General features: G+C 35.4%; 1 protein-coding gene across 1 annotated transcript; it reads left to right on the plus strand.

Moving 5' to 3' along the window:
* The first annotated feature begins 13,360 nt into the window (after positions 1–13,360).
* LOC143640941 (uncharacterized) lies at positions 13,361–74,993 on the plus strand. The gene is made up of 4 exons (XM_077108449.1): positions 13,361–13,555; positions 19,807–19,998; positions 67,816–67,942; positions 72,919–74,993. Exons 1-4 carry the CDS (start codon positions 13,361–13,363, stop codon positions 74,991–74,993), a joined length of 2,589 nt encoding a protein of 862 aa, XP_076964564.1.
* Positions 74,994–144,179: the final 69,186 nt, after the last annotated feature.

Consider the following 144,179-nt stretch of genomic DNA (forward strand, 5'->3'; position numbering starts at 1 on the left):
ATCTTATGATCAGAGTAATAGCAATTTTGTTTGGACATGATTCCAATTGAGATGCCTTTCCAAATATGTCCAAAAAAAATTTTGGAGACCAGCTCTCCCAGGATTGCTGCCAAGTATTATTCTCTTTAGAAAGAGTTTTTTCATTTTTTATTTTTCAAGGGTAATCCTGAAAGATACTGTACAATGGTGTTATTTTATTTCACTTCTAAATGAAGATAACTAATATTTATTTATAGTAATATTTTGATAGAGGTTGTCCAATTTCCTCTTCTATCTGATTTGCAAAAGAGGCCTTTTCCCAAAGAAGGAAATGAAGAAGTGTTTTATCAAACCTTTGCTCTGAAATTGATTCGGGTTTTTTGAGAAAAGGTGTAACTTCAGTGACTATCTTCTTGGTTAGTTATTTGCTTAGTTATTGGTCACACTCTACAAGTGTGACCTCAGGTGAAATGCCAAGGAAGATAGAGATTAAAATAAGTAGAAGTTATCAATTGATTATACTTTTGTAACTTTAGTAAGGTTTATGAAGTACTATAAGACTTGCATATCTCTCTGCCTTCCATTTAAAATATTTATTTTTATGTATCACCAATAAGCTTCTAAAAATAAAATTTACATCAATTATTTTTCTAATCCTGTTGATGATTTCTCTATTTTCATGATTATATGAATTTTTTATAACTGATACTAACTTGATAATCTGTGTCATTTCCTGGTTTACAAACTCTTATTGATTTTTGTCTCTTTTTAGTTAAATTGGCCTCCAGTGACTAAGGGAAGTCTGCTCCTTAGTCAGACTTGCAGTCTGCTCCTCCCAGCCCTGCTTCAGCCTCTCAACTTCCAAGACCCACATGCAGTTGATTGTAAATTTTTCCAGAAGCTGTTTTACTGTCTACTTTTCAGGACAAAAAATAAAAATAAAAACTTAAAAAAGATACTTTAGGGCTGTGGATATGGCTCAAGTAGTAGCGTGCTTGCCTAGTATGCATGAAGCAGAGGGTTTGATTATCAGCACCATGTAAAAATAAAAAATAAAGATATTGTGTCCACCTAAAACAAAAAATGAATATTTTTTAAAAAAATAATTAAAAAAATAAAATGTAGAGGGAGAAAGTAGCAACATTTTGGTTTTTTTTTTCATTTTTTATTATTAGTTGTTCAAAACATTACAAAGCTCTTGACATACCATATTTCATACATTTGATTCAAGAAAATTAATAGACTTTTTAAATTTTTTTAAATATTTGTCTGATTTTAATGTGGGTCACCCACTAACACTTCATCAAAATAACAGTTTCTTTGCTGAGTTCAGGTGACCAAGAAATAGCACACACACACACAAAAAAAAAAAAAAAAAAGAATTATCTTTAACCTAACTTTTTATATGATGTCTCGCATCCCCTTAACTTTGCACATTAGCTTCTTTGTTCAGTTGAATTGTAACTGTTTTTTGTAGTTGTAAAAATTGTGACTATTGAACTTAAAACATTTTATTCTGGGCATTTGGTGGTTTCTGGTGAGGTTACCTGGGTGAGAGGGTGAAGGGAAAGTGGGGGATTCTTTCCTATCATAACATAAAGTTTCCCCCACAGTCTGTTCTCAGGTGCCAGATCTCAATTATTTCTTACAGTGGTATACTTTGATTATTTTTACTTCACATTTATACATAAGTTTTAACAGCATTTTGTCAAAGTGCACTTATTAAAATTCATTTTTAAAATGAAGTGATAGTTCGCCTAACCACTCTGCACTTATTGCTTATGGTTTCACTCACTTGCTATGCCTGTTTTTGGTCTAAAAAACAGATATATTATTTTCCCAATTTTATCCATTTTCCTACATGTATATACTGAAAATAAAATTAGGTCTGGAAATATTCCATTTTGATTGAATGCAATAATTAAGAAAATAAAATTTAAATACGCTAATATATCTCCAGATTTTCTGAAGTAGCCATGCTTAAAACAAAGAAAATATCCTGAAATAAAAAAAACATGGTCAGCTTCATGAAAGCAAGAATAAAACCCAAGTATTTATCCTTAATGATGGATTACAGATGATAAATACAGAATAACCACAAGATTAAAGGAAAAATATTATTCAACCTCATATTATAAAATGAAGTAGATTGTCCATCAATGATTAATAAAAATAGATTTTCATTAATAATAAAAAACTAAAAAACTGTTTTCCATGCTTCAATTCAAGGAGAGTTACTCAATATAGAAGAAAAAATTTTTAAAAGAGGAGGAGAGTTTGTGGACAGAAACAGTGGCTCTAACTGGAGAGCTCAAGAAAGTTATGCTTATTCTGCAGTAGAACTTGAAAATAGTTGTTTAGCATACCTCAGTCCTACCTTTAAAATGATGGTTTAATAGAAATATTAGCTAGTGAGTAGTCAAGTGATTGAATGTAGAAAAAGAAGATTCTAGTGGTCTATTTTCTCACCCCAAAAAAATGAATATTAGAAAATACAGGAAAAACAGAGTGATGAAAAAAGAAAGTAAAAACACACTAAACACAAATAATGGAAAGCCAAGTTCTGTATATGAAACACAGTAAAATGTGCACTTTTTGTTAAATTTAGTGGGAAAGAAGAAAGTTGTACTGATTGTTCTTGATGGTAAGAACATCCCTCCATGAGCAGCATTCATGTCCTGAGATTGGATGTCAGAAAGGCTAATAAATTAGAGAAAGAAATTACTCTTACTTCTTGTATGTGTTTTGTGATGAAAAGTATCTTAAAGTCAAATTTGTGAAAATGCTTACAGGTTTTTAACCTTCATAAATTTTCTATAGACAAAGAATGCAACACATAATTATTTTTTAAAGAGAATAACTAACTGAGGAAGCATGAACACAGGGACTTGTAACTATGAAAAAATAGAGTGGGGTGTGGTGGCCTATATAGATGCTGATACTCAGAAATAATAAAGTGTCCAATGTAAATTAAGAAAGAAATCACAGAACACATACCGTAAATGATAATCAATTAAAGGCTAAATCCTTGTAATATTTGATTGATTAGGCCTGAAGAAAAAGAATTGGCCCCATAAGTTAAATTGGTTTTCCTCCCTCTCTCATTGCAATTAGAAAAAAAAAATAATGGGAACACCTAAAACCTTGTGGAGGGGCTTCTATTTATATTTCAAGATTATGATCAATATATTCAGACAACTATTAGTAGGTATGGCTAAATTTAATTTCCTTTTAAAACTTTACATAGTTGCAGATAGAGTGTAGGCTGCAGATTTGGGTGTTAACTTTGCAAAGTACTGTTTTATATGGCACTGGGGATTGAAATTGGGGTGCTTTATCATATATATATATACACACAAAATTATTTGGCACTTAGTTTTGAGACCTGGTCTCACTTAGGTACCAAGGCTGGTCTTGAAGTTGCGATCCTTCTGCCTCAGCCTCTATGTTATTTGGGATTACAGGTATGTACCACCACATCAGACCTGGACACTACTTTTTTTTTACATGCATCTAATAAATTATTTTAAATATTTTTGCCTTTTTTGATATAAAATATTCAATACTATCTTACCAAATTGGTTTTGACCCTAATATTTTTTTGAAAAGGCCAATATTCATGTTGAGTAGTTATACTTTTTTTATCTTACCATAACAAAATTTACTCATTAGATTCTCTCCTGAGTTAGCAAGTCAATTTTATCCGTGGTTTAGAAAAACAAATTGCTATAAATTGTTCTGCTCATCCTTTTAATAGAAGTACCTTTCTCTTAGTCAACCAGATGTTTATGATTTGATTGTTTCTCTTTTAAATTTCTTCTTCTGATTTCTCTGATGGTGTTTTCTATGATATTTAATAGTAAGCTTCATTTAAAAGCACTTGTTTATGTGAAAAGTAGGTACTAAGAGAAATAAATATCTGAAACAAATTCATAATACTCAAGATGTTTCTCATGATTATATACAGTTTCCTTCCACCATTCTGGGATTTCAATTTATAGAGCTTTAAATGACTTCCATTCCTCACTATATTTCACTATCAGCACATGCAGAAATAATTTCTCAACAAATTTATATTAAATAAGTAGCAATTTCTCGAAAACCAGATATAATTTACACCTGTGAAATTAAACAATATATGTGGAAGTTTGCTAAGGAATACTTGGCATATTCAAAGAATAAAATGAAGAAACTTACCAGAATTGTTGCTTTTCTTTATGTAATAGGGCACAGTTTATTGACATGTTGTTTCAAAAAGACATTAACATTTTCTTCATGAAAAAAATAGTTGTTAGTCTTTAACATAAATTTTACTTGATTTTTTTTTACCCATTTATCTTGCACACTGAGAAGGTATTTGCTGGGGTAAAACACAGATACTGATTAATCAATTGTATTTTCAACTAATGTTGTAAAATGCATCTCTGACACATTTGCTTGTTTTCATTTTATATAATAGCATTATGCACAGTCATCATGAGAAGAGTTTGCTCATTAATTTTGGTATCAATAGTGGGTTAGGTACATTTAAATGATGTTGAGAAAATTAAATCTATAATGGTGGAATCTCCCAATTCTTTGTTTTCATCTTTCCTGTGGTGCTTCTGCTCTTGATATTAGTATGTTAACTTTAATTTGCATTGTCCATACAGTTTCTTAAAACATAAGACACTTAGAATTGAGTAAATCACACATAGTAAGTTTATTTCATAAACTGATATAAGACTCAATGAAAGACTTCAGAATTATTAATGTACATTTTATCAAAATTCCATTATATAACAATGGTATATACAGTATAAAAATTTTATATAGCTAAAGGTTTTTTTTAACAATGAGTGATAGGCACCCTAAGTAAGTATGTATTTCGAATTATTCATTTACTGAGCTTCATTCATTCATAATATAATAGTTGACAAAAAACACACCTCAGAGTGTTTTTGAAAAAAATGTTTGGTGAATTACTAACAATGCAGCATGAAATTTTTATTTATTATTGGTTCACTATACCCACATCTTACTCACATAGTAAGATTGTTATAATATTCAATAAGTTTTAGCTAAAATCATGAAATAGCACATACCATATTGTACAGGTTATATAAATGCTCTTATTATTTCTTCATTCTTTTTCACAAATATTTATCAGGCACTTACTATATGCTAACTAGAAATAAGTTTATTATAATTATTTCAGATACTTTTAAAAAACTGCAAGACCTTATTTGAAAAGAGCAATATAGATTTCAGAAGTAACTACTGCTTCTCTAGTGAATAATGTGTATAGAAATCTGCTAAGGTCTTGGGGTATGAAAATTTATTTGAGATGCATCAGAGAGGACATATGAAAAAAACAGTACTATTTATTATGTTATTTAAATAAAGTGAATCCATGCAAAAATAACTGAGAAAGAAGGGTGATATCGCTTAGAAAATGTACAAAAGTTTATAAACCACTTTTAAAAATCATATTAAATATACACACAAAGAACTATAGATCCAGTTAAGATAAAAGCAGCTACTCCAGGCAATAAAACTACAGAAGATATCACAATATCAATACTTGAGAAATAGTGCCACTTGTTATCTGATCATATCACACACTGAAACATTACCCAGGAGAGTCAGAGCCAGTATAAACACTCCCAGAAACATTTAGAGCACACTATTCTTTAAGACCTCAGAAGTAAATGTTAGCTAGAACCTACTGACATACTAAAATTGTTTATTATCACAATGGTGAACTAATATATTCTGCTTTACAACTCTCCTGGCAGGCCAGAGAACAGGGTAAATTTATTATCTACAGTGACATAATGCTCACAAAGAGCTCTGTATTATTCATAAGACTGCATATAAATTATAAAAAACATATTTATATCCAGTTTATAACATTGTTTTATACATATCAATGCATTATGTTGTTGCCAGCAAAGTACATATTACTATTGACAGCTGTTGACATGATTCAATAAAGCCCTAAGGGGTTTCACTGATAATCCTAAATCACTACTACTTTTTCTAATAAAAAGCCACTTCTATCTCTCACAATATTTAGAGGAGGTTTGCAGAAATGTGAGTGGTTCATAAGGAAGAAACTTGGACAGAAGCCCCAAGAAACCAGTGTAATTTTCTAAGTTTAGTGGGGAGGAGAGGGGGGTCTTGTATATTAAAAAATAAGCCCTCTGTAGAAAATGGAGTCTCTCATGTGAAGATTAAAAAGACTAATTTTGGAAAGAGAGTTTCTGTCAGACTTTGCTAGTATTTTCTTTGGTTTCTTATCTTTCTCTTCCTGTGTCAGATGGTGAAGTGCCTAATTTTAAAACCACATTTTGAGATGAATGTCCTTTAAAAAGTTTAGAAATTTTTCTATTGACTTAGAATCCCTTTGCAGTTTTCAATTTTGCAAGTCATATTAAAAAAGGCAGACTGCATAACCAAATGTTTTTCTGATGTCTTCAAAAAATTTAATAATTTCTTTTTTTATTCCATGTTCAAAGGAATAATTTAATTACAATGAAGAAAACATAAGCTGAGAGTAGTTGCTTCTTTTCATAAAGCAAAATTTTTTAGACATTAACAACTCCATGAATACAATTTTGAGCTGAAATATGGGTGGAATCCTCCTGCCCCGGCTGGCCCCAGCGCACCTCTGGCACACATGTCTATCCAGAAAGTTAAGTCATGGGTGAGCGAACTTCGTGCCTCTGAGGCCCCGCCCCCATCCACGCCCCTGGCTCTGGCTCCCCACCCCAGGCTCGTGCCCCCACCGCTGCCGACCAGGCTCCCATCCGCGGACTGGCCTGCTCTGCTGGAGCCTCCACCGCCCTGCCCACTGCAGCTCCTTCCTCTCAGCCCCTGTTGTCTGGCGCCCCTTTTCTCCACCTCTGGCGCTGAGGAGGGCGGCCGCCTGTGGGGCGGGTCTCCCCTCCTCCTCCTTCTCCTTCTAGAGGCTCAGCTGGTGGTTGCCTCTGACACTCCGCTTCACCTTCACACACCCCCAGCACTTTCGGAGTCCTGCCTCCCCTCACTGCCCTTGGGAGAGCTGGAGCCTAGGCTGTCTCCAACACCACACGAGTCTGGGCGGCAGGCACTCGCTTCTCCAGTGGGGGCCGCGCCTGCGCCCAGCCCCCTAGGCGCTCACCTTTGGCCTGCACCGGGGGCTGCAGCCTCCCCCCGCCTCGCGCTCCGGGACTCCTCTCCCGAGGTGCTGAAGCGCCTCCTTTCTCTCCCGGGACTCCGCTTCTCCCCCTCCGCTTTCCGCCCTCCCCACCCCAAACCCCAACTCCGGAGCTCCATGGCGCCTCCAGGATGCAGCTCTCCTTTTAGGCACACTCAGGCAGCGGTGCCCGCACCCAGAAACAGCCCTCTTGGGGGTGCTGGGCTCCTCGGGGCTCCACGTGGGCACTCACAGCCCTGGGTGGGGATGCGGAGCCCCTGCCTACCTCCCACCCGCCCTCGCAGCCCCTGGGGAAGGCACGGTGACTGGCTCCTGTTATTGGTCCCTCCGTGCTGGGTGCCCAGGGCGCTGACTTTCGCAGCCAAAGCAGCAGCTGAGGCTGCAGCAGCCAAGTTCTCTTGTTATAACTCCTCCTGTTAGCAACTCCTCCTGCTCCACTCCTCCCCCTCCTCCACCTCCTCCTCCACTATTCTTCCTCCTTCTCCTCCCCTCCTCCTCTTCCTCCTCTTCCTGCTCCACCCCTCCCCCTCCTTTTCCTCATCTCAGCATTTGCCGAGAGAGTTGGACCACACCATCTCTGGAGCAGAGGAGGGGGCTTGGGAGCAAGGCTGTCCCTCCCTCCTCCTCCCCAACAGTGACCGCTGCCAAGTCCTGTCACTGGGGAAAGGACAGGGCGACAAAGGTGGACTGAGGAAAAAAAAAGAAATATGGGTGGAGGGCATAGGAGGTGGAGAGGTGAGGCAATTCTCCCTGGGCCATGGAAGTTTTTCAGTATCTCACCACCAAATTAAAAGTAATAAAAATTAAAAAAAAAAACTTATAGGAAGAAAAAGAACTTCTGAAGTCATCAAAATTTTTCTTTTTCTTTAGTAACTACCTTAGAACCTAAAATATTTTATGCTGCTATCATCATCCAATGATGGTTCTGCAGTCTTATGGGGGAAAGGCATTTTAAAATTTTTAAAAATCTTTCTGGATGATTTGCACTTATTCATTTATTAATTATGATTTCTTTCTATTCTATCCTAAATATGATTTTAATATTGTCAATTTTCCTTTTTCCTCCATTAAAATCATTAGTATTCATTCAACGAATTCTTTTTTGTTTTTTTAAAAAAATTATATTTTCCATGAAAACTGAAAGCATCTCCTGTTAATACTCTAACCTGAGAACATAGTGACCTAAGAAAAGAAAAAAAAAAAGACTTTTGTAAAGAAACTCAAATAAAAACTATTTAATTCAATAATAGTTTGGATCCACCTATACTTGGAAACTAATCTTTAACTAAGAAGTCAAAATGAGAAATATTGCATTAAGGACTATCTAATTTAAGATCTTGGATCTGCTGACAATGGTGTCAAAATGTGAAAAGAAGCACATCTAAAACTGCTGAGTCCAGCAATTAAAAACATGAGAGGATAGCAAGCCCTCAAAAACAAAGAAAAAGGGGTCAGGATCTTCTGGTAGAGTGCTTTTCTAGTATGTGTGAGGTACTGGGTTGAACACTCAGCACCACATTAAAAAAAAAAAACAAGAAACAAACTAATAATGATATTATATCCATCTAAAGCAACAAATAAAAATTTAAGAAAAAAAGGGACTGTGTATTAGACTTGTGTACCCTCATTACTTGTATATATATATATATATATATATATACAGAGAGAGAGAGAGAGAGAGAGAGAGAGAGAGAGAGAGAGAGAGTAAATTCTTTCCTGTGATGCTTTTTCAAGTAACTTATATTACAGGTGTGCATCACAATTCTAGAATCCCCCTAACCTTCTTCTTATTATTATTATTTTGAGTTGCTGTGAATTGCATTAAATTACTTGGGTTGATTTACATTGAGGGAGAATTTCCTTCCAATAATAGGACATAACCCAGACAGAAGTGCATTGACACTTATCACTGTTTAAAAGGTCAAAGCAATTTGTGAATAAATATGTATATATTTTAATTTATGGAAATGATATCACAGTTAGTTTAAATTTTTATTTAACTTTTCTGTTCAATGGTCTTACGAAAAAAAGCTTGAGGTTTAAACTCATTAGCAATTTCCTTAGCATCAACGTCCCCATATCTCTCACCACTAAAAAGAGACAAGTATAATTTTAAATTTTTTTCTATTCAAATTATAAATGAAAAACAAAAGTTAGGCACAGTGACATAGACCTTTAATCCAAGTGGCTCAGGAGGTGGTTGCAGGAGAACTGTGAGTTCAATGTTACCTTCAGCAAAAAGTAAGGCACTAAGAAACTCAGTAAGACTCTGTCCTTAAATGAAAAAGGAGGAGGAGGAGGAGGAGGAAGAGGAGGAAAAGGAGGAGAAGGAGAAGAAAATAAGACCTTAAACAAATTGCAACTAAAAACTCTATATTCAATATATTATCATGGCTTGACACTATGAATTTATTAATACATACATGCACTTTTGGAAAACCATCTTAAAATTTACTATTTTCCTTAAGTCTCAGGCATATCTCAGTTTATTGTATACAAATTTAACATTGAGAGCTATGGATTCATTGACATCAGCAAGATGAAAGGCCTTAACCACTCATTTTTATGTCCTAGGTGATGGAATACACTTCCTGGACATATTCTAAACAGGGCCAAAAAATAGGAGAGACAGTGCAAATTGAGAAAGCTGGCAGCTCCAACCCAGAACTGTACAAATATGGGCATTATTTCTCACGAGATTATAAGAACAGATTCATTCCCATTTCAGATCCCACATGGCAAACATAAAGAATTGGTGTCACAGGAGGTGGATGGTGCAAGGTCTTCAGATTTTTCAGTACCCCAGACTCTACAATATAAATACATTAAAGGGAAACTTATTTGAAATTTTACCTGACCCTAGAGGCAGGACTGAGATATTTGGCTTTCATAATTGTGCTAAAATTCATACCAAATTTATAAGGTAGTGGGAGAATATTTTCATAATTAAAGGCATATATGTCTATAAATATTTTTCTATAGTTCAATACAGTTTACTAAGAGAGTCAACAAAATTTTAATGAAGAAAAAATAAATCACTGTCTATAAGATGACTGCTGTTTTTCATACAACCTCTGCATATCATGTGATTTAAACCTGGCATCCAGCCTATAGTGAATAAATTAACTAATTATCTGTCACTAATTAACTCATTCTAAAACTTATTAACTCATATTTGGGATGGTCATCAATTTAGGCTCAGTTCACCTGGAATCTTTTCTGCATATGATTAGCTGATGGTTGGTAAATACACTGAACTTTAGAGTATAATCTGGCTGCCAATAAAACGCCCTGATGTTTTTTCCCAAAATAACTCATGATTAATAAAGTATTGTGGGCTTGTTCTCATGGAGGTATCAGTGTTCTGAAAGCAAAAAAACCGAAAACATTCAAATGTTTCCTGACCAGATACCTGACTAATACACTTTCATAGCAAACAGAATTACATAATTCATAAAAATAATAAGAGACCATATTCAAAGTTTTGGAAACACATTCTACATTTTTCTAGAGTAGGAGTGAAAACATATCTTCTACTTTCTGTATATAAATGAAGCTGAAGAATTGTTACATGTTGGCATTTATGATTATTGTACCTTTTACAATAGATGAGGTTCACATAGGTGTTCAGTATGAAAGAATATTTGCTAAGTCTCACAAGAATATTTGCTAAGTAACTTTACTGGAATTCAGGTTAAACTTTACCTTATCTCAAAGCCAAAACTCACCACCTCTAGGTTACGTGAGTTATCAATATTTTCATATTCTCTTGGATGTTAGATAGTGACAATTATTCAAAAGAGCAGAAGTTTTGTTTCTTTTGTACCAGAGATCTTACCCAGGGGCATTTAAGCACAAAGTCACACCTCCAGCCCCATTTTATTTTTTTTATATTTTTTGCACCAGAGATTGAAGTCAGGAGCAATTAAACCTGGGCCACATCCCCAGCCCTATTTTGTATTATACTTAGAGACAGAGTCTCACTGAGTTGTCTAGGATCTCACTTTGGCTGAGGGTGACTTTGAATTTACCATCTTCTTGCCTCATTTTCCCATATTTCTGTGATTATGGTTGTGTGCACCTTGCCCAACACAGTCGTGGTTTTGTTTGTTTATTTGTTTGCTTTCTTTAGTATTCACTCAGTTGCTGAAGCTGTCCTTGAATGTGATATCTCCCTGCATAAATCTCCTGAATCACTGAAATTACAGAAACACATCACCATACCGGTTCTTTTCAGTTCATACAATGGCAGAATTGGGATGTCAAACAGAAAGAGAGTTGTTAAAATCACCCCATCTTAAATGGTGTCTTTTTTTTTAATATTTAATCATTGGACTTGTTTTGACACATAATGAGGAAATATTATTTTAATCAGGAGTCTGTTGATTCTCATTTTATCTATACAATTTGTTACAGTTCAAAACTTGATTAAATTTGAAAATATAATTCATCCTGTAAAATTTTTGTGCTTTCTCTGCTTTCTATTAGAACACTGGTTTTAATGCCTGTGTAAAATTATGATGAATTTACAGCTAGAGAGAAGTCTATATAATAAAATAATAATAGTATTAATTTTAATCATATTTTTGTTTCATATTTCTAACTTAGTTAGCAATGTGAAGAATTGAACTCATAACTCCTCTATTCCTGAGTTATACTCCCAGATCTTTTTCTTTTTTGTTTTTTGACAGGGTTTTTCTCAGTTGTCAAGTCTAAGCTAAACCTTTTGATCCTCAAGCATCAGAAACCTGTATCACCGGTATTGAAGTGCATGACCATGTACATGGCTATTTTGTAACATTCTTAATGTTGAGTATACAAACTCACCTAATGGTGCATTCCTGTAACTCTAGTTACTCCCAAGGATGAGGTATATTTTTTTCTATTTTAAAATTTATCCATGGTGACTAAGATGCAGATAATTGCCTTGAGAGAGCACACAACACAAACCTTAAGTCATAGACTGTAGGATCTATTTCTAGTGAATGAAAAAAAATGATATATGTAATATTGTTTTGCATCATCACATGACATTTTGTTTGTTAACAGCAGCACAATGATGAGTATGTAACAGATTTAGTTGCATATGTATTCTAGATGATTAAAATAACATTACTATGGCTTCAGTACATATGCTTTCTGAAGTTGCAGCTACAAAGCAACTGACCAATGATCATTTGCATGAATGATAAGCTTGTCTGGGTACCATCTGGAGGTGGCTTTTAGTAGGTCTTGGTTGCTAAAATTTATTTCTACAGTAGGTTTATAATACTCTACATGCTGAAAAACTTCTTATCTTTTAACATTGCTTGGCTTAAATTTATGCACTGCTCTTAGGAAGGAAACCCAAAAGCCTTTTTAATGACAGATGTACTTGGAAAATTGTCCCCACAAAGTTCAGATGCTGTGTAATATCAACTCTCTAAAATCAAAGAAAGAAAATGACTTACATTCTTGGAAAGTGAAGCCACTAGCAGCTTTCTCTGACAAATTATGCCCTGTGGCAACTGAGAGTATTTCATACAAAAACTACATTTAAATAGATGCTTATGAAACCAGTAAACAAATATCACTGGGTCCTTGAAGATAAGGGAAGAAATCACACATGGAAAATACAGCAAGAAATGATTTTCCTCTACATTTAGAAGTGCTAGATCCCAGACATGAAGTCAAGATCAACTTGAAAATTGCTAGTTTGTCTTCCTTGCTGTGGGTAATGCTCAGCTCCTGAGGAAAATGCTGACAAAACCGATTCTTTGCTAAAATAAAATAAAAGCAAAAGCTAAAAAAGTAGAAGGGAGTCAATTACCTAATATTTCTTTAGGCACAAGTTACACAAAAATACTGTCCCAAAATTTTGCAAGCTTTTATTTCAACTTTAAAATGTACTAGTTTTGACCATTTTCCATCTCTTCATCTTTTAGAAAATGCCCCTCTGTTAGGCTCTGCCATCCCGGGACTGGAGGTGTTGTTTTCATCCTTTTGATCTCCCACAGGTGGCCACAGGTGTCCCTACCTGACAGTGCCTGGCAGCCAGCCCAGAGAGAAAACTGTGGGGCTTTTTTGCTGTTGCCTGGCCTAAGGTCTGCCAACTCCTCCCATTCTGCAGGCCATGCCCCAACTCACATGTCCCCTGAGATCCCTTCAGGACCAGGAGCTCCATACTGGAGTCAGTTTTCCCAATGAGGCACTTTCAGGGTCATGGAGCAGATGCTGCACTCTGGTCCTTTCCAAAATCTGGGCAGCCTGGCCTCCAGGGCATACAGCAGGTGGCACCCAAAAGCTCAGGAAATCAGGCTCAAATGCTGGTCGCTTCACAGTGATGCAGAGCTAAAAGCAAGAGCCCTAGAACAGAGTGCAAGAGACACCACCAAGCCCTGGAACCTGCGGATCCCAGTGATCCGGGGATGAGGCCCGGTGCATGGAGCCTGGAGTACAGTCCGCAGTAAATACAGGCCTCCTGCCATCTCCACAGAGGGGACTGGGAGCTCCAGCTTCCCCTGCTGCGAGGCGCTGCTGTCCTGGGGCCTGTCCTCCCAACCCTATGTGGGCGAGCTCAGACTCCCAAGGCAACTTGCTCACCTGGTGCCAACACTAGACCCTAGAAAACTAAAAGAAGAAGAAAGACCAAGAGAGGGACACTGCCTTCCCAGGACTGGGGACCTCGAGAAACCCTCTTTAAACCCGTCTAGTTCAGTTGACAGGGGACCCAGCCACTGCCGCCAGGGCATGGTTCCCAGGTAGGCACTGGGTTCTTTTTCTTCACTCTAGAAAGTCCCGAGTGCCAGGAGTAAGACCCTCCTCAGCTGTGAACTTCTTCCTGCCGGTGCCCCCTGCCTGTGCCTTCCATGAGTCTCTCTTAATAAGATTATGTGACTTTTTGCACCACTTGGGGAGCAAGACAGAACACGTAGCCTATTTTTTAAAAATAATTTTTACTTGTGGATGAACACAATACATTTACTTATTTATCTAATATGATGCTGAGGATCAAAACCAGGACCTCACACATGCTAGGTAAGTGCTCTACCACTGAGCCAGGATCCCAGCCCCACTTAGCTCCTTTTGAAACAGATCTACTGTGTTTGCATAAAAACAAGCAGGCTGGGGTGAGCAGTCATGATGCTGTTATTTATTTATTATTTCACCTTGAAAAGCACAGAGTGTTTAGCAACTATTAAGAATGAACAACTGGATAGTGACTTTGCAGGTTTTTTAGGAAGGCAGGTGAGTGCCCAATGCCTGAGACCCATGTGACTTACCTGGAAACTGGGAAAGCACCAAGGTTGATGTTTCTTTGTGCAAGGCTGCCAATCATGAGGCCACTGCAGATATTTGTGACCAGTGAACTACTGAGCTGGGTGCCCAGCTGGGTTTGACACATTTCTGAGCTGATTCAATTCTTCTGAAATGATTCCTGTTTTCTACCTCCAGCCAGAAAGTCATCTCAAAATATTGATTAATTTTAGAAGTGCCGCAGTCTGGCTGGGCACAAAATCACAAGCCACTCACAGCTTTGTAGATTCAAACAGCAATTATTCCTGATCACACACCGGCCCTCTACAAACACGTTCTGGGGAAATCCACATTCTCTGCCCAAATCCACACCTCCACTAGGCTTCTGTCTCCCAAAAATACTGTCTGAATCCCGTGAGAACTCAAGGGGAACTCAGGCAGCATTATACGCCCTATTCCCAGAAGGAATAACCTTCCTAAACAGGGAATGCCCTAAACCCGGATGCGCCCTTGTCCTTGAGCAAGGTCACCTTACATGCAATGTCACTGCAAAATGTCCTATTTCCACGAGTCCTTCCACTAAGCAACATGGGGTGCGCTGGCAAGGAAATTGTCATGCCTACTTGGCTAATGGCTCCCAGCATCTCCCCCCTTCTGATTAATTAAACAACAAGTAATGTGGCTTAGGGACCGTGCCTGGTAGGTTTTCCAATAAAACTCATGATTCTTACCCGTCATCGGAAAACTGACCTTTAGGCGTCAGCCTCCTGTCTTAGGTTGATACCACTGCAACTGGATCATACCCGTCACTGACTACCGGTCCAGCATACAGCCATACTTGTGGATAGGTCTATGCACCAGTGGGGGGGTGAGGTTCTTTGCCTCACCTCTGTTGGCCCCCAATTTGGCCTTGCTGCCAGTGGGAGAGTGAGGTTAATGTGGCTTAAGGACTGTGCCTGGTAGGTTGTCAAATTCAACATATGGTTCTTACCCGTCATCGGAGAACTGACCTTTAGGCGTCAGCCTCCTGTCTTAGGTTAATACCACTGCAATTGGATCATACCCATCACTGACTATCGGTCCAGCTTATAGCCATTGGCCCCCAAATTTTAGACCATCACTAGCAGAAAGGAGGAGGATACAGAAATGCCATGACACCAAGCCAATTGACAGTTCCTTTGGAAAGATTGCATCACTGGTGACACCATCAGCAAAGATATGCCAGCACTGCCACAATTAACATGGGGTGCGCTGGCAAGAAAATAAATATTGCATCACTGGTGACACCATCAGCAAAGATATGCCAGCATTACCACAATTCGCTGCACCAAACGATAGTTACATAGTCCAGGCAAGTTCTGCAAGCAGTTCAAAGCGGAGGAATCTATCAATATGTCCGTCTCCTCCCAAAGTCCTTTTCCTCCCAAAGTAAGTTGACTCCTTGATTGAGCATTACTTGTTGAGTTATATTCATTGATGCATCAGTTTATACAGTTTACTGTGACAGCTATCATAGAAGCTGTAGTTTGGTTTTATCTTTGTCTTCACCGGCACTGGGATGAAGATAAGAATTCTGGCAATGATGCTAAAGAGACATTATCCTGAAAAGAATTATTAAATATAATGAAAAGGAAAGGTGAAAGTAAGCAAAGAGATCTGTTAACCTTCTTTAAAAACAATCCTTAACAGCTGTTTACCTAATTTAAATTAAACCATTTAAATCACATGAATAAAAAAAAATAATAATAATAATTCGGATCCATTTTTCATGAGCGCTCCTCATACATGAAATATGGACATACACACACACAGACATACAACACAAAACACAAGAGTACAACACATAAGACAATAATAAAGGCCTTGTAGCTTTACGTAGGTGAAATCTCCATTGTAATGTTTAAAAACACCACAGTCAAAAAATAAAACTGATCAGAAAAACATTAACCTAGGTTTGTATGAGCTCTAAAAATAAAATAGAACTTTATGATGTGGGAAAAATGCAATAATAAATTAGATATTGAAAAAAGCATCCCGGTTAATCACTGTTGCAGATATAAGAATGGCCAAGCTGGAGCTCTGGACATCAGCTGTTTTGGATTTGAGTCAAATCATCTTCTTTTTGATCTGTAGAAATTGTTTTAGTTAATCTCTCTGGAATCCAAATCGGCTGCTGTTCTCCCAGTGCAAAAACACAAACAGAGCCCCAACTCCAGACAATCACTGGGTCAGGACCTTTCCATTGTCCTGTTAGAATATCTTTCCAAAGTACCTTAGGCTTATATACATTCTTTTGGATACATATGTCTTTCCGCAGCACTAAGTCCTGATGAATCCAATTTTAAAAAAGTTTAGAGTAAAAAGTGTTATTTTAAGTTTATCTTTGGGTTATATACCCCTTTCCAATTCCCTCTTTTTGTTTTAATGAGTACATTTTAATTCTATCTTGAATCTCTGTATTTAATAGTTGTCTTAGCTTTTTGTATTTTTTATCTGAAATACCTTTGTTTGACATTTTTAACCATTTTTATCTTGTTTCTATCTTCTAGTTTTCTTTTAAGGTTTGTACATACACCTTTAGTTGTTTTTTTCCTGCTATTTTTCTTTTGTTTCCTACTTTGTGGGTTTAAAATTCTTGTCTTTCTACATCTTCTCTATCTTTCTACATCTTCTTTATCTTTTTTCTTTTTAACTTTCTATACTTCTGTCTTTAAAGTTTTTTTACTTCAAATTTTTAATCTTCTTTATCTAAATATTTTTTATCCTATTATCTTCCCATTTTCATGTTTTTTTCCTCTGTCATGAAGGCATCTTAACAACCTTCAATTTAACCTTTTAAAGCCTTTTAATTATCATCTATACTGTACTTTTAAATGTACTTTTTCACCACCTACAGCTTCACTCTTTTAAACGAGGCTTAGATTTTGTTTAAATCACTTAATGTTAGTTTACATGGCTGCCCTTCAACTAAAGGCCTTTTTTACTCCATTAAGAAGCTTTGTCTCAATCTGCCATGTACATATACTTTTTTTTTCTTTCTTCCTTTCTTAAGCTTTTAAAGTAAGTCTAGTTTCCTCAAAATCTTTTTAAATGGAATTTTACAACTTTTTACTTTACCACACAGACATTATCTCATCTAGAAACATTTCTTTTTCTATTAACCTTTTATATTAAAATATATTTTCACATCTTCAATCTTTTAATATGTCTTTTCTATCCATTAACCCTTTTTATAAATTCACATTCTGAAACAACTCTTATAAAATTTCTGATTTAGATAAGTCACTCCACTTTAATAAGATAAAATACTTTCATGTTTTTTATGGTACTATAATACAATAATTGAAGCCCAACTGAAACTTCTTATACTCTTTGTATATAAATTAAACCTGATATAATATTAGCACTTAGTAACCTTGTTTTGGCAAAGACACAGACCAAAGTAATATTAAACTTTTTTTCCAATTACCAATTTATGAAAACGCACATAATGTTTAAATATATTACCTTATGGAACTTAATAAGTAAAGATTACTTGATTTTATATTTAGTAGTTGATATTTTAACACTTTAGCTTTGTAAATTAATCAGATATCTGTAAAAAAAAAAGATCTTAGACAATTGTAGTAAACAGAATTAGCCATCTCTTCCTTGTTGCAGAAAAATCTTTCTACAGGATACCATGATGATCCCATTGATATACTTAATAACTCGTCTTTAAAAAGCCATGGGCTACATTTTTGTATTGTATTAACATATGCCTTAACTGTTCTTGGTCTTACTGGGGTGCCTCCTTTCTCTAACAATTTCTCTTTCTCGGGGGCGAACAACTTCAAACCTTGAGTCAACCATTTTCCCCAGTTTGCCTGAGAAAGTTCTAGAAACAGGCAACTTGAAATAAAAACAAAATAAATTAGAACAAGAACACATTGTTGTTTGAAATGCTCACCCATTCTTTTGCTCTTCTTCAGGGGCGAGCAATTTCACTTACCTTCTCTTCAGATGTTCCCCATATGGGCCGCCAAATGCCGCAGTCTGGCTGGGCACAAAATCACAAGCCACTCACAGCTTTGTAGATTCAAACAGCAATTCTTCATTCCCGATCTCACACCGGCCCTCTACAAACACGTTCTATGGGAAATCCACGTTCTCTGCACAAATCCACACCTCCACTGGGCTTCTGTTTCCCAAAAATACTGTGTGAATCCCGTGATAACTCAAGGGGAACTCAGGCAGCAGGATACTTCCTATTTCCAGCAGGAATAACCTTCCTAAACTGGGAACACCCTAAACCCAGATTGTTCTAAACCGGAAACGCCCTAAGCCCGGATCCACCCTGGTCCTTGAGCAAGGTCACCTTACATGCAATGTCACTGCAAAATGTCCTATTTCCATGAGTCCTTCCCCTAAGCAACATGGGGTACGCTGGCAAGAAAATTGTCATACCTACTTGGCTAATGGCTCCCAGCACAGAAGGAGGAAAATAAGGTTCTAATGCTCCCATTCAGGTCCAAGTCTTCTCCAGGGAATCTACTAGGCCTGCTGTGAGCCTCCATAAAAATGGTCAGGAATTCACTGATAAATTTCAAAGTAGCTGAAATGTCATTACTTTTTGTATACTTTTGGATTGATTAATAATAGAATAAATGACACAAACATGACAAAGGTGGAAGGTATTTAGCAAACCTCTCATTGGCAATTGTTTCTTTATTCAGTATTCAGCATAGAGTCAAGCAGTGGTTTACCTAGTAAGGCTTATTGGGGTGGCAGAATATGGCTTAAGTAAGGATCTAGGTTACATAAGCTTCATTCACCATATCAATTTTCTTTCAAAAGCTTACAACATTCTTATCATGGACATTCATGCCATCCACCTGTCCAAATACAATATGTCAAATCTTTCTTTTCTGAAATCAATAATTCTATTTTTTAATGCTTCATAGTCCTGCCAGTAAATATATTTCCCACCTTGGTCTCCTTTTTCTATATTTGCTTTCTATTTAAAAATGAAATAAAATAGACAAAGAAAAAATTTTGAAAAAATATTCTGAATGCCTATATATCTAACATTTCTTTTTGTTTTGAAAACATAGGACTTGGTGGTACTTTACATTCTCTCTAGATCAGCCTGTTCTCTAATTAATAAACCTTGATTAAACTTCCAACATATTCAATGACAACCTATATTTTGTATGTAAAGGGGTGTTGAGATAAATTTTAGCTGTTTATTCTTTGTTGAGAGCAACAACCAGTCAGAATGACGCCTGGCATTTGCCAGAGGGAATATTTGAAAGGTGACAGGGAATGTTTGAAAGGTTATCGCAGGGAAACATTGAGATGATGATTTGAGTTAAGCTATATCGAATTGCTATGATGCTGGATTGGTTGCATTGTATATTTGACCTTTACAGTCAGGCAATGGGGTGACTCTTGCTGCCTTGGGCGCCCGCTACTTTGAAGTTCTTGCTCTACTTTGGAGTTCTCCTGGGGATTCGCTGAGGGTTCCCATTGATTGGGAAGTGCTGGAGGAGGGATTTCCAGTGTGGGGGTTGCTGGAAGGGCCATGTGAGTGGCATTGGCGAAAAACCATGTGTGCAGTGCCAGTGAGAGTTGAAATAAAGTAGTTGCTGTTTTAACCTACAAGGCTTTGTGGCGGCTCGGTTATTTGTGCCCAGACACACTGTGGCATTTCTTCTTGATGTAAACTGTGAAGTGTATAAAAAATAAGTCGAAGCAAATTACTCTAAATCTTTTGTCATTTAAAATGATAGACCTCAGCCAGAGCAAAGGAACCTATACAAAAATAATTGCACCAGCCTGGTTTCAGACCCCCCACACACATTAATGGAGCAGCTGACCCCAAAACAATAAGCCCAGGAAATACCCTATTCACATTCTGGTTCCATGCTAATTACTCAGCTGGGATCAGTGCAGAGAAGTAGGCAAATATCAAAGGTGCCAGTTTAGCTCAAGACATTATCAGCATATTTTCTCAATTACTATTGCTGGGAGTATTGTATTGTGGGTGGAATAGTGTAGAATAACGTAAATCACCAATACCCTGAGTGACCTTCCAGAGTCCGGGCCCAACTCTGCTGACCACAGTAATAACTCCACAACTACCAATTGCTCCTAAAAGAAACTTGTTTGTGCACTGTTTCAACTTTAACAAATTTTGTTCGAGTTACTATGTTCTGAAGTTTAAAGTTTTAGATGCAAAGGTGACGGGGCATGTGCAAATATCTGTAAACTACAAACAAATAAATTTGCATTCTTTTCTAGGACTTTTATGGACTATAATTTCCAACAGTCATTCACAAAAGAGGTTAGAAAAAATCCCTGTTTATTCCCAGGAATCTTTACACAATACTTTTACACTGGCTACTTCATATAAACTTGCCTCAGGGATTTAATTCATAAATCAAATGAATTTCCTACAGCCTGAACATTGCTGTTGTAATGGGTATTATAATAATGTAAAATTGTCATGACTGGTGAAACATGCCTGAATCCTAAAAGTTCAGGAAAATGAGGCAGAGGAATTGGTAGTTTGAAGACAGCCTCATTCACTTAACAAGGCTCCCAGAAACTTAGTGAGAGCCTGTCTCAAAATATAACATAAAAAAGAAAGTGAATGTGTCTCAGTGGAAAGCACCCCTGGGTTCAATACTCATCACCAAACCAAAAATTAAAAAAAAAAAAAAAACATAAGGATTCAGGGTACAAAAACATGGAAAAAATGTTGGCAACAGCATAAATTTAATAAATATATTTTTGATAAAAATGTTAAGGTTCTTTAAAAGCCCAAAATAAAAATTCTACATAATTTACTAGTAGTAATTTGGGGTACTACCACTAGGTTGTACATGCCTGTACTATCTGTGGCTTAGAAGGGTGAGACAGGAGGATCTCAAGTTAGAGAGCAGACTCAAAAACTTGGCAAAATCCTAAGCATATCAGTAAACCTTGTTTCAATAATAAATAAATAAATAAAAGTGGTGGAGACTGGATATGTATCACATTGGTAAAATGCCCATGGGTTACTCCCTTGGTTCAATCCTCAGTACTGCAAATAAGTAAATAAATAAAATAAAAGAGAGAAAGAGATAGATTTAACTTGCATGTAATTTAAATTCAAAATAAATAAAAAAATGGGTATATATGTAAAGCAATTGAAATCTTTTTGCTGAAGATATTGCTGCACTTCTATTTTTATTGTATCTTCATTCACAGTATCTAATAAAAGGAAACAAATTAAATACCTTTTAGATAAAAGGTATTATCAGAAAATGCCTTCAAGCTGCAGATTATTCAACTAATGCCTTTAGAAACTACACACTTAAAATTAAAACTGGTCCCTAGAAGGCAAGACTCAGATACTGGTGTTTTTTAAGTACTCCAAGATATTTGGTATCTGTGGGCACCATTTTTCAGACTGTTCTAAAACTCAGAATGAGGTACATATGGGAGGTCAGGATGAAACCACAATATACAGTAAATTCTTCAATGGGTAATCTTAACTCAGACACTCTAATAGAAGAAACAGTTTTGGAGATAAAACTAGAGTCTTTGTTTCACTGATTTCTGGGTTATGGATTCAATCCAAACATATATTAGAAAAGACTTAAGGCTACTGGTTAAAATGTATTTATAATAGGCATTGAAAATATACCAAAGGCTGGGTGTGATGGTGCAGGCCTGTAATCCCAGCTGCTGGAGAGGCTGAGGCAAAAGGATCAATTTTCAAAACAGCCTTAGCAAAAGTGAGGTGCTAAATGACTCAGTGAAACCTCATCTCTAAATTAAGTAAAAAATAACCCTGAGACTGAGTCTCAGTAGTCCAGTGTTCCTAAATTCAATCTCTAGTATCCACCATAAAAAAAATATGTACCAGGGGGCTGGGGCTGGAGCTCAGTGGTAGTGATAGACCCAACCTGATCTTTTCTTAAAATTGGGCATCTCGCCACAAAACCATGAAAAGTTAATTTTGGCTTTACTACAAATTACTGCAAATTTTGAACCTGCTTGGAAAGCCTGCCCATGCCTTGAACTCACCCATCCCTGGCTCTCTAACCAGATAGCAGTCCTCTCTGAAACTTAGTGACACCTCATAAATATTGGCCTTCTCTGGCCAGACAACGACCCTCTCTGAGGCTCTAATGGTCCTCATAAATTCTGATGTTGGGGCCAGCAAAAAAATGTAAACTACCATTAGTGTGATGCTTTTCAGAGTTCTTTTATCTGTAACCCCCCTTTGTGTAACTTTCTGGGCTATAAAGCTGGGCTTCAGGAAAGTTGAGGTGCTGTCTTGTTCCCACCGTTTTGGGAGGGAGAGGCAGCCCAGCCAGTCGAAATAATAAGCTTGCTTTAATTTGATTTTAATTGGAATTGGTGGTCTTTTCTTGTGTCCTGGTCAAACAGTAGCTAACTTGTCTGGCACTTGGCTTAATTCTCAGCACAACATATAAGTAAATAAAATAAAGGTCTATAAACAACTAAAAAATAGTTTTTTTCATAGTGTACCTATTTGTTGACAGCCTGTGACCTAATTTGCTTTGTACTTTAGTTTTTGAGATGGAAGTTGGCCATGCATGGTGGTGCATGCCTGTAATCTCAGCTGCTTCAGAGGCTGAGATAGGAGGATCCTGAATTTGAAGTCAGTCTTAGCAATGGTGAGAAGCTAAGCAACTCAATGAAAATCTTTCTCCAAGTAAAAATAAAAAAAAAATAAGGGTAGGGATGTGGCTCAGTGGTAGAGCACACATGACTTCAATCCCTGGATTTGCCTCACAAAATATGGGACTGGGGATAAAGCTCAGCTGGTAGAGTGCTTGCCTTCTAAGCATTAGGCCCTGGGTTTAATTCCCAGTACCACAAAAAACAAAAAACAAAAAAAGGAAAGAAAGCGAGATTGATCTTTCATGTCGTTTGAATTCAAGTTAGTCCCACTTTTATTTTCCTGCCACACCAGAGAGAGGTGTTTAATGAAATGTTTGTAATGTTTCTATGCGTCAGGGCCATTTTAATTAAAAGGTCTTACATATGAAAACAAAATGAATTGAGGACCTTTATTGAGACACATAAACTACACTACCTCATTTAGAAGAGATTAATTCTTTTTAATGTCACCTGATTTTATTCTGCTTTATTCATATGTAAAAAGCTTGGATTGTTGATAAAGATGGTGCCTGGAGGGGCTGGTAGTGTGGCTCAAGTGGTAGAGCACTCACCTGGCATGCGTGCAGAACAGGTTCCATCCTCAGCACCACCTACAAACAAGATGTTGTGTCCGCTGAAAACTAAAAAAAATAAATAAATAAAAGAATTCTTTCTCTCTCTCTCTCTCTCTCTCTCTCTCTCTCTCTCTCTCTCTTTAAAAAAAAGATGGTGCCTGGAGCATTTCTCTTCAGGAGCTCAGGTCCATGACACTGAATAGCGTGAACTTTTAATGGCACAATGGCACACCTCCAAATCTCCAAAGTGGCGCGAACTCTCAGCCAATAAAGAAGTAAGAGCTCACTCCCCCTTTTTCCGCTCATCTCCCATTGAGCTCATAAATATCAACACCCTCTCCCTCTCCCTGTCCCCATTCCCCTCCCCCCTTCCCCCTCCCGTCTCTCTTCTTCCCCCATCCCCCTTCTCTTCTGTGACAGGCCTCTACAGTCCTGCTTGCTAAGTTTATGGAGCAATTCTGCCATTCCTACACAGAAGATAAATCAAATCTTTTAAAAATGCTCTCTAGTTCTTGAAGAAAAATGAAATGAAATATGGGAAAATAGTCATTGATAATTTTGAAAGTGGAGTTTTGAGATGAAACAATATTTTTCACTTTGCCAATTGCATCTGGGTGCTTGTCTCACAAATTTTAAAGAATAAAATCTTTTTATTTAAGCAAGTCGAAATAGAACTCCCACCATGTGGGATGGGGAATGATACCAGATAAACTCATTTTTGTGTGCCATCTTAAAAGTTTACAGATGTTTTTCAGCAAACATGGAAAAAATTATTTAAAATAGGTTTTAGAAAAGGCATCCTGACTACCATATGGGTTCATTTTCATCTTTACCTTGACCCATCATTCCTCTTGCAACTTCACCACTGGACAAAGGACTTTGTTGAAGGTATTCCCAAAAGTGGGCATTAAGGTTTTTTTACATTTGAAATAGGCCTTAATTGTGCTCATTAGCATATGTTCCAGTTAGCCTCCAGCTGCGTTAGAATGAGGTTCATTATTCTAATTACACTGTAATTTTACTATCTCTTCTATTTTATACTAATTCACTATGAAAAAAGAACCCTGGATTTAAATATGTGAGCTGAGAGCTAGAAAACTAGAGGTTTATTCTCAGACCTAGGAAGAGTTAAGCTTCAGTTCTGGAATTTATATTGTTGTTCTGAATTTGTGATACTGCTTCCCCTACATTAAAAAAGCTCAGGAGTCATGAGGAGCATTAAGTTAAAATCCAGCATCAGCAACTTAATGAGGCCCTAAGAAACTCAAAGGGACGCTGTCTCCATATAAAAATATTTTAAAAGGGCTGGGGATGTGATTCAGTGGCTGAACACCCCTGGGTTGAATTCCTGGTACCAAAAAACAAAACAAAACACCAAAACACACACACACAAAAAAAAAAAAAAAAAAAAAAAAACCTCCATAACAAGCTATAAAAGTACAATCTCTCTTGTGCATGGACACAGCAAATGAAGTTGGGGTTCTCTTCAGATAATTATTCCAGTCTTCACCACACAATGTGGGAACATGCTGGACTCATGGCACATGGATGCCCACAAAGGGCTTTAGAGACAAGCTGAAAACACCATACAATTATGAAACAAAATGTCCAGGTTTTTAACTGCTGATCTAAGCTTGAGATGGAGAGCCTGATGCACTTGAGATGGAGAGCCTGATGAGGACCTGACATCCCATTAGTTGTCTTCATTTCCTGATCCTCTGCGTAATACTCACCACTCTACAACTCTATGCCCTTGTCTGGACCCTGGTGAGAGCTGCAACTTCTCCCTATCATCCTCTACTCAACCAGTCATCTGCTTCACACCAGGAAAGCTCTGCCTTGGTTTTTGTCCTGATCACCCTGGTCTGAGTGAGTGTGCATATGCTGGACATATAGCCTAAGGCTTGAGTCTTTTGAACTTAGCATGCAGAGGGAATGTCTATAATTATCCTGTCATTATTACGTGTCCTTTGCAGTGCTTAGAATTAATTTATAATTGTTAGCTCTGAATGGATTATGTCTATTGCAGGATCTAGCATAAAGAATTGTTGTTTTCTTGATTAAGAACGTATAGAGTGAAATTATGTTGAGTAATTGAATGAATAAAGCATTGAAAGGGGCAGGAGTGCATAGAAATTCTCTATTTCTCTCCTGTACTGCATATATCACAATTGTTGCCCCCTCACAAGTCCCTAGCCACAATTTTCATTTTCCACCATTGCCACTCTTGCCAGCTTCAAACAACCTACTTATACAGTCTCAAGATAACAAGGCATGTAAGGGTCCGGGGAAGCATCGGAGGAAGAGACCACCAAGAGACTGACTTTATGCAATAAGCAGGAGGGAGTTTATTGAGGATCAAATTCAGCGCGCTTAGGTTCCAGGCAGGCTCGCTCAAGAAGGGAGAGCACCCCAGAGCCTTGAGCAGAGGTCAAGCAGTGCTTAAGTACACTTTTTGGGGAGGGTGGGGGATTGCATACATCAGAACAAATCATCATGAGGCACGGGAAAATTGAACAACAACTCTGAGGCATGATTAGTACATTCATTGGTGGGAACAGATTGGACAGGGGTGATTGGTCACTCCTAAGCGGGGTACACATTCAAACTGATTGGTTTTAGGGCCTAAATACCTATGTGACAAGCTGCACAGAGTCCTAAGCTATGAGATAACCAGAGAGTCAGTGGGAATATTTACTGGGCAATTCGGGTATTGTCCTAACAGCTAGAGGTATTTCAAGTTTTGGGGATAGCAGGGGAACTTAACAATACTTGGTCTTATACTTTTTAACCCAAGCCTTGTAGCCTAAAAAATTTTACCATGCCCAGTCTTTTACACTTTAACTCAGGCTTTGCAACTTTGAAGCAGCTTAGAAATGTTACTCTTACAGGCACAATAATCATTTTCTTGCTTTCAGGGTTTTTAGAGTTCTCACTGTGATTTGTTTTCAGCTTCTCCTTAGCACAGAAATTTGGGCTCCTGATCCATGACCGAAAGCCTACAAAATGATTAAAAGAATATCACCTAAGGGCTGGGGATGTGGCTCATATGGTAGTGCGCTCACCTGGCATGTGTCTGGCCCGGGTTCGATCCTCAGCACCACATACAAACAAAGATGTTGTGTCTGCCGAGAACTAAAAAATAAATAATAAAAAAAATTTCTCTCTCTCTCTCTCTCTCTCTCTCTAAAAAAAAAAAAAAAAAAGAGAATGGCACCTAAGAGACTTATTGGACAAGTCTTCAGGCACTGACTCCAACCTAAGCCGAGTAGTCCCAGAATCAAGTCCAAAAGGCAAGCTGGTCCTTTTTCATTATTAAAAGACTAAGGATCAGGGCTGAAGATATGAACTTAAATAAGATAAATTAAAATACTTTATATAAGATATCTGCTGTTTTCCAGATATTCACTGTACCACATATGATTAAAACCTTACATTTTCCCTCTAGTGGGTATATTGTTGTCTATAACTGTATAAAAAGTCACTCTAAAACTTACTAGTTCACATTTGGATTGAACTGCATTCATCTGCAATATTTTTGCTGCATATGTTTAGCTTTTAAGATTACTGAACTTCAGAATGTGATCTGGCTGCCAAAAAAAAAAAGGACCCTGAATCTTCTTCACATGATATCTCAGAATCTAATAAATTAAGGTGAGCTTGTTCTCATTGAGGAGACAGTGTTGTAAAAGCAAAAGCAGAAACATTAAAAAATATTTCCTGACTAGGTACCTGACTAGTACTCTTTCATAGCCACAACTTTATAAAAGCCATAAAAAAAGAAGAGGAGCCCTGACCCAAAGTTTGTAGAATGCATTCTGCATTTGGCTAGAATAGAAGTAGAATTACATTACTGAATTTCTGTACACAGATAAGGCTAAAGGACTACTGATATTATGTCACTAATTCTGCCTTTTGTAATAGATGAGGTTTATACAGCTGTTCAGTGTCAAAAAATATTTTCAAAATCCCACAAGTACTTTGTGTGTGTGTTTATATGAGTGTAGTGCTGGTGGTTAAACTGAGAGAATTAATATTGCTGAGCTATATCCTCAATTTTTTTCTTTTCTTTTTGTTTATTTTGAAACAGGATATTACAAAGATGCTTTGTTGTGTGCCCACAATTTTTAAGTACATATCAAGATAGAATATGCCTGACACAAAGGCAAAACTTACCTTCTTTAGAAGCCATGATCCATCATTATTTTTAAGTAGTGACACTTTTAAGTAGTGACATTTATTCAAAAAGGGGAGGGAGGTTGCACACATATGTGGCTCATATCAGCAATCTTAATAATTTGGGAGACTTAAGCAGAATAATCACATTTTCAAATTCAGCCTAAATAATATGAGAGGGCACTAAGAAACTAAGCAAGACTTTGTGTGAAAACCAAATATAAAATAAAATACAATTTAAAAATCTGGTGATATAGGGGTTTAGGAGAACTACCCTGGGTTAAGTATTCATTCCTCTCACCTTAAAAAAAAGAAAGAATAAAAAAAAGAAAAACAAAATTTTTACATCTAATGAACTTTTAATTCAATGTCGATAATATGTTTGAGCAAAACGTCTAAAGCTTATAGCAAGGATTTAAAATAAACTTGTGAAATTGCTGAAAATTGAATTGAAAAATCAAGAACAAGCAATATTTTAAAAATTTCTTATCAGAAGTAATATGAAAACAGCCATATTTCATTTCAGTCATGATGAAAATGCAGGATGCTATGGAAACTGCAACAAAAGGACTGTATCTGTATCACAAAAGTTTTGTAAATGGAGAATATGAAACACTACATCAAAAAAGTGGGGGTGAGACAACATTAAGGCCATAGGTGTAATCTAAAATAAATAATATACTAAATCTCCACTACATGAATTTTATCTGGGAGTATGTCTACAAAACAACACAATACTCCTTGCATAAAGCAGAGGATTTGTGACAGTCTCAAATTAAAAGTGGTTTCACATCTCTGGCTGTTGTGCAGGGGCTTATATCAAAAAAGAAGTTTTGCGGCTCAAGCAGTTGAACAAAGATGTGAGGAACTTTTGGGATGGTAGGCATGCTACTTTTGAATTCAGCAATAGCCCATTACCAACCTCTAGCTTCTATACCTCAGCCCCCCAAATTATTAAATAGAACTTTTTTTTATGCAGGTCAGACAAAGAAGGCATATCAACAACATTTTACTGATGTAAGAGCATGCTCACAAACAAATGTTTTTGACCTTGAGAACATAGATTCAATATGAGTGTTTATGACCTTGGTTACTTGCCCTCTGGAAGCCTGGCCAGGTACTAACATACTTGGTATTTTTTGGTCCTTAAATGCCTCATGGCTTTGAGCATTTTACAACTTCTACTGTAAGGAGCAATGCTAACCTCTCCACTCTTAAGGTGCAACACAGAATGCTGTTTATCTCTAATTTCTACAGACAAAAAAATAATAATCTTGCTCTCTTGCCACCTGGGTAAATTATTTTTTAAGTCCACCAGTTGTGCTTAAAAGGTAAAATGGGGTAAATTTGGATACCTGGGCTGGCCATGCCAGTTGTTCACTGGAGTTATTGACTCCTGGTGTTTCATTTTATGCATCATCCATTGACTGGATTTGAAGGCCTTTATCCTTCTTCTCCCCAGATTCAATCATAAGAATGGAGGTTGATGGGTATTTTCAAAATAGAGATATCTTTCTCTACTGGATATACATTGGATTCCTTTACTTGATTATCTTGCAATTTCCCATTCTGGTAGTCTCTCATACACTTCCATCAGTTTTTGCTGTCAGATCTATAGAAACCATTCATCCCATGACCAAAGCAGCTGCACATGACTCATTTGACTACTTCTCCAAATCATCTATGCCACTTCTGCCACTTTTTTCTTTGGCCAGGGGCTGGGGCCTGGGCTTCAGAAATTCATTGATAGTTCAACTTCCAAGGTTTATGTTTGCACACAGTGCAGTCAGAATCCGTATTTCTGTTTACAAGGAACTAATCCCATTATGTCACAGCTCTCCGCAGGAGTGTACTGTAATTGGACTGAGGCAACAAAGTGTTGTATGCTTCTTCGTGTCCATAGGTGCCACTACCCCCCTAAAAATCTCCATTAGTCTATCAGGACTGAGATATCTCTCACCTGAAAATATCCTAAAAATTATGCGAGTTGCTGTGTGAGTGTTGAGACCCAGGATGTAAAATTTTGGTCTCTAGCAATTGAGAGACGTGAGGAAGAGTTGGCAGTGTAGTCATGCTTATGCAGAGGTAACAATAGCTCCCAGGTAGTCCAGAGCATTCAGCCCTCAGAATCCTGCATCATTCCATAGGCCTTTTCATATATAGGCTAGAAAACAAAGGTGCATGATCAATATTTTACATAGTGAACACATGCTCAGAAGAAAATGTTTATGACAATGAATGTATATACTTAATTAAGGTTTTTATTACTTAAATAAATGATAATAATATTAATAATTATCATAATCATAATAATAGCAGTAACCTGTTGGAAGCATCAACAACAGAGTAGCTATAGCCATGTGTGGCCTTTCCAATGATCAACCATTATAGGTTTCATCATCAAAAAATCTACACACCTGAAGTCTTCTGCAATGATTTATTAGCAAAGAGGTAAGAGCTCTGCATCCACAGGCCTCAAAAAATATGCTGTATTGTGATATGACTAGAACACAATCCCCCTGTCTAGGATTACTAAAAGCCAACTCCAGATGCTATCTAAACAAGCTCATCATTCTTAACACTTATCATTGATTAACTGCTGTGTGGCTGCATCTAAAGATATCATATGTATTGAAGTCATACTGATATTATTATATGGCAGAAACCCATTCCTGTGCTGCTGATAACAAACCAACTGCTATGTAATTTTGAAACACAACTTTTTGTATTTGATATTTTTCTTTATTAACTAGAGTTAGAGCCTGCTTTGTATGAGTTAAGTTTTGGCTGTGTACTCTGTATCTTATTCACCAAGGTTACATAAAAATAAAAAAAAAACACCTCATCCTCATGAGTTTAAAATTTTATTTATCATATAGTCTTCTTTTTAGCTATAACCACACCATAAATTTCCATAGGCTGTATGGTTTGAACCTAGTATCCTAATAATGCCAGAAGAAAAACAGAAGTTCAAACATATTGAGTAACATTTTCAAATTAAATCAAAGTTTAGGTAGTAAAAAATTGTCTGGATAAAATGGAGATCAACAGACTGTTGATAATATAGATAATGTTACCTTCAGTATACATTGAAATACGGGTTTCAATATTTAAACCTTAGGAAGTCAGCCAGAATTAATAAAGGGGTGATTATAACAGCTGCTTCTCTGCTTTTCATTTCAATTTTGCCTATGTATAAATCTGGAAACAAGAGCCAATATTGTAATGCATGTCTGTAATTTCAGTGACTCAAGACGCTGAGGAAGAAGGATTTTAAGTTCAAGCCTAGACTAAGCAACTCAGTGGGGCCTTAAGCATCTTAGTGAGAACTTAGCTTGTCTTTAAAAACAAATGGGATGGAGATGTGATTAGTGATAAAGTGTTCTGAGTCCAGTCCTTGGTACAAAAAAATATTCTGCATTTTTGTTGCACTATCTAACTTCTAAGACAATAATGAAAGATTGATAATTCGTGTAGTATAGAGGATGTGAGTTGTGGCTTTGGGGTCACATAGAATTGATCATGAATTCCAGTAAAGTTGCTTAATATTCAGAGGTCCTTTCAAATATTCTTTCACATTGAACAGCTATGTAAACCTCATCCATTACAAAAAGCAAAATGATACCGAGTGTCAACATATTAGCAATTCTTTAGCCCTATCTGTACACATAAAGGTGACAATGTGTTTTTACTCCTCTTGTAGCCAAACTGCAGAGTATATTTCCCAAATTTTGGATCTGAGCACTTATTTTTTGTGTGTGACTTATGTAAACCTGTGACTATGAAAGTGTATTAGTCAGGAAACATTTTTTAATACTTTGTTTTTATTTTCATAACACTGTCACCTCCAAGAGTATGAGCCCACATTAATTTATTTGATTCTGAGAAGAAGAGTGCTTTTTTGGCAACCATATATTCCTCTGAAGTTCAGTAACCTTACCAACTATCACCTAATGGAGAAAAAAGATCCAATATGAACCCAGGCTTAAATGATGATAAGCCCACGGTTGAGACAATAATTTTTATATGGTTTCTTCTAATTCAGTGATAGATATCTAATTCACTAAACATAGGCTGAATGTGGAACAGAAGTTATGTGAAAAATATATTGTGCCTTCTAGCTACTGGTTAAATTTTTATTAATTTAAGCTTAAACTTTAATCTCTTGACAGGCTTTATTGAATTAAATGGAAATATGTGTAGACTTCTATGCCTTTAATGTTTGATGATATTCTCAGAGTAGCCAGACTAAAAACGAAATTGAAATCACAACCCTGTGTTAGGCTAAAGACAAAACTGCAAAATAAATTTTTTATAAATGTTTAGACTCTAGTTTCTGGGTTACTGATGATCTGATGACCTAGAGTCTTCTCCCCTGTGATACCAATCTCTTTTGGTTAAAGTATGATATTTAAAATGAAAATGGATCTGTGCCCAGAATCCTGTGAGAAACAGTTTCCACTTTTGTACACTTCTGAGTTGTAGATGACTGCTCTCTCAAAGTGCAGAGTCTCTCCTGTTCTTTGGCCCTGAGAGAATGTTGTTTGGTATGTTTATTCCATAATCTATGACACAGAACTGAGTTGTCCATTTTTTTTTCACCTTGCTGAGGTCAGGGTATTTATAGATCTCAAACATGGAATATAGCTATGGTGAACATAGATATCCCTGAGAGGTCAAGAGTGAATTTTAGGATGAAGCTTGAAAAATACATTTATTTATTAGTCAATTTATATTTTCAAAAATAATAATATTTTGGATATAGTGGTTTAAGGTATTAAATTGATTTAAGCTGTCCTTATTAATTTTTATTATGAATAATTAGAAATTTTTAAATTATACTAATGCATTATATTGTTTTTCCCTCCAGGGAAACATTAATGCCTTAGGACATTGCTTAGAAGTTTAAAATAAAATTTGCTTTCTCATAAGGCCAGAAAGCACAAAAGTTAAATGAAATTTTAAAGTAATTTTGATAAAATTTTTATTCATAAATGTATATATTTTGGGTGTGTGGGAGATCTTGCCTCTTGGTTTTATTTTCCCCATTGGGTTTCTCCCCACTGAAATTAAGTTTTCATCACATGAGAAGAACATCACATAATCTTTTACTTTTCCCACTCTCACTGAGGTGTGGCTGTAGAGTTTAAGAGTGGTGAGGATAGTACAAATGATGAGAAGTGATTAGATGTCTTTCCAAGTCCTCATCAGCCTGCCCAGCTCAAGTGCATTTTTTATTGATCTGGCTGAACATCTGTTCATTTTTTCTATTCTTTATACTAAATTTTGCAGCTTTTTGACCCTTTTTTAAAATTCTTGTTAGTTACCACCATTTTTTCATGACTCTAGGGTCAGAAACATCTGGTCTGGTGGTCTGCACCTTTGTCTTCTCACCCTTCCCTCTTATTAGGTGAGGACAATCTGACAGAGGCCTCACTCTGTTTATCAAGGTGAGGAGAAGTAATTTGTTTATGTCTGAGGGCAATACTGCAGGACTTCTTTAGGCATGCCTGGTGAGATTGCATGTTTCAAACTGGAGTTTTTAAAATGAAGTTTTTTTAGGCCACGCCTAAGACCATCCTCAAAATAGTGTAGTTAATTTGTCCAAAATTAAGGTGTTTTTTTTTTTGTTTGTTTGTTTCTTTAATATATTTGTCCTCAATTGATTTTTTTTTTCTTTTTTCTTTTCTTTTTTTTTTTTTTGTACGAGGTATTTAACTCAGGGGCACTGAGATACATCCCCAGTCCATTTTTATATTTATTTAGAGAGAGGGTCTCACTTGTTGAGAGCCACAGCCGAAAGGACCCCAGCAAACTTCCAGCTACCAGCAAACTTTCAGCTGCCAGCTGATGATTGGCTCACAGCAGCCCCAGCAACTTCTAGCTGATTGGGTGCTCTGCCATGATGCTCATTGGGCTTTTTCTCCGCCCTTTCAGACTAAGGAGCTGCTCATTGTTGGTCTTTCTTTGGCTACGCCCATGTGACCCAGGCAATAAGCCTCAAGAGCAGGAGGAGTGGGGAAGGTTGAGAGGCTTGAGAAAAGCCAGTGGTGGCAGTTGGGTTCTGAGGATTTTTCCTTAGGAGCTGTGTGGTCCGGTGTGTGTTCTAAAAATAAAGATTGTTTCTTTTGACAAGTGGCTCCTGAATTGTGCCCAGCAAGACTGTGGCACTCACTTAGTTGCTTAGTGCCTTGCTTTTACTAATGGTTGCTTTGAACTCATGATACCCATGTATAATTCTTCTGTGCCACAGGGGTTATGGCCTGTGCCACCAAGTTTGTTTCAACTGAGTTTTTAAATATGTAGAAAACATTATTAAAGTGACATTTAGAAGCAATCCTAATATTCAAGCAAACTCTTTGTCTTGGTGTGGCAGGAAATAAAAGTGGAACTGGACTTTAATTTAAATGACAAGAAAGTTCAATTGCAAGGGCTTAATTAGAATATAGATAATTAGAAGGTGGCCATAGCACTGTTGTACTTGATTAAAATAATTTTTTTCTTAGTTGTAGATGAACAAAATATTATTATTATTATTATTATTATTATTATTATTATTATTATTATTGTGGGTCCAGTATCAAACAGACTGCCTCATGCACACTAGCCATTCACTCTACTACTGAGCAACAACCCGTAATGCTTACCTGGTATTTTTTAAATATTTGTTTATATTTTATTTATCTATATGTGGTGCTGAGAATTAAGCTCAGGGCCTCATATATGCTAGGCAAGAACTGTACCACTGAGCCACACCTTCAGCTGTTTCCTGGTACTTTTTAAATACCTGTTTTTCTTTTCTTTTTTTTTTTTAAAGAGAGAGTGAGAGTGAGTGAGAGAGAGAGAGAGATAGAATTTTTAATATTTATTTTTTAGTTTTCGGTGGACACAACATCTTCGTTTGTATGTGGTGTTGAGGATCGAACCCGGGCCGCACGCATGCCGGGCGAGCGCGCTACCGCTTGAGTCACATCCCCAGCCCCCGAAATACCTGTTTTTCATAAATTTTAATTAGTAGCTTTAACCCATTTCCAATATCTGTTTGGATTAAATCAAAAACCTAGAAATCAATGAAGTAAAGTCTAGTTTTATTTCAAACTCTGATTTTACTTTCTCTTTCTTCCCCACACCAGACACCTTATAACAGAGTCTGAATTAAGATTCCCCCTTGAAAAAATTTGCTGTATGTTATCCACACTCCAAACTCCAAAATTTACCTATTTCTTAGTTTTGGAAAAGTTTTACAGAATTTGTGCAGAAGTACCAAAATTTCTTGGAGTACTCAGAAGAATCCATATCTGAGTCTTGCCTTTTAGGGAGAAGTTTGAATTATAAGTATGCAGCCTTTAAGGCAAGTAGATGGATGATCTGCACCTTGAAGGAACCTTTTCATCAATACCTTGCATCTAAAAGGCACTTCATTTGATTCCTTTTATTAGATACTGTGAATAAACCTACAATAAAAATGGAAGTGAAGTAATTTCTTTAACAAAAGTGTTCCAATTTCTTTAGATATTTATCCAGAATTATTATTACTGGATTATAGGGTATTTTTTAGACCAAAAATTGTTATTTATTTTTACTTATTTAGGCACTTTACCACTGTGTTACATCCCTATTTTTTTTAATAAGACAGGATACCACTGAGTCACTTAAGCCATTGCCAAGTTTCTGAGGCTGGTCTTGCATTTAAGTTCCCCCTGTTTCATCCTCTGGAGCCACTGAGAGTACAGACATTCACAATAATACTCTGCTTCAAAAAAAATATTATTAGTAGATTATATGACATTTTTATTTTGAGCTCTTAGGAACCATGATAGGGGCTGGGAATGTGGCTCAAGTGGTAGTGCACTTGCCTGGCATGTGTGTGGCGCTGGGTTTTATCCTCAGCACCACATGCAAATAAATATGTTGTGTCTGCTGAAAACTAAAATGAATGAATAAATATTAAAATTCTCTCTTTCTCTCTCTCTCTCTTTAAAAAAAAGAACCATGATTTTTTTTTTCAAAAGTATCTTTGTTAACTTTATATTGTAACAAAAATTTTTATCTCTGCATATACACCTATACTCTGGAGCCCCTACTATCTTTCAAATATTTGTTTAGTTTGGTGTGGTTTGGTGCTAGGAATTGAACTCCAGGGATGCTTACCACTGAGTTATGTCTCCAATACTTTTTTTTTTTTTTGAGACAGGTGATATATCACTAATATATCAATAAGTTGCTTATATACTTTCTATGTTGTTAAGGCTGTCTTTCAAATCACAATCCTCCTGACTTGCCTCTCCAGCCTCTCGTATATTTGCCACCACACCTAGCTCTTTCAGATTATTATAATAACATTTTCAACAACACTGCCCAGGCTACAAAAAATTTCTTTGACTGATGCATTTTATCCCTAAGGAAAGTTAATATGAAGTAGCCAATGTAGGACTATTCTGTAAAGATTTGTTGGAATAAACGGGGATCATTGTTTTTTTAGCCTCCTTTCTGAACTGCTGTTTGGTATCATAGTTCATAAAAGTGCTGGGAAAAGAATGTAAATTCATTTGTTTGAAATCTACGGAGATTTACATAAGCTCAATCACCTTTTGTTCTAGAGTTTGGAACTTCAGGACATAGTAAGGTAAATAAAATATGTTAAAGTTTAGATATTCAGTACACACATACACACACACACACACAAAAAAAAAAACTTTCTAGGAGCAATTGGTAGTTCTGGCATTATTACTAGTGTATCAGGGACATAGTAACATAAACAAAATATGTTAAATGTGAAACATTCAATACACACATACACACCCACACACACACACACACAAAAACTTTTTCTAGGAGGAATTGGTAGTTCTGGCCTTATTACTAGTGTATCAGGGTTGGGGCAGGATTCATGAAGTGCTAAAATCTTACTCAAGCTAAGAGTAGTTTACTGGATTCCTCCCTATTTCACCTATAATACAAGCTAGAGTGAACTTCTTCTGTCAGCAACAGCAGTTGGGAAAATATGCTGGCAGATGTTTTTTGAGATAAATTGACAGCTTTGATATTTGGGTATTTTTGTGTCTTGGTCACAAAAATTAATGAATCACTTGTGAAGGCTTTTATGGTTCCTAGATATCACCATTTTTGTATCATTTCTTTCATATTTCCTTCTTTCTTTCTTTTTTTTTTCTTTTCTTTTCTTTTTTTTTTTTGTGGTGCTAGAGATTGAACCCAGGGCCTTGTGCATACAAGACAAGCACTCTAAAAACTGAGATACATACTCAGACCCTCTCACATTTCTGTTCACTAGAGGTGATGATGATAATTGGGAATTTTGTCCCAAATGTGGTACATTTCTTAAGACCGGACTAATATCCATTGTATCTAAATCTCTCTACTCATTAATGATTTTTCCAAAGAGATACTCACAGTAGTTTTTTCCTTAAATTTATCTATAGATGGATGGAGAGTATCTCATTTAATATTCTGCTTTATTTTCAACATCATTCTTTCTGAATATTCGCTTTTTATAGTGTTGCTAAGTTTGGAACTGACTATCTTGCACATTCTGCACACATTCTAACAGTGAACTTTGCCTCTATGTTCCAATTCTAAATTTAGGTTGGATGGATTCATTCATTCACATCTAATATTATTTTTCATATGGTCGGTTTTACATATGCCTTTCTATTGCTCTTAACAATACTATTGATCTACATATGGTTTCAGATTTGATTATATTATGATATATTAGTCTGTATTATTGCAATATAGTTTCATAATATACATTAAATGTGTCTCATAACAATAACTATATTATTTGTTTTTTTATTATAGGTTTTGGGTATTTTACGTATATTTTATTTCTAAGATTTTTTTGGTCCCTTCTTTTCTTTTATTTCATTTGGTACTTAGAATTAAACTCAGGGGAATTGAGTCACATCCCCAAAACTATTTTGTATGAGATTTAGAGACAGTGTCTCACTGAGTTGCTTAGGGCCTCACTTTTGCTGATGCTGGCTTTGAGCTCACAATGCACCTGTGTCAGCCTCCAAAGGTACTGGGATTACAATTGTGCACCAACAGGTCCAGCTCTCTTATTGTATTTAAAGAAAAACATCCTAAAATTTTGATAGGAAAATATTATATATAAAATTGAGTTAAAATAATTGTCTTTGTAATGATTACTTTTATTTACACAGATGCTATTTTATGTGCTTTTGTAAATTTTTATTTAGTTTGTGATAAGTTCCACATATTTTCCTTGAAATCCATTATACATGTGATGTATTTAACAGATGTAACTTCAGTATAATACTTATGTGCTATTTTGTACTCTAATTAAACCAAAAATCTTTCTGGGCTCCAGAAACCACTTTTTCTCAATCTTTATTATTTTTATTTTTCTGAATCACCTCCTCTTTCCTGCTAAGCTGCAGATTTCTACTGTATTGACAAGTATTACTCTAGTCTTATGCTATCACATACATGTACACTGTCATTGTACACACATACTATAATTTCTACAGGTCCAAGCTGCTTGGTGAGGAGTATTTCTCATATAAATATATTTAAAAATACAGTTTTCCTGATGAAATAACAGCAATTTCTACTCCATCTTTAGTTCATGGTAATTTGTTCTGTGTCCTCATCAATACATTTTATTCTTTTTGTTGCTGTGTTTCTTACTGGAAATTTAAATCAGGGGCACACAGAGACTGGGTCACACATAGTTGCTTAGGGCCTTGATATGTTTTTGAGGCTGGCTTTAAACTCAGGATTATCTTGCCTTAGCCTCACAATCCATTGCGATTAGAGGTATGTGCCATGAAACCTGGTTCTATTTTATTTTTATATTGAAATATATATTACTCCTGAAAATAATTTATTCTCAATATTAAGAAAGCATAGAATACCATTTTTCCCCCACAAATAACCCTGCTTTTTTTGGAAAAGATGTCATTTTTTTTGGAAAAGATGTCAATAGTTCTAGATGTATAATTTATTAATGTCTAAATGGCAAGTTTATGATGATGATGATGATGATGATGATGATGATGATGATGATGATATGTATTAGTTACAAAACTTTATCTGTTCATATCATTATAAGGTATATACTCTTTTCTATAACTTTATAGCACACATCATTGTGTATCAAAATTACCTTTTGGGGGTTAGAAGGTGAGAGGAGGGATCATGGGGTTAAAAATATGGTGGAATAGGATCTATATTGTTATATAAATTATATGTATAAAGAAGTGAATTCATGTAAATAGAATTTGTATAAAACCAGAGAAATAAAATTTGTGCTCTATATGTGTAATAAGAATTGTAATGCATTCTGTTGTCATATATAATTAAAAAAATATTTAAAAATTAAAGATAAATGATGACATTATTTTCTAACTGAAAATAAATACTACTCCTTTTAAAATGGAAAAAAAATGTCTGTTGGTCAGTTGTAAACTTTATAAAGTGCAAAATGTGTCTTGAAAATTTGGTAATACATAAACCTAAATGTAGGTATTTATAGAGTTGCCAGTAAAATTTAAAAAAGCACTGTAGAGTTCATTTTTTGCAATTTATACTCATAATTATATGAGGTGCATTTTGTACATATACATGTATACTACCATTTTATATATAATTAATAAATGATTACTACATATCACATTAACTACATTTATTTCAAATTAATTTTTCTTTTGAAAGCACTGCTATATGACACAAAAGTCTAATGGTGGATCAATGGTAGTATGAGGCTAAAGGGTAGTTTCTTTGGAGGCAGAAATAAGGTAGAAGTGAAAGAAGAAGGTAACTCTGGCACAGTCCCCAAGAGAAAGAGTCAAATGAACACTACTATCTCTCTCTCTATATATATATAATGCAAACTTCTATAACATTAGATTAAAGTCAGCCAGCCTCAGCAACTTAGTGAGGCCCTAAGAAAATCAGCAAAACCCTTTTTCTTTTTTTTTCTTTTTTTTTAAAATAAGCACTCTACTGACTAAGCTATATTCTCAGCCCTGATCTGTAATCTTTTATTAATATTTTATTTACATTTTTAATTTTCAGCAGACACAACATCTTTGTTTGTATGTGGTGCTGAGGGTTGAACCCGAGCCGCACCCATGCCAGAGGAGCGCGCTATCGCTTGAACCACATCCCCAGCCCCCAAACCCTTTTCTTTATAGAATATTTTATTAAAGGCTGAGAGTGTTTCTTAGTAAAAAACCATATCTTATTTCAATTTGTCGTATGAGAGAGAGAGAGAGAGAGAGAGAGAGATATCTTGGAAAAATAAAAAAAGTAATCAGGGACACTGTTAGTATCAGGGATGTAAATAATTTAAAAGTAATAGTGAGCTAGTTGGAAAACTTATCTAGGTTATTAACTATTGCTTGGTAAGTTAGTCTGCTCTCCAAAATATAAAAGTGCCAAAGGAATTCTTTATTAAAGTGTATATAAGAAAAAAAGAGGAGTTTTGACACAGCTTTTAGTTGACTCAGACTGGGTCAACGTTTGTGGGTGATTAGGGTTCTGCAAAGATGATAAGTACGTGAGTTATTTGGAATAATGTGATTTTATCTAGTCTTTATAAATGAAGTTTGAGGTCTAATATAAATCAGGCTTGGCAAATGAAAAACATTTCAATGAAAAGTAAATGTATGAATAAACACATAAAACAATATTTATCCAAAAGTCAACATTTAGAATATTAATGCAATTATGTAAACACCAGTAATGTAAAAACAATGACAACTAAAAAAAAAGTGAATTAGGGCTGGGGATGTGGCTCAAGCAGTAGCACGCTTGACTGGCATGCGTGTGGCCCAGGTTCGATCCTCAGTACCACATACAAGCAGAGATGTTGTGTTCGCCGAGAACTAAAAAAATAAAAATAAATATTAAAATTCTGCCTCTCTGTCTCTCTCACTCTCTCTCTCTCTCTCTCTCTCTCTCACTCTCTCTTTAAAAAAAGAAAAAAGAAAAAGTGAATTAATAAAAAATAAATAAATAATGTAATAAATGAATTAATAAATGAATAGCTAACAAGTGCAAAGATGTAATGTGACTGGAATTGTCAAAGTCAGCTTGTAGCCATGAAAAAGTGTAAAGTTACATAGAAATGGAGTTTTACTACTTACTGAGATATACCCTATGAACTATAAAGTCCACTCCTAGGTAGGAAGAGTTGAAGACAGAATGCATTCACCTGGCTATCTCACTTAGGAACTGTGCAAAAAATTGCCTTTTTCTTTCCCTCACATTTTATTGCTGCTTCCAAGAACACTGCCCTCTATATTCATGCTATCATTGTAGACTTGTAGCATGTAAACCCCTCTACTGTTCAAGTTTTTCTTTTTTTTAACATTGCTCTTTTTTACCCTACCCCCATATCATCCACCAATACTTATTTTGCATAGAAAATCTACATACTAAGCAATCACCAGTCTTATATCTTACTATATCCATTTCCTACCTTGTGCAAGACCACTTTAAGATCCCCTCAATCAAAACATCAATAGTCCAAAGTGATCAGAATGGGGATAAAAATTACAGCATATTAAAGGTCAGTTACACAACAAGAAAGCTATAAAAAGTGGGCTTCATTTAAAGGTGAAAATAAAAAGAAAATTTTTAGACTTCAATAGTTAAAATAAAGAATCAAAAATTTATGAGTCTCAATAATTTGAATAATACTTGTGAGTCAATTTTTGGGGGGAAGAGATATAAGGACATTGCTAATGAGTTTAAAGTTCAAACTGTTTTTTTTATGAGACAATAGAAAAATTTTTAAAAGATATATTAAAGTAATTGTGATATCATTTTCATAAAAATATATATACATATTTATTCACAATTTTCTTTAACCTTATAAACAGTTATAAGTGTCAATACATTTCTCTATGGGCTAGGTCCTATTATTGGAAGAAAACTTTGCCTTAAAATAACCCCATACAGAGGCATTTAAGGCAATTAAGAGGCCTCAAATAATAATAATAATAATAATAATAATAATAATAATAATAATAATAAGTAAGGTGGGGAGGATTTCAAGTTGTGAAGCATACCTGTAATATAAGTTACTTCAAAAAACATCACAGAAGAATTTTATAAATTGTCTGAAGACATATATGTATATATTATTTATAAAAACTGTTTATGAGTTCTGTAGTGAGGGTGCACAAGTCCAATACAAAGTCTTTTTTTTCTTGAATATTTTTTTGTTGTAGATGCACACAGTATCATTAGTAGTTTGATTGTTGGCTTTTTAAAATATTTATTTTTAGTTTTTGGCGGACACAACACCTTTGTTTGTATATGGTGCTGGGATTGAACCTGGGCCACCTGCATTCCAGGCGAGTGTGCTACCTCTTGAGTCACATCCCCTCTTGGGTGGCTTTTTAATGTGGTGCTGGGTGTTCAACCCAGTACCTCATGCATGCTAGGGAAGTTCTCTACCACTGATCCATAACCCTAGTCCCCAAAGTCCTTTACTTAATCTTTTTTTTGGGGGGGAGGGGGGGAGAGTGTGTGCGCATAGTGCAGGGGATTGAATCTATGACCTTATATCAGCAAAACAAGCACTCTACTGACTAAGCTATATTCTCAGCCCTGATCTGTAGTCGGTTAACAATGACAATGGAGCAGCCTGTCATTCAGACTTTGATTCTGTGCCCATTTGGCTCAGGTTGGAGGCAGTGCCTGAAGCCTTGACCAATCAGTCACTTAGGTGAGAACTGTCTAATCCTCACGCAGCCAGTGATGAGGGGGAGGGCTTCCACAATCTTCTGTTCCCTTGGTATCTGGAACCCTCCATTTTTAAAATCTTTTTTGTAGGCTTCTCTCCTGGATCCGGAGGCCAGGTGTCTGTGCTATGCAGAATATAAAAACAAACCACAGGGAGAACGCTGAGAACTCTGAGAGCCAGGAAATGGTAAGTGTGCCTTGTTATATTGAGACTGTGTAGGAAGGTGGCTTTAAGCTGACAGGAGTTGCAATGGTGGAAATGGGCATTCATGTCTAAAGACTCCTCCTGGTCCTCTCCAGAGTCTTGTGGCCAGAGGGTCTCTCTGTGTTAGCTTAGCCTTCACCTCCCTCTGACTAGTCTAGTGAGGCTTAGATCAGCAGCTGAAAACCTGGGCATTTTGTTCCATAATTGTATGATGTTTTCAGCTTCTTTCTAAAGCCATTTTTGGTCATCTATGTGCCATGAATCCAGCATGTATCCAAATTGCATAGTGAACGTTGAGATAATTACCAGGAGAGAACTACAAACCCATTTATTGTATTCATGCATGAGAGAGGCTGTTAATTTTAGGGCTTGTTACTCATGAGTGTTTGTTTTTTTGTTGATGATGATGATGATGATGATGATGATGATGACGATGATGATGATGATGATGTATATATTGTTTTCTTTTTGGTACCAGAAATTCAACCCAGAGATGTTCATCCACAGATTCAAATTCACACCCCTTTTTTAACATTTTTATTTAGAGACAGGGTCACTTTGAATTTCTTAGGGCCTCACAACTTTGATGATGCTGGCTTTTAACTCATTCTCTTCATGAGTCCTGAGATTTTTAAAAGTAGCAGAAGCAGTATCTCAAATACAAAACAAAAATCTGAAATCCAGAACTTCAGTTTAGCTCTCCATAGGTCTTAGAATAAACCCCTAGTTTTCTAGCTCTCTGTTCACATATCCAAAACTTGGGTTCTCTGATCACAGAGAATAAGTATAAAATAGAATAGATAGTACAATGACCATGTAATGAGGATAATGAGCCTCACTCAAACATACCTGGTGGCTAACTGAAAGATGTTAATGAGCACCATTAAGGCCTATTTCAAATGTAAAAGACCTTGAATTTCACTTGTGGGAACACCTTCGACAAAGTCCTTTATGCCAGGGGTGATTCCTGATTGAATTTGAAGAAAAAAGGATGGGTCATAGAAAGAATAAAAATGAACCCATATGGTAGTCAGGATGCCTTTTCCAAAGCCTATTCTAAATGCATTTTGCTCCTTGTTCTGCCCACCACCATCAATAAACTTCTAAGATGGCATACAAAAATGAGTTTTTTTTTTAATTTTTTATTTTATTTTATTTTATTTCTGGTATAATTCCTTATACAACATGGTGGGCGTTCTATTTCTTTTTCCTTAAATAGATTTTTTTTTTCTTCAAAATTTATGAGTCAAGCACCCAGATTCAATTTGCAAACTGAGAAATTTTGGTTCATCTCAAATTTCCACTTTCAACATTATTAATCATTTTCCCTTGTTTTATTTCAAATGCATGCATCATTTATAATGTTTTTCTTCAAGAACTGGAGGGCATTTTTAAAAGATTTTAATTTATCATTCTGAGATTTTCACATGAGAAGAGAGCAGAATATAATAAGGTGACATTAAAAAGAATGAATCTCCTCCTAAATGAGGTTTATGTGTCCGAAATAAGGATTTTTAAAAACTGTAATGTGTCATCAATTGAGGGTTTATTTATTTATTTATTTATCTATCTATTTATTTATTTACTTATGGTCAGACAATCTGGGCTTGTGGCTCAGGATAGAGCACTCACCTAGCACATGCAAGGTCCTGGGTTCAATCCTCAGCACCACATAAAAATAAGTAAATAAAAATTAATAAATAACTCATAGAAACATTCCAAATATTTCCGGAAACTCTTTTATTCTTGTGTAGCAGGAAAAAATGTAAGTGGGACTAACTTGAATTTAAAATACATGCAACTTCAATCTCTCTCTCTCTCTCTCTCTCTCTCTCTCTCTCTCTCTCTCTACTGGGGATTTACCCCAGGGCCTCATGCTTAGAAGGCAAGCACTCTACAAGCTTTACTCAGCCCCATTTTTTGGGGGGGAGACCACGGATTGAAGTCGGAGGCACTCTACAACTGTACCACATTCCTACCCCTATTTTGTATTTTACTTAGTGACAGGGTTTCACTGAGTTGCTTAGTGCCTCACCATTTATGAGACTGGTTTTGAATTAATGATCCTTATGTCTCAGTCTGGTAAACAGCTGATATTACAGACATGCACCACCATGCCTTGCCAACTTCAATCTCTTTTTTTTTTATAGAGAGAGTGTGTGAGACCTTTCAAATATTCTTTCACACTGAACAGCTATGTAAACCTCATCCATTACAAAAAGCAGAATGATACCGAGTGTCAACATATTAGCAATTCTTTAGCCCTATCTGTACACATAAAGGTGACAATGTGTTTTTACTCCTATTGTAGACAAACTGCAGAGTATATTTCCCAAATTTTGGATCTGAGCACTTATTTTTTTGTGTGTGACTTATGTAAATCTGTGACTATGAAAGTGTATTAGTCAGAAAACATTTTTAATACTTTGTTTTTACTTTCATAACACTGTCACCTCCATGAGTATGAGCCCACATTAATTTATTTGATTCTGAGAAGAAGGGTGCTTTTTTGGCAACCATATCTCCCTCTGAAGTTGAGTAACCTTACCAACTATCACCTAATGCAGTAAACAGATCCCATATGAACTCAGGCTTAATTGATGATAAGCCCACAATTGAGACAATAATTTTTATATGGTTTCTTCTTATCCAGTGATAGATATCTAATTCACTAAACATAGGCTGAATGTGGAACAGAAGTTATGTGAAAAACATATTGTGCCTTCTAGCTACTGGTTAAATTTTTATTAATTTAAGTTTAAACTTTAATCTCTTGACAGGCTTTATTGAATTAAATGGAAATATGTGTAGACTTCTATGCCTTTAATGTTTGATGATATTCTCAGAGTACCCAGACTAAAGAAGAAATTGAAATTACAACCCTGTGTTAGGCTAAAGACAAAACTGCAAAATAATTTTTTTTAAATGTTTAGAGTCTAGTTTCTGGGTTACTGATGATCTGATTACCTAGAGTCTTCTCTCCTGTGATACCAATCTCTTTTGGTAAAAGTATGATATCTAAAATGAAAATGGATCGTGCCCAGAATCCTGTGAGAAACAGTTTCCACTTTTGTACACTTCTGAGTTGTAGATGACTGCTCTCTCAAAGTGCAGAGTCTCTCCTGTTCTTTGGCCCTGAGAGAATGTTGTTTGGTATGTTTATTCCATAATCTATAACACAGAACTGAGTTGTCCATTTTTTTTTTCACATTGCTGAGGTCAGGTTATTTATAGACCTCAAACATGGAATATAGCTATGGTGAACATAGATATCCCTGAGAGGTCAAGAGTGAATTTTAGGATGAAGCTTGAAAAATACATTTATTTATTACTCAATTTATATTTTCAAAAATAATAATATTTTGGATATAGTGGTTTAAGTTTTTAATTGATTTAAGCTGTCCTGCTAAGAGTGTGTGTGTGTGTGTGTGTGTGTGTGTGTGTGTGTGTGTGAGAGAGAGAGAGAGAGAGAGAGAGAGAGAGAGAGAGAGAATTTTCTTTAATATTTATTTTTCAGTTTTGGGTGGACACAACATCTTTGTTTGTATGTCGTGTAGCTTCTGAAGGGATGGACTAATTGGATGCTTTGAAGCTGGAAGGCATTTTCTGGTCTACTTTCTATCTATTTTTTTTTCATTGGTTATTCAAAACATTACAAAGATTGTGGAATCACATTGGTTATACATCCACATTTTTACATACTGCCATAATAGTAACTGTTGTATTCTGCTACCTTTCCTATCCTCTACTATCCCCCTTCCCCTCCCGTCCCATCTTGTCTCTCTACCCCCATCTACTGTAATTCATTTCTCTCCTTAATTTTTTCCCATTACCCTCACAACCTCTTATATGTAATTTTGTATAACAATGAGGGTCTCCTTCTATTTCCATGCAATTTCCCTTTTCTCTCCCTTTCCCTCTCACCTCATGACTCTATTTAATGTTAATCTTTTCCTCCTGCTCTTCCTCCCTGCTCCGTTCTTAGTTGCTCTCATTATATCAAGGAAGACATTTGGCATTTGTTTTTTTAGGGATTGGTTAGCTTCACTTAGCATAATCTACTCTAATGTCATCCATTTTTCTGCAAATTCCATGATTTTGTCATTTTTTAGTGCTGCGTAGTACTCCATTGTGTATAAATGCCACATTTTTTTTTTTATCCATTAATCTATTGAGCGGCAACGGGGTTGGTTCCACAGACTAGCTATTGTGAATTGTGCTGCTATGCACATCAATGTGGCAGTATCCCTGTAGTACACTCTTTTAAGGTTTTCAGGGAATAGTCTGAGAAGGGCAATAGCTGGGTCAAATGGTGGTTCTATTCCCAGCTTTCCCAGGAATATCCATACTGCTTTCCATATTGGCCGCACCAATTTGCAGTCCCCTTTCTATCTAAAAGGTACTTTATTTGTTTCCTTTTATTAGATACTGTGAATAAAGGTACAATAAAAAATAGATGTGTGGCAATATATTTAGCAAAAGGATTCCAAATTATTTACATATATACCCAAAGTTATTACTGGATTGTATGGCTTTTTTTTACCAAGAATTATTAATTATATATATTTTTTGTTTATTTAAATACTGGAGATTAACCCAGGGCACTTTACCAGTGTGCTACATACCCAGTCTTTAACACTTATATATATTTATTTACTTTTGAGAGAGGGTTTTACTCAGTTTCTTAGGACCTTGCCAAGTTCTTGAGGCTGGTCTTTAACTTGAGAATAAATCCCTAGTTTTCTACCTCTTATTCTCCTTAGCCACTGGGAATACAGGAATGTATGATTTTGCACTGCTACCCCAAATTATTACTAGTGGATTATGTGACATTTTTATTTAGGGCTTTTAAAGAACCTTAACACTATTATGAAAATATATTTATTTAATTTATATTGTCACCAACATTTTTGCATATTTGTGTACCCTTGAATCCCTATTAATTATGATATATTTGCTTGGATCTGTATGGTTTGGTGCTGGGCATTGAACCCAGAGGTGTATACCACTGAGATACATCCACATTCTTTTATATGTTATATTTTGAGACAGGCTCTCATTAAGTTCATTGTAGCCTTGTTATGTTACTGAGGCTGTCTTTGTACTAACAATTCTCCTGTGTCATTTTCCATAGTTCCTAGAATTTCAGGCATATGCCACCACACATGACAATTTTAGATTTTTATAATAGTCATTCCAACAGCACTGCATAGGCTGAATAAAATCTATTTGATTAATGCATTGAATCTCTGAGGCAAGTTTATGTGAAGTAGCCAGTGTAGGAGTGTTCTGTAAAGATTAGCAAAAATTGTGAAATGTGATAGACATATTATCTAAAGTACATATATGGGGTTGAGGATGTGGCTAAAGAAGCAGTGCACTTGCCTGGCATGCGTGCGGCCAGGTTCTATCCTCAGCACCACATACAAACAAAGATGTTGTGTCCGCCGAACACTAAAAAATAAAAATAATAAAACTCTCTCTCTCTTTCTCTCTCTCTCTCTCTCTCTCTCTCAAAAGAAAATAAAGTACATATATGAACACAGTAAATGATGTGAACATACTTTATATACAAACAGAGGTATGAAAAATTGTTCTATATGTATAATAGAATTGCTTGCGATGCATTCCACTGTCATGTATTTGAAAAATAAAACAACAAAAAAATCTTTATATGTATTGCTGAGAACCAAACTCAGTACTTTGCACTTTCTAGCATAGTAGTCTATAACTGAGACACAACTCCAGCCCATGTACACAGCTTTTTATAGTCTTTTTGTAGTAATCAGAAACAACTTTAAAAATTAAAATTGCATTTATATCACTTTTCCTAGTACAGTAATGAATTACTAACTAAACTTATTTTTAGTATTTTTAAAAAATAATCTAATGGATGACTGTTATTTTTTTCCAGAGATTATTTTATCACTTCTTTAGGCCTTGGTGAAGGGTCTTTTTTTTTAGAATATAAATTTCTTCTATTATCAAATGGGTCCATGCTAACTGTGTTGAAAATAGTAATTCTAAAACTTCACAGAATCCACACATTTCCAAGACTATATGGGAAAGGGAAAGACAATATTCACAACCAAGAAACCATTTCCCATGAAAGCATAGTATCAGTGTCCAACCTGGAGTGTAATCCATATTTTTCAGTGATAAGGTTGTTTAAGAACCGCAACCATAAGTTTTTGGCATCCTCTAAATTACACTGAATGGCTTTAAATCACTTACTCTTTTTCAAAATAAATTTTTTGCTACCTAATTAAAAATAAAGCACTATGAATGAGAAAGGTGAATGAGACTTAAGTTCTTTGGAGGTACTGAGGTTGACCTTTAATTATAGTTTATAAATAGTCAAATAAGAAGGGCCTTAGAATTGTTTCAACTTTTCCAACACATGATATGGAATACTTAAATGAACTGACATGAAATAATGAAAATGCATTTCAGGGAAGTGATATCACAGAAATTTTCAGTGTAGAATCTTGGAAATGTGGGGAAAATATATTTATATACATATGCATTTGTATAGAAAAAAATAAGTGATAAGTACATGAGTATGAGGGTAAATTCAGTGTGCCTCATGCATTGTAGGTTGAAGGTAATGATAAAGAAGTAACTAAGGAAATCCAGAACTCTATAATCCTGGGAGACATTCATAGAAATTCAGAAAAAGAAAATATAGTTAAATCCCTCTGTCCTCTCTTCCTCTTATGAATTTGATTCTGTCAAATGAGATTATGTGGGTATGATTCTCTCAGAATTTATGTTTTCTGCTGTTTTTAAGATTTTGTCAGCTATGTCATGTAAAGCCCTGTCCTAAACTCACTTTGGGGCCTCTTTTACATCCTGTTCTGGACTTCAGAGCAGAGACTCACCTCACTCATTCTGTGCAATGAATTGACTTTTGTCAATCTTTGCAAACAATGGTTGGAAGAACAAGCATGTTGGAGCGTCTTTCATATCGTATAATGTGGTTGTCAGACCCTGTGGGTTAAAGGGTAGTTACTTGCTATGTTTGAAAAATCTTCCCTATGAGAAGGGCTTATCTATTTTTTTTTTTTTTTGTTGTTTTGGAAGCCCCATAAACACAGAAGAGAAGCATTTATGGCCACAAACAAAGGAATGCCAGAAGCCATTAGATATGAGAAAACATAAAAAAAATAAAAATAAAATGAAATCTTCTCTTAGAGCTTTTAGAGGTAAAAAGTTTATTTCTGTTTTGTGTAAGAAAACTAATATTTCTCTTTGGCTGACAATATTTTGATGTTTTAAACTTGCTTGCATTTTCTACCTGTGTTTTGAATTCACCTATGACTGGCTATCCCTTACCAGATAACAATCCTCTCTAAAACCTTACTGGTGCCTCATAAATTCTGGCTCCTGCTGACCAAATAACAATTCTCTCTAAATCTCAGTGGCAACTTATAAATTCTAATGTCTGGATCTGAATTTATTTTCCACCTTGAAATGATAGCCATGTAGATCCTTAACCTGCTATTTGCCTTTGCATTATGATTGTCAAAATCTTATTAGCTATAAGTACCTTAGACACCCACCTCCTTTGTAACTTTTTGTGCTGTAAATCTTTTTCCTGAATATCAGGGGGATGATCTCTAGCATGGAATCTTGTAAGAGACAGTCCTGGCCAGCTTTTGTGTGCACAATACAATCTTGATTTAATTTGATTTAAAATTTGAGTTCATGGTCATTTGTGTTTTGGTTTAACATTAACCTTTATATTAACTTAACTGTAAATATAACCAAAGAACACAACAAAACTCCAGTAAATGAGCCAGGTGCATAAAAATAGTCATTTTTTTTTTACTGAAAGCACAGTATTCATTATAGAAATGATATAAGCTTAAAAATTAAAAGATATCTTAAATATCAAGTGAGTTTAGGAGTTAGAAATTATTTCTTTCAGAATATAGGTAGTAAAATAGGATGAAAGAGAAAATGTGAAGCATAAATATATTAAGTAATATGCAAAAAATCACCAAAATATTTATTCAAAAAATCATATCTACACAAATGGTTCAAAATAAAAAAAAAATCTTTTTGTCAGGAATTAACATTAGTACAGGAATGGGAGTTTTGGTTCTCTTTTTAAGTAGTTTTACTCCTAGTGAATAATCTTTTCACTATTTCTGCATTTTACTGTTGGAATTAATTTTAATTCATATATCTGTGAAAAAGGTACGGAATGCAGAAAAATATTATTGCTGATGTTTAAATCACCTCCATTATTTGATCTTTCCCTTTTTAAACCAAAAATCTGCATAAAACCATCTCTTAATAAATATCTCTATCTCTGTATATTAGCAGCAACTGAGTTACAAAATTTGCTATGATAACTTGTCTCTTCATGTACTTAAAGACTATGAATTTGCTACTTAGCACCTATGTATAATTCTCTCCGATGTTCTCCAGTTATTTATGTCTCTATGCCAAGTTTTATACCAAGCTCTCAGTATGTTCCTTAATTACTCTGTGTAGCAATGTAGGATTTATGTCTTATTTGTGACACTTTGTTCCTAGAATTGTCTCTAAAGGGAAATATGTACAAAATGATTATATAGAAAAATAAATCTATCTAATATTCTTTTTTATTTTATATTTATTTAAATATTTATGTATACATATTTTTATTATTTGGTAACACCCTTTGGTCTGAAACTACAGTCATACTAGTGTATTTTAGCTTGAATTGGTTGTGAGAATCAAACTAACAAGACTTTTCTCTGTGTTGGTTGGTGATTTCTGCAGCCTCAGGAACCTAGTGAATAATAGCAGAAATAAATAATTAACTCTTTAGTTTGAGGCAGAACCTCCAAGCTAGATAATGTTTTGCTTCTGCTCTCTATCTTGATGATTAGAAACATACCTTTAAATTTACATGGAACACTTTTGGAATTCTGTTCTGTTAGTTCTTCTAAAAAAATCAATGAAAGTGAAAAATAATGCAGGAAAGATAAATAATTAATTTCAAGCAATTCATTTCTTAAAATAAATAATTTTTTTCAAATCACCAAAAATTCTGAAAAGATAGAAAAGTTAAAAGCTTTAGAAATATTTTAAGGCAATTTATCTTTTGCTCAGAACAATAGACTATATCTCCAGCTCATTCTTCTCTAGAATTGGACTGTGTGCAAATATGAAAAAAAGTGCTAAGATGCCCCAAATGGCTTATAAGTTTTAAAACCCTGAAAGGAGCTCAAATCTGCCATTTTTCTACTTCACAAAATACAAGATCTTACATTTGTATACTTAACAAATATTTGCAGAAGTGTAATTCAAAATGACCTAAAAATCATGAAAAATATCATTGAAGAACTGACCCACTGAACATGAGGGACTTATAATATTGAATCCCTTATATTAAATGTCTTTTTATCATTGTCAAAATTTTCCATGTTTATATTATCAATATATTAATCAAAGTTTTTATGCATTTAACAACAAATATCTAATTTCCTATTTTATTTAGTTTTTTAAGAAATAGTAGTAATTAATATTAATAATTTAATTCTCATACTTGTTAGGGTATGAATCATATACTTTAAAAGCTATGGATATAGCAAGTGAAAAATCCAGCCTAATTTTCTTTTAAGATTGGAAGCCATCTCATCACAAAGGCATGAAAAGTTAACTTCTGCTTCATTATAAATTACTGTGATTTGTAAACTTGCTTGAAATTCCTGCCAGTGCCTTGAACTCACCCATGTCTGTTTTCCCTGATGAGATAACAACCTTCCCTGAAACTTTAGTGATGACTCATAAATTCTGCCTTTCCCTGACCAAATAAAAACTCACTCTGAAACTTTACTGGTGCATCATAAATTCTGATGTTGTGATCTAAATTTACTCAATAAGAGCTAAACCATTTAGACCATTAACCTACTATGTGTCTTTGTATTATGCTTGTGAAAATCCTGTTATTCGTGTAAGTTCTCAAGTCACCCCCATTTTGTAACTTTTTTTGGAATAAAACTACAGTACTAGAGAAGTGGAGTGCTGTCTTTTTTTTCCATGGGTTTCAGGAGAGACTGTCATGTTCACATGCAGGACCCCCAAAAGACCATTTGAGACCAATATCGATGTAAGCACCAAAGAGGTGTTTATTGCAAGCTGGCTCAGTCCTTCACACACACCACACTGACAGACACTGGTGGCTTAGAGGCCCTGGGCCCGGGGTTTACAGCAGTTTTATAACTCTTTGGGGAAGGCAGGAACCCCACAGACATCATAGCATCTCATTGCAAATCATCACACACCTTGAGAAAATTATAAACAACTCTAAAACATGGTTAGCACATTCACTGGTGGGAACAAGTTGGGTAAGCATGATTGGTTAGCACAAGATGGGGATTCAGTTGAACAGATTGGCTTAGGCCATGAGGGTAGTATATGCTGAACTATATGGTTTCCCAAAATGTTATCAACCACCTTAAACTATTGGAAGTGTCATTTGGAATCCCAGGAATTTTCCCTGTCTCATGCTGATTGGTGGCTGCTAGGGGGTTGCTATGAATCCCCACCTAGCCTGACTGAGTCAGGGACACCAAGCACAGCAGATCTCTCTTGTTACTTGTAGATAAACAACTCAGCAGGGTGGGTATGAGCCTAGGAGTTCTCTGTGTGTCTTTCCAAGGACAAGAGTCATGCCCCCTTCCTTGGACAGTCTTTGATCTGAGGTAGAGGCTGGTTTCTCACATAGTACCTTATTTTTTATGTATTTTTTTAGATGTAGCTGGACACAATACCTTTATTTCACTTATTTATTTTTATGTGGTACTGAGGATTGATACCAGGATCTTGCACATGGGAGGTGAGCACTCTACTGCTGAGCCACAACCCCAGGCCCTTATGTATTATTTTTCTTGGGCATTTTTACTTTATGGTTTTTTTTCCCAGTTCAAAGTTCAATCTGTCACCTAAAAAGAACAGAGATCAAAAAATAAATAAATAAGATTTGATAATTATTATCATTATTTTATATTAATTCCTGAATAATATACAAGCATATATAATCCATAAACTGAAATGACTTTATATATAAGTTTAAATAAAAATGTTCTGTGGGTTGTGTTAATTCCCATTTATGGGAAAACACCTTGCCTTAAAAATTACAGCAGCCTGAGACTCTGGGGTACATTTCTCAGATTAAGATAAAAAACAAAAAAACCCAGCACTCAATGACCTGATATTCTAGCCCTTATTCATGCCTCGATGGGATAATATTCTCTGTCACTCAAAAAAAGTGCTCACTTCTCTCAGATTCAATGTTCATGATCTGAAGCCCCTTCCAATCAAAAGCATTTTGTCGGAACTGTCCAATCATGTGTGATCAGGGAGGAGAAGGGTGGGCTTTCATTTCTTATGTCCTGAGTCCTCCATTTTTGCCATCTGTAGTCTCACACTTCAGAGTCACAGGTTGTTCTGCTGTGCAGGAACTGAAGATCCCAAGTAGCCCTACTCCTGAGAACCAGGAAATGGTGAGTGTGCATTTGCCTAGCAAGGGAGGCTCGGGGAGGAAGACTATTAGAACCACAAGACTGGCTCTGTTGAAAATAGGAGCTAGCACATTGGGACTCTGGGCAGTCTCTGGAGTCTGCAGGCTTAATTCCTCCACTTTGCCACTATATCCTCAGTCCTCCTGGCCAACCAGGTGGGGAATATGCCAGTGGCAGAGACTCTTTGCTACCTTCCTTATGCTCAAAGGGCATCCTCAAAATCTGCATAAAATACTATGTGGTAGTTGTGTTCCTGCAGCCCAGTGTCTTACCAGATGCTGGAGATTGACAGGTGGAATAATTATCAAAATCAAATCTCCAAAGTCCATTTTCCTGCACAAAAGGAGCTGTCATTTTTGCATACCCAAATTTCTTTTCAGCTAGCTAATTTTCATTTTGAAATTCTTCTATTTTTACTTTCTTCATTATTATTGTTTTCTTAAAGTTAGGTCAACTCAGGGATAGTGTACTACTTAGCAATATCCTTGGTAGTGGAGTCAGATTTACAGATAGGTAGTTAGTGTAGTTAGGTAAATTGGGTCTAATATCCAGTAAAATCAAGAATAAACACCATATTGAGGATGGAGTCCAGGATAAGAGGAATTGAAAATGTCCCCTAGGCCCTGAGACCATCCTAAGGAAATTTTAAAGAAGCAGCTCACAACAAACATGGAGATGCTAATTCAAAAGCCCTTCCTGCCCACATTACTCCTTCAGCCCACCTGTCCTCCACACTTTGCTTCTTCCCACCTACATTCCAACACTGCAAGAAAACAAAGGACAGCAATGTGACAGGAATGCAGGATAGCTGAAGGAAGACCTTAGCAATAAAAAAGCTAAAAAGACCTTAGTTTAAAAAATCCCTTTCATGGATTCTACCTCTTTGGTCCCCTTTTTCTTCTGGGGAAAAGTCTTTTACTGTCCTCTAATAAAGCTTCTACTTTCCACTCTAAACTCACCTTGGCGCACTTCTCTGGTGTTATACTGCATCATTGGGGAAGCAACGACTCTTCACCAGTAAACAGCCCTAACAGGTTTAAATTTATTTTTAGAAAGGTCCTAGCTAAGTTGCTGAGATTATTTTTGTTATGGTTTGATTTATCTAAAATTTTCTATTGCAATAAAGCATACTGTTTTTACGTATATATGTATCCATATGGGGATCTTATTTATATTGTGATTCTTTATTATTGTAATATTATATTTTCACAATATATACGAAGAGTAGGCCATGATAAGTTCTTTTTTTGCTCTTTTTATTGAAAAGTTTTTTGGCTAAAGTTACATGTAACTTTGTAGATGAATTTTAAATATTTATGCTTTGGTTTCTTACTTCATTTAAAGTAAAGCTTGATGATTTTTTATTATTACATTATTGTTGTATTTAATAGTCAGGTTTTTTTTGACATAACCATAAAACATGAAATATAATTTGCTCCCCTTCAGTATCCAGTAGTTACCCTTTTCCTATTCCCCTACTTTCTTCTATCATATATTTATTTTTAGTTTTTTGTTTATTATTGCTTTATAGAATACACATAAAAGTAGACTTCACTGTGATATATTCATGTTTGTACATAGCAGTTTGGTGAGATATATTGTCGGTTAATTCGGGGAAAATGATCACCTTTTTAATGATGAATTTTATTATTTACATGGGATTTATAATTCAGTCTTTTATTTGCTTTTTGTGACTTTTATTTTCTCATAAGTTCTACATATTTTGTTTCTAAAAATGTACACATGTGAAATACCACTTGCATAAGGCACCTATGTAAAATGTATACATAGTGTTTTATGCTCTTTTTAAAACTGGATATAATATGAAATGTGAGTGGCCCCAGTGAGCATTTTTTCATAAAGATTTTTATTTATCTCTTCCAAGATGTATATTGTATTGAGTCATGCCCGTGGGCTTCAAGTGTTTGGATGAGTACCATTGCATACTTACATGTTATCATGATCACATATGCTCTAATTTCAGTAAGTCTCTGTGATGGGGAGTATCATTTATATTCAAGAGCAAAATAGTTTTCACAAATAGATACTTATTTAAAACTCCTTTTGAGTTAATGATTATTAATTTGTTTTAAATGTTCATCAATATTACTTAATTTTTTCCATGATGGGTTATTATTTTGTATTTTTTTAAATTTCTAAAGATTTTGAAATTTTATAGTTAATAAACATATTTTATGTATAAATTTGAAGTTCAAATTTCTGTCTTTTATATATTTTTGGCTTAAAAGATAAGAAAAGGATCCAAAAATGCAGCTAGAGATTGATTTCAAAAAAAAAAAAAAAAGAAAAAGAAAAAGATTTAAATTATTATTATTTTTTTAAATTGGCTTTTTTCTTTACTCATCATTTACTTTAGGTTTCTTGTATGATTGTAAGGGTACGTTATTTAAAGTGGATTCTAGGGCTTACCTTTGTTAATTACTACAGGAAAAATAAATAAGAAATTTCTCTACACTATGGCTGCAGGAAAATGAATAAATTACTTTAAAATCATATGGTAATAAAATTGTTAAATCACATACTTACTAAACATCCACTCCTTAAAAATTTTTTTTCTGTAATATTTTTGGCAGTGAATCATGAATTCTATTATCTGGATTTTGGGATTTAATATAGAATCATATGGAATAAAATTTGGCCAATCCTAGGAATATTCATACATAATTTGTTGTTTACTTAATGACATGTTGTGGAGATAGCAACTAATGAACATATTTATTTTTAGAAATAGTTACTTTTTTTTTGCTTTTTAGTTTCTAATAAGCCTTTTAGATTTATTTCCTTCCTGACTCACTCAGGGCCACTGATGTGTTTTTCTTTTATTTTGTAATCTCCAGGCATTTTTCCCTTCTAAGAAATCTGTCTTGTGAGCTCTCTTTTCTGAAGCGTTTCTTAACAAGAAAGAAAGAAAAAAAGCCTTTATGTTGCCCCTGAAATGTATTCTCAATGCACTCTCCTAAAAATGTGGAGAAAATATTTCCCCAGACTGACGTCCCTGTGTCAGGAGCTAACAATACATTGATGGTCTTTGAAGAAATTTCATACAGTTCTGTCTCTGGGTATTTTTGTGGGCTGCTTAATTGCCATTTAATATCAAGATACCCATGTTTTTTCATCTGTACTATGGGAATAATTTTAGAGCGCACAGATGAATAATGCTCTTCATGAGGCTATGAATACCTGCATGTTCTGTAGTGCACAGCTGACAAAGCCCCTGGAATACATTGTGTAGATTCTATTTGGTTAACCATTATCTGCCACTCACATGAATTTTCTTTCAAAAGCTTGTAATAACCTTTTCACTTTAGGCATTCATGTCATCCACATTCCCAAGTATAAAAGTTTTAATCTTTCTTTTCTGAATTCCAGGTTCCGTTTCTCTTGTGGTTCAATGTGGTACAAATAACTATGTTTTTGTTTTCTTTCTTTTACACTGTGTTTCTAATAAAAATGTTCTCTTCTCCAAACCTATATTTCCAATGTCCAGCTATGACATAGATAATTGTGTTTGATAATTTATAAAGGAGAGTTGAGAATAATTCTTGCTCGTGTTTCCTTTCCTTAGAAACTGAACTAGAACTCTACTTGGTCCTGAAAAGGGAGGACCATAACCAATCAGATATATAAAAAATATATTGATTGATTGTATATTCTCTTCTAAGAACTCTCTGTCCAGATCCTTGGCCCATTTCTTGATTGGGTTATTATTATTATTATTATTATTATCATTATAATCATTATCATCATCATCACCATCATCATCATCATCATCAACCACTATTATTTTTATTTTCTTAATTTTTAGTTCTTTATGTACCCTAGAGATTATTGCTCTATCTGATATGTGAGGGGTATAATATTCCTCCTAAAATGTAGGCTCTGTCTTCACCTCACAGATTGTTTCTTTTCCTGAGAATCAACTTTTTAGTTTGATTCTATCCCATTTATTGATTATTTGTTTTAATTCTTGTGCTTTCAGTGTCTTATTAAAGAAATTGGTGCCTAATCCCACATGATGAAGATTAGAGCCTCTTTTGTATTCCATTGGACACAGAGTATCTGGTTTAATTTCTAGGATCTTGATATACTTGGAGTTGAGTTTTGTGCATGGTGAGAGATAGTGGTTTGTTGAAGAGGCTATCTTTTCTCCAGTGCATATTTTGACACCTTTGTATAATATATAATAATTATAATTTTGTGGGTTAGTTTCTGTGACTGCTATTCTGTACCATTCATCTGCAGTCTATTTTTTTTTTTTTTTTTTTGCAAATGCAATGCTGTTTTTGTTACCATTGCTCTGTAGTATGGTTTAAGATCTGGTATAGTGATGCCACCTGCTTCCCTCTTTCTGCTAAGGATTAATTTAGCTATTCTTGGTCACTTATTTTTCCACATAAATTTCATGATTGCTTTTTCTATTTCTATGAGGGATGTTATTAGGATTTCGATCAGAATTGCAGTAAATCTGTATAGTGCTTCAGTAGCACTGTCATTTTGATAATATTAATTCTTCCTATTCATTATCAAGGTAGATCTTTCCACCTTCTAAGGTCTTTTTTGATTTTTTTCTTTAGGGTTCTGTAGTTTTTCTTGTTTAGATCTTTCACCTTTTTCAATAAGTTGCTTCCCAAGTGTCTTATTTTTTTTTGAAGTTATTGTAAATGGGGTAGTTATCTTCATTTCTTTCTCAGAAGAATTTTTGCTGATATACAGATGCTTTTGATTTATGGGTGTTGATTTTATATCCTGCTACTTTGCTAAATTTATTTACTTGTTCTAGGAGTTTTCTGATGGATCTTTTTGGGTCTTCTAAATATATAATCATATCTGGCATTTTAAGGTAAATGGATAGCATTGGAGAAGATAATGCTACGTGATGTTAGCCTATTCCAAAAAAAAAAAAATGCAAAATATATGGAGGCTGACTCATAATGGGGTAGGGAGGGGGAGCATGAGAGAAATAGATGGATTCTCAATAAAGAAGATGGGTGGGAGGAAAACAAAGGGGGCAGGGGATTAGCAAGAATGGTGGAATGTGATAGAGACCATCATCAAAAGTACATGTAAAAAGACACAAATTTGTATCACCATACTTTATATACAACGAGAGATATAAAAAATTGTGTTCTATACATGAAATAAGAATTGTAATGCTTCTGTTTTCATTTCTTTAAAAAAATTGTTAGAAATATGAAAAAAATTGTTCATAAATTATATACATTAAATATGTTATATGTAGAATATATATATATATGTATATGCATATATGTTTATATATAGATCTAAGGAAAGGCAAGTCTCTTTCCTTAATTTTTAAAAATCAATTAATTTATTAATCACTTCTAACTTGCTAATAGAGCAGAATGCATTTCACTTCATAGCACACAAATGGAGCCCAAAATTTTATTTCTCTTGTTGTTCAGAAAGTATAGATAAAAAATCCATGTAACTCTACTTTGTTTACAACAAGATTTTTATTTCATTCCACCATCTTACCTACCTCTATACCATCTCCCATCAACTCCCACCCCTTTGTCTTATTCAAAGTTTCTTCATTTCTTCAATGCTACCTCCCATTTCCCTCATTGTGGATCACCATCCACTTAGCAGAGAAAACATTAGCTATTTGGTTTAGGACGATTGGATTACTTGACTAAACATGATATTCTCCAAATCCATCCATTTACTTTCCAATTCCATAATTTTATTCTCTTTTAATGCTCAGTAATATTCCACTGTGTAAATAGACCATATTTTTTTTTATCCATCCATCTATTGAAGAGCATATAGATTGGTTCTATAGTTTATGTATTGTGAATTGTTTTGCTATGAACATTGAATTGGATATGCCTCTGTATTATGCTATTTTTAGCTCTTGTTGGTCTAAACTGAGGAGTGGGATAGCTGGGTAAATTTTGGTTTCTTTCCAAGTTTTCCAAGGAATCTCCTTATTCTTTTCCAGATTGGTGTCACCAATTTAGAGTCCTACCAACAGTGTAACAGTGGGACTTTTTCCTCATATCCTCACCAACATATAATTTTGTTGGTATTTTTAATAATTGCCAATCTGATTGGAGTAAGATTAAATTTTGGAGTAGTTTTGATTTGCAATTCTTTAATTGCTAGAGATGTTGAACATTTTTATCTATTGATTGATTGTTTATCTTCTAAGAAGTGTGTCTCTTCAGTTCCTTAGTCCATTTCATTTAATGGTTGGGAATTTTTTTTTGGTTATTAAGTTTTTTTAACTTCTTTATATATCCTGGAAATTAGGTTTCTATTTGATGTACATATGGTAAAAATTTGCTCCTATTCTCTGGTATCACTTTTCACCTCACTGAGTGTTTCTTTGGCTGAGAAGAATATTTTCAGTTTGAATTCATCCGATCTAGTGACTCTTGTTTTTATTTCTTGTGCTTTAGTACTATTCTAAAAGAAGCAAATTTTAAATCCCCTACTTGGGATTACAGGTGTATGATAGCAACACAATGATAGCAACACAATTCATCTTAATGTCCAGCCCACTTTCTTAAGGGCCTTTCATCCTAGGAAGAAAAAGAAAATGTTATAGATAGGCCACTTTGTCTAAGGCCATGGCATAAAATAAGGAATATACCATTGATCAACTTAAATAATAGGCTCAAATTTTTTGATCTGGAATATATATATATATATTACACACACACACACACACACACACATACACACACCATACACATGCTGGTTAAATCTCCTTGCCCTTACTCAGGAAAGTTTCTTTCTAGTTTTTAATATCTCAGGAGAAATATTGATAAAACATAAATGTATCTTTCACCTATAGCAAAAAAAGAAGTGATCATGTCCTTTAACTTCCTGAACTCAGGAGAAGCATAACTCTCAAATATGGTTCTGTAAACTGAGATTTTTCTGAAGTCTTCACATAGTTTTGAGGGTGCTGTTCCAAAAGTACATATACTTTATTAGTAATATTTTAAATACATAATGGTAATTTTCACATAGTGGAAATTATGGGTTATACTATAAAATTCATTTTTTACTATTTTTATATGAATTCTAAAAAATAATTATCTTTCCACCTCATTTAATTTTAATGTTCAATCTGTTTCTATTCAAGAGAAGTTAACTGAAATTTTACAAGATTGTCACTGTATTATTTCCATCAATAAATAATATATTTACATATATAATCTACAAATTCAAACGGCTTCATATGCAAGTTTAAATGCAAATGCTTTTCTGGGTTGGCTGGATTTTACTTCTCCAAAGACACCTTGCCTTAAATTCACTGCAGCCTGAGCATCTGGAGTTCAATTCCCAGAGCCTAAAAAAATAAAATAAATAAGTAAATAAATGTACAGGCAAGACCCTACAATTTGACATCATTTATTTCTGGATTTGAGTTTATCTCCTATCTCTCAAAATACTCACTAGGCTCAGATTGAGCATATGAAGACATAAGTTGTGTCTAATCAGGACCCCTTATATAAGCATTGCCCAATCTACACATATTAAGTAAAGAGAAGCAATTTTTGACTATCTGGTGTGAAGTCTGCCAGAATGGGTATCCATTTCTAGGCTTCCTCACTTATGTTCAGTGAATCTGATTTTATCTCCTATATAGGTACTTTGTGATTTATAGAGAGGAAACATTGTTCCTAAAAATACAGTAAATGATGAGTCTGCAGTGAAATCCTGAGACTGAATGGCGAGTCTGGTTAAAACTAGCTGCACTGACTATGGTGGGAACTGGCAATGGTTGACTAGAATCCCTGGTGTAATCTTTGGTTTCTGCAGTCCTGTGTCTTCTTATGAGAAAGGTCAGCCATGAATTTCCACTGGCCAGTCAACTGGACCATATATTAACAGTAGATACTGGAAGTCCTATAGTATCCTATGGAATATCTTCAGCCCCTACTTTAAATTCTATGTGAGAACATTTGTGGCAATATTTCCAAATCTTCTCAGATTGTGTTGTGGATTCTGGAGTGAGGAGATCATCCCAATCACAACTCCATGTATTTTTTCCTTCAGGAGTGGGGTGAGATACTCTATAGGTATCTCAGTTTTTCTTTCTTCCTGAATTCATTCTTCTTCTTTTTGAAGATTGTGGAATTGTGGATTGAGCCAGAGGTACTGTACCACTTAGCTACATAACTGGTATTTTTTTATTTTTTTATCTTCAAACAGTTGCTGAGTGTGATTTTAAAATTATGCTCCAGTATTGTGAGTTGTATTTATATGGAAAATTTTAGCTTCCTGTTCAATGACAACTTCCCCCTTTCCAGTATCATAAGTTACATTTTTGCAGTATTATCAGTTACTTTACCCATATTATATTCAAGTGAACATGGTATTTTCAATTGTTATACCAAAAACTGGATGAGACTTTAAAGTATTTTTTTCTCTCTGGGTGCAATGATACATGCATATGAATTCCAGAGACTCAAGTGGCTCTCATAAGTCCAGATCAGTACTTGGGGCTTTCCTTTTTCAACAGCAGTATAAATGTAGAGAGCTTAGTTTCTTAAAGAAATAACTGAGAGAATTCTAAACTTCCATTTTTTTAAAAATGTCTTCACTAATTTTATAGTCCAGCACAGTGTTTCTTTCTTCCATATTCATATAATTGGAGTACTACTTACTATTCCACTTTTTCAGAGTAGCCATTCTAACAGCTGTGCTCATGCAGAAAATCTTATAGTTGGATGGTGTACTAAAATTCGGATGCAAGCTTTTTAGATTCCAGGGTGCCTTATGCTCACTGGAAAAAAAAATTGATGTGCATCCATTTTAGAAATAAAGAGGGATCTGTGATTGTAAACATTTTTCTTCATTAATTTTTGAGATTTTAGCCCATTACAATGTTTGCACACCAATGTGAGAAAAATCCTTTCTGATCTAGGGAGTTACCAATGTTTCAATGCTTTGAGGTTTCAGATGTAGTGCATTAAATGGAAAAAGTTAATATCGGGAGAAATTACTTAGAGAAAGAATTGGTTAGGTCTGGTGTTATTAGTAAAGTGAGCTGGCTGACAGAGCTCAGGAAGTGCTAATCTGCCAATTTGGCTTTCAGTGGTGGTCTGTATTTTCCTGTTAAGTTTTTGTTAGTGTCTAGATAAAAGTTCAACTGTCAGCAACAGCTACTTGCATTTTTAGAGAATGTTGGCAAATCCCTCTAAGGGATTAAGGTTTACCTTAAGATTTAACACCTCTTCCACTCGGTCATAGAAAACCACTTATCTCCCCCCCACACACCCCCGAGTAAATACTCATGTATATCTTATTCCTTCCTCTGTGTGTACAGATAAATTACCATTTAAACTACAGGCAATTTAGAGTTAAATATTATATTTCAAACCCAAATCAGTCTTCATTTATTTATATTAACACTGGATTTGGGCATTTTGTTCCAGTAATTTTGCATATTGCTCAAATCAGAAAAATCTTCAAGTGCATTTTACTTATCTCCTCTTGGTCGATATTTTTTTTTTTTTCAGTTTTCCAATTTGTGTGCCTCTAGTTCCTTTACAGTTTTTAGAAGGACTCAAAACAGGAGTATATATTTATTTGGTGTATCCATACATGGAGGTAGGCTTATATTCTGCTTTTATTTATTTTTATTTTATTTTTTAAAATTATCTCTCTTTACATCTGCTGTTTGGTGAATGCTTTTGTATAATTCCAGTGTCACGCACATTCTGCACACAAGCAGCTTTTGTAATCTTTGCCTTTTATTCTAACATCTACCTTGAGGTTGAATCGTAGCATTCATTAACACTAAATATTTTATTGATATGTTTTGATTTATTTAATTAATAATTAACATTAAAAAGATATTTGCATACATATGAACTGCCCTATGTAGTTTTCTGTATTGTGATTCTTTATCTTAAAATTACTACACTTTTGTAATATTATAACATGCATTACTGTCAGGTAATGATCACTAGTACATTTGTTCTTATCTGTCAGAGAGTACATGTCTAATTTTATATACATTCATCTTTCCAGGAAAATTTTAGAAGTTTTTCCTTTATTTCTTCTTTAACAAAAAGTAAAGAATGGTAAAATTATGACCAGTTATTATTAAAGTGTACCTTGGGAAAAATAATCATTTTTATAATAGTTCTATCCGTTGTAAGTATGTTGAATATTTGAGTCTTTTATGTTCTTTTCCATATTTTTATTTTCTCAAATAGTGCATATTACTTTTGTAAACATACTTGCATATGAAATGCAACATTCAGGTGACATCAGCATAAAACATACGTGGTATTTTATAGTATTTGTCAAACTGGATATAATACATCAACAAAAATTCTAGCTCCTAGAATTTACATTTTACAAAATTTAATAATTGCTTCTTCCTATTTAGCCATGCCCCTTGGTTTCAACTCTGGAAGAATGTGAATGTATTCTCATGAACAGTTTCTGTAATTTTAGTCTCTGTTTCCTATGTGGGTGTATCATATACATATGATTACAAAACAGTTTCTACAAATGGATAATAAAAGCTTAAATTATTATTTTCCTTTTTTTGTGAATGCATTTATTCCACATATTCATCAATATTATTTAATTCATCTATATGATGTGATTTTATTCAATGTTACCTAATTTCTAAAGATTTTGGGTTTTTATGATTATTGAATACTTAGATATATCTTTTTTAAAGTGACTTTTCAAGAATTTTTTGTTTTTCTTATGCATTATGTTGTATTTCTTCTTCTTATAAGTGTTTGATTATATGTGAGGAAATTAGTTTTTCTTTTAACTTGTCACTTTTGCAGCTTTTAATGTAATCATTTGATGAAGAAATTTTTTGTATTAATATTTTGTAAATAATAAGTTTAAGTCTATTATATTGTATAATTTTGAAAACAAAAAAAAAACATTTTTTTTCTTTTGTGATATTAGGGATTCAACCAAAGTGTTTTAATGCTGAGCATATTATCAACTCTGTTATAAATTTTATTTCCAGATGGGGTTTGCTCAATTTCTTCAGTTGGCCTTAAATTTTGAACTTCATGCCTTAGACTCCAGAATAGTAAACATTTCAGGTGTGCACCGCCATATGAACCCTATCTATTGTATGTAAATTTTGAGCTTTGTACTTTCTTATATATTTCAGTATTATTTATTAATAACTTATAAACAGCATTTAATGTGTCAAAATATGTTGTTAAGTTTTATGAGTGAAGGGATAAAATAGCATTTTATTAGCGCACTGTTTTTCCAATATCCTAGCATGTTTTAAGAGTTGTATTGTTAGTGTTTTCTGTAGTTCCACCATTTATTTTATTATGAGGTTTACCCTGATTGATTTTACTTCATAACATCAATCATGTGTCATCATTGTATTTTGGTCAGCAGTAGGCTTTATGTACAAGCATGGATCTAGCAAGTATTTTAGCCATGTACTAGTCTATACCATCTAGATTCTGTCATTGCACTCAGAGTATTGGAAAATTGCAGAAGATTCTTAGGATAAATTTTCCAGAGTGAATTTCAATAAAGTGATATATCATTATATTTGCCTATATTTGCAATTATATACTGTATAATTGATATCATTTTTATTCGTTCAATTTTCAAATTTGCTAGTGATTTTTTAATTGTATCTGCTTTTTAAAAATTTGTGCTGAAGATTGAACCCAGGGGTGCTTAACAATAAAGCCATATCCTCAGTCCTTTTTTATATTTTATTTAGAGACAGAATATTGCTGAGTTGCTAAGTGCTTCACTAAGATGCTCAATAAAATATATATAAGACAATATTATATATAATATTATCTTAGAATTTATGATCCTTTTTTCTTATCCTCCTCAGTCACTGGAACTATAGTTTTCCATCACTAAACTGAGCTCATTTGCTTTTTAAAAGCACCAACACTGACACTGATAACTTTGTGTTATATTTATCTTTAATAGCTTCTAATTTTGCTTATTTGCTTAAGACTTTCTTTACTTTTAGTTTTTGAATTTTACTTTTTTTTTGGTATGTAGGATTTGATAATAAATTCTAGTCATTTTATGGCTTACTAATTTTTTTGTGTATGTTTTATTTTCACCTCAGGTATAGATGAATTCCAATTTTTCCAGCTGTATGGAGATCTAAGTGAAACATAATAACGTGTATAGATATTGTTAAAGAAATGGAACCACAATTTTACCCACTTTTTTGACTGCACTGTATATACCCAAAGGACATAAAATCAGCATACTACATTAACACAGCCACATTAATGTTTATAGCAGCACAATTCACAAGAGCTAAGCTATAAAACCAACCATTCAATGATGCATGGGTCCATTCAATGATGTAGGATAGAAAATGTTGCTTATGTACACAATAAACTATGAATTGGCCATAAAGAAGAATGACTTTATGACATTTGCCAAGAAATGGATAAATCTGGATATTTTATGCTAAGTAAAACAAACCATTTATTTAAAACCAAATATTGAAAGTTATTGCTGATATGTGAAATCTAAAGCTTATAAAGTGGGGAAGGGCAAGAAAAGAAGATTAGTAGATTGCACAATGGTAAACATAAAAAAAAATATGTAAATAAATAAATAAAAGGGACAAGGATAGAAATAAAAAAGATCTATATCTGTAAGTGAATCCTACCATCGTAGCCACCTACAGAAACAGGATTTTAATTAGACTAATATATAACCCATGCTTGCATAATACCATGAAAATCAATTTACTGTCAGGTAGAACTAGAAGGAATGAATAAAATTTAAAAAAATTATATTTTTTGAAGAGCTATATGTATATTCTATTATAAACATCATACAATATAAACATCGATCAAAGTTTGTATTTATATATATATATGTGTGTGTGTGTGTGTGTGTGTGTGTGTATATATATATATATATATATATATATATATATATTATATATATATACATATAATTTTGTATGTTAAAAAATGTTAAAATTATAAACAGGAAAATTAAAACAGGATTTTTGTTGCTATTTTTTATATTAACAACATACATAAAAACCATAAAATGTTCAAACTTAAATAAACTATTAAATATTCCCATTAAGTCGTCTGCCTGCCTTGTTGCATTTCAAAATTTCTCTTATACCATTGATACTGGAATTACTAGAGATCTCACTACACATTCAGAATAGCCAGCTGTATCACAGAAATAACAAATAAGATTCTACACATTAGTAAATCTCTGATTTGTGGTTGTACAATTAAAATTTGAGGATTCCCTTTCTTAATTACCATAATTTTCTCATCTGAAAAATATGTATAATTTAGATCAAGATATAAAAAATTACAAAATATATATTTTTGTGATAATGCCTAAATTTTATATTGTGTTTCATAAATGTGGAATATGTGTACTTTTATGAACTTAAATCACTTTTTCTCATTGTGTTCAAAAACACTACCTACATAATATTCTACAAACTCTAATTTCAACTGTATTTACATTACAGACTGTGCAAATATTCCTGTGGTCAATGTTTTATTTATTTACCTATTCTTATTTTAGGTACTGTTAACATTTATGGATATAGCCATTGATTTTACTGAAGAGGAGTGGGAATGCCTTCAGCCTGCTCAGAAAAATTTATATAGAGATGTGATGCTAGAGAATTATAGAAACTTGGCCTTCCTGGGTAAGTTTAACTTCCCTTTAAAATTATTAATTACTTATTATTATGTAATTTACTTCTGTTGCAGAGTATCTTCTGGGAACTTCTCTATAAAAATGAGTTTCAAATTTGTGTTTCAAAGAAAAAGGGCATTTTTAGTACAGATATTTTACTCTCTCTCTCTCTCTCTCTCTCTCTCTCTCTCTCTATATATATATATATATATATATATATATATATATATATATATATATATAATTTCACTATTTAATCTGTCTCTTTCTTTGTGTGTTACACATCCTTCACTTTAGATAAGTAGTACCTAGTATAATTTAGTGATGTAAACTATTGTAGACTACACATAGCAGGGGACACAGTTGAGTCATTCAAATGTCAAGGAGAAAACCAAACTAAAAAATGTTGAAAGAGTAGTTACCCAGTAGACAAAATTTTCAAAAGCTTAGGTTTACTTATTTTAATTGTAATCATTGAACACATACTGCCCTATATTTATCACATTTTCAAAGTCCTTGTTGTTCTCTGTTTTGTTCTTTAGTGATGTTCCAGTTTATTCAGATTAACCATCAAAACTTACCTTTTGTTGTGAGGGCCAGCATGATCTGTTTCAAATCTTCTTATGAGGAAACCTTTAAAGGAGAAAACAGAAGAGAGAGACACACACACAGTGAAAAGGAAAAAAGAAAAATAAACTGGTTACCCCTCTTAACAGCTCTACATATAATGCCCCCAAATTACAAAGCTTCTGATACCTTGACTACATTCTAACCCAATGTTTCTTTAACCCCAAGTGGTAGCTAACCAAGATTAGGTTCAGTTAATACAAATATAGAGACCCTTCTCCCTAAGGACATTACTACAGAAACTAGATAGTGCACCTGTAGAGTTGTCTTAATAGCTTCAGGGAGAAACTGCTGGGCATTACAATCGTGGGACTCAGGGTGCCAGTTACAATCACCCCCACACTTTCCTGTCTATTCCAAGGTCAGAATACTTAATACCTGCCCTCTTTTTAAAGGAATTTTGAATAAATAATATTACTTATCTCCTTAATGCTGGTGAGGGCAATAAATAGGGCAGGCATAGACATCAGCAAGTTCCAACATCAGTAAACATCCACCTATGAATATTTTTGACCCTGATAAAATTGTGTATACATGAAGTTAACCAATCCAACAAGTCCAAAATCCATCATCTTGTTGAAACTTATTAATAATATCCCTAAAGTAATCTAGGTCTTTTGAAATAAAATTACTATTATAACTTATATTGAAGGATCACATGGTATTAAACTTCCGATATCCTTGATGATGTAACAATAACAGACAATCAATTGCAGTATGATTGTCAAGTATGGCTTGACAATGTTGTTTTTGTTCTTCATTAAGCATATTTACATCCATGAATGCATAACTAATACTGTTTATGATAGCATAGGTGAGTTTCATAGTAGTTTTATGAGCCCATAGAGCTAGTCCAGGTAAACCCACAAAGGAGAATGTCAAAGCATTAAATTCTGCCTTAGAGAGAAGCTTCACTGAATCTTCACATTTTTTATCAAGAGGAATAGATCTGTTATGAATAAATTGCACAGGATGGTGACCTATTTAATTCTATGTAGATGGTAAGGACACATTATTCTGCTAAGACAACAATGAATACCATGAGACATTTTTGCAGGTATATAATAATTTTACGCAAGTGAGTGAAGATATTGTAGTGGGTTCTAGAAGTCCAGAATCTGACAGGACTGAATTTCCCAGAGCTGGTGTACAAAAAGAGCAATATTGTTATCAAGACCAAAGCATTTACAGAGTTTTGTGTAAGTTTAGCAATCAAAGCAGTAACAAAGTTATCTAGAGTACATTCTAACCCCATTGTAGCCAACACCTGTTGAGCTGAGGCTGTTAATGGTTTTATATCTCCCTAAGTTACTAGAATTCAAGTATCTTTTGGTTCCTCTTTTAATGTTTCTCCTCTTTTGAGGAGAATGATTATTCTCTTGTTTGGATGAACTCTTATCTTCCAGGGTTAAATGAGACTTAGAAATAAGCTTGTGAAGTCCCTGATGTATATTTATAATTGCTTTTTTTCAAACATGAAGGTAGAGTCCATGTTGGCATAAGTATAGAAGTCTATGCTTTTCCCCACTTGATCAAAGGCATAGGATCTTGTCATGCTGGTCAGGTGGAGCCTCATATATTACATAATTATATTGGTAATTGCTGTTTGAGAATAAAATGTCTATTCAATTCAGATGACCAATTATGAGTATTAAATTTATGTTGAATATTGAGCATATTAACTGTAAATAAAACAGTATTTAATGTATATTAATATAAGAGAGGATAGATCTTTGTTTCTGTTTTAAAAGGTAAATATTAGGATACAATTTGCGCACTCAAAAAAAGCTCGTCCAAAAGAATTATGAAAAATTTCATGACTTAAAACTATATCTCATTGATTAAAAATTGTGCAAGAGGATAAGATGTAAAGGCAGGAGCATTATCCATCTTTAAACAAATAGGACCTCTAGGAGGAGATCATGCTTGGTTTCTTTCCATGTTCTCTGCTGGAACTGACTTGACATTTTCTTTTTCAGATTCAATTCTGTTAGTAATTTTTTTCTTTTGTTTTGTGTTTTGCAGTAATGCATTAGAAATCATAAATATTTTGAAGTGAATATATCACTATACTTCTACTTTATAATTTTTTAATATTTTTTATTTTTCTTATTTTGATTAGTGATTTAACTTCTGGATCATTTTTTTTTATTCTGGCATGCTTGGATTCTTCTCTCTCTCTCTCTCTCTCTCTCTCTCTCTCTCTCTCTCTCTCTCTCCCTCTCTCTTCATGGAGAGAGGGAGAGAGAGAGAGACAGAGAGAGAGTCTTTGTCTATAATATCAACCCTACACAAAACACAGTATGGGTGTGTGTGTGTGTGTGTGTGTGTGTGTGTATATATATATATATATATATATATATATATATATATATATATATATATATCCCACTTCTCCTTATATATCCTATAGATTTTTAATTTTTACAGTATTCTACAAGTTGCTTAGACTTGTCTTAAACTTGGTACTTCTTGATAAGCCTCTCCCATATTTGTAGAATTTCAGATTTGCACACAAGGAATTCCCCTTTCATTTTTTTCTTAAAGAATTATTCACATAAACATTGTGCACATTGATGTTAATATTTATTTCAATTTATATCTCTAAACTTTTTTAAATAGTTATTTAGTATTCTTAGAGTAATTAATCACTGTCAGTATCCTAATGTTAAATTCTTAATGTTTTATTTTTCTTTTCTGTAACTTGTGTTTAGCCATGCTTATCTTTGTTTGTATTTGCTTTACTATTTTTTATTTATTCACTAAAGAAGCTATCAGTAGATTATATAGTTCATTTTCAGGAAAAAATATAAAAACTTTTTAATAAACAAAAATAGGCAAGAACAGTGCTGCATACTTGTAATATTTGCTAATTGGAAGGCCATGCAAAAGTATTTCATGTTTGAGAGAAGTCACAGAAATTTAGAAACAGCATGGCTAAAACAATTTTAAAAACACTTGTATTGTAGTTCGTGATATAGAATTTTTGGGGAAATCTCAAGCATTTCACATGAAACATTAACAGTTTGATGACCTAAAAATCCAGAATTGCCAGTACTAAATATGTATACATGAACAATTAAATCAGAAAATTGAAGATATACCTCTGCTTTTGTGTTTAGTGCCAATATTTTTCTCAGTATTAAATCTAGGGACTCAATGTGTATGCCCATCGATGTAAAATGTTGAAAAATATGTACTTATATACTATAATTATTTAGTTATCAAATATTTTGTCTCCTAAAGAGTTATAAAAAATTTATGCAGGACTTTGAATTAAGTGAAAGGTGGCAGGCAGATATTAAGTTGTAGGAGCATTTGATTCACATGTGGAAGTCAGAAATTTAGTGAGCAAAATTTTGCTCACCAGGTACTATGCTTTGTGCAGGGTTGATATTATACTAAAAGTCCCCATATTTTTATTTTATTGAGCATAATAGGGTCAAGAGTTTTATTTTACCACATAGTGAGTGTTTTATGTTCTTCATAAATACTAGTAGATAAAATACAATACCTTGTAAGAACAAAATTGATAATTATATGAAATAATGATTTTGTTAATTCATTCTATTTAGTCATCTTACCTTGTATATATAGTGTAAAATACCATGATATATTTATAAATAAACAAAGTTGTATTTGTCAATAAAGGAAATTCTCATATCAGACGAATGTAAAAATTAAAAAAAATTAATTTATTATACTTGATTGTCATGTGTTGAATTCTTCCAAATATTATGGCCATAGGCTATGCAAGGCTTTTATAGTCTTTTAAAATGTTTTTATAAAAAATTTTATAGACATATATGTGTATATTTCTTAGTAAATTTTTTGTTCATATTTGTTTTTAAGAGTCCATTGCCTCTTTGCCCTTGTTGAATATTTCTGGTATTCACTCAAAATCTACTAGTTATTTTCATGTCTCTATGTCATGGTAACCAAAAACCATTTTGGACACTCTTTGAAAAAGCCAGAAATGTTTGCATATGTTTTACATTTCTTTTATTCTATTGACATTAAAAGTAGCTGGTATGTATTTCCTAAATACACAATACTATCTTATGGAGGACAAAAGGCTGTTAATGATACTTTTCAACATTTTATTATATTACTCTTCTTAATGATGTAATCCTCTTGGATACTGTGGTCTCTACAAAATTTCAATAATATTCTCAAAGTAATTTTTTCTTTCCTTTTTTTTGAACTAATATATTTTTTTTGGATTTATGGTGACTTAGGACTTACTAATCTGCTACACTAATGATGTACTTATTTTTCTTAATTTCATATTATGTGTGCAAAATATATTTATCCCAGTCTAATATGCATTGATTTTTTTTAAATTTTTGTTTATTTCAGCCATGACTCCTAACCATATCCAGAAATATTCAAGAGAAAAGGGCCTAAAACATATATTTCATGAAGTGAAAATTGCAAAATATAGAAGTTGTGATCTTGACTATTTACCAGGACTGAAAATATGGAAAACTACAAGTGAGAGTGAACACCAGAAATCATACAAAAAATCAAGCCTTGTTCATCACCAGAGAATTCATACTGGAGAGAAGCCCTACAAATATAAAGAATGTAGCAAAGCTGTTAGTATTAAAAGTCTTATTTTGCACAGCAGAACTCTCACAGGAGAGAAGCCCAACAAATGTAAAGATTGTGGCAAAGCTTTTGGTAGAAAATCAGACCTTGTTTACCATAGAAGAACTCACACTGGAGAGAAGCCCTACAAATGTAAAGATTGTGGCAAAGCTTTTGGTCAAAAATCAAACCTTATTTGCCACAGCAGAACTCACACTGGAGAGAAACCTTACAAATGTAAAGGATGTGGCAAAGCTTTTGGTCAAAAATCAAAGCTTATTTGCCACAGAGGAACTCACACTGGAGAGAAGCCCTACAAATGTAATGATTGTGGCAAAGCTTTTGGTCAAAAATCAAACCTTATATGCCACAGAGAAACTCACACTGGAGAGAAGCCCAACAAATGTAAAGATTGTGGCAAAGCTTTTGGTAAAAAATCAGACCTTATTTACCATAGAAGAACTCACACTGGAGAGAAGCCCTACAAATGTAAAGATTGTGGGAAAGCTTTTGGTAAAAATTCAAACCTTAATTGCCACAGCAATACTCACACTGGAGAGAAGCCCTACAAATGTAAAGATTATGGTAAAGCTTTTGGTCGAAAATCACACCTTATTTGCCACAGCAGAACTCACACTGGAGAGAAGCCCTACAAATGTAAAGATTGTGGCAAAGCTTTGGGTGACAAATCAAACCTTATTTGCCACAGCAGAACTCACACTGGAGAGAAGCCCTACAAATGTAAAGATTGTGGCAAAGCTTTTGGTCAAAAATCAGACCTTATTTACCATAGAAGAACTCACACTGGTGAGAAGCCCTACAAATGTAAAGATTGTGGCAAAGCTTTTGGTAAAAATTCAAACCTTATTCGCCACAGCAGAACACACACTGGAGAGAAGCCCTACAAATGTAAAGATTGTGGCAAAGCTTTTGGTCGAAAATCACACCTTATTTGCCACAGCAGAACTCACACTGGAGAGAAGCCCTACAAATGTAAAGATTGTGGCAAAGCTTTTGGTCGAAAATCACACCTTATTTGCCACAGCAGAACTCACACTGGAGAGAAGCCCTACAAATGTAAAGATTGTGGCAATGCTTATGGTGACAAATCACACCTTATTTGCCACAGCAGAACTTACACTGGAGAGAAGCCCTACAAATGTAAAGATTGTGGCAAAGCTTTTGGTAAAAAATCAGACCTTATTTACCATAGAAGAACTCACACTGGTGAGAAGCCCTACAAATGTAAAGATTGTGGCAAAGCTTTTGGTAAAAATTCAAACCTTATTCGCCACAGGAGAACACACACTGGAGAGAAGCCCTACAAATGTAAAGATTGTGGCAAAGCTTTTGGTCGAAAATCACACCTTATTTGCCACAGCAGAACTCACACTGGAGAGAAGCCCTACAAATGTAAAGATTGTGGCAAAGCTTTTGGTCGAAAATCACACCTTATTTGCCACAGCAGAACTCACACTGGAGAGAAGCCCTACAAATGTAAAGATTGTGGCAAAGCTTTTGGTGACAAGTCACACCTTATTCGCCACAGCAGAACTTACACTGGAGAGAAGCCCTACAAATGTAAAGATTGTGGCAAAGCTTTTGGTCAAAAATCAGACCTCATTTACCATAGAAGAACTCACACTGGAGAGAAGCCCTACAAATGTAAAGATTGTGGCAAAGCTTTTGGTAAAAATTCAAACCTTATTCACCACAGCAGAACTCACACTGGAGAGAAGCCCTACAAATGTAAAGGGTGTGGCAAAGCTTTTGGTCAAAAATCAGACCTTATTTACCATAGAAGAACTCACACTGGAGAGAAGCCCTACAAATATAAACATTGAATATGTGAATAAAGTGATAATACTTTTAAACAAAGACTAAACTGTGGGGCTGTGGATGTCGTTCAGTGGTAGAGTGATAGATTCACATGTGTGAGATCCTGGGTTCTATCCTCAGCACCACATAAAAATAAATAAGTGAAATAAAAGTATTGTGTCCAACTACAACTAAAAAATAAACATTAAAAAAAGACTAAACCTTATTAACGACAGAATTTATACAGAAAAGAAACCCTACAAATTGAAACGATGCAGCAAAGCTTTTAATAAGAAAGCAATTCTTTTCACCACTAGGCTTCTTATTCTGGAAAGAAGACATCTAAATGTAGGGAATGTAGAAACATTTTAAATTATGTATCATATATTACTAGACATCAGAGAAAACACACTGGAGAAAAGCTCTACAAATGAGACCATTGTACCGTTACTGTAAGAAAGGGACAACATTTAATCCTCACCATAAAAACCATAGCATAGAGAAAGTTTTGAAATGTGAAAATTGACAATATGACAATGCCTCCAAAATTTATTCACCAATACTCAACACCTGTGGATACATACTGGTTAGAGAAAATACAAATGAAAAAAAAATGTAGCTACATGTTTCTTAAACACTGCTTCTTTATAGAGAATTCATTGTGCCCAGAAACTCTAAAAAGTTAAATAATATTTCCAAAATGTATTTAAATTTTAAAATCATTGAACATATGAAAACTCATACTAGTAGTGAACACTGAACATTTTTTGTCCAAAATGCATGCCTTATATAACAATGAAACATTTATAATAAATGTGAGAGTATAGTAAAGTTATTATCTATATATTACACCTTGATGTATATGAGGATCAGTAAAATACAGAACTCATTTAAGTTTATAAAACATGTAGTTGTCTTTAACTTTTGCTTAAATTTATTAAGCATTATCAAGTTATTTTGTACAAATATCAGTCATAAATATCATACGTGCATAGTGAAAAAACCTCATTTTTAAAAGTATATAATTGTTTTTCTAAATCAAAAATTACTATTTTCAATTTTGAATACTGAGAAAAGAATTATGTATCAAATCTATTTTTAATTTTTAACACTGAAGTGTAATATTTTAAACTGTATCTTTTTTTGTTTTTCAGTTTATGTTTAGGTATTTTTATACACTGAGCTACATTCCTAAGCCCTCTCTAAACTTTTTAAAATTTTGTGACTGTCTTACTAAGTTGCTTGAAACCACACTAAATTGCTGAGGGTGAATTTCAACTTCTGAAATTACTCAGCTTCCCAATTTGCTTGGATTACAAGCATGGACCATCATGTCAGGTTTACAGTGCATTTTTTTTACCTATATTTACCTTATGTATGCAATATGTCTTTTTAATTGAATATTTGTTTACATGTTAACACTCATGTATTGCATCCTGTTGTTAAATGACAGACATCATAGTGTTCCACTTGGCTAAATGTTCTATGTAACAGTAAAACATACTGTTGAGTGAATAATACTCTAGTATCTGTTAATACTTTTACACATTTTAATCAAACTTAATGTGAAATACAATTTGCAAAAGTCAGATCATTATTTTTTTCTGTTTGCATTTATGGTGAAATTAAGAGTTATAAGAAGGATATAGATATAGGAAAATAAGCCCCAGCTATTCATATCTTCATTTATAAATTTTAAAATTTTAACATTTTAACATTTTCCATTAATTTTAATAGACTGAATTTCCACAAACGTAAGGGTAGCTCTTACAGGAGAGAAGAGCTTTATCTTTCTTTTGTGTATAATGGCCTTCTAGACTTCATCCTTATTGGAAACATTTCATTTTTCTGTAAATAAGGTCAATGATAAGTGTTTTCATGTACATTAGTAAATTCTGACATCATTGTTATTCTCTAGGTAGTGTTATTTCAGGGCAAGAATTGGAGAAATAAATGTGGAGTCGAGGTTGAGTGAGGCCTTATACTTACGACAAAATAATCAATGAGCTATGTTTTATAGTCTCATTTTATGAGGACCAAGTACTAAGAGGTAAACTGAGAAGGTTGTATGTAAAGATTAAGTTTCTTCTCATAAAATATTGGCTTTTCAGGTACAACAGGGTAAAAGCTTCTTATACACAGAATCCATACAAAAATCATTGAATATCATTCACAATTTTATTAACATTACATATAATTCATGAAGACCTGAGTTTACAACAACATATACCTAAGAACAAGGTCTAGGGACATTGTACATTCTCCAATATAGACATATTTATACCAACTTAATTATACATGAAACTACACTAAATGAGAAGAAAAATCAATTGGATCAACAACAATATAGAAATAAAAACTTATAAAGACTTAAGCAAGAGACCAATAGTGGATGAAGTGTGGTTTCCAAATGCTAGGGTGAAAATGGACATATAATCAGTTAAAGGTAATTGAAGAAAGATAAGTTACCCACTTTGAGCTACAACAGCAATTGAAAGAAAAAGAGTCACAAAGTAAGCAAAGATTATTTTCTTCCATTTGTATGCTTTGTAATATTTTCCAAAAGTTTTCTGCATATTTTGTTGCAGTCAAATCAGGAAATAATCCAGAAAGTTAAAAAAGACAAGTATTGCTTCTCTGGTTTTAAAAGCAAGAAAAGGAATAGAGAGAGATTTATTGAGCTAGAAAAATTTACTAGTTATAATTAAAAAAAAAAGAACTGAGATTACCAGAGTCTAAGTATAATGTATTTCAGCCTGGGTGCACAGGGCATTTTTGCTTAACAAAGAATTTGTTCACATATCTACGCTTAAAGAACATTGCTCTTTATAGTCAGTCTGTTTCATTAATAACAATGATATACTTTTCAACAGTTTCCAACCACAAAAATACACAATTTCAGAAATCTTTTGTCTCATGCTCCATATATTCTGCCACAATATTCACCAGGGCAAGATAATATAAACCTTTTGGCAGTCCCATCAAGGCATTCACTTCTATTAATTTTAAGGCCCAATATATACTGCACAGAAAAGTATGATAATGTAACAACATAATTTTACTTAGTAAAAATATTTTTTCAGGAAAAATATATACCAACTCCTTTGTCTTGGGATTACATTAGAAAAATATGAGGTAATTATACTGTGTATTAAGACCTTTAGCCATGAGCCTTAAAATTACCTTAAAATACAAAAGAATATTAATGTTTATTTTTAAATATAGTTTTTATATTTCAAATATTCAAATTTCACAGCAACCAATGATACAAAAACATGACAAAAACAAGTGCAGTTCAATGTCTCATCATGACATTTCAATACCTGCTGTAGATTGCCTGTAGCTTCCACTTTTAATATAAACAAATAATAATTTTCCATACAATTTGGGTGAAGTTGAGGACAAAACCTCCTGCATTGCTTTCCTGGGCAAGCCATCATACTTGAAACAACTGAATCCAAAATCAAAATATGTTTACTCTACATTCTAATTATATCAGTTCTTAACTTATCTAGCATAAAACAAATCCACTTTCTTCTTGTTAAATATCTTGAGCTCAAAGATATGGAACATTGGAGCTAAAAGAAGTATGACATAAATAGTGAGGTCGTTTTTTGCATAAGTCAAATTGCACTTTTTGTATTTGATTTTTCTGCCTGTAAATATCTGCATTTCTCTTCCTACAGTGGTAGTATGATTGATGGTGAGTTGTGTGATTACAGGAGGCTTAAAATGCAGCTACATGTACTTGAGTCCTTTTACTGGAAAAAATACTATTATTTGTACTCTAATAGGAGACTCAAAATGGTCCTATTTTTTAAATCTGCCTCTTTATTCATAGTTTTCTAATGGTTTTGATCTAGTCAGTTCAGGCCATTTCTGATTAATGGGTGTCATCAAGATATAAATTCCCTCTATAAACATTAGCAATGAGAAAATTCTTCCCATTAAAAATAAAAACATTCTCATAGAGTCTTTTCTATATTCTAAGGAAACACTCTTGCTTTTGCTTGACTAAACAAAATAAATTCCACATATTTGAGTCCCAAAGTAAATGGCAATACATTAACCTAAACACCATGAGGAATATAAGAAATACAAGATATCACCTTTAAAATATAAAAACAAATAAGAATCAGAAATGCTAAGCCTTTACCATCTAAACTATACCAGAGCTTTTAAAAAGTAATATTAGAAGTTCTACTTGCTCTCATAGTAAGATGCCTTATACTCAAAGATATTTAATCACTCACTAAAGGTCACTCAGTGAATGCATAACAGTTCTTATTCTAAAGCTTTTACAGAATTTTTTGATAACACACTGCAAAGTCTCACCTGTCTTCTTTAGAAATAAGACACAGAGGTTGTTTTAGTCCATTTTATAATGTTATAGAAAAATACCAGAAACAGGCCAATGAATAAAAATAGGTATAATTGCATAAAAAATATTTTCTGAGAGGCTGGGGTTGTGGCTCAGTGGTAGAGTGCTCACCTCTCACATGCAAGAAGCTGGGTTCAATTCTCAGCACCTCATAAAAATAAATAAATAAATAAAATAAAGGTATTGTGTCCAACTACAACTTTTAAAAAAATATTTTTGAGTAGATAGTTCTGAAGATTTAAGTGCACTGTACTTCTCAGCTCCTGTGAAAGCTCCTTTACCTGCATACACATGAGGTGGCATTATGGTGAGGGCTCATTTGAGAGGTAGATAGGAATAAGAGAAATTCAGAAAAAAAGACTTGCTCTTTTGTAACACCTGGCTTTAATACAAACTATGTTGTGTCCCATGAAAGTTACATTAACCCTCTCCAAGAACATTTCCCCCAATGATCTAACCACAATTTACTAGATCTTACTTCTTAAACATTCCACTCTTTTCCAACTCTCTCCCTTTGAAACTAAGTTCCAAACACATGAGCATTCGGGGGACATACTCAAATCATAATGAAGTAATATGAGAGAGACAATGGTAAAAATGAGACCTAGAATGTAATTTCTTAGTAGTTGTAAATATTCTAGTTACTAGAATAAAATGCTTTAAAGTCTAGAAATTATTTTAGGTTGATATTTTATTTTAAAGACAATAGGGAATTTAATTAAATTACTTTTTGTAGAATGAATGAATTTGAATGTGACAAGACTAATGGGCTGGGTATATTAAAATAAGGAAAAAGTCTGTACAAAAACTCAATGAATGTTTAGTAAACCATGCCTGGGTATAAAAAGAGAATGCTGGGCATTCTGATTATGCTATATCAAGCCAAAAGTTTACTGGCTAAAATCTGGTGGCCCTCAAAAACAGAGCAAATATTCATATAAAAATGCAGTGGAAATCAGTCTCATGAGCTTCATACTTAAAATATCTGCTTCCAAAGACTACATGATTCATAGTAATTCTCATGAGTATTATTTTTCTTTCAATTTCAATTTTTAGCTTTCTATATAGTTACCACACCATCTCATGGCCAGATCAATAATTTCTTGAACTTTTTCATATATTAATCTATACACTATCTCAGATATGTTTGTTTCTAGATTGTCAGGGATCCCTCTTAGTGAATTCTGAGACGTATGAGAGGTTGAACAAGCATTGAAATTTGCTTATTAAAAATAAGCCATGTCGTAGGTGGGAAGTAAAAGGAGAAAAGAAGCAAAAGTCCTCATCTAAACTTATATGTATTGATACTACACAAGGTTATTCCAATGATGTCTGGTTTGGGTTAGGAAAGCAACTTTTCTTATACATTATGACCTAAAGTTCATCAAATATGTTTGTTACGGACTTTTGGAGAACACCTAAATTTTTCTTAGTAATTTCTACATTGAAAAACTACTGTTACCTTTAAACACAACTATCCATTGAAATAAATCTGAAATAGTTCTTTAATATTGCAAAACAGAAAATTGATGGCATTATTCACTGAATGCTAATATTTTCCAATAACACCTCACACCACAATATATGTACCTTATACAGTTTAACACCTATAGGGGTTCTTAACACAATGGATAGGTAATTAAAGAGTGAAATGAGACTCAGAAACAACTAATTACAGTAAAAAATATTATTACCTTATTTCAAATATAGTGCACCCTTTTGCTTGTTTTCCCTAAAGTTAATTTTTTTAACCTTTGGTAAGATATTTCACTTTATTTAAATAACATAGTAAATAGTATTGTTTTTTCATATGTACTCTCTGATGCATCTCAAATGTATTTGCATACCCCAATACCTAAGCAGAATTCTATACACATTATTCAATAGAGAAACAGTAGTTACTTCTGAAATCTATATTGCTCTTTTCAAATGATGTCTTGCGGTTTTTTAAAAAATATCAGAAATAATTATAATAAACTTTTTTTCTAATTAGCATATAGTAAGTGCCTGATAAATATTTGTGAAAAAGAATGAAGAAATAATAAGAGCATTTATATAATCTGTACAATATGGTATGTGGTATTTCATGATTTTATCTACAACTTATTGAATATTATAACAATCTTACTATGTGAGTAAGATATGGGTACAATGAACCAATAATAAATAAAAATTTAATTCTGTATTGTTAGCAATTCACCAAACAATTTTTTCCAAAAACAGACACTCTGATGTGTGTTTTTTTGTCAACTATTATATTATGAAGGAATGAAGCTCAGTAAATAAAGATTGGAGCTACATACTTGCTTAGGGTGCCTATCAGTCATTGTTAAAAAACCTTTAGCTATATAAAATTTAAATACTGTATGTACCATTGTGATATAATGGAATTTTGACTAAATGTACATAAATAATGCTGAAGTCTTTCATTGAGTCTTATATCAGTTTAAAAAATAAACTTACTAAATGTGATTTCCTCAATTCTAAGTGTCTTATGTTTTAAGAAACTGTATGGAAAATGCAAATTAAAGTTAACATACTAATATGAAGAGCAGAAGCACCACAGGAAAGATGAAAACAAAGAATTGGGAGATTCCACCATTATACATGTAATTATTTCAACATCTTTTCAATGTACCTAACCCACTATTGATACCAAAGTAAATGAGAAAACTCTTCTCATTCTGATTGTGCATGATGTTATTATATAAAATGAAAACAAGCAAATGTGTCAGAGATGCATTTTACAATATTAGTTGAAAATACAATTGATTGATCAGTATCTCACTGTGTTTTACCCCAGCAAATACCTTCTCAGTGTGCAAGATAAATGGCTAAAAATTTTAAAAAATTGAGTAAAATTTATGTTAAAGAATAACAACTATTTTTTCATAAGGAAAATGTTAATGTCTTTTTGAAACAACATGTCAATAAACTTTGCCCTATCACATAAAGAAAAGCAACAATTCGGGTAAATTTCTTCATTTTATTCTTTGAATATGCCAAGTATTCTTAGGCAAACTTCCACATATATTGTTTTAATTTCATAGGTGTAAATTATATCTGGTTTTCTCTAAATTGCTACTTATTTATATTTAATATAAATTTGTTGAGAAATTATTTCTGCATATGCTGTTAGTGAAATATATTGAAGAATGGAAGTCATTTAAAGCTCTATAAATTGAAATCCCAGAATCGTGGGAGGAAACTGTATATTATCATGAGAAAAATATTGAGTACTATGAATTTGTTCCAGATGTTTATTTCCCTTAGTATCCACTTTTCACATAAACTAGTGCTGTTAAATGAAGCTGACTATTAAATATCATAGAAAAGGCCATCAGAGTAATCAGAAGAAATTTAAAAGAGAAACAATCAAATCATAAACATCTGGTTGAAACAAGAACTGTTGGATCTTAGCTTTTGACTTTACTATATTGTCTCCTATCTTTTATTTTGATTATGACTAAGAGGAAGGTACTTCTATTAAAACCATGACCAGAACAATTTATAGCAATTTGTTTTTTTAAAACATGGATAAAATTGACTTGCTAACTCAGGATAGAATCTAATGAGTAAATCTTATTATGGTAAGCTAAAAAAATATAAATACTCAACATGAATTTTGGCCTTTTCAGGAAAATAATATTAGGGTGAAAAACAATTTGGTAAGATAGTATTGAATATTTTATATCAAAGAAAAGGCAAAAATATTTTTTAAAAATTTTGATTATTAGATGGATGCAAAAAAAAGTGGTGTCCAGGCCTGATGTGGTGGTACATACCTGTAATCTCAAATATCATAGAGGCTGAGGCAGAAGGATAATAACTTCAAAGCCAGCCTTGGTAACTAAGTGAGACCGGGTCTCAAAATAAAATATCAAAAAATTTTGTATATATATGAGTGATACAATACCCCAAGTTCAATCTCCAGTACCATATAAAACAGTAGTTTCCAAAATTTACACCCAAATCAGCAGCCTACACTCTATCTGCAACTATGTAAAGTTTTCAAAGGAAACTAAATTTAGCCATACACACTACTAGTTGTCTGATTATATTGATTTTAATCTTGAAATGTATATAGAAGACCCTACACAATGTTTTAGGGGTTCCCATTATTTTTGTAATTGCAAAGAGAGGGAGGAAAACCAATTTAACTTATGGGGCCACTTCTTTTTCTTCAGGCCTAATCAATCAAATATTAAAAGGATTTAGCCTTTAATTGATTATCATTTATGGTATGTGTTCTGTGATTTCTTTCTTAATTTACATTGGACACTTTATTATTTCTGAATATCAGCATCTATATAGGCCACCACACCCCATTATATTTTTTCATAGTTACAAGTCCCTGTGTTCATGCTTCCTCAGTTAGTTATTCTCTTTAAAAAATAATTATGTGTTGCATTCTTTGTCTATAGAAAATTTATGAAGGTTAAGAACCTGTAAGCATTTTCACAAATTTGACTTTAAGATACTTTTCATCACAAAACACATACAAGAAGTAAGAGTAATTTCTTTCTCTAATTTATTAGCCTTTCTGACATCCAATCTCAGGACATGAATGCTGCTCATGGAGGGATGTTCTTACCATCAAGAACAATCAGTACAACTTTCTTCTTTCCCACTAAATTTAACAAAAAGTGCACATTTTACTGTGTTTCATATACAGAACTTGGCTTTCCATTATTTGTGTTTAGTGTGTTTTTACTTTCTTTTTTCATCACTCTGTTTTTCCTGTATTTTCTAATATTCATTTTATTTTGGTGAGAAAAATTGATCACTAGAAACGTCTAAATTTTGCTACATTCAATCACTTGACTACTCACTAGCTAATATTTCTATTAAACCATCATTTTAAAGGTAGGACTAAGGTATGCTAACAAAACTATTTTCAAGTTGTACTGCAGAATCAGCATAACTTTATTGAGCTCTGCAGTTAGAGCCACTGTTTCTGTCAACAAACTCTGCTCCCTTTTTTAAAAAATTTTCTTCTATATTGAGTAACTCTCTTTGAAATGAGGCATGGAAAATAGCTTTTTAGATTTTTATTATTAATTAAAATCTATTTCTATTTATCATTGATGGACAATCTGCTTCATTTTAGAATACCAGGTTGAATACAATTTTTCCTGTAAATCTTGAGGTTATTCTGTATTTATCATCTATAATCTATTATTAAGGATAAATACTTGGGTTTTATTCTTGCTTTCTTAAAGCTGACCATGGTTTTTCATTTCAGGATATATTATTTGTTTTAAGCATAGCTACTTGTGAAAATCTGGAAATATATTTAACATATTTAAATTTTATTTTCTTGATAACAGCATTCAATCAACATGGAATATTTCCAGACAAAATTTTCTGTTCGGTATATACATGCAGAAAAAAGGATAAAATATGGAAAATAATATATCTGTTTTTCAGACACCAAAAACAGACATAGAGGTGAGTGAAACCATAAGCAATAAATGCAGACTGGTTAGGCGAACTATAACTTTATTTCAAAAATGGTTCCTAATAAGTGCAGTTTGACAAAATGCTGTTAAAACTTGTGGATAAAGGGGAAATAAAAATAATCAAAGTACACCACTGTAAGAAATACTTGAGTTCTGTCACCTTAGAGCAGACTATGGGGGAAACTTCATGTTATGATAGGAAAGAATCCCCTACTTTCTCTTCACCCTCTCACCCACTTAACCTCACCAGAAACTACCAAGATGCCCAGAATAAACGGTTTCAAGTTCAATAGTCACACTCTTTCCAACTACAAAAAGCAGTTATAATTCAACTGAAAAAAAAGCTAATATGGAAAGTTAAGGGGATCTGAGACATCATATAAAAAGTTAGGTAAAAGATAATTCTGTTTCTCTCTCTCTCTCTCTCTCTCTCTCTCTCTCTCTCTCTCTGTGTATGTGTGTGTGTGTGTGTGTGTTTGTGTGTGTGTGTGTGTGTGTGTGTGTGTGTGTGGGTGTTTTGTTCCAAGGGTGTGGCTATACTTTGGTCACCTGAACTCAGAAAAGAAACTGTTATTTTGATTAAGTGTTAGTGTGTGACCTTCATTAAAAACAGACAAATGTTAAAAATTTTTTAAAAAGCCTAATTAACAAAAAAAAATGTTGCTTTTTTTCTCCCTCTACATTTTGCTTTTTAAAGCATCTTTTTGAAAAAAAATATTTATTTTTAGTTTTAGGTGAACACAATATCTTTATTTTTTTATTTTTACATGGTGTTGAGAATCAAACCCAGTGCTTCATGCATGCTAGGCAAGCATGCTACTACTCGAGCCATATCCCCAGCACTAAAGTAGCTTTTTTTAAGTTTTGATTTTTATTTTTAGTCCTGAAAAGTAGATAAAAAAATAGCTTCTGGAAGAATTTTCCAACAACTGCATGAGAGTCTGGGAAACTGAGAGGCTGAAGCAGGGCTGGGAAGAGTAGACCAGAAGTCTGACTAAGGAGCTGACTTCCCTTAGTCACTGGAGGCCAATTATAACAAAAATGAGACAAAAATCAATAAGTGTTTTTAAACCAGAAAATGATACAGATTATCAAGTTCGTATCAGTTAAAAAAATTCAAATAATCAAGAACATAGAGAAATCATGAAGAAGATTATAAAAACCATAGATGTAAATTTTATTTTTAGAAGCTAACTGGTGATACATTAAAAAATAAAGATGAATTTTATCTTTTGATTTTAAATTGAAGGCAGAGAGATATGCAAGTCACATAGTACTTCACAAACCTTACTTCAGTTACAAAAGTATTATCAATTGATAACTTCTACTTATTTTACTCTCTATCTTCCTTGGCATTTCACCTGAGTCACTTGTAAAGTGTGACCAATAACTAAGCAAATAATTAATCAAGAAGATAGTCACTGAAGTTACACTCTTTCTCAGAAAACCCCAATCAATTTCAGAGCAAAGCTGTGATACAACACCTATTCATTTTCTTCTTTGGAAAAAGGTCCCTTTTGTGACTCATATAGATGAGGAAATTGGCCAACCTCTATTAAAATATTACTAGAAATAAATATGAGTTATCTTCATTTAGAAGTAAAGTGAAATAAAAGAACACCATTGTACAGTATATTTCAGGATTACCCTTGAAAAATAAAAAAATGAAAAAAAACTCTTTCTAAAGAGCAGAACACTTGGCAGCACACTTCATCCTTAATTTCAAGTGGAAGAAGAAGTTACCTCAGGTAAGAAGGTACATAAGAAGGTACATAAAATAATAAGAAGAAATCAAGACTTGGTCAACGGTTTAGAAGAAACTTATGAAGACTATAAAATATTGGGGGTACAGTAATAAGAATGGATCCCTGAGAGAGACAATGCAGTGTAAATATCATGCGATTTCATGCTATCACATACCAAAAAAATACATCATGAACATTTTACAAGACAACCAACTTGACAACTGGACTTGGCTAGTTGTTTTTATCCAGCCTCTGATGGTACAAAGGATGAATGAGGACTGAGTACCATAGTGGTTTCCAGTCATAGTATTTTATGTATCAAATGCTTCTTCCAAATATCTAGCCAGCTAGGAGAAAAGATCTATCTCTAAGTTCTTGTTACAGCATCATTTTTTTCACCATTTTCTCACAATAAATTAACAAGTGGACATCTTTTAACCCAGAAATAATTTTAACCAGAAAAACCCAAACATTTCTTTATTAGTTTTGCTTATACAGACAATAAATGCTAAGCAAGTACCACTAATCAAGTGTCAATACATCATGCCTAAAATTGAATCAGACCACACTTAACAAAAACAAAAATATTACTATTGGTCAATGACCATGGTATCCACTGTATTATCATCTAAAAAAGAAACAAAAAGCTGCTGGCCTGGGAGAATTCTGGAACAAGTGATGGTGTTGCTAATACTTCTTAAATTTCACATCATTATATCAGGTTGTGCTACCAAGAGACAAACTATATAGATCCAGGAACCAGAGTGTCAAAGTTTAAGAGTCTTAACTCACCATCACTCCTATTAATGCACTTGGCAATTACATTTTCTTAGGCCATGCCTCTGCATCCTCCACTTTTACAAATCCTAATTATTTAAGAGGACACTTTTCCAACTGTTTGTCTAACAAAATTCCAACTAAAATTTAAACTGCACCTGAGGACACTAAATTCTATGAACTAAGAAAACAGAAAGAAACAGGAGAAATTACAATCCTAGCTGTCAATTCACTCTCCTCACCAGAAGGACATTGATTCCATGTTGCAATGCTAAGCAAGTACCACTAATAAACTGCCAATACATCATGCCTAAAATTGAATCAGACCACACTTAACAAAAATAAAAACATTATTATTGGTCTATGACCATGGTATCCATTGCATACAAATATAAAAGTCTATTGTATATTTGTAGATAAAAATCAGATGATTCAATTTGAAAACAGATGATCCAGTTCTCTACTTTTTAGTATTTACTTTCCATACAGGAATTGTAAAAGGATCAGTGAAGTAGTTGTGTCTTGAGAAAATTATAGTGAGGAGCCTAAAATATTTGGGGATGAGTATAAAGACCAAAAGAAGTATGTTTAGTGGATCTAAATTGAACAGCAGAAGAGACACATGATGACTATTATTTTGACATTCAGTCTACACAGCTGTCAAAACTGTAGTTAATTGCACTGTTTTTCATTCTTATAAGTTTTCTTCAGGAATAGAGTCTCATAAAAACAGTATCATAAATTAAGTACAGAACTTAGACTGAAAAGTGAGTTTTTGTGGTGTCATTATAAAAAAATATGCTTTGTGGCACAATTAGGACTGAAGGATTCATTTCCCAGACAATTGCTGAAAGTAGTTTTTTCAAAACATTTTCATTAGTAGAAGATTGTTTTTCTGACTATTACCATTTAAGGCTTCCTAAACTCAAGACTGTTTGAGACTCATGTAAATCACACTCCATGTCTCAAGTAGGAAAAATATGAGAGTGCAAGACAGATCCATAATTTTACTTTGAGTAAGCAAAAGACTTCTTTGAGATTAGACTGCAATCCCAGATTCTGTGTGCCCAAGTGTGCTTCCTTCCCTTTATTTCTATTGTGCTGATCTGAAGTACACTCACTTATGGACTTCCAAGATGCCTAGTCATGGTCTTAATCCACCTCTTGGGAATCACTAATTAGAATTCAAATGCATCCTTCATCTACTTCCAGACTTTCTGTTTTCCAGAAGTTCTTTTAAGTCCTTTTGCCACTGAAGATTACTTCCTCTTTTCATTGTGGATGTTTATCTCATTTTATGCTTCTCTTTTACTGTTACTTTAATTCATTGTTGGTAAAATAGACTTGTGTATTTGAAGATCCAAATCTCTAAGTAAAATAATTAGTTAATGGCCTTATAATACACAATCAAAAATGTTCAATACATTATAAAATGAATTTAGATGCATGATTAAAATTGGAGGAAATAAATTAGGGTTTATTAGGTTGTAATTCTGCATTACAAAATTATCTTTTTTTTCACAAAGAATAAGAATTTTGGAAGAAAACATGAACCCAAGAAAAAGTGTAATGTATAATATATAATGTGGGGAATTATAAAGGGGAGGAGGGTAAAAGACTGGCTTAAAGATTATATACTTCAGTCAAAACCAAATTACTACAAAATCAGAAATAGAGAGTTGATCTAATTTTAAATCATTATAGTAAAGAAATTAAAAAGTATCTTGATTTACATCAATTCTAGGTCTTCATTTATATGATTGTCAACAGACCTTGTTAAAAAGAGGACTTGTAGTTTCATTTACTGTTATTGTCACCTGAGATCTGGGGATCATATTCCTAGATTTGCCATTTATTTTAATGTTCTTGTCTCATTAAATTGAATTTCCTCTTGATTACAAAGATCAGAAGTCCTTATTGTAGAAAATATGTAACCTCAGAGCAATTCAGAAAGGAAAATAAAATCACCTAGAATTTACCCAACAGATTATTATTTTCCCCAAGAGATTATCATGCATATAATATGTACATATTCTTATGGAAAAAGTACAGTGGAGGGATTATATAGTTTATGTAGTTTTTAAATTCCCCCCCATCTTTCAATTTAAGTTCTTTAGTCTTTATTTATCAAATAATTTCATAAAATCATAATTTCTGATAGTTATATTATTCCATCGTATATATTTTCTGTATTTAAGTCAACTGCTTTTTTTATTTTTATGTGTTCAACCTTTCATTTTCTATTATAAGCAGTGTTGAGATAAGCTTCCCTTATGCCCAGATCTTTGACCAAATCTCACTTATTTCCTCAGCATTGATTGCTGTATCTGGGATAGTTTTCTCTAATAGCTGTGAACATCCAGGGCTCTTCCTATGTACAGGCATATATTTTCCAGAATTTTGCAGTAAAGCATCTGTTCAGTCATTATTTTATTGGTAGGCAACTGGAGAAAGTTTCTTCAGGGCTGGATGACCAGAGCTTTGTTGTGCTCTGTTAGGTCACAGCTCTGGCTATCTTTAGAAACTCACATTCACACCAAGACACATACACACACTGGCATACTTATGGGAATGCATTTCATCCTTTATAAATGGCTCAGCTACATGAGCATGATACGTTTCACCTTTTTACAGATGCCCTGCCCACAACCTAAAATATGGGCTTATAGAAGATTCTCAGGAGGACAAAGAGGTGGACATGTCCCCAGAATCATGGCGTATAATCAGGAATTACGGAAGAAAAATTACTGTAGAGGTCTGTTTAAAGATGTCCACTTGGATGTTGGGAGTTTTATCACACAATGACTACCGTATTCTCTGCTTTAAAAGAGGATTTGCTGTGGATCCCTTTTGAACTCTGTTTCCAGAATCATGCTATTCCCCTCCCTCCCTCCTTTCTTTTCAGGTGTTCAGGGCCATGACAATTTTAAACCAAGGGGCACAATAATCTTAAGCCAGAAGTAGGACCTTCTCTGTGAGAGCCTTGCAAATGCTGCACATGATGTCATTACCCAAGGACTGCTGTGCAGAGCGATGGCATATTTTTACATTTAGATCTGGAGGAGACACTAAGAAAGCATTGCATCTGATATTCTCTTGCTTGGGTATTTAGTTAAATAATTAATATCATCGTTTTATGAGATAGGTCAAGGGGGAAATTAACCTCCATTATTTTAGACATACATTTTAGCTATTCATAAGCAAACAATATGTTCTTATGTTATTATGCCATTGGAAGAACTTATTAATCTAAGGTTTCGGTATTTTATTTATGCATCAAAGTTCTTTTTGTAGAACAACAATATTATAGTAATGAGTTGGCTATGAGATATAACCTAGAGCTGATTTCTGTTGAGATGTCAGTCTCCTAATGGAATCTTTGGTTCCACCCCCATATGGCTGAATGAGACAGGTCAGCAAATTCTGGGACAGAAGACACGTGGTACCTTTACACTCTTGTTTAAAAATAGCTCCTGCTATTTCCTTCAGGACTTAAAAAGTAGACTTGAGCTATGATGCAGAGACATTAGTGGGGCCTGCTGGGTTGAATTCTTGATAGATATAGATGAGATTCTCCAGACAGAATGCAGCCTAGATTTGCTAGTCATAATTATTTTAGCTCCTGAGTAGGGCATTCTAGCATCTACACAATTCATGTAATATGCCATATTCAGGGAAGTAATGCTGTGTTTTCTTAAATTCTCCCAGGTTTTTGCAGCTATAGAAATGAGGACTCATTAGCTCTAGTTTGTGCTCACTGTGTTCTATGTGGGCCGCAGGCAGTTGCACAGTGAGAGAGACAATGCATCTAATGACCCAAAAAAGCAACTTTTTCAAAGCTTCCTAAATTAGTCTCAGGTAGGAGCTTCCCCAGGTTTCTTCTCTGACACGGTAATTAAAGGAAACTGGGAGGATTCACTCTCTCCATAATTATTTTTAGTTCCAATATAATCTGACTTTACTAATTCAGAATTATTGAGAGTGATATTAGTTTGCCTTAATGAGAAGCATGAAAAATGTACCATTTTAATTGAAACATTGCTCTATTGCTTGGAGCTGTATTCAAGACCACAAGCTAATAGCTTAACACCTTTTATGGCGATGCTCCAGGTCCTGCTTTAATAATGAGATAAGGATGATTCTGAATTTGCTCAGAGCCTTTCTTCAGCTTGGCATACAAATCCAGTGGTCTTCACTGTTCATTTGTCATGAAACACACTTTTAAAAATGCATATATTCTTGGATTTTAAAATTACCTTCAGCGTCATAAAAGTGACACATCACCACTAGGAGAAGCCAAAGGAAAAGAAAGTATATGAAGAAAAAAAGTTGATAAATTCCTTCTCTTTCAACTCTAATCTGGAATTTAACCAATAATAAGAGTTTGGTATAAATCCTATTGGAGTCAGGTTTAACTGCCATAGCCTGCGTACCAAAGATGCTCAGTAAGTAGCTATTAAATTGACTTGCACCTGACCCATGCTTATAAACAGCTTATTTCTATCGCTTAAAATGACTCACTTCTTTTCTTTCCCTCCCTCATGTTGAACCTGCATTATTTTGCTTATAAGGAGGTGCTAAAAAGGCTTCTGTTGAGCTTCCCCATCACTAATCTTGCCCCCTCTGTCTTGCACATATTGTTGGAGTCACTGGTCTGAATTATGCCTCATCTCTATCCCCCTGCCAAGGATCCTGCCACTACTCTCCCGATTGCCTGAAGAAGGTGATGAGATTCCATTTTAGACACCTCCACATCTGGCCCTATCCCAACATAACCACATTTTTCTTATGAGTTTTTCCCTGCACATTTTGAATTCCAGGCAAGCTGACCTGATTGAAATGTCTGGTCTTCATTCTGCTCTTATCTGCCTCTCTGTTTATATTAATACTGAGTGTCATCCTGGGATTCTGTTAAGCATTAATTTTAAGGAACTGCTGTACCCCGAGACATGGGCTACTTATCTGGAGGGTGGACAAGCAGAGATTAGGAAGACATTCCTACTATCCTTCACTCTAATATAGGAAATGTCAAGATTATATAGGCAGCTCCAGTAAAATGAGTTCTGTCCCTCCTCCCACTATTTTTGCCTCTGAAAATACCATCCTCTAACATCCTCTCAAAATAATCACTGACATCTCCTTTTCCTATCCTTCCCCAAACTGGCCTAGGCCTCTCCCCTCCCCTTATCCCTTTTCACACATTCCATCTTGAACTGTAATTATATATCTTCTCTGCCCCTCTAGATTGTAAACTCCTTGAAGATATACCACTGGGTCACTTATTCTGTGGGTCCTCTAAAGCACCAGACTGGGGAAATAGTGTCATAAAAGTACAAGTATCTTTTATGAGCTCTATTTCTTGTTTAAACATTTACTTTGGGTAAACCAGGTGTTAGCTTGAGGCTTATGGGAATTCCAGCTTAAGGTAAAATTGGGTATTGTAGTTACAGTACTTCCCAGTGTTTCTGTCAGTTTTGGGGGTATGCACAATCTCAGATTTGGGACCACACCCAAATTCATTGACAAAGTAGGCTGCGCCATAAAATAGTCTTTTCCTGGTTTCTACAGAAACAATTAAAAAAAAACTTATTTCAAATCTTGGTTAGTTTTGTGGTCTTCATTGGAATTTGCCCTGTGCCAGGGAATCAGGGTGTCATGGGGGACACAATTTGCTGTCCCACAGTTGGATTCCCTTTCTCCTCCTCCTTGCCTTCCCTCTTCCTCCCCTGCTTCTGCCGAGACTACCTCAAGAACTCCACACTTTCCTGTGAAGTCTGACCTAGCCCTATGTCCTCTGCATCTTTTTTCAACAAACACATGCCATGATCCAGCTCCATTTTTCACTAAATTCAGTTCTTAAGAGAAGCTATGGTGTCAGTCGTTAGGAAAATAAAAATTCTACTATTTTGTTTAACTTCAGAACTCCCGTTTTTATCATGCAGAAGTAAATATGAGCTCAGCTCATGGCTGTATTTGAAGACCTGCATTAAGGCACTGTAATCCCAAGGCTACAGCCTGATTTGGAAATGGCAATGGCTGTAAAGTCCCTGAAGCTGAGTTATTGTTTCAAAGAGCTGAGTGTCTGCCAGGGCAAATGGGAACTCTCTTATGAGTTAGCAATCAGTGATTTCTCATTGACAAAACAAAGATTTGGGGGAATAAACACTTACCCTGAATTCCAGAATCCTGTTCCTGTTATGTAATTTAAGGCCACAGACTAAGTACCTTTTCTTAAATCAAACAAATGGCGCTATAAATGGTAATAAAAACAATGTATCTTCACTGTTTGATGTGACTCTGATGAGCTCCTGTTAATGGGCCACAGCAGATACAAAATGATCAAAGTAGAGGATAGGAAATGGGATTGCTTCTGAAATCTTCATAATGTTCAGGGATCGGATTTTGGAGAAGAAAACTGATGTTTGCTCTGTGTGTGTGTGTGTGTGTGTGTACACGCGTGCACGTGCAAATGCAGGCACATGTTTGTCAGTGTTTGAGTGTATGTGCTTGTTTGAGCGTGTTTGTGTATGTGTAATTTAGTGGTATGACTGGGCAGCATTACCTGTGCATTTGCATTAGACCTGATTTACAGAAATCTAAAGCTATGGTTTGATATTCGCTGTTTTAGAAAGCAATTAAGGAACTTAAAGCTTTAAGGATTTTAATTGTTTTGTTACTTAGATTTTTATTTTGAAGCTTTTACTCAGAGATGGCCTTTACTAACTGGAGATCCCAGGAATTATCCAGTACCAAAGATCTACGGTAACTGACAAGTGGGAGTACTGAAAAGTAATACAAAGGGATGCTTTTTAATTGCTCCTTTATTGTCTTTACGGTCTGATTCTACTCTAGAGACCATTAGCTTTACTAACCACAGAAATTAATTTTTGCAAAGTCCAGAAGTTTAGGAGCTCAGTGTATCAGAGAGGTTATTTTTAGAAGAGAGAAAACCACTGGTTGTTTAAAATGAGGTAATGGTGTGTGGGGGAAGAAGGGATGGTTTGGAAACATTTAGTGCTAATGAATAATTCAATTTGATTTACTGGTGAAATGAAAGGGGATGGCATTCTGCCCTTCTGTTAATGTAAAAAAGATAATGGCCATTGCGCTTTAACAGTAGATCTAAACATATCTAATACAGCTGGGTTTTATTCCAGGTCAAGTCATCAGCCTTTAAAAGTAGTTTAAGACTGGCTGTCATATTCAAATGCACTTTTAAAAATAAAATCTGAAATGAAATTGTGCTCAATTGTTCTTTTACCCCACCCTTACCCAGGTCTGCTTGCAAAAACAAAATGTTTTTCTTAATTGAACATTAAGAATATGAAAGAAAGCAGAGATTGCGAATCATGATGACAAGAAAGGCCAAGGTGGCTGACCCCAGTATTTCAGGTGACTGTGTCAGCTTTATTAGTGCTGCATGTTGACACTACTAGAACATGGATTTTCAGAAGCCAAGTTAATTTCTGCAAGCCATTATTTTGTAGATAGTTTTGTACAACCCTTGGCTCAGGTACGTATTAATAAAAGACTAGCAAACTGTGTAAAAGCAACAGATATAAGCATGTGTATATGTGTGTGTTAGAATGTGCTTATGAAATTATGGGGCCTGACATCATCCATACCAAAGATGCAAGGGTGTCCATCAGTTGCCCTAAGTTATATCTTCTCATTAATTAAAAGCAGACAGTGAAAGAATCTGCTGAATCTCTTAGAAGAGTTCTGAATAAATGATTTCCAATGCTTAGTCCTTGCTACCTCTTCTCTCCATCCACACAACTGTGAGACAGGTGCTATTTCTGACTGAAATAGTTTTAATCAGCTGCTAAGATCAAAATCACTATTTAAGTTGATGACATTTTCAAGAAAAAAAAAAAGATTTCAGAATCCTTCCCCAAACTGTGTGTTGGCTTAAATATGACTCAATTGCTGCAATTGTTTCTGTGCAATGTTCATTTGCTACTTATATGGTCTAATCCTATTTTTTATTTTGATTACTTAAAATCAAATTAAATACTGAATAGTAACATACTGACAGAGAAACAATACCTGATTATATTCTTTTTCTGACTCCTAATTTTTAAGACATTCAGTATATTCCCAAAGTATTTCTGTCGTGCAGTGTCATTAAACATAAAAAGCTGACCACACACACCAAAAAAAAAATTAAATAAAAGAAAGAAAAAATCAATTCTGTAGGTAAGGGAATTTGAGTATCTGGCTGGTTTTCTGAAACCTCTTGGGACTAGATTTAATTAGCATTTTAAGGGCATATATTAAGAACAGAATGGGGATATTTTTCTTGTAAGGACTATGAATAAAAAATAGATTTGTTTCTTGATTTTCCTTCTATCATTTGTTCTCTTTTTATCATATCCTTAAAAAATGAAATTTTATGTGGTTAAATTTTTAACTTTCAAAAGAGTATTTTCCCTCATATATCCATTCAAATAAAGTGCTCATAGTCCCAACTGTGAACACTGGGGCATGATACCATGCTACATTTCAGCTAATGTTTGTTATAGAATGAACAACAACAACAACAACAAAAAAAAAAACACAAGATTTTAGGATGAAAAAAATATTCTTTAAAATAGGATTTCTCTGCAGTCATCTAGAATTCAGAAATTGTCCAAGTTGAGCCTCTATGATTCTGCTTATGACACTGATTTCTCTTTGAGGCTCAATATTCTCATCTGTAAAATGATAATGGTCAGTAGTAACAGGAATGCTTGGGAGCTTATATCAAAGTGTGAGTGTAGTTTGCACAAAAATATACCACCAGGGGTGCTTCCTGTAAAGCTTCCATTATAAACTGAAATCTGGGAGAAGTCTATGGTCAGAGCCCACACATGAAGACCTCCTTAAAAGCAATACATGGAGGGAGCGTCCAGCCCCACTTGGGGATTAGAAGAGGTGTGGAGAGCCTTGATACAGACTATAGTATCTAAGCTTGTTGGGAAAGTCTTTTGGGGAAATAGATATGTTTTAGAGTTGGCAAAAAAAGGTTTAGCAAGAGTGCCTGCATTACAGACCATTAGACTACTTTCTAGTTTCCTCTCTTGAAGAAAGCAATGGCAAATTCAGGCTATGTTTCACTGTGTTATACATTGGTATTAAGTCTAAAACTGGCCTATTTTCCTAACTTGAGCCAATACAAAGGACCACTTCGTTTCCTCATTGTCTTGACTTGCAGAGGAAGTTTGAGCATTGTGAATGTTTGGGAAGCACATAAATAAGCTAGGGGCTCCCCATCAATGCCTGTGCTTTTGCCCATGCAGAGTCCTGTTCCTGCAAGATGTACTAAGAAGCAAATTATACACAAGCATCCAAGAGCCTGTCCATTGTGATCCTCTTGATAGCTCAGTCCTCACCTTTTATTCCCTGTATCTCTCTTTACGCTGAGTTATTGAGACAGTATTCACACTGAGCCACATTATAACATACCACGTTTAATTGCATAAAATATTTTATCACTTTCAGATCTGTCACTGGTGGATGTGGAGGTAAAATGATCCAAAAGAGTAATTTACTTTTACCCTCAGATTCTAAATGTAGAGATTAATGAGACATTTGTATAGTTTTAAAATGAATTGCAAAAGGGAAATGCAAAAAATGACTTTGTACAGCTTCAGCCTGTGGTCTTTCTTCCTCTTCTTGTCTCTGCTGTTCCCTCTGTTCCTCTTTCTTTTCTTTTTCTGCTGTTTCTATTTATGCTTTCCCTTCCTCCCCCCGTGCTATTGTCTGTAAATCTGGAAGTTAAAATCCAGCCATGATCCAGAGATAATGATTTTTTTAAATCAAAGACATATAATTATTAGTGATGTTCAGGGCTGAAAATCATGGATTCACCCTTCCCTGATTCTGTTGAATCTATTCCAAAGACCATAACTACTTTTGTCAGTGAAGCTGTCAGGCACGCACTGAGGATTCACACAGAGAGGATCTGTTCAGAGAAAATCAATTTTTAAGCAAGAATTGCCCATCAGAATTAAGATCTGTGTACTTTCAAACATCAGCGCAGCTCACCAGTTAAATCCAAATAAAACTTTTTTGCTATTTCAGGTATACTTGAGGAATGGAAGGAAGGGCCAGAATGTGTCATCTCCCTATGGAGCTTGTCACATATGTCACTATGGGGAGAATTATTGAGCCATTTGACTTCTGCAACCAGGTAACGTGAAAGATGAAATCACACTCTGGCTTCTAGAACACATGCTGAATAGGTATTGGTTTGGGTGGCAAGCTCTCTGATGTCCCGAGGGTCTTACATCTCGAATACCAAGTGTACATCAAAGGCAATGGAACATGAAGTTCTGTGCTGTTCCTGGTATTTGACAAATGGCTGAGCATAAGCATAAGTCAGATTAGTCTTATGGAATACTGGACAGGTGAGAGAGTGGCAGTGTTCTTTTCAACCTGGTGTGTAAGAACCGAATTAAAGTAGTCAATGGCTTCCCATGACATTCCTTTTCAGCAAACTCATTCTAGGAAAAAATATAAGTTTGAAAATCTCGAAACAATAAGTAGTTGGGTTTTTTATTTTTTATTTTTTTGGTACTGGGCATTGAGCTCAGAGGTACTTGACCCCTGAGCTACGTCCCCAGCCCTATTTTGTATTTTACTTAGATACAAGGTCAGATTTAGTGCCCTGCCATTGCTGAAGCTGGCTTTGAACTTACAATCCTTCTGCCTCAGCTTCCTGAGCTACTGGGATTACAGGGATAGCTTTTCCTTTTGCGACGGGACAATGTGTGGTATTTTACAGAATTCTCTGCACCAACTGCTTAGTATATTGTAGTTTTAAGTGGTGAGATTTGTGGATTTTCCCCTCTGGGAGTATTCCAATGTGCCTCAAACTCCTTAATATTGTATTCTCTTTATAAAAGTCTTTAAATTATAAAACCTTTTAATGAAATTATAATCATTTCATTTTGAATTAATTGTTTTGGTTTATCTATTTACTTTTGGATATCAGATTACCCACTGCCTTTCAGAAATGGACTTTCTGCATCATCTACATGCATGCATGTAAAGTGAATAGTATGAAAAGGTATAAAGGGTAGGGCATAGAAAGGCTATGTTCTCTCCAATCTTCTTAAATCCCATCATTTAGAATTGCTATCCTTGGATCCCCATATGCCCTTGTGATTTGTACTAAGACACATCATGATTAAAGTAAATGTATTCTTTCTCAAAAAAGGAAACTCTGAAACCTGCGGTGGACTTTCCAAGCTGTGTGGGTTGCCAAGAAGGCTTTGTTTACAGAATATGGTGATCATCTGCTTCTGTCGGACCTGGAGTGATGATATACATTAGGTTTGAAGGGACATAATGAGATGAATTCTTCCTATTACTTTCTTCCTAAAGGGTTTTCTGAGAAACTGAGATTGAGATTATTTCAGAGCTGTCTTCATTGCAAGAGAATTTTTTTTACAAAGACACTTTTTTTTACCACCTCTTTAATAAATGACCTTTAACATTAACATCAAATAAATGAGGCTGGATTAAGAAAATATGGGCACATGAATGGAAATCCTTCTGTAGAATGGGTTATGTAAAAGAAGGTGTACCCAGTACCAGTGGCTCCAGCTTGGATGCCCAGTGCAGTAAGGGAGACAGGATGGCAAGAGTGGACAATGGGAAGAAACTCTGCTGGGGAAATTGCATCATGGGTGAGCCTTAAAGTGCCCGAATGTCCTGCCGAAAGGAATAGACCATGATTCAAGATGGGTGGCCAAGGAAAGAAGTGAGTGCAAGTTAACTTCCCATACATCAAGGTTACTGCTTACTATTAGTGAACGTGACAGAATGAGGGTACTGCCAGGGGAAACGGACTCGCCTCAAGAGGAGTGTTAAGGGAAGGCACTTGCGATATTCTAACGTTATTTCCATTAGAGGAAAAAGCCCCTCCTGGGGACATTTAATCCTTGTCTCATCAGTACAAGATGGTGTTTTATAGAATCCTCTGAACCACAGTTGCTTCATATATGCTATGGTTTAAAATGATGGGACTTTTGGCTTTTTCCCCTGGGAGATTGTTACTAATTCTAAAGATATTTCTATGTTACAATTGTGTTAAGAAGGCACATTTTGACATGATTTTATTTATTGTAGAGCATCACAACCATTTATAGTGCTAGACAAGTGTTAAATATTAATGTATTTCCCTATTAATGTATTTCCCTACTCTACTACTATCTAGACATCATGTGAGTGTTAATTACCAAAAAAGAAGTGAAAAGCTGTCTAGAAGCTGCCCTACTTTACCCTTAAAAGGCTACCCCCTTGCAGAAAGTTCCAAAATATGTAAAATAAGTATGCACCTACTTTCCAATCTAGTGACGCCTTATGAATGTAATTCTCTCTAAAAGTAGACAGATTGTCTTGGATACCATGTAGCTGAGCTCTCGATCCTTTACTTCCAAGTTATACTAAGAAATCTTATCTTAGTTCATAGTATTCAGAGATAATATATTTTTCTTCCATTGGCTTTTTTTTGTGTGTGCTGGTAATCAAATGCGTGGACCTTACATATGTGAGGCAAGTGCTTTACTATGAAGCTATATTCCCAGCTGTTTTCTTCTTTTCAAGTGAGATACAGATGCTGTCCTTCTTATGGTACCTGATTGGAAAAACAAAACAAAACAAAAATTATATTCACAATCCTTTTAGATCTTGAGAGTAGCTAGATAGATTCTTTTTCCCTGAGTGGAGTAGTATGGGAGAACTCTGGTTTTATAAAATAAAGGGGATTCCAACATTGACGGGTGAGATAGAAACCCACCATAGCCTTTTGCATTACCACTTTTGATGGATTAATTGGACACAATATTAAAAAAAAATTACTGGACATGGAAAGAAATGGCAGATTGATAGCTTCCAATATTCTTCTGCTGTATACTAAAGGGAGAGGAGGAGGAATCTGGTGAAATGGCCTTTTCTCTAATGGTATCAGTATATTTTTCTTTTTATCACCTTTCTATTAAAAGTTGACTCTGAAGGAAGTCACCTTGGATAAAACCAAAGAAAAAAATGGAGAAATATAGAACTTAAGTAAGCACATGATTTTTAATAGAATAATTATGATGGTAATAATACGTATTTTTCAAGCTTATTTAGAATGGGATTTAAAAGGATATAACACTTAGAGAAGACAGAATTATAGTCATTGTGATTTTAAGAAGGAGCACTAGGGTGATAGTAGAGTCACTTGTATTAGACTAGTTCTTCTGTAGACAATAACTATAGCTTCTGAGAAAGGAAAAAACAGAATGTTGGATGCACTGGAGAGTAATCAAAAACAGGTAGAAACCAAAGGAGATTTAAGTCATGAAAGACAGGAACTACACTGAGTGAGGACCAGTTTACGGAGTTTTCCCCTTTGTCTCTGGAGGCACCCCTGGTTCATAATGCTTATGATAGCTGAAATCCAAGAAAAGAAATGCTGTAAACATGGTGCCAGTGGAGGGAAATTGGGGCTCCCAATGTGAATTGAGATTGTGGAGAACACTTAGAAATAGAGAAAAGGCAGAAAGAAGGTGGAGATTCACAAGTCTATATCAAATCCTTTGCTGATCCCTGAATTCTGACCACATAGGAGACAAAAATAGCTTTAGGATTGAAAGTGTTGAAAAAGGATGTTACTTGCTCATCGCTGCAAGAGAAAATTTGCAATATAAATTCTGGAAACTAAGAGGAACTTAGTAGATATGTGAACCTTCCATTAAAAACCTTCTCTACAGAAAGGACACATATTAGGAGTAAAGATTATGTCCAGACTAAAGGAATTTTACAAAAGCCTATGTGAAAATCCAAAGTGATGCATCATATTAAAGTACAAATGTAAGACTCTGCAAATTTCAGGCGATCCACTCATACATTTTAATTAGTCTAACAGGAGTAAAAAAATAAATAAAAATCTGGTTTCCTGCAATATTATCCACAATAGTCAATGACTAATAAAAATTACTAGACATACAAAAATAATGGAAAGTGGTTAAGAGAAAAAGAATTCCGGAGAAATAGACCTGAAGATGGCCCAGATGTTAGAGCTAACTACAGAAATATTTTTTAGTACAACACAAAGATATGGAAGGCACATGTTAGGTCTGTGGAAAAACTAGACAAGGTTTGAATTGTGGCTCTTGGATTTAATGACTGCAGCCCAAGGAAAGGGGACCACTGTGCTATACTTCCATATTGATAGCAAAATGTAAAATACAAAAATATAAAAATAACTGCTGTAACTATGTTTAAGGACTTAAAGGAAAATATGGTCACAATGAGAGAGCAAATGGAGATCTCAGAAGATAAAAGGTGACTATCAAAGTGCAAAACAAAACTTCAAGGTCTGGAAACATGCTAGCTTAAATGAAAACAATTATTGGAAGGCTATATTCCTGTTTAAGGAAAGATCAGTAAACTTGAAGATAGATGATTAGAAATTATCCAATGTGAAGAACAGAATGAAATAATAACTCTCAAAAAAATAAGTGACATGTAAGATGTATGAAGTGATTGACAATCTATTCATAAAGTACCAGAAATGGGGGGGAGAGATAGAGTACAAATTTATTTTTATTTATGTACACGAGGTGCATGTATGTATGATATATCATATGCACATATAAATGCATGAATAAATATGCTCAATATTCCAAATTTGGTTTTTAAATAAATGATTAAAGAAACTCGGCAAACTACACATAGGATAAATATAAAGTAAATAACACATAGTGTTATGCTCGAATTCAGGACCCCCAAAAGACCACCAGAGACCAAGATTGATGTAAACACAAAGAGGTGTTTATTGAGAGCTAGCTCGGTCCTCCGTGCGCACACAGCACCTGGTGACGCTGAGAGGCCTGAGTCCAGGGTTTGCAGCGGTTTTATAATTCTTTGGAGAAGGCAGGGACCCCCACATACAACATAGCATCTCTTAGCAAATCATCACACACCGCTGGAAAATCAAACAACTCTAAACATGATTAACACATTCACTGGCGGGAACAAGTTGGGTAGGAGTGATTGATTAGTACAAGAGGGGGATTCATTTGAACTGATTGATTTAAGCCAAGAGGGGTATAGGTGCTGAACTACATGGTTTCCCAACATGTTATCAACCATCATAAACTACTGGGAGCGTCATGTGACACCCCAGGTATTTCCATGTCTGATGCTGATTGGTGGCTGCTAGGGGGTTGCTATGGATCCCCACCTAGCGTGACTGAGTCAGGGACACCTGGCCCAGAAGATATCCCCTGTTATTTGTAGATAAACAACTTAGCAGGGTGGGAACGTGCCTAGGAGTGCTCTGTGGGTGTTTCCAAGGTCAAAGGCCATGCCCCTTCTTTGGACAGGCTTTGCCTGAGGTAGAGGCTGGTTTTTCAGTAGCCATCTTATAGTCAAAATGCTAAATTTATTTTGGAAATGAATGTTCTCTAATATGAGGTCAATTCTCAAAAAAACTTTTAATTTTTATGTCATGATGACCAGCACAACACAAAGATATGGAAGGCACATGCTAGATCTGTGAAAAAATAGATAAGATTTGAATTGTGGCTCTTGGATTTAATGACTGCAGCCTGAAAAAAGGGGACCTCTGTGCTATATTTGCATCATCCATAAGCTTGTTAGTAGCTATGGACTATGGTGAAGGTTCAGCGAGATATAGGACATGAACAGATTTAATGTACCATACAGCACAGAGACGGCATTTCATAAATGTCCACTTTCCTTTGTCCCAGACATTTGGAGTACCTCTTGTTTGTCAGTGACTGTGGTTACTCAATGTAATAGATATAGAAGCTTATTTTATAAAAAGAAAAATCTAGTTTCTAATTTTTAGGCAAAGGCCTCTGGTCATTTCAACTTGGATTGTTAAATATTTCAAATAACACTTTCATTTGTACATAGGAAGCCTATATCGCTGAAAATACATTTTCTTACCATAATAAACAGCTTAACAAGAAGATGGTTTATGCTTACTAATGTCTTTATCACATTCAGATGTCTACAGAGTTTCAGGATCAAAAGTACCTGTGAAAAAAGCTTTAACTATGCATCTGTAAGGACAAAATTCACTTCCATGTCTTTACTGCATGAATGAGGGTGAGGTGGTAACTTTAGAATTAAGAGTGGTGTTTGATAGCTAATTTTTGAGAAATTAAGTTTGTTCAGCTTTTCCTAAAGCTTTGAGATATACTTGAGAAATTAGTTAGGCAGTTTCCATTTTAGTTAGTAAATAGCTCGTCAGTGGAAACTTTTGAAAATGGCTTAAAAAATAATCTAATTACTCTCATCAATTGTCATCCTACCTTCTTGAAATCTCACATTTTGGTTATTGAAATAATGCTTCAGCAAGAGTTCATGTCTTCGTGTTTCTCCTTTGTAATTGAAAGAAATTACTTAAATGTGGGGTCTGGGTCCCCTATTGCATGATGTGCATTGCTAATTCTCACTAACCCAGGAACTGGTGAAGGCCATCAGCGCTTGCATTTACAATTTTTTAATCACTGGCTTTAAATTTATTTCACCAACTTTCTTAATAATTATCACTCTACTATCAACACCAGTTTATATGAGATTTTTACAAATTTGTGGTAGACCCCTGGACAACTTAAAAGTAGCAAGAGTTATGCCATCCAGTCACTTTGTAGGAGAATTCCTCACCACTCTGCTGTTGAGGTGATTTCAGTTTCTATTTTGCTACTGATGCTGTTTTGTACCAGTTTCTTCAATTCAGAATTCTGTAGTAAAATCAAAGACAGAGATACAATGTACTATATGAACTTAAATAAATGTTTACCAGGGGAAGCTCTGCATAAGACAGCTCCTAATATGGGCACAGTCTGCTTTCAAAGGCATTGGGTGTTGTTTCTTATGGGAGCTCTTGTTGTGAAAAAGGCAAATAAATCCTTGGAAATTGAGAATCACTTTTTACTTGGATGGCCCACTGCATGCTTTTATTGCATCACAGAAAAAAAGTAAAGCTATTTTTGGTGGGGTCTCTATTGTTCTTTGGAAAGAGAAGAAGCACTGCCTCTCATTTTAAGAATTCTATTCTTTAGGTTTTCCAATATCTATGAGATAGACTATATATGAAAAATAATACCAGAGGATAATTGAGTATACACTTATGCTGAGATTAGAAGGTAATAAACTATATATTATTGTTAATTTAGATATTAAAATTGGTATGGTTTGAATGTCCTTTAGCATCTTTGGCATTTCTTTGATTCAACCAATGGTTATTATACCCCCATTCTCGTAAGCTAGGTATGATGACATACTGTGAATGTTGTAAGATCTCTGATATGGAAGAGCTCTCAATAGTCTACCTTCAGGACTAATCAAATGTTCTCCATCTGGTTATTTTCTGTCTTTAGAAATCAGCAACAGGGGAACAGTATATTAATGAATGAATTGTAACCAAATCCTGATAAAGTTCCAATATTGAAATGCAGTTCTAACAAACTGTAGCCAGCAAGCTAGAGCCTCCTCTTTTCTAGAATATTTAGCCATCCTGTCTGTATCTTCTACCTGTGATATCATGCCCTTAAGGAACTGAGGGCAAAGTCAGATCCATAGAAAGCAGAAGTCAAAAGACAGTTTGTCTTAACAGTTGAATGCTTTGGGAAGATGTTTTTTCTCAAGTGTTGAGTTCAGACGGATTTTGGAAATGGTAATAGTTTGATGAAAGACATGTGTCTCCTTCTGTCCCTTGAAATCTAAGCTTGCTTGCTCATCCTTAAAACTGGGCACAGTTTTCTGTTTACATTTCCACATTCCACGGACTAAGCTACTGTGAAATCTTAACCTAAGCTGTCTTTGCTAATGAATATACAGTATGCTGAAAAAGTATGATACTTACCTTGGAAGGCAGAAGCATATTCTGTTAGCGATTCTTCTCTATCAATATTTATTTAACTCTATTTATATGTGTGCATATATGCATGAATATACATATTGATACAATTCCTATAAGTCACCACAGTGAGAATCATAGATGTTAAGTTGTGGTGGAGTCTAAAGATGGTGTTTTTTCTTGACTACATTTCAATAATGACCTTTTCTATGGTTGAAGAATTCAATTCAACCTCTTACACACAACATAAGTCAAGACTATGTTCTAACTCTTTAATGTAACCTGACCACTCACAGTTACCTGAATCCTTACAGAAATAATTACTGGGCCCTGGCAAACATATCGATGTCTGATTCTTGGTGACTCAGGACTTGGAATTCTGCAAAAACAATGGAAACCAATAGATGTGATTCAGTCTTGGGGTGTGTCACACAGGAATCCTCAGTGGATGTTTGGCATTTTACACATTTCTTGAGCTTCTCAGGAGATGCAGGAGAGCTTCAGCCTATAGACTGCAGAATTGAGTAGTTGGGAGGAAATTTACAAGGAAGGAGGGACAGGAAGAATGAACAAACAGTAACTCACATCATGGGTTATATGCACTCTGATGCTACGATGTGGAGCTCTGACCGGTCTTCTTGTAGTTCTTGGTTATTTTCCTGAGTGCTGCCATTTTTATTTGCTTCAGTCTAATATTGGAGACAGGGAAAGACTTCTCAAAAGTGAAAAATCATGTGTCTGTTCTGAAAGCACACTGTATAAGAAAGATCATTTGCATGCCTAGAACCAAATTCATTATTTTGGTTCCATTACTAGTCTGCCTCTAACTGACCAAGTGGACTTGGACAATTCATTTAATTTCTCTGGGTTTCAGTTTCCCATAATAATTTTTTTCTTTTATTTTTATTTATATATGACAAGAGGACAATTCTCATATATAAAGCACAAATTTTTCATATCTCTGGTTGTATACAAAGTATATTCATACCAATTTATGTCTTCATGCATTTATTTTGGATAATGATGTCCATAATATTGCACCACCATTGCTGACCCCCTGCCTCCTCCCTTCCCCTCCTACCCCTCTGCCCTATCTATAGTTCTTCTATTCCTCCCATGCTCCCCACCTACCCCACTATGAACCAGCTTCCTTATATCAGAGAAAACATTCAGCATTTGTTTTTTGGTATTGGCTTCCACAGTTTAGCTATTGTGAATTGTGCAGCTATAAACATTGATGTGGCTGTGTCCCTGTAGTATGCTGTTTTTAAGTCCTTTGGGTATAGACCAAGGAGAGGGACAGCTGGGTCAAATGGTGGTTCCATTCCCAATTTTCCAAGGAATCTCCAAACTGCTTTTCATATTGGCTGCACCAATTTTCAGTCCCACTAGCAATGTATGAATGTGCCTTTTTCCTCACATCCTTGCCAATAATTATTGTTGTTTGTATTCTTAATAGCTGCCCTTCTGACTGGAGTGACTTGAAATCTTAAAGAGTAGTTTTGATTTGCATTTTTCTAATTGCTACCAATGATGAATGCTTTTTCATATATTTGTTGATTGATTGTATATCATCTTCTGAGAAGTGGTTGTTCAGGTCCTTGTCCCATATATTGATTGGGTTATTTGTTTTTTGATGTTGAGTTTTTTGAGTTCATATACCCTAGATATTAGTGCTCTGTCTGTGTGAGGGGTAAAGATTTTCTCCCAAGATGTAGGCTCTCTGTTGACCTCACAGATTGTTTCTTTTGCTGAGAAGAAACTTTTTAATTGGAATCCATCCCATTTATTGATTCTTGATTTTAATTCTTTTGCTTTGGAGTCATATTAAGAAAACTGGGGCCTAATTTCATGGGATGGAGATTACGGCCTATTTGAAAGAGGTAAAAGATCTATATAATGAAAACTACTGAACTCTAAGAAAGAAATAAAAGAAGACCTTAGAAGATGGAAAGATCCACCTTGCTCTTGGGTAGGCAGAATTAATATTATCAAAATGACCATACTACCAAAAGAACTATGCAGATTTAATGCAATCCTGATCAAATCCCAATGACATTAATCACAGAAATAGAAAAATCAGTCATGAAATTCATCTGGAAAAATTAGAGACCCAGAATTGCTAAATAAATCCTTAGCAAGAAGAGTTAAGTTGGTGGCATCACTATACTAGACCTTAAACTTTACTACAGAGCAATACTAATAAAAATAGCATAGTATTGGCCCAAAAACAGACTAGTAGACCAATGGTATAGAATAGAGGACACAGAGACTAGCCAACAAAACTATAATTATCTTATATTAGACACAGTTGTAAAAAAGATAGCCTCTCTAACAAATGATGCTGGGAAAACTGGAAATCTATATACAATGAAATGAAATTAAATCCCTATTTCTCACCATGCACAAAACTCAACTCAAAATGTATCAAGGACCTAGGAATAAAGCCAGAGTCCCATAATAATAAGCACAACATCTAATAATAGAGAAACTACCATGTGGCATATGATATATAGTATTTCAGTTGATCCTCAAAATAATCCTATATAGGAGCAGATAGCATACTCTACCTTTATGTTGAAGAAGCTGAAACTCAGTTAAATGAGCAAGCCTTGGAAGATCACTCCAGACTTTTGCTTACAGTTGTTGTTCATTAAAGATAGTATATGTAGCATCCATAGCTGTCTTGAAGTACTGAAAGAAGTTTATAACCTTCCAAAGGAACCAAGTCCAACAAATTCAGTAGCCAAATTATATTAGAATTCAGAATTAACTATTCTTCTAAAGAATTTGGGCAGACTGCTGGTAGTACACAATTATCATTAATGAATTCTTACAGGTCAAATCTCCTCCATCTTTCTGTGTTCAGTGCCGTTCAGCAACATTTTCCTCAAACTTTATTTATTTACATCTTGTGGGGGGTAGGTGTTAAGCCTCTTGAATACCAACAACATAAGCACATTTACTAGAATGCTGGACTCCTGGAAAATGGGTTTTATGAAGCATTCCTAAATGTGGTCTTAAGATTGGTTCAGATCCCCTGAAATTAGTTAAGGAATTACTTATATTGTACCATCCATTTTCCTCATTATCAAATGAAACCTTCAGTTCATAGTTCAAGGATTCAAGCTTAAATGAAATAAATTAAAACTCTTAGGGGAATGAGTGTTGGAGGAGAAGAATGAAGAATTGATGACCTATTAATTATTGTAATTCTCCACCTTGAATTACTGACAGCTTGTGACACTATAACCTTACAAAATGCAACCTATAAATAGCTTGGAAAATATGACCTCTGTCTTACAATTGGTCTTGCACAGGCCTTCAGCTTATTACAAACAGCTGCCACCAGCATATTTTTTTGAATGCTGCAGAAAAGAGGGAATGCATATGACCAGAACACTGAATAGCATTTAGACAGAACTCAACAAGGCCACTCACAGACAGAACTGATAGATGGTGAGTGACAGAAAGCTCCTCAGCCAGGGGAGAAGTATTAGAAATTTGCTAATCATTGATTTAAAGTCACCATGTAGAAAGAACTAATTAGCTGAAGGTGGTTGACTTAGCACTTTTTCTTCTCCACTTTTGAAATAGTCAAGGATTGAAAATTCTTAAACAGGACAGAGACGCTCTGGTGTATTTTTGCTAGTATTTACGTCAACCTTTATTCTCCAGGTTAAAAAGCTGCTGAAAGCCTCCAAACTTTGGTTTGAGATGTGGCTTGGATTTTATTCTCTGCCACAAATCTTTAGAATTTCTTCACATTGCATTAGTTAAAAACTAAGTCAGTGACATACAATTCTTACATTACTCCAGTATGCTGCATTTGGGCATAACCCATGGCAATGGTTTTACATGCTGGTCCATCATCTCTGACTTGTTCTATTTGTTTTCTCTTTCTGATTCCAGGGCATACCTTTTTTAGGTTTCCAGATATCTCAGTTGTATCTCTGGTGGAACATACTCAGGGTATTGGAAATGGTTCTGGGAGTCATAAGATGTTCATTACTGGTCTGCCTTCAACAGACCAAGTGCATTTGGGCAGTTTGTTTAATTTCTCTGGGCTTCAGTTTCCCTTAATGATAATCATCATAATATCTGATATTTGAGGGACTGCCACATGGAAGAGATTTATATAATACATAATATTTCAGTAGATCCTCAAAATAATACTGCTAAGTAGGAGCAGATAGCATACCCCACCTTTATGCTGAGGAAGCTAAAACTCAAAGAGGTCATCTCCCAAGAAGGTGGCTGAGTCAGGACACCAGCCTGACAACCTGAATGTGGCTATAGTCAGATTTTCAGATATGGAAATCGGGGTTTACAGAGCCTGTGAGAGCTGCACAAGTGATGCCACTGAGTGTGCCCACGTGAGAGATGGGGGAGTTCTTGTCTGCAAGCTGAAGGTAGCTTGTTACACTCGCTTATCAAATTGTGCATGGTGGTAATATAAACTTGGTATTGCTGGATTTCCAGCATATTTTTCAGAGAAGCAAAAATGTCAGTTTGATATTTTTAAATGATGGTAATTGATTCACTTTGTTTTGGAAACACATTGAAGACCAGTATTATGTAGGACAAACAAAGCATGATGTGGGGCTACTATGGTTTTCTGGTCAGATCATCCGCTTAATGATCTGAAATTTAAACAGTCTTCTTTGTTTAAAACCTTAAAATATCATCATTTAATTTCCCCTAGAGTATCCAGTTTTCTTTGATTTTTGTCTTTCAATTTCTACTTCTAATACTCTGGCTAAAGCCTCTAAAATTTTACCCTAGTATATCTGAATTGATTCTTGGATATCTTCTTTCAGTTGTGTAATTGCTCAAATCCAAGAGTTGGCAACCTACAGCATGAGGCCCAGGTCCAGCTAATTGCCTGTATTATTTTTCTGTAAACAAAGTTTTATTCAAACAGAGACATGCCAAATTGTTGACATATCATCTATTTGCTATTTTTATGATACAACTACAGAACAGAAGTAGTTATGATAAATATTTCTTGGCCCACACACCTAAATTATTTTCTGTGTGATCTTTTAAAAAAATCTAATAATACTTGCTAATCCATTTCTCATAGCTATCAGATTAAATTTTATATCTCCAGTATTGTATGTATCAGCTGTATGCTCAAAATTTATTATTTGCTGTTTATATTTTGCCATGCACACTTGAAAAGTCTTCTAGAGATTTCTCAGCCTGACTTTAGAGACAATCCACAGATGACTCTTCACTGTTTGTGTAGCCACATTTTTAGCATCATTTTGGTCTCTAGGCTGCTTTAATAATGATTCACAAACCTAACATGCTCACTCACTCTCTGACCTTTTGAGAATGTGCCACCATTTCACAATATAACTATGGTCCATCATTCTTTGAAGTATGAAATTCAGTAGGAATGTATGATTCTGATCAAACTACTATTTAATACCTACTGTGAATCAATGCTTATGGTAGACCTGAACCTATAAATAATCCCATTTGTCCCATATTGACTCCTATTTTAAAACAGGAATGTCTGTTGGATTATTATTGGTTGACAATATGTTGGTAATTCCTTTATGAGAGGCTGTAATCTAGTACATAATTTTAAAACAATCAACAAATTTACAGTCTAATGAAAGCACAGGTAAACAAATAAAAATATTGTACTTTGGTCATAATGAACTCATATAATAATAAAGAATCACAAATGAAACAATAAACTCATCCCAGAGAGTTTGGGAAGGTTTCATGGAGGAGGACACCCTTGAGCTAGGTATTAGAATTTGAGGAAACCCCAGAATCCTAAAAATTCATGGTAGTTCAAAGAATAGAAAGAAGTCTGAATTACAGAATTTTAGGATTGCAAGAAGGACCAGCTGATAAAACTAGAAAGAAGATATGTGCTATATAGGAAAGACCTTCTATGTGCTATTGAATAGTAAATTAATTCTACAGATTTCAGGGAAACTTGTTTTTCTGAACAGGGGAGTGACAATCAGATTCTACCTAGATTGTAAATTCCAGATGGGCAGAAATTACATTTCACTCATCTGTTTTTCTCCCACAGAGGTTTCTAGCTCTGCTTTGAACATAGTAAACATTCAATAGATAGTTGTTCATTGATTAATTTCTTCCTGAGGGTAAAACAATTCTGTCTGGCAGGTAGCCAACAACATTTTGAACTCTTTGAGCCTGATAAAATGCTGACACCATATATGGAGGAAAAAAAAGAACAAAAAATATTATTAAGGTGATATGAAGCAGCAAATTCATGACATTTCTCAGAGCCTGTCACCTTCACTCTAGTAGCCATAAGTACCTTCAGCTTTCAACAAGTTTGAAGGAAATTTGAAACCACCGAGAAGATATTGAAAGTTTATTTTCTCTTAAACCATTTAAATTAGTGTTGGGAAGTAACCAGTTCTCTAGAGTCCTTGTGGGTCACCTGTGATTGCTATGATTATTTCAACCAGAGTGAAATGAGATAATTCAGAAACCTTCTGATGCTGTTGATAAAATAGAAGGGTTTTTTCCTCCTCCAGATGTCTTTTTGTGTTCTTAGCAGCAGGACTTATCATCCAGTACTAATTATCAGACATTGACAGGAGTGATAGAGGGCTCTGGTCATTGCTGCTACAAATGTAATACCTCCGGTTATGCTGCAGCACTGGCACTTAAAAAAGAAGAGACACTTGGAAATTTGTAGTCAAAGGTCTTGTAGAGCTATGGTAATTGTTTTGTTTCCTTTCTCAACAAAATCTCGGCTGTTATTTTCACCTTGAAAACTTCACAAATCTGGGCCAACTGAACCGTTTCATGTGTGACTTGATTATTACAAAAGAACTGGGGTCTGTCTTTCTTTTGACCTGAACCAGTTTTCCCTACTGTGGTTCTGATGCAGATTGATTTGGGTGGTTAGCAGGCTGGTATATAATAGCCTCAATAACTCAATCTTGGAGTCTGACTCTGGTTTGGTTTCTGGCTCTGGGGCCTCCGGAAGTCACCCTACTCCCTGCTGGTTCCATTTAAATGTCTTCTCCTATTGCTCTTCTATTACTTCCTTCTCCACCCATCAACATATACATTGGGCTCCCATACATTTCCATTACACTATCATTCCTCATCTCCCAGGCAGACTTTTGTAGAGAATGTTCTCCCAGCCATTTTCCTAGCCCCTTGACTGAACCACAGCCTGGATACAACAAAACCAGTACACGTTTCCATGTCCTAGTAGGCAAGTTCTCACACCATTTTGCATATATCTCTATCATAAGCAAATTAAATAAATATGTATGAAGCCTCCAAAAAGAGTATCCAAGAGTGTAGAAGTTATTTACTTTCAATGGACTATTGCTGGCACTTAGACTCTGTGTTTGGTCCACAGCAATTGCAATCATAAAATAAATAATAATAATTCTAAGGTCCTAACATGCTACTCCAGGCTAGTCATAACCTCAGATACAGTAGCTGAAGTAGGTACTCATTAAACCCTGGGGATAAAGGAAAGGATGGTGCACTCCAGCCTGACCTATAGATGCAGGCAAAACCCATTTTATGCAAGGACATCGTCTTTATTTTTATTGTGCCTGCCTCCCTGCCAGGCACTGCCATTCAATAATTCTGCCAAGTGGTATCTTTTCCTTGTGACAGAGTGCTAAACAGTGATTTATTGCTTGAATACATATTGCTTTCATGGAAGTGATTTGTTTAAAACAACAGTAAAGCACTAAATAAATTATTCATTCCATGCTAATTCTTCACTTTTATGTGCTGTAGTAAGCTTCAAAATAAGCAGCCTGTGGGGCATTTTATTTTTGCCAAATTAATCTTGGACAGTTTAAAGGGTTAAAAAAAACAAGAAAACAGAAAAAGGACACCTAAAGAAGAGGATCAGTTTTGAAGAAAATAGATTGCTGCTGCAGAAGGCTGGAAGAAAAAAAGAAGAGAGTTCTGTCTTTCTTGCTTGCTTCCTCTCCCCCCAATCATTTTGTGAGTCAGGTAGTGAGCCCTCTGGCTGGGTGCAGGAATCCTCTTGCATGTCTGTTCCAGGTCCTGAAGAGCTGGGCTTTTTTTTTTTCTATAGCCATTCACAATGGCCTAGTCCCTGTCATAAGGCCAGGAAGTAAGTGGGTTCTTTCGTAGGAAATTTGCATTTCCTGGAGCAGACGGGGGTTGGAATTCTAAATTTCATTGGTTTCTTGATTTAGAATTAAAAGATTACAAAGTGAGAGGTGCAGCAGTGACATACTTATCTATGTTTGCAACTGAACTTCCATGTGGGATAGACATATACTTTGTCGCTAGTGTTCCTTGAATTTCTCATTGGAAGCCTCATTCCCTGTGTTTTGTTTAGCAACACGGGAGTAATATTAATATCATGAAATCTTCTATTAGCAAAGAAGTAGATTGTTGGAGGTCTTCACTCTTCTTTCCTAAACATGACCCCTCTGTGTTCTATACTTCCAGATAGAAACAGGGTTGTGTGCTCTCTGCCTGTGGGATCCACAGAAGTCTCTGTGAGGATGATACAAAGATGATCCCTGAATCAGAACGAAAGAAGAGCTAACATAGCCCATCTCTCAAGTCTCCACCTTCAGATAGAAACCAAGAAAATCATGTACTGAGGCCAGCTCATTCAAGTCCGTCTCCCCAGTGTGTGAAGTAGATAGAATGACATGCTGTTTGTAGAATCTCCAGCTTACCAAAAGAGCTTGAACAGGTTCCTGTCTACATTTAGCTAGGGATTGCTGGTTTCTATTTATTCTCATACTCTTCCATTTTTAAAACACTCAATTTAAACCTGTGGGCTCTGATTCTTCCCGCCAACTATGGTGCAATGAGAGCAGGTATCATCTTTGCATCTCTGACAATACTTAGTAGAACAAATAATATGCAGTGGCTAACTCTTAAAAAATGATAGATGGATGGATAGGTAGATAGATGATAGGGAGATGATAGCTGGAATAAACAGACAAAGAAACCTTGGCATTGGGCTTCTTGAAAGCAAGAAGTATAATTTGAAACTCATTTTCTTTCTCCAAAATGACCACATAGAGTCGTGGTAGCACTTGAGCTCTGGGCTCATTTTGTTCAGGTTCACATCCCAGCTGTCCCACATCTGCACCAGTTAATATTGGTCAAGTCAGTAAGACTCTCCAATTTTTGCCCAAGAAGAAAGAAGGAAAAGAATAAAGTGTTGGCTTCATAGGTAGTTGAGAAAGTACATAGATTATGTGATTCAAAATGTTTATTAAGTATTTTAGTGTCACTCTGTTAAAGTAAATTCGTGATAATTATTCAATTGGAAAAGAGAATTCTAATTTCATTAATCCTATTTAATAAGAAAAGAAAAAGAGGATAACTGAGTTAACTAAAGTCATTGTTAAGTCAACATTTTTGTTGCTCTGGCAAAAATGCCTGACAAGAGTAACGTAGAGGAGGAAAAGTTTATTTGGGAATCTCAGTTTCAGAGGTCTCAGTCCATAGATGGCAGATTGCATTACACTGAGCTCAAGGTAAAGCAGCACCTCATGGGGTGAGAGGCCAAAAGCAAAAAACTTCCCAGCTTAAGGTGGGGTCAGGAGAGGAGGTAGGTGTGAGGCCAGTAAATGACCCCAGGGGCTGCTCCCAACAACTAACCTCCTCAGTCATGCCCCACTCAAATAGAGTTACCACCCAGCCAGTCTATTCAATCTAGGATGGGTGTCCAATTTTCAGCTCTAATCTAATCATTTCACCTCTAAACATTGCTGCATTAATACAGGAGCTTCTGGAGGACACTGTGTATCCAAACCTTAACAGTCATTACTTAAGGTATTAAAATTGACTTTGTAACCAAACTCTCAACTATTAACTCTAGATCCCCAAACTCTGCCACAATACATACTTTTGGGGACTTTGCCCCCATTAGGCAGAGTAGATTTAGAGAATTTCATGGGAAATAGATGAAAGGCCTGGAATTTAGATTTTGATTATAAATCTATACGGGGTATGTTTGCATCTGTCCAGAACAGGCCCTTTCTAGATAGGAGAAACTTACAGAGTTGGAAATAGATGTCTGCAGTGTCCTGGCCCACCTTCAGGAATCCCATAGATTTGTGCATAAAAGCTACCACTCTTGAATGGAAAGAAAGAAGACTCTGTAAACCTTTGGGTTGGATCATAGATGTGTTTTACAACCACTTAGCCCTAACAAAAGAGGTACATGGCATTGAAATATCGGTGGCACTTAATCCATTATAAACAGCTGAGCTTTTAAGTGGAAATCCAAGGTATTTGGATTATCATTCCTAAAATTGCAATTTGATGAAATGCTCTTTTCTCACAGTTACTCTGGGTTTTGTGATCCAAATCAACTCTGCACGCCAGCTGCAGTGATTGCTCATGTAACTAGAACATGAAGTTAGTGCTTGGAAAAGCCTATCCACAATATAACCACAGTCAGTCAATCAGACCATCAGCAAATACTGAAGCTCTCTAGGTCAGTGGGAGAGTGTTATGTGTGAGGTCAGAGAATAACAGATGTTGACATGACCTTGACTTAAACATGAAGGCAGGAGGCAGGACTGGCTTGACCCTCTAGGTCATATTATGCCATTTAATCTTTGTTTTTTTCTGTGTGCAGACACACACATATATTAGAGTGCGGAAACATAATAAAATTACCTTTTTAAAAATACTATGATGGCAGCAATGTACAGGGTGACATAGGAGAGGCAACATGAGGCTGGGGCAGTGTAAGAAGCAGAGCAGTCTTCTAAGTGAGAGTTGATGTAGCCCAGACCAGGTTGAGGGAGGTTAGATCTGTAGAAAACTTGATGACTAGCTATGCTTTAAAGAAAGAAGGGGCCAGTAGAGTCAAGGAAGACTTAAAAAGAGTTCTTAACTTGACCAAGGTGAAAAGCATTGCAAAGTTTGGCAGCCCTGAAGGTGGAGCTGGTGCAGGTATTCAGCAGTGCATGATATGGTGGAGGACGCAGCAAGCATGGAGAGAAGCCAGGGAGGAAACCCTAAGAACTGGAAGAGGTATATTGACTCACTCTCTGAAACAGTATGCTGCAGGAGTTTGGGCTCCAGTCCCTATTTCTTGATCCCTAGCCTAGGGCTGCTAAAATTGAAAAGGTTTAATGAGCATCCAATAGGGAATCCTGTCCAAAGGCGAATTTATAGTGAAGCTAATGAAATTTAAGATTCAGAGCCTTTGTGAACATAAGGATTTCTCAGTGCTGGGAGATTGGGGGAGCTGTAGACAGTTTCAAATGAGAAGGGGAGCCAGGTTACAGTCTGTCTTTTTTTTGTACTTTTTAAAATTTTATTTTAAAAAATTATTCTAATTTGTTACGTATAACAGCAGAATGCATTACAATTTATATTACACATATAGAGCACAATTTTTCATATCTCTAATTGTACACACAGTAGTTACACCATTCGTGTATTCATACATATACTAATGGTAATGTTGTCCATCTTATTCCACTGTCTTTTCTACCCCTGTGCCTCTTCCCCTCCCTCACCTTTGTTCTATCTAGAGTTTATCTAATCCTCCCACGCTCACCTCCCCCAACCCCACTATGAATATATCAGAGAAAATATTTGGCATTTCGTTTTTGGGGGGATTGGCTAACTTCACTTAACATTATATTCCCCAACTCCATCCACTTATCTGCAAGATTCCTATTGCACAACAATTAAAATCCAGAATCAATAAATGGGATGGATTTAAACTAAAAAGCTTCTTTGCAAAAGAAACAGTCAGTGAGGTGAATAGAGAATCTACTAATTGGGAACAAATTTTTACCACATGCACATCAGATAGAGCACTAATCTCTATGATATATAAATAATTAAAAAATCTTAATACCAAAAAAAAATAAATAAAAATAAATAACCCAGTCAATAAATGGGTCAAGGAACTGAACAGACACTTCTCAGAAGATGATATACAATCCACCAACAAATACATGAAAAAATGTTCAACATCTTTGGCAATGAAAGAAATGCAAATCAAAACTACTCTAAGATTTTATCTCTAGTCAGAATGGCAGCTATTAAGATTACAAACAACAATATGTGTTGGCGAGGTTGTGGGGGAAAAACACTCTCATACATTGCTGGTGGGACTGCAAAGTGGTACAGCCAATTTGGAAAGCAATATGGAGATTCATTGGAAAACTGGGAATGGAACCACCATTTGACCCAGCTATCACACTCCTTGCTCTATACCCCAAGGACTTAAAAACAGCATACTATAGGGACATATCCACATCAATGTTTATAGCAGCATAATTCACAATAGCTAAACTGTCACAGGTTTTAGGCCTGAGTATAGGGCCAGCAGCCCAGAGAGCCCAGCTAGAGTGACCTCTTCAGACTCACCTTGCCCAAACATCCTCCTTAGAGCATCCTGGAAATCCCCTCCTATAGACATCTCCACCCAAAACCTGCTGTGGGAGAGGGACCCTTGCCTTCTTTGACTGGCTCTTTCACCTGAGTGTCCCACAGGTGTAATTGTGACTCCAGGTGGCCAGGCAGTATCATGATTATTTTCCCACTAGGAAACACACATAAGATGGTATTCCAGGCCCCGGGCAGTGCAAGACCATCACAAGTATCCTGTAATTTTAGCTGCCTAAGATTATCTCTTTGAAATACCTTTTTCTAAAGCCTATATCCTTCACCAAATTATAGAAAGCTAGAATTACGAATAGACTTTGAGACCTAACACATTTTCCAGAAAGGAGTGTGTATGATGAGGTTTGCTCTTCCAACAAAATTTATTGTGTCCTACTAGGTGCCAAATGCTGGGCTTGTCCCAGAGTGTGCCAATATGAATAATAGATGCCCTTTGATTTCATAAACCTCAAAGTTCAGTGGCAAAGACAGATATAAATATATGTTATGATACAAAACTGGCAACTTTATATGAGTGGTATCGGAAAATGGACTTTTTGTGACTGGAAATCTGAAGACATTACTCAGGAGCATTGCTCCCTGAATCAGCGTTCTCCCTTCTTGAGGACATGCCACCCAGGAGCTGTTTGGTTTGTGAACCAGAAGAGCCTGCTCATAGCTAGATGGTGATGTCAGCCCAAGTATAGGATGGCGACCATGTGGCAAGATGGCAGCTTCTTTCTGGAATACAACTCCCCGAGAGGATGTAGCATCAGGATATAGCTATACAACCTGTGGGAAGTCAGCAACAAGGGAAAACTGTTTGAGAATATGCTGAATGGGTTCCTTTTCTGTGTAGCCACTTCCGTTAAGTTCTGTATTTAGCCTTTACCTAATACTTTGAGAAATTAATGCTGTGTGTGGTGGTAGGGCTCAGCCCATGGATCCAGAGCCTGTCCTGCAGGGAATGAGGACACAGGGCCATGGGGGATGTTATTTGCATGACTTTATAGAATAAATAACATCTCATCCAGGCCTCGATGAAATTGTTTGTAGTTGTAGAAGTCGGAGAGGAGAATTCTAGGCAGTGGAACCAGAAGAGAGTGATAAAAAGGCCCAACACATACATTGTGCCTGGGAGAGATTGTGTGGAATATTGGTTAGAACCAGATGATGAAGGCCAGAGAAGAAAATTGTACTCATAAGGAGCCAATGAATAGTTTTAGGCAGGAGAGATGAGATGAGATTTGACTGTTAGAGGGATTGCAGGCAGCAATGCAGAAGATGGATTGGGGAGGAAGAGAATAGCATGGGAAGAAAACAGATAGGTCTAAGCTACGGCAGAGAGGGCAGGCTGGGTCGAAAGCTCTGTCTGATCTGGAGGTCGAGGAAAGAGTTGAGAGTGATCCCATGGATTCTAGCTGGGCTGTCAGTCATTACATTGGATGAAAAATGTAGGAGACTGATTGAATTTAGGATTTGGGGGTGGAGGGTAATATGCAAATAATGAGTAGAATTTTGCAGGTGCTTAGTTTGAGGTGTTTATAGGATTTTGGATGAAGATAGGAACAAATGGAACTGTAGCTCACAGGATGGAGATTTGTCAGTCATTGGCTCACAGAGTGACAGCTGAAACTTGGAAGCAAGGTCATCCATCAAGAAGACGAGGAGTAAGAGTAAAAAGAGAATAACTGAAGAGGGAACATCAAAGTTTAATGTAATATAGAAGAAAAGCTAGCAGTGGAGATGTTGGTGTTAAACTCCAAGAGAAGTAGAGGACAATGCTCTCCTAGAAACTGAGAAAGAATTGATGTATTTAATAATAGTCATGGCTTGATATCTTAATTTCTGTTTCACACAGAGCAGAAAACTAAAGTAAAATCGGGAGAAAGAAACATATGTAATCATTACTTTTTTTTTTTTTGAAACTGGGGATTGATCCCAGGGGTGCTTAACCACTTTGCCATATCCCCAGCCACCCCCACCCTTTTAAATGTCTTATTTAGAGATAGGATCTTTCTGAGTTTCTTAGAGCCTCACTAAGTTGCTGAGGCTGACTTTGAACTTGTGATCCTCCTACCTCGGCTTCGTGAGCTGCCGGGATTACAGGCATGTGCCACTGCACCCAGCTGTAAGTTACACTTTGGAGTTCTAGCTACATGTTCCAAAATTTCTCATGTTTTCTCAGGGAGTTCTTATATTAGTTTCAAGAATTAGGTGTTATTGTCCTCATTCTTGATAAAGAAATAAAAACTCAGAGAGGTAGTAAGTGTTTCCCCAATGAAGAAGAGAGGCTGATAGAGTGACAAAGGCCTTCTAAATCCATGTCCAGAGCTCTGTCTGTTGAGCCACCTCTTCGCTCCTAAAATAGATCAAGAAATGACCAAGAAAATAAGTTGCAGAAAAGATAAGGAAGAAGCTCACCATAACTTCCTGCTCACTTATTTATACTTTCTTGAGTGTTAATTAGCATGGATCAGAAATTAAAATTGCTCCCCAGCAATAAGTTTTTATTTCGTGCTATGAAACCATTCCCTATACATCTGTTTTGGTCTGTAACTCTCCCCATGTCTGAAAGATGGGGAAGGGAAGTCCATGTCCTGGTTCACCTTTGATTTAGTTAAATTTCCACAGCTTGGCTTTGACCTTCCCATTTTTACAAACTAATAAAGAATAAATTCATTAGAGAAGAACTAGAAAGTATAAATAAAAATTTAAACATATAAAAGCAATCCATACTACCCCTACTAGGAGAGGATTAAAAATTCCAGATTTTTCTTTTAGGCACGGTAACATTTAAGATGAAGTCACTATATGCAGTTTTGTAAAGTTGTCAACCCTCTGGGTCAGTAAACTTAGATTTATATCATTCTTTCTAATGACTATAGACGTTTCCATTTTATGATTCTAAATATAGAATCATAAATATAGAATCATATAAGTTTTTTCTTTCTCACGCAGCATTTATTAGGTGTTCCTGAACTTTGTTTTATACCAAACCCCAAGTAGACTTTGTTTTGTCCTTTGCAATCCTGCATATTTGACCTTATTTGCCTTCCAAGTGGTAGCAGATTTGGATTCATGATTTCATAACTGCCAACTACCTTAGTATTGAGCTGACCTGATAGAAATTGCTGGAATAGTCCAGAGAGAAGTAAATAATTGTGTAATACTTATTTCCAGCATGATGCCTACGAGTGATTAAAGTACAGACCAAAGTGTCTCTGAGTGAAAAACATGGGTCACTGGTTTATTGCTTTTCATATAAAAGTGGAAATAAAAAGGAAAGAAACTCAGGGATAAAGTGTAAATGAATTTGACTCACTGACCCTTGCGAAATTTGGGATTTGAGCACTGAATCTTAAACACCTTCAGAGACACATTGAGTTCAAAATTTAATAGATCAAACGAGGACATGGGAAGATAAAATCAAAAGCATCCTCAGGCCTCCCTGTGCAATGGATATCTCTTTTGAAAATTTCAGGGCATCCGTGGGAAAATTTGCAGGTCTGTTAGTAGCTGGAAATTACTTATTCTGAGCAAAGGAGAAGGTTGAATCCAGGGGAATGATAATCACTGTTCTTACTTACATTTCTTAAGCATGTTTAAGAGAGGTAGTCCTTGATGTGGGAGAAAAGAAAGCAATGTAATAGAAGACCAATTAAATTAGAAACCTGGGGAGCTGGGTTGATCCTTTCTCTGACTTTCTGTGTAACCTTGTACGGGTCACCTATCCTCTTGGTATTTCAGTATCTTTATGTATAAATTGGAAATGATGCTAACCCTGGCTTGACCTACATTATGGACAAATGTTGAGAATCAAATGACATAATGCTATAAGGGGTTTGGAAAGACTTTGAGAGCTCTGCAGATGAGGCGGTTGTGAAAAATAACAATAACCTTCTTTTGTTTCCATTCAATCCGATTAATGCCAGGGTCTCTTGTTCACCAAATTCAATATTTAAACACCAGAAACTGTTTTCCATGCTGGAGCTCTGCAATTGAATATCTGCCAGCCCAAATGGTAAATCTCTCCAGATTTAGTTATTTGTCTACAAAATGGATTTTCAGTGTTTTTTTAAAATATAGTTTCATGTCTAGAAAATTTATAGCATCAAGGTATTTATAGTAAAACATAAGACCATTTCATTCAAAAATGGTCTCAAAAATGGAAAGAATGTAGTTAACTAAAACATTAAAAAAAAATCGGCAAGAAGTAAATGAACATTCTGCTCAGCTAGTCCAAGGACTAGATTATTTCCATAAGCAAAGGCTACATATTTTAAAATAGGTGAAAAATATTTTAGAGGCGGTTGATATTTTTATGAACTAAACATGTGTGAGTGTGTGTGACTGTGTGTGTATAATGCACATGTGTCTGTGTGTGAATAATGCACATGATTTCTTTAATATTTCTGTGTCATGTAATATTAACCAAGAAGTTAAACACTTCTTCCAGCCCCTCCTCCTCTAGTTCAGCCTCTTCTTTTCCAAAGTAACTCCAGACCGGCTGACATAGCTTCATCAGGTGGTTTAGCTTGATAGGGGTCTTATTAATCTTTATGATGGTCATTTAATATATTTCTAAGGTAAGGTATTATAAAATGCAAACAGCAGTTTACATTGACTAGTTGGTGTCTTGGTCACTGAGGGCTGTTCCTTAAGAATGGTGAGATCACATGAACACGTACACTTCCATCAAAACTAAATTTTTTAAAAATCATCTTTCTTTAACTGTGGGAAATTACACTTAGAATTTAAAGGTACTTTCATTTCGTGAGCATCTAGGCTCATTTCCTCTTTCTTTTTGCACCAGGGGTTTGTACTATAGGTGACATAGGGTGCGACAGAGAATATAAAAGCCTTGATTCTGCCTTTGAGATCTCTGCATGGTACCTCACTCACTCAAAAGACTTAATGCCCTTCCCCAATGTGAGTAATTTTCTCTTTATTCATTGGTAGTATCTGTCCTAGATCAAAAAGTTCAAGGTGTAACAAGGAAAGCTAGGCCTTGAATTTAGATATTTAGTTCCTCAATTTAAATCAGGGACGTCTCCCCGTCTCCACCCAAGAATTTCAGCTTATAAAATTTCCACCAAGAATCAACAGATGAAGTTGGATCTGGAAAAGTACATTTAGCATTTTTTAATAGTAGCTTTTATACAAGGATATATATATATATTTATAGGTTACTTTGAAAATATCCATATTCCACATGTCTAAAGAAAATTTAGAGAAGGAAAATATGTTTTGTATGTTACCTTAGATTTGGGGGATGTGTTTGAATCTTGAAGTAGTATTCAGTGGCTTTTTCCCATCCTCCCACCCTAAATCAAGGTCATGATGACCTTTTCCCCGCGGATCCTGATCCAGGAATGGGGATAGGTTTAATTGTCCCACATGAAGAGAGACTACTGACTCCATGTTGTTTTCAGAGTGGCAGATCTTCCAAACCAGCCTTTCATGTCTTCTCTTAGTTATTGGCCCTTTTTCAGCATTCTTCCTTTTTAATCAGCTTTACTAAAATATATCTTCTTCATCGGTGATGAGGACCAGAAGGAAATAAGTGGATGTGAGGCTGGAAGACCTCATCCTGCCACATACATTAGCTATTGGAACTCTGCACGTTGGTGTTCAGTTGCTTGATAAGAAGATTCACCCAGATCCTGTGGGGTAGCAAGAACCATAACAGTCTTACAATGACTTGAGTTCATGGTAAACATCAACCGCTTCCTAGGAAACATCAGTAACTATTAGTGTCTGAAAACACACATCGTTCTCAGTTTATTGAGTAGTCAGGTGGAGGGAATGAGAAGACATTTCAAGTTCACTCTTCTCTTTCTCCAGATGTTTCTACTCATGCTGCTCATGGGCCTGTTACTTCCTGCCCCCTTTTGTTTCTTCCTTTCACCATCAGACCACCCAAGTTTAGCTTCTTTTTACCCAAAGTAACTCCAGACTAGCTAAGGTGACTTCATGAAGTGTGTTCACTTGACATGGGTCTCATCCATCTTTATGTGGGTCACTTAAGGTGTTCTCCATGAAGCACAGCCAATTTTAAGCAAAAAAAAAAAAAAAAAATCATGGAGGAAAAATTATAAAGTGAAAAGAAGGAGGAGTAGGCACTGAAAACAAACATCTCAGTACCTTCCAGTGCCTGTTTTCACAATTTCTTTTCACTATTTTAGGAGCCGTTTGAAGTTTCATCCATTCTTGACGCATGCTAACATTTTTTATTGGAAGGGACCAGGTACACTAGCTTATACTAAAGTGTAAATGAACAATGGATAGCTCCACTGGTCCTCTCTCCCAGCATTTGCATATGTCCACAGCTGTATGTTTTAACAGAAACATGATGTTGCTCCTAGAAATGTTATGTTTCATCCAACAAGCAGATTTTATGTTCTTAGCATTCCAGTTCCATATGTAAGTTTCCTTAAGCAGATTGGCTCTTGGTCTGCTTGGAGTGAATTCTGATTTGTTGTATTTACTAGAATTATTGACAGAGTCTTAAGGCAAATTTGAACTGGAGTTAATTATGGAAAGATCTATTGGTCTCAAGTTAGAAATAAAATATACAACCAGGGGTAATACTCACATACGTCTCTTCAGGACAGCTGCGGTTTTCTGTTTGCTTATGCCTTTCCTCCCATCTACCTACCTACATACATTCATATTTTAAATAATTTCCATTGTAATATTTGTACCACGTGGTGACCTACTTTTTCCTTAAGATTGTTATACATCCTCCAGGATTTATTGCAAGTAAATTTTAATGAATGAATAACAACCTAGGCCAATGTATTTAGTTCTTTTTTTTGCCTGTGTCCCACACTAATATATATGTATATATATTTTATATTGTACTTGGTTTTATAATTTAGAATTTTCCCTCCATGATTTTGCTTAAAATTGGCTGTGCTTCATGGAGAACACCTTAAGTGGCCCACATAAAGATGGATGAGACCCATGTCAAGTGAACACACTTCATGAAGTCACCTTAGCTAGTCTGAGTTACTTTGGGTAAGAAGAAGCTAAACTTGGGGGGTTTGACAGTGAAAGGAAGAAACAAAAGGGGGCAGGAGGTAACAGTCCCATGAGCATGAATAGAAATATCTGGAGAAAGAGAAGAGTGAACTTGAGATGTCTTCTCATTCCCTCCAGCCCACTATTCCATAAAGTGAGAACAATGTGTGTTCTTAGACACGAAGAGTTATTGATGTTTACCCACAAAGTTGTTGATGTATACATGCAGAGGTGTATTTACAAAGAGAGAGAATTCTTGAGATAATTCTTACCTCACAAGGTGTGATACACTTTGATTATTTTCTCTTCTGGTTTTTTTTTTCCTATTTCATACTATTTTCTTTTGTGAAGAAAAAAAAAAACCCTTCTGACTTTGACCCACCGTAATATTTTCACCCCTTATGAATTATAACTTGTGGCTTGGAGAATACTGTTCTATCTTTTGCTATACTGAAGTCCATCCCTCTTGTTGGGCATTTGGGTTATTTCCAGCAGTTGTTTCTTCTTCCTTTCATGCCATTCCTGGCCTTCCCAGTGTGTTCCTGGCCCTTCTTTTTGTTATTACAGAACATAGTGCTACAAATGTTACACCAAATATCTCATTATTGTTTGTTTAAATAATCCTAAGAATGAAATTACTAGGTTGAAGATTTTTTTTCAAGTATGGGCCCTTTATTTGTGCCGTTGAGTAGAGAGTATTTCTTCCATGAGAGGGCTGAATGGCTAATCACAGAATGCAAGCACTTCATATGGGTGGGTAGGAGTCAGGTAGATTTTCAATACAGAAAGACCTATTTTTACAGACATCTACCAGATACTTCATAATTGCTGGCTGGGCAGGGTAGTGTTATGTGAGAAGGATCAGAGTCAGAGCCCTCGGTGTCAATCTCAACTTTGACATTTGCTGGTTTTGCATCCTTGGGCAGCTCCACGAACCTCAATGATAGCTCCCTCCCTGGGCTGCTGTGAGTAGTAAATAAAGTAATAACCCACTGAAAAATGTTAGTTATTGCTTTATTATTACTGCCTCTATCCTTAAGGCTAAGTCTGGACACTGCTCTCCTAAGGAAAATTCTCTTCCCCATGTAATCCTTGGGGCAGCAGAGAAAAATTGGGCAAATCATAGCTCCTTTACAGCTTTCTCCATGTTCACAGACTGGGAAAGATTCCCAACTCCTGAGGCATTGGCTGATGCTGGTGGTCCTAAGGTGATGCTCTTTTGTTCCCCCCACTGGGGTGCCAAGCTAAGAACTGGCAGAAGAATGAACTGAAGAAATAACTCATCAGAAAGCAAATGAAAACTCATAAAGCCCCTCTAAGTAATATTGACTTCTTTCTGAATGCGTTGGAGGGATATGTGTGTATTTTTAAAAAATATTTTGCATTTGTCCTAAAACTATCATGTTCTGGGAAAATGTAGCATTATTGTTGGGATTCTAATACATGTGGCCCATGTTTACCTAGGGTAATTTTGATTTATTTCACTGTTTGGAGTTATTGAGGGTTTGTGATGAAAGTTGACATCTATGGTCAATGGTGGAAAAGACATTTTTGCTTCAGATCAGGAAACTCTCATTGTGAGGACAATTAATGTTAAAAGTTCAAGTACAGTCAATATCTGATCTTTCCTGGGATTGACTAGTTTGTGGGTTATCTAGCTTTTACTTTTTCCACATATTACATCTCACTTGTTATTTGTTTATTTATCATTGGCTTTACTTTGTGTTTACAATGGAGAAGATGATTTTGTAAAAGAATTCACTGCAAACATTTGGAATTTCCTACCTGATTTTTCTGATAAAAATGGAAATTGTAGTGGAGTAGTGACTATTATTTGTAATAAGGCATTAGTAAATTTCAGTCATCTCACGAAGGGTAGAGATGAGGATTAAATGAGATAATAATTGTAAGGGTCCAAGTTTACCACCTGATAAAGAGATATTCTGATCCTTTGATTGGAAAAAAAAATTACTGCAAACACAAATACCCTTATCTTCTGTTCTTTGTCCTTTTATCTTCTGGGGAACTGATATCTTCTAATTACTTTTTAAATCCCATTTTGATGCCTAAGAGTACAGCACCTCAAAATCAAGATTTCTAAACTTATTTTGTACCTTTTGGTACAACAATGACTCAAGAGCTCTGGAGAAATTTTCCTGAGGAAACTTATTTCAAGGAGGTTCACTGAATTTTTATTTTATTTTTCTTAGTAGACAGACATAATGCCTTTATTTTCATTTTTTTGTGGTGCCAACAATTGAACTCAGTGCCTCACATGTGCCAGGCAAGTGCTCTGCTAACTGAGCCACAATGCCAGCTTGTGAAGTATTGTTTTTTGAAGTGAAAAATCAGTCTTTCAAAGAGCAAGGAAAACATGACACTCATATTGGATTATTGCATAACTGTTAAAAGAAAGGAAATAAATGTATATGTTCACCTGACTAGAGCTCTAACACAATTTTAAGTGAAAATCTCAAGTTTTCAAATTACAGAAATAGTAATTTACCCATGTATTAATCTAATGCATAAGTTTTTATAATCATATTATTATGAGTAATAATATTGAACTAGCATTCATGTATTTATATAAAGAATTAAAAGACTTTAAGGATAGGGCTGGGGATGTGGCTCAAGTGGTAGCGTGCCCATGCCTGGCATGCATGCGGCCCGGGTTCGATTCTAGCACCACTTACAAACAAAGATGTTGTGTCCGCTGATAACTAAAAAATAAATATTAAAAAATTCTCTCTCTCTCTCACACTCTCTCTTAAACAAAAAGACTTTAAGGATATATGTTAAATTCATGATAGAAGTTTCTTTGGTAAAACTGGTAGGTAGAATAGAACTAGAATGTGGAGAGGGGATCCAAGATGGCGGGCCAGAGGGTGGCAGCATTCTGTGTCACTCCATGACCTGGGACTCAAGTAGTGAGACTATTGCTTCTCCTCAAGTGATATTCCTGCTCCCGCACAGGAATTACAGACACTGTGCCCATGCAGGGCTCTAGGCCTCAGCATCAGAGTAGGCCTCCCAACTACTCACCCATGCAGCACTACTGGGTGCCCAAGCAGGTCCATCAGCATCAGCACTCATGCAGAGCTTTTGGCCACCCACCTGAGCAAAAATCCCAGATGCTGCTTCCACGCAGGACACACAGCAGCTACCCACATTCAGGAACTCTGGCCCCACTCCTATGTGGACCTCCATCTACCAACGTGGGGCTACCCTGGTTGCCTCCATCTTGAGACTCTGCAGCAACAAAGATAGTCCCCTATGGGTGTTAGCCTGCCTTAATCTGGGAACTTCACACAGGCTTTGAAGACAGCCAAAACCACACACTGCATGCCACAGAGTTGTCTCTGAACACATCATCCACATCCAACACCATCACCTGGCTCCCTCCACCTGACCCAACACCCCATCACTGAAAGCAGAAACCTCCATCTTGGGCCACCTTCATCACCATCTTTAGTGGGGCAATTCCCATTTTGGAATTCTGGCTGGCCAGGTACCCAGTTTTTAACTCCTGCCTTTCCCCAGTAGCCACTAACCCAGCACAGTGACACCCTGATTACCTTCATCATCCAGAGGGCAGAGATAGCAGTTAATAACAAACAATCCCATCTATTGAATGAGCAGGGAAGCAGGAAAGATACTGTTCTCCAACCAAAACAATCCTTGTTTCAAGATTTTTTCTTCTTCTCCTTCCCTATTCTCCCACACCTACATCCCCAACATATGCAAAACTAAGTACTTTGCGTGAATTAGGATTTTGAGAACTGGAACACAAAAGGGATTACACAAAAATGGGATTATAGTAATGTTGTATATTCTTTTTTTTCTCTCCAGTTTTTGTTATTTTAATATTTTTTACTTTTCTTAATATTCATGTGTTTTTGTTTTATGTACTCTACTGCCCTCCCATTTACCTGTCTACCCAAAATACTTCCTCTCTATTCTCCTGCTACTAACCTTCTTCTTTAGATTTCTCTTCCACACTTCCTAAGATATAATAACTCTATATCCTCAACTCCTACCCGCTCAGCATATCATCCTATACCTTACTCTCGGTTCTTTGTCCACCATCAGAAACTATAAACCCTTTTATAGTTTACTAATTATATTGTAGATAATAATTAAATTCACCATTGCTTTACATTGTGACCAAAGTGTAAACATCTTAATAGCAACTAATTGTTTTTAAGGTTGTATATTTTTTTTATGTTGGGATCTGTTAACATTGTCCTTACCCTCAAAGGAGAGGTAGTGGAACCCTACAGGGAGTCTATAAGCCTACAGGGTAAAAACAGAATCCTTGGATCCACAGTGCTAGAAGAGAAGACATATAAGCAACATGAAAGACAAGGGAGGAAAGTGACCCAAACAAATTAAGACACGACATTATTAGAATCATTGGCCAGAGCAGCAGAAGAAATTACAGAGAAGGAGGTCAAGATGTACATAATTAAAATGTTCTGTGACTTAAAGGATGATGTAAGAGAGTAAATACAGGCAGCAAAAGATTGTTTCAACAAAGCTATGTAAACAAATATAGAAAGCAAAAAATGACTTCAATAGGGAGATGACAGTTTAAAAAAAAAAAACCAGAAATCCTTGAAATGAAAGAAACAATAAACCAAATTAAAAGTTCAATTGAAAGCACCACCAACAGATTAGACCACTGTGAAGACAGGATATCAGACAATGAAGAGAAAATACATTATCTTGAAAAGAATGTAGATCACACAGTGAAAATGCTAAGAAACCATGAGCAGAATATTCAAGAAATATGGGAGAGCATAAAAAGACCAAATAAAAAATTATTGAGATAGAGGAAGGCATAGAGTTCCAAATCAAAGGAATGACATTTTATTCAATGAAATAATGTCAGATAATTTCCCCAACACAAAGAATGAATGGGAAAACCAACTTTCAGAGGCTTACAGGATACCAAATATAAAAAATCACAACAGATTCACACCAAGGCACATTATAATGAAAATGCCTAATATACAGAATAAGGAGAGAATATTAAAAGCCACACGGGAAAGGAATCAGATTGCATATATTGGGAAACCAATTAGGATATATGCAGATTTTTCAAACCAGGCCCTGAAAGCTAGAAGATCCTAGATCAACATGTATCAAGCTCTAAAAGAAAATGGATGCCAACCAAGAATCTTGTATCCAGCAAAATTAAGCTTTAGATTTGATAATGAAATAAAAACCTTCTATAGAACTAGAATGTGGATATTTCAATTATTTTCTGCATTATTATATTTCTTTTTAACAGAAGAATTGTAGTTCTGAAACAAACATTCAAATGAAAAGACAAATAGTCACAGTATCCTAGAAATTACTAACCCCCATTGAAAATGCCACTATTTCTGTCAATATCATCATTTTTCAGATTATCTAGGCCTGAAAATCTCAGAATGACTTTTTTTAAAAAATGTTATTCTCTTTTCTATGTCAGCCTTTACTCTTGGTGTGTCACATCTTTTAAAATTTGTCCCAAATCTGGAAATTAACATTTCAATTCCTATATCATCACCCATATCAGTCAGGGTCCCTACAAAAACGATGGCACACTTAAGTTGTGTAATTGAGGAAGGATAATAAAGGGATTTTTTTTAAAGAAGTACACCTTACCTTGTTATAAACTATAGTGATTGTGCTGTGCAATGCATCTCAAAAACTTATTCCTACTAGTAGAAGCTTTGTACCCTTTCATCCCCTTCACCCCCATCTCTGTTAATCACCATCCTACCCTCTGCTTCTATGAGTTTGACTGTTTTGAATTGTACACACAATTAAGATGGTGCCAAATTTGTCTGTCTGTGTCTGGCTTATTTCACCCAGCATAATGACTTCCATGTGGTCACAAATAATTGTATTTCCTTTTGTTCTTAAAGCTGAATGATCCATCGTGTATGTGGGCCACATTTTCTTTATCCATTTATCCACCTGGTGGATTCTTAGGTGGTTTCCATATCTTGCCTTTTGCAGCCTGCCACAGTGAACACGGGTGTAGGGATCTCTTTGGTATACTCATTTCACTTCCTTTGGATGTTTACACAGAAGTGGGATTGCTGGATTATAATGGTATTAATGGACTCTTAGTAAAAATTTGAGCATTGAAAAAGCAGGGAGACATGGGAGACAGGGAGTAAGGCCATGTTGGGAGGGAAAAAGAGCTGTATATATGTAGAGAGACTGACTAGCAGAATTCTGTACCTTAGTAGAGGATGCCCAGGGACCTGGGGAATGCACATCCTGGCCTCTCTTTTGTCCAATCCTCTGTCCATGCATTCTACTGGATGATACAACGAGAAGCCAAAAGCAGGTACAGAGCTGCACTTTCCATAGGTCAGGTGCCGGGGTATAGAGCAACACAAAGAGTGAAGAGTGGATCTGGAGGCCTTAATGGAAATACTGGTGCCCTCTCTCATCTTCTCATCACTGGAATGAAAAAATGTGTGAGGAGAGTGGAGGATCTGGTTCTGTTTTTTCAGATTTTCCAAGCATCAGGAGTTTATTCTTACATCAACTGTTTCCAGTGTTGTGATCTGGAGCAAAGTACTTAGCCTCTCTGTTCATTTTTCTTACCTGTAGAGTAGACATGATCATCGGGGTTTGTCTATGGATGAGATTACATTATTCTTGTTAAACCTCCAGCACAGAGCATGACATGTCATAAGCATATTCATTAAAAGTTAGAATGTTTTCTCTATCATGTTGAAAGTTATTCTTCAAGTCCAGGAAAACCAAGCCACAGTTACCATGCTTTTCATTTATACCACATGAATTAACAGTCATTAATTATTAATGTCTTATACAAGAGGTGAGGTAGAGAGTCAAGGAGCATTGTAGGACTTGACATACTCCACTTCTTTCAAGATTGGCTAAAAATTATCTTCTTTTTATAAAGTCTTCTTTGAGTTCTGCAGCCCCATAGACCTCCACCTTCACTCCTCTTAGAGACCAGACACTAGACTGGGTGATTATATATCACCTTGTATGAGGCTTCTGTTATAGAGACATATTACTCTTTACTCAACTAGGTCACGTACTTTCAGAGGGCAGACAAAATTTTCTGAAAAATACTTAGAATTGCATGTTAATCCATTTTTCCTTCTGTCCCTTCCTCCCTCCATTCTTCCCATTCTGCTTTCTTTCCTTCCTTGCTGTCTTCTTCTCCCCTATTTTCTTTCTTTACTGTATCAGTTAAGCCATATTAATTTATTGAGGATTTACCAGATCCTGTGCTGAGTGCACATGGATGGACAGCACGTGAACTCTAACCTCCCAGAGCTTAAGGTAGAGTTGCAAAGGTCGGGCAGATAAACATGCTAACCATAATGGTAAGTACTCCATCAATGACACTACACAATAGAGAACATAGTGAGAACTATTAGAAAACCGTAGTTTTAGTCCTCTTCTTATTTAGACTTGAGTGAGATGAAGTTTGAAGAAGGAGCAAGACCTTATCAAGGAGGACTTTAATGAACGACTAGAAATTAAGAATTCACCCTCAATTCTTGCTATGGTGGGAGTGGGCCACGTAGGCAAAGGGAAGGTTGGACTCTGCTATTACCACTGTGGGGTTTTCATAACCTTCAAAAGGTCAGTCTGGAGAATCTTACTTCAGTTAAGGGTTTCTTGAAGACATCTCCGCCCTACGCTGTTTATCACAGCTTTCCAGATCAACACCTACAAGTATAAAGCTCTTTCTAACATAATTCATTGATGTTTCTGACAAGCACCTGGTCTTTCAGAATCAAGTTTGGAATGACAGCCTGGTACCAGTGAATGTCTTTGCATAGATTTAATGACATTAAGATGCACAGACCAGAAATGATGATATGCAAGACACATCTTAAGTAAAACTCAATTTTCCATAAAAACCCATATTTTTCCACTTCTTCTTTTTTTGGTACTGGGGATTGAATTCAGGGGCACTTGACCACTGAGCCACATCCCCAGCCCTATTTTGTATTTTATTTAGAGACAGGGTCTCACTGAGTTTCTTAGCACCTCATTTTGGCTAAGACCGGCTTTGAATTCACGATCCTCCTGCCTCAGCCTCCCAAGCTGCTGGGATTTCTAGCTCGTGCCATCACACCTGGCCATATTTTTCACTTCTCTCTGAAAAAAAAAATCTGTATCAAAGTTCTATGGATTCAAAAAAGATGGGAGAGAGTCATGTGGTTGTTTATGTGTTGAACAGTACTTATATGGTTATTATAGGTAGAAAATAATTAGCCAATGAAGCAGTATCAAAGGAAATCAGAGAACAGAGGAGAAAACAGCAGTCAACACTTTCTGGAAAATATTTTGAGGCCAACTTGAAAAATGGCATGTAATACTCAGCATAAAACATGTCTGCAACTATGAATGGAGAAAGGGTGGATCCTGTGTTGTTGTCCATAATTTATAAAGTGGTTTCTTTCTGCCTGTGAGTGATATCAGTCATCAACTGATATGCATTTTCTGTGTGTCGACTCACACACGTAATGGCATCTAGTTGATTATTGAGACAGTTCCACCTTAAGTAGCAGTTGGTTGAGAAATGAGGACAAGTTATGAATATGAGCAACTCCTGAGAAGTTTGGCTGGGAGTGAAAGAAAAGATAGTAGAAGAAGATGAAAGTGTGTAAGATGCACTTTCTTTTACTTCTCACCTGTGCAACACAGGCACAGGTTGTTCACGTGACCCAAGCAGTATCTAACAGGGTCACTAAAGGATTTAATGTCCGTTTATTGGTTCCTAGGACAATACTGATATTCCCTCAAATCAGAAAAATGTGGACGGGAGGCTCCTGGTTAGACTTTGGAGAGAAGGCTGCAGAAGAGAGCTAGATTGTTCCTAGGAGCCTGGAAGATCATTTGAACCTCAGTAACCCTCCGTTAACACACACAATAACAAAAACATTTGCAGGGCATTTTCTACATGTCAGATGCTAATTGTACACCATCTTATTTTATCTTTATAACAATCCTACGAAGTGTGTAATATTATGTTCCTTCTAAAGGTGAAAAAATTTAAGCCCAGAGAAGTAAAGTAACTCCCCCCATATGATATCAGTACAGAATCTAGTCTTTGACTCCAAATCGCAGATTAGCATCCCCTACCACCTCTTACAATTATCTTACTGGGGGAAGGGGTGGGGAAATGTATAATAAGAAGGTGTTTAAGATCTTCAATTATCTGTTTTCATCTATCTCCTGATTGGGAAGCAGAAATTCTAGTAACTATTACCTGAATACTATATCAGGACAGATTCTCATCTCTTCTTACATTGCCTCCAGACTCCTAGAGAATAGACTTGATTTTCTTTTTGCCCAGGTCTGCAATGGGTGAAGTCTGCTTCATTGTCACAAATGGGTTAAAAAAATCTATTTTCTCGAATTCTAGTACATCAGATGTGAAGTGAATGCTACAAATCTGCTTAATGAGTCTTGAATGTGAACAGTGTATTGGCAAATTTAAGACAAATTGCAATTGTCAGAAATTCCTTTGTGGTTTCCCCTCTAGCCTGTGAATGGAGGTAAGTTAACTCTGTTTTTCTGGCACTTTTAATCTCTAATATATAATTTTGGTTTTTTTTTGGTTTGAAACCATGAAGGATAAATTATCTGCTGAATGCTCTTGGCAGATGGAGGGGAAGCATCCCAAAGGTCTCAAAGTAAAAATTCTGTACCAACATATAGCTAGCATGATCATGCAACTACCAAGGGTAAAGAATACTGTACATTAAAAAAATAATAATAATTTAAAAAATAAGGGTCCAGAAAGCTTTCCTAGGAGACAGGTTTCTTTGCTTTTGGGATTCATCAGTCATTGCCACACAAAGGGCATTTCTGGTGTTTGGAGATAGAGATTAACAAGGGGAATATTTTAAAGAATCTGCTCAGAAGTAGAAGACTGAAAAGCAAAGTTTAAGTGGAGTAGACAAATAATATTTCAGGAGTGCCAGATTTGAATGTAGCATGTTGTGTGTTCGTGTATGTCTGTCGCCTTGACATGTGTGTGTATGCTGGTCCATAAGTTACCTTGTTAGAGGCATCAGCTGATTTAGGAGTGACAGGGCTTTTAAGTATTTAGGATATTTTCTATTTCTCTTGCTCCTCTGACCAGAGGACTCCAAGTGTGGCTTGGCAAGGGCCATCCCTCAGCACCTGCCAGGAGGGACACTTTTGGGGGGTGGGGGGAGCCTCACCTTCCATCTGAAGCTCTCCCACTGAGTCATTCTAAAGTCCACTTCCTGGCAAACATCAGCATTAAAGATCAAAGTGGTGTGAGGCCACGTGAGAGAAAGGAAGTTTTGTAATCTGAACCCTGGGGCCAAGAGGAGTTATTCTTCCAGACTTTTTTTGACAGAGGCATTGTTTTGAAAGGCAAGAGGCCAGCGAAGTCCTGAAAAATCATGGCCATTGTTTCTGACAACTGCTGGGCTATTGATAAGATAAAGCAAGGCCAGAAGGCTGCATTTTGAGTGAGCCCTGAGAATGCTTGGGAATGTGTCTGTCTTTGTGTGCGCCACATCAGCCCCTGGGCCTTGGCTGTTGTCACTCTGATGGATAGCTGGAGCTAACGCTGTAGGTGCAAAGACAGCTGGAGGTGGGGAAGGGTGGCACTTTTGAAAGAATTCTGGTTTAATCTAGGGCTGTTTTTCTGAAAACAGAGGTTTGGGTAGCCATAAAATAAATGTGGCACATTTTTCTTAGTAGTCAATTTTACTAGAAGATTTGGGGTGAAAACGGTCTTCCTTGAAGCTAAAAGGATCAACAAAGGCATTGTGAAATAGAAGGCAAAAACTGTGTGAACTTTAAATATAAATTTAGGTATTTTAAAGAAAGAATAAATTTCTAGTAGATAGATTCCTGCTGCCTCCCCTATCCCCCCATCCCAGTGAACAGGTAAAAGCTGTAGTGTGCATTTATTAGACCTGCATTGGACATTTTTGAGCAATTAGATATAATCCAGCACGAACCCAAAACGGATTAAGGACGTTTTGTTGATTAAAACAGAAGCTTTAAACTGAAACTTGAAGTTGAAAATTGTCAGTCCACAGGCTGAGTCTGATGCACAGGCCAGATTTAATCAACAGCACATTTAGTGTTGTCTATGCTGTGTTAATTTTTTAAAAGTTAGTTGCTAATATTTGTAAATCAAATTCCTCCTAATAATCTAGTTTCTCTTTAAAAAAAAATGGTGGGGAAGGTTTGGCAGCAGGAAGCCCGGGATCTTGCAAGGCAACACTTAGCTGGAGCTGCTTGGTTCACTGTGAGTGACAAGCCAGGCTGCTTCTCTCACTAGCTTAGCTGCCTGGTCTCTGTAGACACTTCCTACCTGTGATCCCTCCCTCAGCTGAGATACCTCCAGAGTTTTTCCTGTGGTCTAATCTTTATAGCATTTACCCCTCTTTCTCATGTGGCCATGTGGCTTCCTGATGACCTTGGCTCTCATGGTAGCCTAATATCTGGATTCTTTGTATTCTGAGGCCTAGTTCTTGGGTCTTGATCTAACAGTACACAGACAAGCTGCATGTATCTGACTGTGTGAAGACTCAGCCCAGACACTGGTGTTTGCTACCTTGGTATCAGAGACCTACAAAAAGCTGCCCATCTCTACTTTCACCCAGTGTTGGATGAGGTGAAGAGTATCCTTTAAATATAATTCATTTTAGAACTTATTATGACAGAGGCAGGCAGCAATTTTGGTACTGGGGAGAAAGTGTAGAGAACTCGGTTGCTTGGCGGCTTTCGTGTTGGAGAAAGACTCTGATGGGGAATTAGGGGCCCTGAGTGGCCATCCTGACTGCACCTGCTGTACACTCTCAGGCATGGGATTGAGTTGGTCATGCATGGCTTCTTCTCTGATGTGGCTCTTGTCTCCTGAGCCGTGACTACCTCACAAGCTTTCTGAGAAGCTCCAATGTAATAATGTCAATGAATTCGCTTAGAAGATCATAAGAACATTACAAATCTAAGATAACACGTTCCTATGAAAGGTGGGCTGTGCCTTTGCAATGTGAACAATAGAATCCCCAATACATTTATATGCTTAGCAGTGGTAGTTGCTGATGGTGAGGTAGTTTCCCCTTTTAAAGACTGAAAATTCTGTTACCACAAAAGATATCTGTATTGGCAAGTTGAGCCTTAAAATGATAAAAGAATATCTTTCTATCTTTTTGTTCAGTGAATACCAGAGTCACCTACTACCAGCTCCACTAAGAAATAATGGTTATATAAAAATGTGTTTAATTTTTATAGGCTCAGAGGTAACTGGGATCCAGTTTTATATTCATTATTTGCTAACACTATTTTCCTTTCATGTGCTATGGATTTGTGGGGGTCTTTTTCTTTCCAGCCAGTCTGTAATACGAATTTGTTTTTTATTGATCTGCTTATGGCAGTTGGTATAACAGCATCTTTTAGCAGACGTTCTGCTAGTCATATCTCATTTTACATTTTGTAAAACTTTTAGTGTTTCTTGTTGGTGGCAAAAGGAAAAAATCAGTGTTTCTCCTTGAACAATTCTGAACATGTCGTTTGATGTTTTCTGGCTTAGCTCTTAAATCTTGTATGGTGTGTCTTTAAAAAAAAGAGTAAGAGAGAGAGAGAGAGAGAGAGAGAGAGAGAGAGAGAGAGACATTAGGGATTCTATCATCAATATCATTCTTCAGAGCTTTCAAAAGAAAACTTTCAAAGGCACTAGGTTTTCTATAGCTGCTGAGATTTCTGGCATTTACATTCATAGACACGGGTTGGACAATAATCTTTTTCAAACAGAAAGCAGAACACTATTTGTTCCATTACTTATGGTATCCCATGGTCAGGATTTTTTAAGCCATTGTAGAGTTTTAAATGTGGAGTTTAGGACCGCGGATACACTAGAGGCTGTATAAAATCTTATAGTTTTGATTCCATACCTATTTCATCGAGGAATCAAGAAAGTATTAAGACTTCCTTTTTAGACAAATTTAGCTCACATAAGTATTTTACATGGTGGGTGATACAGAATTAACCTAGACCCTGTTATACATAGAACCACCTTACTAATGATCAATACCTCATCACACACATGTGCACACACACACGTACACACCCCAACTGTCAGTTGGTTATGAGGTCCTGTGTTTCTTGAAGTGTGTTCTGTAGACCATTGGTTCTACGGATGCTTTCTCAAAGTAGAGTTCTGGGTTGAAATGAGCATTAACCCAGCTTGGAGTCACCTCACAACTTGATCTCTCTTTGAATCTAGTTCCCTATCGTACAGGAGAACAGAGAAATCAGTAGATAACAGGACCAAAAAGAGCAGTGCCATTATCTCCCTAGCTGTAGACAATATGTTGCTAACAGACTTTTGAGTTTAGTTTTCAAGCCTAATTGACATTTATTAGGAGCACAGGCTGGTACCCCTTAACTATGCCTAGGGCAACCACATAATCTATTATTTAAACTAACCACAATTTAGAGAGTGAAAAGGGGGGGTGCTTTTGATCATTATGCTTGACAAAAGGCATAATTGGGACTGCAATGGGTAAAGTAGGGCATAGAGTCACCCCAAGTCTGATGAACCTCAGAGCCCAGCTTACATCATAACTTTTCCATAATGCCTTTCTGATTTTCCCAATTGGAAGCCATTTTTTTTCACAACATGGAAATCTCTTTTATTAAATGTATAATGTTCTACTTTGTCTTAATAATTACTTAGGTACCTCCTGTATCCCCCCTATTAGGCTCCAAGTTCAGACTCATGATCTGTATTTATGCCCTCTGTCTGTCTGTCTATAGCACCCTTTCATATTAGCCTGTCATGGTGAGTACAAATGAATACTGTTGTTGAGTGAATGGATGAATAAAAATCTCAGCACCAAAAATCTGGTACCCTTCTCAACTCTACTGTTTCTTGCCCCTTAACAAATTGTCTACCCTCAATGTGATCTCATCATCACACATCTTTCATAAACCTTATGTCCTACAGACAATTTTCTCTCTTTCTTATTTATTTTCAATATCAGATCTGTTCAGGTGTCTATTGGATTTGTGTCTTCTTCATTCCCGTGGTCACAATTCAGGTCCAAGGCTTTACTCTGTTCTTCTTGGATGTACACTAGCTTTATAGCTCTTTACCTTGTTTTGAATTTCTTCTCAATTCCCATTTTGAACATATACCTGCCCACTTTACCTGCAGTGGAATTTCAATGTTTTTTCCCCTATTTTAGAGCCAAGTAACCTTTGCAGTAGCCCCTGTTGAAATTCGAACTCCTTGAACTGGCATCGAAGGCCACTGAATTAACAGAATATAATTTATAATTTATAAATTCAACCTTTTTAAATTTTCTCCTCTTCTTTAGAATTAATTGTCTTCATCTGATTTTCTTATGTGAAAAACCAAGTTCTTTAGGGTAGAGATATAGCTCAGCGGCAGAGCACTTACTACTTGCTAAGCATGCTTTAGGCTGTGAGTTTAATCACCAGTACAGCAAAGGGGGGGAAAAGATGAAGAACCGAGGAAGAGGAGGAGGAGGAGGAGAAAATGAAGTTCAAAATCTGGTTCTTTCTTACTTTTCCAGCCATTTATTTCTTCTGCTGTTTTTTTCCCTTTATAGTCTATACTCCGTCTACCACTGAACTATGCAATTCCCAGATTGTTCCTTAAATATTCATACTTTTGCATGTGATATTCATTCTGCTTAGAGAACTTTTTATTAATACTGCATATTCTAACTTATTCCTTTAGATTTATCATAATATTGTTTGCTATCTTTGCAATTTTTTTTTCATTATTCTTTCTTCAACCACTCTTAGGAATTTTCTCTCTGTGTTTGCAAAGTTCTGGTACTATATGTATCCCAGTGAATTATTGACTAGTCTGCTTCTCTTCCACATTGAGAATTTCTTGAGGCCAGGGACTTTTTTTTTTTGCACTCTTTTATTGGGCCTAAGAGTGATTCGTATATAATAAATTCTTAACAAGTATTAATTAGTATATAATAAATTCTTAACAGATATCAATTTGGGCACACACTTATTGAAAACTTGCTATGTGTTAGGTATCACCTTGTTTGATCTAATTTAATTTAATAAACGTGATTGGCATCTGACAAAGAGATCCATAATATCTCTGTTCTACACATAGGAAATGTAAAGACTCAGTAGTAACTTATCCAAGGAGTACAACTTTGGATGACAGAATCAGGGCCAGAAACCAAGCTATGAAATTGCAAAGTACTGCCTATGTTCATCAATATCTACCTCTAAATCTTGGCTTATTCATGAAAGAATTTGAAGGCATAGGCCCAAATTTACTTCCTGATTATTTTTTCCAGGAGCATATCAGCCATATCTTATTCTATAATTTGGCCACTTGTGTCATAAAGTTTATCAATTTAACATCAGTGGCCTGACGTGCATGATTTTCGTAGTCCACTTCTTGACTCACTCTAGACTTGAATTGTGTTCTCTTTTTAAATGACATTCTGCCCCATCCCGTGAGACACACATTTAACTAGAGTTCTGGACGGGTCCTACAACTTGAACATAAAGCTCTTGACTGTACATTGTATGTTCTCATTTTCCCCTGCACCAGTCTCTTTCAGATTGGATTCAGGCTGGGAGTCTGCATGGTTAGCTAAGTTGAAGACTCTCTTGTCAAATTCTCTTCACTAAGGAAAAGTTAACTACTCTCCACAAACAGAGGAGGTAGAGCAGAACAGACCGGATCCATCAGTAAATATTATAGCATAAAGAAAGGGGGAATTAATAGGGAAGTGTGATGTGGGTGGTGTTCACAGTGATCAACGCATGACTCTGGACCTTGCTTAATAAGTGATATTTGCATAAGACCTGGAGGAGATAAAAATACTTGATAGTTTTTCAGAAAACATTTGTTGGGTGAATAAATGCTCTTTCAGTGAACGTGGATCTCAGAGGGAAAGGAAACTAGAATATTATTTTTGCCTGTTCCCTGAGGTTCAATGTCAATTTCATGGTGCTGCAAAAAGCAAAATGGTCAACAAATATATGAAAAAAAAATGTTCAACATCTCTAGTCTTTAGAGAAATGCAAATTAAAACTACAATGAGATTTTATCTCACTCCAGTCAGAATGGCAATTATGAAGAATACAAGTAACAATGTTGGTAAGGATGTAGGGGGAAATAGGTTCACTCATATTGCTGTTGGGAATGAAAATTGGGGCAACTACCTGGAAAGCAGTATGGAGATTCCTTAGAAAACTTGAAGTGGAACCACCGTTTGACCCAGTTATTCCTACTCCTTGTTTTATACCCAAAGGACTTAAAATCAGCATACTACAGTGACACAGCCACATTAGTGTTTGTAGAAACTCAATTCACAATAGCCAAACGATGGAACCAACCTAGAAGCTCTTCAACAGATGAATGGATAAAGAGAATGTGGTAATTACACACGATGGAATATTACTCAGCCAAAAAGAAGAATGACATGTGGTCCTTTGCCATTCAATGAATGGAACTACAGAGTATCATGCTAAGTGAAATAAGCCAATCCCCCCCAAAATCAAAGGCCAGATGTTTTCTCTGTGTGGATGCTATCACACAATAAAGGGTGGGGAGGGAAGAATAGAAGTTCATTGGATTAAAGAAAGGACAATAAAGGGGAGTGAGGGGGATGGGAATAGGGAGACAGTAGAATAAATTGCCCCTGATTTTTGTATGTTCACGTATGACACAACCAGGGTAACTCCACATCATGTACAGCCACAAGAATGGCATCCTAATTAGAATAAGTGATACTCCATGCACGTATAATATGTCAAAATGCACTCTATTGTCATGTATCTCTAAAAGGAACAAATAAATTTAAGAAAATAAAACACCCCCCCCCAAAAAAAAAGCAGACTTATCCTGCCTGAGGATGGAGTATGGAAGGAAGAGATGAGAAGAAGGGATGGTCTGGCACAGGCTTAGGGAGGAAGTGATGGGAGTCAGCCACAGGTGTTCAGGGAGACCCGTACCTAACACTGAGTTCAAAGGTCACCTAGAAGCCAAACCAAACCCTGCTGGCTGGTCTATCCAATTCAGTCATCACTTTTCTCCCTGAGGTCTTACTTCTGCTTAGGAAGATTTGTTTTCCACCTTCTTAGAATCAGAGAGGCATATGCATCCCCCTCCCCGCAGTCAAGCTCCTGATTATTAATTTCCCTTTAGAAACTTTTTCAAGCTGTTAAAAAAAAAATTAATGATCAGTAATTGCCAGTAACGGTTGATTTGTCTGGGATTATCACTGAAGTATAAAATGCAATTTAGAATCCCATTATGATTAGTATTCCGTTTCACTCATTAAACATGGTGACCTTCTAGTTTAGAAATTTAAGATGCTTATTGGATAAATATTAAAATGGTGCTGGTATAATTGTAATTGTCTTTTTTTCTAGTTTCCTTATATGTGTTTTTATTGGATTTGGGGGATGGGGTGGGGAGATAACTGCCACTTCCCTCATTACATTGTATAAAGCTGGACATTAAAGAGGGTTGTAAAACCGAAATAACGACATTGTAATGACTATATTACTTTTGAGAAAAATATAGTTTTTTCCCAAAAAACATGTTGTTAATGTTAAAAGAATTTTTAAAAATTTGTTCTTTTTTAGTTATATATTACAGCATAATGTATTTTGCATTCTTGTAGTTGTACAGGGTGTGGAGTTACACTGGTTGTGTATTCATATATGAATGTAGGAGATTTATGTCTGATTAATTACCCTCTCCCTTCCCTTTTGTCTAATACAATGGACTTTTATTCTTCCCCTCCTTACCCTCCCTCATTGTGGGCTAACATCCACATATCAGAGAGAACATTTGGCATCTGGTTTTTGGGGATTGGCTTATTTCACTTAGCACAATATTCTCTAGTTCCATCCATTTATTGGAAAATGCCATAATTTCATTCTTCTTCATTGCTGAGTAATAATCCAGATAATGGTTTATTATTGTTTTTAAATGAATTATGTATTTGATTTTTTAAATTTTTATTTCTAATATAATAAGTATCAGGAGGCGTAACTCTAAGCCAAGGATCTTTAGTGTCCTCAATGATTTTTAGGAGTCATCAGGCCAACATATTTGAGAATTGCAGATTAGAGATGGAGCACGTGGGCACAGAATCAGACCTACTGCTGGTCACTGAGCATCAGGTGACTTCATCAAGATAGATACCTGTGCAATGCCAGATACGTCACCTGTGAAGCAGGAGTGGTCATCTTTCCTGCCTCCTCGAGCTGTGACTCCTAGAGATGTGACTGAGTGAATGCCTGGGAAAGCAGAGCATGGTCCCTTGTAAGCTTTCAGTGAAGCTTCTCTATCATAATTTGCCCAGCTCCGTATCAGTGAGATCAGGAAGCTGAGGTCATAAGACGGAGTGCTTTGCCTGAGGTCACACAGAAAGTCTATTGGAAGTTGGAAGTCTATTGGAAAGTTGCTATTGTAAAGTTGCTATTGGAGCATCTATTGGAAGTTGTCTCCTGATTCTCACTACCCTACTTTGGCTCTCCAGTGACTTCATCAACCATTCATCACCTTGTGATTTCCCATTGGAAATTAGGGGGGGGGGGCAGATATGATCTTTTCTATTTAATTCTAATATCCCAATCACAATTATTCTTGTTAATATATTTATCTGACCACTTTCAATCTGATAGTTCTCTAGCCACTTTCAATATATTGGTGTTTAAGCCATAAAAAAAGCAGAGAAGGTGATTTTGTCTCCGTTTAATAGATGAGGAATTCTGGGGCACAGGGAAGGTTAAATGACTTTCCTAGCCATTCATGACAGAGCAGGTGTTAGAGGCCAGGGTGGCTAAGAGTCTTGTGTTGTATTTTGCAGCTGTTTGGCATTGTAAATATTTTCTAATCTAACCTTTTAATTTCACAGAGGAAAATATGTTCCAGAGAGGTGAATTGACTTTCCAAGGGCACAGAGAACCTGAACGAGGTGCAGAAGAAGCCTAAATAGTAAGTGTGATTTGGGGGATTCTTTTGGTTTCTTTGTTACAGGTTTTTGTGTACTCTAGTTTAATGAAGAGAATTGTACTTCCTTCTGATTCTGGGTTGTATACACATGGCAAAGCTATTGTTTTAGTGTTTTAAATATCACGGGTTCAGTGATGTACATTTTGCCTAATCAGCTTAGGTTGTTTAATGACCCTTGTTCCTGTGTTCTTGGTGTTTAAAACCTCAGCCTCATTGAGTTGTGGATCTTGTTGGAGGCAATAGGCGTTAACTTGCACCAGGGGATACACTGATTGTTTCCCAGGACTGAACTTTACCTCAGATGCTTGCAAGTTTCAATTTTATGTACTTTTTGTGTTAGATCCTGTAGTCTGTATATTTGTTTGTTTGGAGAGAGAGAGAAAGAGGAGGGAAGGAATGATTGGTATCAATATCACTGAGGGAGCATTGTTGGAGCATTTTCTTTTTCTGTAAGAAAGACATACAATTCACTGTCTAAAAATAATATTTCTATCCTCTTTGGGGCTTTATATTAAAACAGTTGCATGTCAGCATACTATAGTAA

The sequence above is a fragment of the Callospermophilus lateralis genome, unplaced genomic scaffold, assembly GCF_048772815.1.
Source record: "Callospermophilus lateralis isolate mCalLat2 unplaced genomic scaffold, mCalLat2.hap1 Scaffold_79, whole genome shotgun sequence".
NCBI classification, from domain to species: Eukaryota; Metazoa; Chordata; class Mammalia; order Rodentia; family Sciuridae; genus Callospermophilus; species Callospermophilus lateralis.

What these genes read in the sequence shown, in the direction of transcription:
- LOC143640941 (XM_077108449.1), top strand. Translation starts at nt 13,361, where the DNA reads ATGGAGCAGATGCTGCACTCTGGTCCTTTCCAAAATCTGGGCAGCCTG. An exon ending in AAACCATGTGTGCAGTGCCA is followed by an intron (nt 19,999 to 67,815) that starts GTGAGAGTTGAA and finishes TTCTTATTTTAG; the next exon opens with GTACTGTTAACATTTATGGA. An exon ending in TAGAAACTTGGCCTTCCTGG is followed by an intron (nt 67,943 to 72,918) that starts GTAAGTTTAACT and finishes TGTTTATTTCAG; the next exon opens with CCATGACTCCTAACCATATC.